The sequence below is a fragment of the Pithys albifrons genome, chromosome 1 (assembly GCF_047495875.1).
Source record: "Pithys albifrons albifrons isolate INPA30051 chromosome 1, PitAlb_v1, whole genome shotgun sequence".
Taxonomy (NCBI): Eukaryota; Metazoa; Chordata; class Aves; order Passeriformes; family Thamnophilidae; genus Pithys; species Pithys albifrons.
Window position 1 is genome coordinate 80,127,266 of NC_092458.1, and position 127,412 is coordinate 80,254,677.

At 42.8% G+C, this 127,412-nt stretch overlaps 3 protein-coding genes across 15 annotated transcripts; 1 reads left to right on the top strand and 2 right to left on the bottom strand.

Annotated features, from left to right (window-relative positions):
* Positions 1–1,003: 1,003 nt before the first annotated feature.
* PRCP (prolylcarboxypeptidase) lies at positions 1,004–34,471 on the bottom strand. Its single transcript, XM_071556122.1, has 9 exons — positions 34,227–34,471; positions 17,229–17,366; positions 16,086–16,187; positions 15,583–15,764; positions 14,716–14,873; positions 13,940–14,112; positions 9,895–10,059; positions 8,064–8,251; positions 1,004–4,096 (listed from the first exon to the last, which is right to left on the bottom strand). The coding sequence occupies exons 1-9, from the start codon at positions 34,350–34,352 to the stop codon at positions 3,892–3,894; spliced, it is 1,437 nt and encodes a 478-aa protein (XP_071412223.1). The 5' UTR covers positions 34,353–34,471; the 3' UTR covers positions 1,004–3,891.
* A 254-nt stretch (positions 34,472–34,725) lies between these two features.
* DDIAS (DNA damage induced apoptosis suppressor) lies at positions 34,726–44,340 on the top strand. Of its 7 annotated transcripts, XM_071556180.1 has the most exons (7): positions 34,726–34,804; positions 34,902–34,957; positions 35,096–35,232; positions 37,051–37,179; positions 38,159–38,320; positions 39,725–39,842; positions 41,591–44,340. In XM_071556180.1, the coding sequence occupies exons 4-7, from the start codon at positions 37,067–37,069 to the stop codon at positions 44,090–44,092; spliced, it is 2,895 nt and encodes a 964-aa protein (XP_071412281.1). In that variant the 5' UTR covers positions 34,726–34,804; positions 34,902–34,957; positions 35,096–35,232; positions 37,051–37,066; the 3' UTR covers positions 44,093–44,340. The 7 variants fall into 7 exon arrangements, with proteins under 7 accessions (XP_071412281.1, XP_071412236.1, XP_071412262.1 ...); XM_071556135.1 differs by having other exon boundaries at positions 34,902–35,232; XM_071556161.1 differs by lacking the exon at positions 35,096–35,232 and having other exon boundaries at positions 34,902–35,030.
* Positions 44,341–48,962: 4,622 nt separating this feature from the next.
* On the bottom strand, positions 48,963–98,016 carry RAB30 (RAB30, member RAS oncogene family). 7 transcript variants are annotated; one of them, XM_071556223.1, is made up of 7 exons: positions 97,427–98,016; positions 94,592–94,742; positions 94,096–94,132; positions 66,067–66,167; positions 64,577–64,660; positions 59,580–59,763; positions 48,963–57,454 (listed from the first exon to the last, which is right to left on the bottom strand). In XM_071556223.1, the coding sequence occupies exons 4-7, from the start codon at positions 66,157–66,159 to the stop codon at positions 57,204–57,206; spliced, it is 612 nt and encodes a 203-aa protein (XP_071412324.1). In that variant the 5' UTR covers positions 66,160–66,167; positions 94,096–94,132; positions 94,592–94,742; positions 97,427–98,016; the 3' UTR covers positions 48,963–57,203. The 7 variants fall into 7 exon arrangements, with proteins under 7 accessions (XP_071412324.1, XP_071412343.1, XP_071412350.1 ...); XM_071556242.1 differs by lacking the exon at positions 94,096–94,132; XM_071556249.1 differs by lacking the exons at positions 94,096–94,132; positions 94,592–94,742.
* Positions 98,017–127,412: the final 29,396 nt, after the last annotated feature.

Below are 127,412 nucleotides of genomic sequence, written 5' to 3' on the forward strand. Positions count from 1 at the left end.
ACAGTGATGTTCTGAATCAACAGGGAAGAGTGAAAAATAGAGGCTTGGAGTATACAATCTCCTGTGCTCTTTCACCCCATGTTTAGTGGTTTAGTGTCCTACTGACCACCAGAAAGGTACAGTGATTCCACCATTAGTCCTGCAAGGAGCTAAAACATCTGAGTGTCTATGTGCAGTCTTTAATATACAGAAAACTCTTTAGGGTCATTTAAGATTCTTTAGAGATTAGACTTACAACAGCTAAATACCCTTTCTAAAAGCAGAGGTTAAAAAAAATCCCCTTTATTTAAGGCATACTGACATTTGTCTGCAACATCCTTTGTGGGCAGAAAGCATGGGAGACAAAACTTGATTCTCACTTTCCCTGTAATTTAGAATCCATGCTCGAGGAGAGACTTTGCTTTCTATACTCTCCTTTGTTGATGCAATATTTGATCATCTTCAAAATTAAAATTACCCTATAGACAAAATGAGTTGCAGAACACATTTAGCTCCCTCCTAAGACTCTGCAGCCTTAGCCCTGCCCTACTAACACTTTGGGCTGCATAGCTCAGTTAAAACATCTTCTTGTCAGGTTGGGGGGGCATTAAAAATCTGTCCTCACAACCCTCCTCATCACAGACATGTGAAGTGTGTGCTTACTTGGGAGTGAAATAAGCTTCCAAAGCAAAAATGGACTTTTCCCCATTATAGTTTGCTTGATTGCATTCACTGTGGTCACCTACAGACAGCAACCAGCTCGTACACCTGCTCCTCATCTTGCAGCCAAACCTCTGAAGTGAAAAACTACCAAAGGAGTGCAGAGACTCACCATCTGTCATCCTCACTGCCATGTGTGCAAACTCCAGGATTTCCTTAACCAGTTTTCCTCCCACTCCAAGACAGTCAAGTGCAAACAAGACAATGTCACTTGCAAAACTCTGAATCTGCCAAAGGATAAAAATCCATGTCCTTGCAAAACAAAATCCAGTTCCAGAAACTCAACATTTCATTATTTTAATGCATTTTTGTTAACACAAGCTGCAGATCCATCAGTAAGATTCATACTTAGGGGAAAGCATTAATTATTTTTCCTTCTGCATTTTCCCTAGTGAATGGGAAACATACAGTTTAAAATTCCAATAAATTCTGACACACACCAAGGACTTAATAATGCTTAGATCAAGTATGGCCCATCATCATGTACCCAGAAAGATAAATCAACCATTTGCCATGGCCCAACTTGTGCTCATTTGTGTGAAACACAAAGGAAAGCCAATATTTAGCTGAAGTAGCCAAACCACAAAACAGTCCCTCAGTAGCGCTCAGAGATGTGTACCTGGATTTTAAGATGAAGTCTGAACGTTTGAGATAAATAAGACCTAAAGTTTCAACTACTCAGGTTGATGGGAAAAAAGTAAAAAGTAAGATCAATTAAAAATAACATAAAAACAAGTCACATAATTCATAATTTGGTACAAGCAGTAGGAACCTGATCCAAAGTGCACTTAAATCTGTCTCACAGACAGAAACTGAGTGGAATAGTAAGATTATTTTAAAAACCACAAATAAACAAAACCCCTCTGAATCCATTTTTTGTTTTAAACGTCATTAAGAGTTGAAAAACTGCATGTTGTTTTAAGTCTTATTGCTTATGAAAAGAATGAAAAGAGAAAGAAAAGAGAAATGAAATTTTAAATTACTTATGTTGCTTGAAATTAAAATGTGTTTTTCTCCAAACAACAAAGCAGCAGCTATTTCCTGAGACACTAAGTTCACTAACAGGGAGAGAGAAGACACAAGCTGATTAACAATAGAGAGTAGCTGTTAATTTGGGCTGTTTACAGTCCAGTGCTTGAGTATCACCATGTCTTTGTCCATACAATATGGAAATGCTTATCCCAAAATCTGCACTTGGAGAAGCACTCTGAGCAATCAATGGGAGCAGTTGGACCCAGTTCTTGCTTGCTCAGTTAAATCATTTCTGATGACCAAATTTATATTTACTCTTACAGGTTTCATTCCTTAGCTTGCAGTAAGCCAGGACCATACATCAATTAACACGTAAGAAGGTACAACAGTATTTCTAAAATCTTCACTGTAATCCACTTGATTAAAAAACCAAAAATTTTTATTTGATTAAAAAAAAAATCAAGGACATCATGTTATTATAAACTCCATGACTGAGAGACTCACGTATATTTACAGCAAAAACTGGAACTACTGGAAAAGTGATCACCAACAGCTTTCAGGCAAATCCTACACAGCTCTTTCTTCACCCCTGTGGTTTTTCTCTGGTCTTGTTCTCTACAGTCATTCTATGTAATTACCTTGCTCAAAAGCACAGAGGTTCAGATGCAAAGTCTGAACATAAACACCATATTTAACATAAGACAAGGAAAAAGATGTGGTATTGGAAAGAAGATACACAGGAGTGTTTGAAAAGATAAAAATGAAGTGTTGGCTTTGCTTTGTTCACAGTGGATGGGAGGAGACTGGAAACAGAAAAGGCCACCTGGTGTCTTAGGAAAATACTCAACTATCAGGCATATCATCAAAGCTGAGAAAACTTTTCAACAGAAATTGAATTTTAAGAGTCTGGGGACACGAAGCCCAGCCCGAATCTTTCTAAAATGGAGTTGTCCTTTAAACTGCAAAGAATCCTTTCTGAAGAAGGGCTGCAGTGTGAATGAAGCCAAAGCTGGAAAACGGGGGGACTGCCCCAGCCATTTATTAATGTCAAATATGCTGTCTCATGAATCAGGATAGTTTGTCTGGTTTGGAAGCCTTACAGAAAGCACAGTGCACCTGGCTTGGTGAGTTCAGCATCAGGCTTTAGGCTGATCCAAGGGGATAGCTGTATTCTGTGTTTTCAATAGTTTCTCCAGCAAACAATTTTTTTTAAAAAGGCTTTTATTGAAGAGCCATCAGCAAACAGATCATGCAGAATTTGAACAATACACAGAATGGGGGGGGAGGGAGGAACCCACACAAGGCACAGCCCCAATTATTTGTCACTTCATAAGATCCAGCCAGCACAAGTGTCACATTTGCTCTTCAAGAGAATAGCTTCAAAAGCTTCCTGATTTAAAAAAGCAAAGGGTTTGTGGGGGATACACACATACACACACACAAAATATACCCAGTTTTCTTTGGCAACCATCATCACAGTGACAGATATTTTAGAATCAGGACAAATAGCAAAGGAAGAAATAAAACCCTGATGCAGATTGTGCATGCTCAGCCAGCTATCAGCAGAGTCTGGGCCCAGCCCTGACCATTCAGCACAGCGCAGAATACAAAATCCACCCGATTAATAAGCCACAAGAAAACTAAGGAGAAAAAGGATTATATATTTCTTTCTTTCCCAGAACTGATTCCGAAGGGTAAGGGCTGTTTAGTTTCTTTATAAACAGCACAGCCAGCTTCCCCATGACTTCCCCACCTCTCCACTGAACAGTAAGATGTGATTTCTGTTCCCTCATTATCTCCACCAGCTGAGGATGTCTGAAATTCAACCCCACTGGAAGCAGTAGGAGTTTCAACAGCACTGCCATTTAATCCACTGTACATACCAGCAGTTGGAACAATCACTTGGTGCAGTGAGAAGCAAGTCATTAAGCCTAGAGCAGGAACCTGTTACTACATGGTAAAGTACAGGATTTGAGAAGAGTAGAAGAGGAAAGCAAGGCAGAGCAGACAGTTCAGTCCATGCACTTTGAAGTTTGCCATCCAAGAATCCTCTCCCATCCATCTGCTGCCTGCTTCTCTCATGGGCACAAGCAATGGGGAGCACTGCAATGCAGGTGAGGAAGCAGGAGAGAAATGCTCAAGTGACCACACTGTAAGGCCTAGCCCTACTCGCAGCAAAGCCAACAGAGGTATAATAGCCACAGTTGTTGCAGTACCACTTCAGTGACTGTGCCTGGCCTCTTCAATCCATTGCTTCATGTGGTAGATTTCCAAGGCTCGAGCTTGCTGTACAGATTTGGGGTCCAGAGGGTTACGGCTGCGTAGGTCCAGGTGATGGGCTCCCTCTGGGATCACAATTGCCACGAGGGAATTGGTGATGTTCTGGGTCACCCCACCTGCAGACCATGGGTCCAGGCCACCATTGCTGTCAGGAAAGAGTATTTCATTAGGGTGCATGTGCATGGCAGTCAGCAGAGAGGCTGCAGCTCACATCAACACATCCACCCCGACTTTCCACCAGTTTTGTGTATGTAGCAACAGAAATGGACCTCAGCCCTGTCTCAATGTCTTGTGCCCACCCCTCTGCTGAGAGAAGCCTTCTTGAGAGAGGTATGGAGCTATCAGCAGCTTAAGCTAGGCTACACTTCTCATTAATTATCTGCTAATTCAAATAACCTACAACTGCCAAAGCCTCTGCTGCCACCTGTAATTGTCATAAAAGGTTCGGGTTCCCCTGTACCAAGATATCTCCAAATTCCCAAATTAAAGCACTTTACTTTCCTTCTTCACAGTCTGCCATAAACAAATAACTTACAGGACCCTTGAGCTGAACTTTCTACCTTTCATTGTCTCAGCTGGGTGCCAAAGTGGTTCTGCAGAGAAATGCTTGGACAGTCCATTATTCCACTTATTTCTAAAAATAACCATATTAAAATGAAGCTTTTCTCTCTCAAAAACTGTCTAAACTGACTCTTTCTCTGTGACAGGACAATTTAATGCCATTTACTCCCACTCCTCCCTCACTCCAAATCATTTAAAAGGATTCTTCACACTACAGATATGGCTCCAAATAATAGTCCATGGATCAAGCCAATGGCTCAACTAGGGGGAGTCTTCCAGCTCTCATTCCTACTTTGGACTTGACCCAGTAATCCCTACTACATCTTATTTTCCTTTACTGCAATGGTCTTCCCACATACGGTCCATCTTTCTGCACAAGGAAAACAACATCCACATAACTAGTGGAACTATGCAAATCTAGATCTGTTCCTCACTTAAAACATTGGACCTCCCCACAAAAGGAGATGTCAGAGATGGGCTGTGGGATGCCAGGGTAAATTTCTAGATGGATCTAAGAAATTAAAACATCCTTAGATATTAAGAAATATGGAGCTAAAAAAAATCACAATGGCAGCACCAAAAAGTAACAAAAAATAATGACTAAAACAAGGGGGTTTTAGACATAACTAAGGGTGAAGACCTACTGGAGTCTGAACTAATACTCTACTTGTTTTACCACTGAAAAAGACCACAACTAAGTATCTCAAGCCTCTGTAGTTCTTTACTTTCAGTGATTCTCAATATATCTTAAGAGAAGCATTTTGTATCTGCAAAACAAAAAGCATAAAGAGCTGCCCAATACACCAAAAGGATTGGATTTAAAAGGTCACCTGAATCAGCAGAGCACCTTGGCAACAGGGGGATGAGTTGCTGAGAGACCCGTGATGTACATGAACTTGAAACTTTTGGTCCTAGCCATGTGGAAACTAATCATGCCACAGGGAAACAACACTGCCTCCGGCTTTTCTGCAAGCTGGCTGCGTTCTCAGTGTCTCCTGCCAAATGATGGCAGTAGAGGCACTGATGCAGTTTGGGAAGTGACACTGGCTGAGAGGAGTGGGGATGGAGGGCTCACCACAAAATCGTAACTTCTAAACAGTTTTTACAGAATAAGGTAATTCAGTACCAACCAGAATGTATTATTTATGTTTTAAAACTAAGCATGCCTGTAAATACTCAGTTTCCCATCGCAAGAGATAGGAATTTCCCAATGTAAACCAAAGAAGTAAAAGAAGAGAAAAAATGAAAAAGTCAGCCATTCCTTTCTAACAGTGGCCTGGCAAGTAGGACTCCAGAAAAAAAAACAAATGTAAAATATGGACATGATAGTCCTGTTTCCAATTAATATAATTCCTTGACAGCATATATAGGGGGTTCTGCCTGTCCTACAGCAACCCCTTTCCTATATTCTCTTCAGTCTCCTCAGCTCTCCAGCCTGCCCAGAACAAGAAGTTTTACACAATCTTAGTAGCACTGCCTGTGCATCCTTTTTTAACATGCCCACTCTCCAAAACTGCCATGTCTCCTTTTATTAACTTTTTTCTCTCACCTTTTCTCTTCAGTCAGGCATTGTTGTCCCTTCTCTTCTTTCCTACCATTCTGTTCTAACAATTCTCCCTTCTGCACAGAGGTACACTATCTCTCAAAACAGAGCCTTCACTTTCTACCTCTCCCCTGCCAGTGCAGAACCTGGTAGGTGGGTGCCCTAACTCTGAAGTTAGGATGATCCATCCAGACTGAAGTATATCCATTTGTTAGACTGTGCACACCAAATTTCATACTGTCTGATAGAAGCTGGGCTGATTTTGACTGCCATGGTATGCTGATGATGAGACTCCACAACTGCCACAGGCTCTCTGCCACCACATGCATGAACAGTGTTAAATGTCACTTTCCACTGCTGTGCAGCACTTCCACACCACGTACACAGCATGGTCCAGTAAGAGCAGTGAAAATTGATGGAAAAGAAAGGGAAAACTGTTCTGAAAATCCCCATTTCCTCAAACTAGTGTTAATGCAGATATGCTGCCCAGGACAGGCAAGTAACACCTGTGCACAGCCTATAGGAGTAAGCCTTCACACACCACATACCCCAAGGAAGGTACCAGAGCAGCAGTGGAGTTTCCTGCATTAATACCATACAGTGCCTCCAACACAGTGTGACTCTGCAGTGATGTACTGCTTGCAGAGGGAGAAGCAGCAACACTAGTTTAAGCATCCTGGCCAAATCCCACTGTGTCTGGATAAATCCACCCTACAGTGGTTCTCTTTAGATGGACTCTTTCCCTTCCTGTGCTACACTGTTATGTGAGTTGCCTGTCACTAGAAAGACAGTCCTTTTCACCCCACAGGGAGCCACATTCCCTGGTAAACATTGGGATATTTTTGTAAAGCACTCAGCAGTGTTTGAGGATAAAAGGCTCTTATATAAAATGTACGGTGTTGACAATGTATTTGTTTGAAGAGAAACATCCCAGCTTGAGATCCAAAAGCTTTGTGTGTACAGCACTACTTCTACATTCATTTGGTTGCTTTCAGGCTTTTCTCATTTTTAGCTCCTTCAGCTGGCATAAATTCTTAAACACTTATTTAGATTTGTTTGCTTGTCTATCACTTACAAAGAGGATTTCTACTTTACAGAGCTGTGAGGCCTTGGAAATAAGCAAGACTCTGCAGAAATTAAGTTAAATCAACAAATATTTTTATTAAAAAAGTTTTCAAAAAAGGGTGGAATTCTTACTCCAAAGCAAATATCTTGCTAGGACAGAAACAGCAAGAGGCATACAAGAGGAAAGCAACAGGCCTTTGGAGCCAAACAGACCAATGCCAACAGTTTCAATCCAGAAAATAATCCCCATTTCAAGTGAGAACTTCATACTTTTAAAATGCACACCTATCTACCAAGTACAAAAGACTAATTCTGATCTTGGTTTATAGAAGTGGCAGGGTGTTTTATGGGAAGGCTGTGCACAATTTTTTAACCAGAGCACAGAGGGATATATATCCAGGAGCTTCCTACAGTGTGTAATTAGTACAGGAAGTCAGGACTCCTGAAGCAAAAGCCTCAGTGGGTGTATTAACACCTCCCCACTGCATAAGAACCTGATGAACAGAGAGCACTGAGCTGCAGAACTACATGAAACGCCCTTTAAAGATAGCAGAGTTTAATCTTAAAAAAAAGGAAACTGAAGGCTGAATACAGCAAGTAGCAAGCCCTGGTTTATTTGCACTAGACTGAAACGTTTCACTTTTTGCCAACATACAAAGGTGTTTCAGAACAAACTTTTGTTGTATTAGCAGTATGCCTTACTAAAACTGGAAACATCTTTGTATTTGGACCTTACACAAGTTTGTTGAAACTTGCCTAAATACCACTTAAAAAAAGGGCTATTGGCAGTAATAGAAACCCCCCACATTACTTCCAAAGCATACCCACCATTTATTCAGCTGGAACGCTCTAGACAGATTCTTTTGCTAGTTAGGGTAGGCACACTGTACTGATTACCCAAACTGGTGGAAGACTCCACACATTAATCTGCAACAGGGCTCACCTGAAGATGATGTTGCTGTGTGAACGGATGTTTTTTCCTCCATGCCTAGAAAGAATCCAAGAGGGACGAGGCCTCACTCCCCACATCCTGTAACACTCTTCCGAAAACGCATCTAAGTCCCATTTCTCAGGTTCAAACATGTCATGGACACCATCTGTGCAAAAGGGCATCACCATCTCAGTGCAAGCCTGAAATAAAGGGCAGGTAATAAGAGGTATTTCCAGCAGACTGTCCAATTGCTGTTACTGCAGTATTTAAAAAAGAAAGCTGAAACAGCTTTTGATCAGTAATTACTATCAGTTCAGAGAGTTGTAGAGAGCGTTAAGGTCTCTGCTCAGCCTCCTCCTCTCCAGACCAAGTGCCCCCAGCTCCCTCAGCTGCCCCTCACAAGACTTGTGCTCCAGAACCTTCACTGGCTCTGTTGCCCTTCTCTGGACACACTCCAGCACCAAAATGTTCTTGAAGTGAGGGACCCAAAACTGAACACAGGATTTGAGGTGTGGCCTCACCATTGCCAAGTACAGGGGAACAATCACTGCCCTGGTCCTGCTGCCCACACTATTGCTGACACAAGCCAGGATGCCATTGCCCTTCTTGGCCACCTGGGCACGCTGCTGGCTCATGTTCACCTGCTGCTGATCAGCACCCCCAGGTCCTTTCCCAGCAGGCAGCTTTCCAGCCACTCTGTCCCCAGCCTGTAGTGCTGCCTGGGGTTGTTGTGATTCAAGTGCAGGACCTGACACTTGGCCTTGTTGAACCCCATGCAGCTGACTGCTCTACAGTTTTCCAGTCTATACAAAGATACAGCTGTGGCAGGAGGGCCCACCCTGATAAGACCTAAAATCCAATCAGAGAATGCAAACAATGCAAGCCATCATGCAAGTTCAACTGCTGGCACCAGGGTGCTGTCTTGGTGTTGAATTATGCTAAAACCAACCTGGCTCACCAGACTTCAGAAACACACGCTGCTTTTGGAAGCAGGATTTGACAGATAAATTAGTTTGCTGACCTGTAAATCTGTGACTACCAGTCAATCCCTTTAAAGTATAAAAGTCCAGTCTCCTTTCAGACAGTCGGGTTCCTCTAACATAACCCTTCTTGAGGTGTATGTCTGGAGATTCCTCCCCTGAGTGGGGACACCCTCCAAGGATATTCAGTCAAGGCTGAGCGAAAAGAGATGTCCCCACAAACACTGGCCTGGGTGAGTTACAACAAACCTTTACTTACCAATTATTTCTTTTTGCTAGCCTTAATACAATTGCTTCAATAATTGCTTCAATATAGTGCACTATTCTATCTTATACTACTAGTAATTTTAGCTTTTAAATTGTGTAGTAAATAATTCCAATTAAGATTTTTTGTCTGATCATTTTTAATAATAAGTGATTCATTTTGTACAATATTGTCATTTTGCCAATCATTAAAACCTGCGGGACAAAAGGGGTTCAATCACACCTCTGTAATTCCCTAAATTTAAACGGCTGACATAATCCAAGGCTAAGACCGGATTCATCTGGACATGTGTTCCTCTCTGAGGAGTTTAGAAAGCAAGGGAATCCTTTCTGCACTTTGTGACTCAGTGGCAGGGCTTTTAAAATAAATTTTGTTTAAGCTTTTCACTCCCACCCACAACAAGAACCTAAAACTCCTGGGAAAGCTTCTTCTCTTTTCTGCCTTGCTCTCCCCACTACAGTCATACTTGTTTTGTGACTACATTTGTCATCAGTACATCTGGCACAATATGTTGACAGCTAAACGCCTTGACAACTCTCATCCCCTCTAACGTAGAAAACTACTCCAAGTTGCAATTCAGAAAGGCTACTGTGCATACCTGATAGTACCAACCCATGTGGCCCAGACTCTTTGTTGCAGTCTCAGACACATCAAAGCATGAGGCTTCTCCTGTATAATTGTAATATACATTTACTGCCTGGAAAACATTCTGTAGCAACAATTTGTCAGAGAGATTGGGATCCTTCAAGAACTTGCAGACTTCCTGCAACAAAAAGAGAAGGGGACATCTAAATCTATAGGAATTAAATATTAATACATTATACCTGATAGGACATTAATTTGTCTTCCAAATATAGTCAGATCACTTCCAGAAAGTATCTTTATATGTGATGATATATCCTGAGCATTACCACAAAAAAGCAGTATTTCATTTGTGTAGTGTAGGCTCCTATGAGGAACCTGAAACTTTATATTTCCTGATTAAAAAATTAGAAAAAACCCCCACTAGTGCCTTAATATTTAATGTACCAAATTTTTCAATCCGTTTCCCATACTTTAAAATAGACTATATTTAATAAATAGTATTTAGCTCCTCTGTAAGGAAAGATAACACATACAAATGTATATCAAAGAAGTTCTAGGTATAGATTGAGGTTCCCTGCAGTTTGATGTAGGCAGCTCACAACAGAGAACAGATTAAGAAACATACACACATATCCAGCTACTCTAACACAGAGAATCATTAAAGTTGGAAAAGACATCCAAGATCATCTAGTCCACATTTTTCCCACTTTGTCACCCTCAGTCATATTAGAGCTTCTGTTTCAGATAAAAACAGTACCTGAACAGCTTAAATAACTCAGATTTCATACATTAATAGTTCAGACGAGTAGTAGCTGTTGCTGCCCCTAATCAGGTAGATCTGAAGGACCACCTTACAAGTTTCATTTTCACCTTAAAAGGACATGTTTCCAGCCTCAACCAATTGGAGTCAGACCACTGTACCTAGGGCGGGGTCACTTAAGGTGATATATACCTGTGTTTTTGAATAAACTTTGGACTTGCTTGAACATCATATTGGTGTGTGCAGTCTCAGTAGAGCCTGGTCTGCAACATTTGGTGGACCTTGACGTGATTTGAGGACATGGAAGCCACCTGCAGACCTGCCTAGAACCTTAGGGAGTGGCCCCCGAGAGCTGCTGTGCCCCAGTTTTTTGGGTGCTTTGTGGAGAAGCCTCCGAGAGCTTCTGTCTCCCGTAAACTTGGGAGTTTGTTGTAGTGGCCTAGAGAGCTGCTGGAAGAACGTGGACTGAAGGAACCATGACCTTCAAACCGGTGAGGTAAAGAAACATGGGAAATTCCAAGTCGACTAAAACGAAGTTATTGCTTGATAAATTTGAAAAACTAGCTCATGTTACAAAAACAAACATTGAAAGACAAGAATTACAGGAATTTTTGGACTGGTGCTTCCGTCGGGGGCACTTAGCCGATGCCAATTCCACGTTTTCCATAGACTTATGCGACAACATTGCGGCAGATTTGTGGAATTTAGCGCAAACTGCACCCGAGGAATTTTTGCCGCTTATTCCGTCATATACAGCTATGAGAAAGATGCTCCTTCAAGTGGAGCGAGCCCAAGAAAACCTCGAGCTACTGGCAAGAAAGGAAAAAAGCCTGCTTCTGCAGAGCAGCTTTTCCCCTAAGCATCCTTCTGCACCACCGTGGGCACTGCTGCCCGCGGAAACGCCACCGCGGTACCCCTCTCCGCCTGTGCTGTCCGTCAGACCCCCGTTGCCGTTCCCTTCAGCATCGCCGCCGCCCTATCCACAAGAGCGGAGCCTGGAGACAAGCCGCGGAGCCAGCGCTGTGCCGTTCCCGTACCCACACGTGGCACCGCACGCTCCTGCTCCGGAAAACCCAACGGAATCACAGCAACCATGGAATCAAGGCTTTTCCACGCTGTTCGTCGCTGCAAAAAGCACAGACGTCCAACAGTACAAAGAATTCGTCTTTGCACCGCCTTATAACTACCAAGAAACAGCCTATTCACAACAAATGAGCCCAGAGCCCACCTTTTACCTGCCTGTACCACCAGCTGCCGCTGTAGGAGTGGCCGGACCTCAGCAGCAACCCTGGAACCCCACGAGAAACGCCGCAGAAAATATCCAGCCATTCCAAACCGTGAGTGACTTTTATTTATATCCTGAATCCGAGAAAACGCCATGGGGGCTAAGATTTTCAGTGGTCTGTGGGGTGACAACTGCACAGAAAGGACCACAACCTCACATGTGAGAGAAGAGTTTCTTGTTTTGCACTAGTTGTAAGTTTGCAAATTCCAAACATACATGTCTTAGTCATGTATTGGTTTGTGTTAGTTTACAAAGGTTACTGTACCTCCTTCCAAAGGTCTATTTTGAAAAGAGAGGGGGAGGTAGGGATGCGTAACCTGCAAAATACCCTGTTAAGTCTTGTATTAGCAAAATCTAAAATCTTCAAAATGTTTTTTCTCAATTTTCAAAATTTTCAGCCTTTCTGTTCAAGTTGCAATATGCATGAGTCTGGGTAGTATCCTGATGCTAACAATTTCCCCGTTGGATAAGTTAGCTAAGGAGTTAAGATTTAAAATTACAGTGTTATTATATGTATTATGTTTGCATTTTTGCTTTGTTCTTTGAAACAAAAGGGGGAGATGTTGCTGCCCCTAATCAGGTAGATCTGAAGGACCACCTTACAAGTTTCATTTTCACCTTAAAAGGACATGTTTCCAGCCTCAACCAATTGGAGTCAGACCGCTGTACCTGGGGCGGGGTCACTTAAGGTGATATATAACTGTGTTTTTGAATAAACTTTGGACTTGCTTGAACATCATATTGGTGTGTGCAGTCTCACTAGAGCCTGGTCTGCAACAAGTAGCCTTTTCTATTTTAGGTTTTATACCTCAGTCAAACAGACATAACATAGACAGCAGTGGAGGTGAGCATGTTTCTCAGGTTCTGTCAGGCTGATAACAAAGCAAAACTAATTTTCAAGGTGTTTATACTGCCCGTCACAGACAGTCACATGGACAGATGAATGTCCCTCTCTCCTCCATTACGCAGGTCTACACAAAGGAAAAATTGTTTTATAATTAACTGCTGCTTAGTAGCCTAAAATGTATGTATGGCCAGACTTCGGAAACACAGATTTGGGCAGGGCTCTCCCCACGTGCCCTTCCAGCCTGCGCAGGGGATTTTTTAGGTGAGGCACAGTGTGCGCAGAACTGGCCCCACTGTTTAACTCCTAAGGGTCCATTTGCCATGGCCAAGCGAGCTTGGACAGTGACAGGGAAGTCCTCAGGACTGTCACAGCACTCTGTACTAACCGGGGCTGGCCCTGCTGAGCATCCGAGATCTCATGGGATGGGATGGCAGGGAGGCATTGAACTGCCAGGGGACGGTCCCCACTGAGACTGGAACTCAGGTCCTTGGGATTCAGAGTCCAGAGTGCTCTCCGTTACACCACTAGACCGCCCTAGTAGCCTAAAATACTAATGTCTTATCTGCCTTGCCTGCCTTACATAGTAACCCGAAGTCCTCAAAGGAAATTCAGACAGGGTCTTAAAAGAACAAAAACACTCCAAAAAACCCGGAATTTTGGAGAAAGCACTGCGGATAAACATAATGGCACAAGTGAAGGTTTAGAAGTGTGAAAAGAGGTTCTGCTTTGAGAAGTGATCCTGTAAGGAATGCATTTGTGGATATCCACATTTTCTCTCTCACTCGTTTTCTCACATTAAAAAGGACATAGGCCCAAAACTCTCCCTTCAGTTGCAAGCTCCATCAGCTAAGTCTGGCATCAGAATGTCCAATTGCATGTGCTTTTTGTGCAGCACCTCTGCTACTCAAGAACAGCTCTGCAGGACAGATGAGGTTTTTCAGTCACCCCTGGCTCTTCTGGGCTCTTGATACAACCTATTAGTTCTACAAGTGGCATTTAGTCAACACACCAGTTCACGCCCAAGAAGATGTTACCCTGGTTGTCTTTTCTCAGCCATGTTGGTTCTACAGAGCCAAAAAAATAAAGGAAAAGGTGCAAGCTAGGAGAGAAAGAGAGAATCAGTTAAACCAAATGGTCAACTCCACAAGATACTGGTTCTGAATTACCTGTATAGGCCAAGCTGGCAGAGGCTGCAAGAAGTCAGCTTTATAGGGATAATCCACCATAGCCAAGTTTACCCATGTTTCAGTCAGCCAATTTTTCAATACAGCTGCATCCTCAGGACTTTTTAATGGGCTGCACAAATGAAATGTGCTGGAAAGCCACTGCAAACCTGCATCTTTAATAAAAATAAATAGGTAAAATAATGGTACAATACACTAAATGTTAACACATAGGTCATTTGCGTTGCTGCTAAAAAATATTTTCACTTAACATAACTAATTTACTGAATTTATTCCACACATATACAAGCACAGCAGATCAAATTTTAGTCAGCACCTCACTACAACCAGGTAGTTGTAGACTCACAGAATCACTTAGGTTGGGAAAGATCCTCAAGATCTTCAAGTCCAACTGAGTCCCTATCACTGAATCCACAAGGACTGCAGTAATTTTCTTCACCTAAGTGCCTCATTTTGTAAACAAACTTTTTTTAATATATAGTAATGATTATCTGGCCTACTTTGTCAGAAAGAAATACAAAGCCTTGAGGTTCTGATCTGAAGTCTGGTTTTGTCTGCCCTTAGCGATGTTGGACCTGGGTTCCGCATCCCACCAGGATTCTGAAAGAACCTTGTGTTACAACAAAACAAGCATGTAAAAAAGTACTGCTAAGTTCATTTGGCATTTTTCAGTACCAGGAATATAGTTTCAAAAACCCCAATACATACACAGGTGAAAGTCGTAACATAACCCTGAAGAAGTATTGGCGAGGTCCTACCTGTTGAGGAAAGGCGGTTAATAGCATTCCAGGAATTCCGGATGCTTTCTGAGCAGCCTGTCCCACTCTTTTGGAAATCATTGGTCACTATGCTGTAAAAGGTGCCACATGGAACCAAATCACCAAACTGCCAGATTGGGGCGGAGGCTGCCAGGGCACTGCAAGAGGACATAAAAAAATCCTGAACCTCTGCAAAGTGAACTTCCAACCTCTGGTCAATACCCTCCCCTAAGTGGCATTTACAGTTCAGCTTGCACACTGCACTCTAGGTGAACCATAATTTGCAAAACTATTCCATAGGTCTGTATGCAGAGGCTGCTGAAGGATATGTCTTGGACACTAGTACATAGATATCAGTAAGCACATGAAGTAGAAATTCAGACATTAATCCTTGAATGTTTTTCATTCTCATCTAGCCACCAGGCCTTTCTCACTAGGCATAGTGTGAACTCAAATGAAGAGAGCCCCTGTCCACAAAAATAAACTGTCTAGCAGACAAAGGTAGGGGAATTACTGTTCTTGTTTGCAAGAGAGTAACTATGGTATTGAAGAGATTAAAGACCTGCCTAAAGTCATAAGGAGGCCTGGAGATGCTAAAAAAATGAGGTGCCAAGTCCCTGTTCACATGCTGTTTTCACAAATCTAACAGATAGCTCTGACAATACGCACCATCCAGTATCTGCTGACCTGCAGTTGCCTTTATGAGGCAAACAGTGGCTCTTCCCAAATTCAAAGTAACTTGATTTCTTCTCCCAATAGTGAAAAACTCAAGCCAGCTTAAATCATGGTGCTTCTCCCAGAGCTGTATTATTTATAGCATGGAAGTAACAAATGCCCACTCTGTTTAAGCGGGATGAGTACACTCACCCAGCTACTATATGGGGATATTTCATCCTAAACCAGGCTGCAAGCATTCCTCCATAAGATCCTCCTATAGCTATGACTGGACTGTAACGGGCTCCTGCAATGGTCGCCTTTAAATACTCAATTAGGACTGCAAAGTCTGCCAGAGCTTGTTCTGATGTCAGGTAATTCAGATGCTTGGAATCCTGAGAGAAAGAAAGAAGGTTATATACAGCACAAGTGATTTCTAGCAGCAGTCTTTCTATTCCCCAGAGCAGCTGCAGAGGTCTAAATCTGTGCCTGATAACAAACAAAATATTCTTTGCAGGTGTCCCTTGAATTGCTAAAGAAATCTCAGATTTTTTTTTAATTGTAGAAATTATAGTTACAAAAATAGGATAGTTGTGTTCTTCCAGCACATTTACATCTTACTCAAGTTAACACTCATTGCCCTGGCAAAAATTACAATATGCAGAATTATGTTTGTATAGAACACATTTGTAAGGAAGACAAAAGATGACACTTACACTGAAAGACTCACTCCCAAAGGGCAAAGATTCTCCATAATATCTATGTTCAGCAAATACCAACATAGCATTAAGTTCTTCAGCCACATCCCACATAAAACCCTGGTTAGGGGAAAACAGACATTGAAAAGAATTGATTCAGCTTGTTTAAAGGTCTCTACTTTCAGTCTAGAGTATTACAACTCTATGTCTTTGATTAGAAAGACATCACTATCAAAATACCACTAGAAAGACAGACCACAGTTTTAAAGTATCACTGAAGTAACAAAACACACAAGACAGGTAACCACCCAGAGAAGGTGACACAGAGAAAAAAGTGTTATATTTTAATGCTGCAAAATATTAAGCAGCATTGTTTTGTACACACAAGCAATCCTGACAGAACTCATATGGTATGAGCTTAATCCACAGGAAATAAAAAAGTCTACAGGAAAAAAGCCTGCATTTGAGTTAGAACTACATTACAGAAAACATAAAACTTGTTTGGCAATAAGTAATAATCTAGAGCATTGCAATATACTTTTTTTCAATTAATGAGTAAGTATAGCTTGTTGTTACTTGTTGATAAGCTGTTACTACCAGACAGAGACTGCCTACTGACAAGCACAAAGTATGTAAAGCAGTCCTTGGTTGCTTTGGGCTCAGTACATACAATAACCTGTTGTGTTACTGGACTTTGTATTGAAATGGCCGAAAAATACCCACACACTCCATCCTGCATTTGTATCAGTCAGGGAAGTAAAAACTTCCACAGGTATTACAGAGAACAAGAATCATCTAGCTTGGATTTCCAGCCCCCTTCATTTCACTTCACATTTTTCTAAACAGTGAAAAAACAACATAAGCATCAAACCCTCCTATTTTACTTGGGGGATCTTAAGTATTAAGATAAGTTTAATTTGTTCCAAAATTCTGAATTCTTAGCTCAAGGCACCTTATGGTGTTTCCTTTAGAAATTTTCTTCACTACTCTAAGAAGTTAATACAAATGCATCCCTCTGATTTCTTTGGGATTCAAGTAACACACTGAACTCCCTTTAAACTTTTTCTATGCTCTTGTTCTGCTTCCTCTCCTTCCTATAACAACAATAACAATCATTACTGGAAAGAAGGACCACAATTCAAGAATTTATTTTCTACATACTGTATTGTTGCAGAACCACGTGATGTCTCCTTCATTGCCTGTATAGAATAGTATTGGGCCATTGTCCTTCCAGTGCTGATCTGCTATTAGATACCGCTGCTGGAATGTAAGATTTTCATCAAATCCAAAGTGATCAATCTGTAAGAACAAGGAACAACAGGTTCAGAAATCTAGAAAAGTTTTACTACTATTAAAAAATATGCCATTGAATTAATTTATATTCCTTATATATCAACATTCTTCTGCTTAATGAAGAAAGCCAAAATTACAGGTGTATACACTGAAGGAAAAATGCTATTTTCAGCTACTAATAAAAATTAGTGCCCTTTTTATAGTAGCATACTTACCATGAGATATTCTAATATATTCAGGAAGACAAACAAATCTACTGAGATGTCACAAAGCATCTTGTGCAATAAAGCTGTATCAACAAATAAAGAGAGTCTTCGCACAATGTTTCGAATTTTAGGAAAACCTACCAGCCCAGTCTTGTTATTTTAAAAAAAAATCCAAACAAAAAAGCCTCCAAACACCTACAAAACCCCCCTCACACCACTAAAGAAGCCAACAACCCACAACCAACTAAAATCCCACCTCTTCCTTCTCTCCTCCCTTTGGATAATTTTGTTCTCCTTAAGACTGAAATTTAAACAGATTCTTATTAGAAAGTGAGTTTTGGTTGGGGTTTTTTTGTTTGTTTGTTTGGGGGGTTTTATTTGTTTCAGTTTTCTTAATCTTGGAAAATAGTAGTTCTCTGCAGTTCTTGTGCTACTGGCAGATTTTCCAGCAGTTTTGTGAAACTTCTCCTTTTCTCACTGCAATTTTCACTAGTCCCTATAACTCCCCCAATTCTTTTCACTGCCCTACAAATATTGCAGGCCTATACATCATACCCCTTAACCACACCCCACAGTGTTAGTTTTACTCCCTCATTAGAAATTCAATTCTTAACATCAGTTTTTCAACTTTTACTCATACTGCTTTGTATCCACTATCCACCCCAAGCATTCATCCATACATTTCTTTTACAAGGCAACTCCCTGCATGGGTATAATCTTATTTTGGATTTTACTAAAAAATAGTAAAAAAATCAAACCAAACCACAGAACTACTCCAGAAGACCTATGCTACTTAATCACCATGTATTCACAGGTCATCACTGCTTTTATTCATCACCTAAAGATGACCTGTAGCTTCCCAGTTCTGACTTCTATCAGCACACACCTTCACCTTTATCCATAGTTCTTGCCAGCAGTAATAGCCTGACATCTGCTGGCTTGAAGATCTCTGCTCACCCATCCAGCTGCCTTTACACACACAGCTCTGCCAAACCTCTCAGATGCTCTAGGAACCAACCTTTCACATTCCCTGTATTGGGAACATCTGCAAGGTAATGTTGAAAAGCAGCAAATCACACTTGCTGCTTTGTAGTGACCAACCTCCTAGGCAGATTCCTCCAGGCAGCTCAGGAAAGCCTAACTCTTGACCTGCAGGATCCAGCCACTCCACACGATGCACTTGTATTTGCTTTGGGTCAGAGAGACCACATATAGAGAGATTTATATAATATACAATATGTATATAACTTATATAATATGCAATCTGCTGAATTTTTTTTCCAAACTCTTCCAAAGCTTACTCCCTTTTGGCCTGAAGTGGAAAGACGTGCTGCAGCTCAATGCCAGAACAGCAGGAGCAGCTGGAGGTCTGTGCATGGTCTGAACAGACATTAAGAGACAAGGTCTTTGCCCTCAGTAAGTACCTTCAGTGACTGTTTCCAGACCCAAGTGAAACTAATTTATGCATATTCTACAGTTTTCCTCAACAGGACCACTTACTCTTGCTCATAAGTACATGGTGATGTTATCATGCCCGTTTTTAAGGGCTCTTTCACTAAACTCCAAGTGCTGACAACATATAACATGCTTGTTTCACACTGACAACTCACCTGCTCCTTTTTCATTTGCACAGTTATTATTGTTAGTTTCACTTTCTGTATTAAGCATAATCAAGAGTGATTAGGTGGAGAAAGGCAGAACAAGGTCAGCAAATGAAAAAAAACTTTGGTCAAGACCTTGGGACAATTAAAAAACATGGATCAGTAAAGGCACATCTAAGAAGTCAAAGTGTAGTTTAATAACTCCAACACCATGAGAAACTGCAACTAATACATATTTTGTCCCAGGTCTGTTTGTAAAGGGGAGAAGTAGCTTTTTCTGTTTAAATTTTCTGGTTAGGTTGCTAGCCAGAGATAAGAAAAACAGGCTCATGTGTCCTGTTTGCCTTTTATGGAATCATCTAAAATTAAACATTTAGTTTTAAGACTTGATTATGCATCCTTCCTGCCTGAAGCCGGAGTGCCAACTACAAGACAACAGCTCAAAAAGTATTCAACTTTCCTGGATGACAAAGATGAACTGGACTACCATTGCAGGCAGCTTAATATGCAACAGACAAAAAACAGAGTGGAGAGGGAAAAGCGAACCAGGCAAAAACCACACCAAACCAAACCCAAATCAAACAAAAAACCAAAAAAAACCACCCCAAGAAGACAAACAAAAAACCAAAACAAAGACCAAAAAAAAAAAAAAAGAAACCCCATGAAAATAGAGAAAAAAATTTTGGCACCATGCTGAGCTTATCCAATGGGTTATTGTACAGAACAGATGCTAAAGCCCATCTTACTGTTCCTGTTCCACAGGTCCTGGAAAATTAGGATAGTGATACTCCAATAAGCATATATTTTCCCAAGTTATGGCTAGTTTTCTGTAGATATGATTTGCTGTGGTTTTCTTCTGATGTGATCTGATCTGTCAATCTACTTCCCTCAAACAAACTCCAAAAGCCCAGTTGTCTAGTGAGTCTGCCTCTCAATACCAAGAGGGAGAAAAGACCAGGAATTTAAATTCTCTTTTGGCAGTTTTAGTTATCACATTGATCAAAGTGTCATTCTTCTCTGTCTTGACTCTGAGACACAATGGAGACTTCCTCACTGCCATCAGCCAAATTATTCTTTCCTATTTCTCCCTCACTGTGAAAAAATTGATAGTCCCACAGCAATAAACTGCCTCTGTTCATCATATTCATAATACATTAAAACATGGACATGTGCAATACATTCCCTGGCAGCACAGTTACAAGTCTGGACATGGCACTGAGTGCCATGATCTAGTAAATGGACTGGAGTTGGACCAAGGGTTGGACTTGATGATCTCGGAGGTCTTTTCCAACTCAATCGATTCTATGATTCTAAGTCCAGGCTTCTCCAGAAAAAAAAAAATCACAAGTAGCTATTACTCAACTGAAGAGCAGAAAGTCTTTTATTGCTTGACAATGGGGCTTCCTACCTTGTAGTAACTTGTCTTTGCAAGGGTAAGACACATAACACAAGTAAAGAAAACAAAACAAAACACATTAAAAATAACCCTAATGTTTGTAAAGCAGACAGAAAGATGTCTCAACTGCTGGTTATTGCCAAGAAATTCAAAGAAATTCTGAATCCAGAACGTCAAAACACAGTGCGAAGGTGTCTCAAGGAGCATCTCCTCACAAGAGTAAAAATGTGCCAAGTCAGAACGAAGAGCACAAGAATCATTATCGAATCGTGAAGTTTGGAGACGCAGGGAAAGCTGTAGTTCAGGAACAGCAGATGGAGCTGTTGCGCAGCCAAAGGGGGCTGCAGGGCTGCACACAGGAGCTGCTGGGTTCAGTCAAACGAGCACTTTCTTTAGCCATTCTTTATAAAGTGCTTTCTTTAGCCATTCTTTATAAAACAGGTATGCAAACAGGTAGTAACCACCAGTAACTGTGTCAAGTACACTACACAACTCAATCAGGAAAAAAAAAAGCTACAAAACTTTCTTCTTAAGTCAGATTTCATTAAAAAGTTGAACCAGAAAGTTTTTTTCCCACACACGTTTAAGCAAACTGAGCAAGATAAAGGCAATGACTTTAGCAACCAGACTTCATTAGAACAGACCACAAAGCAAAACAAAAAAGTGGTTTAGTATAATACCTTAACTGATGGTTAAAACAATGATCTCGATACAACAGCAAATACACGGTTTTTCTAATTACAATCTTCAGCAACAGCAATGTTTTACAAATGGAAGTTTGGTCTACTGACACAGAAACATTCTGATACTAAAAAACAGAAGGATAAAATTAGACAAAGAAGCACTGAAAGTAGCAAGTTATGAATAAGTTTAAGAGAAACTCTTGTCAGCTGAGGCAGGCAGGATGGGAAAGTGAGCAACAAAATTGCAGTTACATGCACAAAACCCCTTGTGAACGTTGTTTGAATAAGAAAGCCTTGTATTTTCCTGCACATCTTTGAGACAGTTTGAGGCAGACTGCTCTGTTGGAAGAGTGTATGAATGTCTGTACGGCCAAACTTTGCGAACGCAGATTTGGGCAGGGCTCTTCCCACGTGCCCTTCCAGCCTGTGCAGTGGATTTTTTAGGTGAGGCACAGCGTGCGCAGAACTGGCCCCACCGTTTCAGTCCTGAGGTCCATCTGCCACGGCCGAGCGAGCTTGGACAGTGACAGGGAAGTCCTCGGGACTGTCACAGCACTCTGTACTAACCGGGGCTGACCCTGCTGAGCATCCAAGATCTGACGGGATGGGATAGCAGGGAGGCATTGAACTGCCAGGGGACGGTCCCACTGAGACTCGAACTCAGGTCCTTGGGATTTGGAATTCAGAGTGCTCTCCTTTACACCACGGGACTGCCCTGAAAGAGTGCAGCCACTACCTAAAGCACAGTATCTGGAGCTGCACTCCCTGAGTTGGATTGCAAAGGCAGTAGGCAGTAGCTCCAGACTGAAGGCTCATATCAGCACCTTTGATCCTTTAGCTCAGAGAAACTTTGTACAGAGAAATGCAGCTCAGCTCAGGAAAAGGACCATTCTCCAGCTTGGTTTATTGAACAAACTCACATGGGAATAGGAAGGGCCAAACCCACCTTACTGCCTTCTCTTTGAAATACACAGCACACTTCTGTGTCTTTACCTCGTAAGTGCACACTTCTCATGTGCTTTTGTTGAGCTCTCAAAGATTATTTACCTCAGAAAGGGTTTTTTTTAATGTGCTTTTTTACTGTTTTGGAAATGGATTTAAAATAAAACAAGCCACTCTGCCGTGCATCTCCCCTGGGGAGGAAACAAAAAAGGCACAGCAGATGTTATTGTACAGATGTTTGTCTGCTTAATGGACTTCTGGAAGTATTCAGGAACTATGGCAATGAGTAGAGTACAAAGACAGAACAGGACATGTAGACTAAAACTCACTTCCTTCTCAACCAAACACCTTAAGGTCATCACTGATTACGGAGATAGGGCAGCAAAGCCAGGCCTTTCAGAAAAAAAAGAGACTAATTCACAGGGCAGTTTCTAACCAAAAGCATTTGTATCATTTGAGGTGGTAAATCAGCACCTGATGGTTTTATGCTTTTGAGTTCTGGCAAGACTGTGAGAATCTGAAAGCTTCTCTGTCATGCCTTGAATTTCAATCCTCTGTGCAACTGTTTTATTTTTCCAAATTTGATACTCCATGTGAAATCAAGACAGTTGTTTTACTGGTGAGAAGCCAGGGGGTTTTTAGAGTCATGCTTCACTCTCCACACGTTCATGGAGTTGTTTTGAGTGCTCATCCTGTCTGAATTATTTCCTCAGGACAGGAAGATAGATACAAGATAGTCTGAGGATATCCTCCTGCATGAACAGCGGTGTGGGCCCTAACCTCCTTGGAATTTCACTCCTGCTTTTACTCCTGTTGGGCTACAGTTCAGTCAGCTGGCCCTGTTAGTTTTGTTTCCTCTTAGAATCTCTGCTTAAAATTTTAAGTTCATGAGGGCATGGACTACCTTGTCATCTTTGTATAACAACCTATTCAAGAGTCTCTTTCTCTGAAGGCTATAAACAACCCCAGCTCCCTCAATCGCTCCTCATAGGATTTGTGTTCCAGAACCTTCACCAGCTCTGTTGCCCTTCTCTGGACACACTTCAGCACCAAAATGTCCTTCTTGTAGTGAGAAGCCCAAAACTGAACACAGGATTTGAGATGCAGCCTCACCAGTGCCAAGTACAGGGAGACAATCACTGCCCTGGTCCTGCTGCCACACTGTTGCTGGCACAGGCCAGGATGCCATTGGCCTTCCTGGCCACCTCGGCACATTGCTGGCTCATGTTCACCTGCTGCTGATCAGCACCCCCAGATCCTTTTACTCTGGGCAGCTTTCCATCCATTCTTCCCTATGCCTGTAGCACAGCATGGGGTTGTTGTGACCCAAGTGCAGGACCAGGTATTCTGCATTGTTTGACTTCATACAATTGGCCTCAGATCATTTATCCAGCCTGTCCAGATCCCTCTGCAGAGCTTCCTGCAATCCAACAGATCGACACTTGGTGTGATCTGCTAACTGATCGAGGGTGGCCTCAATCCCATAATCCAGACCACTGATAAAAATATCAAACAGGACTGGCCCCAATCCTGAGTCCTGGAGAACACCACTTGGGACTGGTCATCAGCTGGATTTACCTCCAGTCACCACCACTCTCTGGGCTTGGTCATCCAGCCAGTTTTCTACCCACCAAAGAATACACTCAACCAAGCCAAGATTGACTTCATGTGCTTGTCATTTTCCTCATGCCCCATAATTCAGAGGTTTTGTTTACCAGATTTAATACTATTTGTTAATCTGTCACATTTACCAAAACATACAGACAGTAAATATGTTTTCTTGCCTACTAATTGTTTCCAACTTCTATTCAACTATTGAGATGGTCTACAGCAACTGTTACCAAGGTTTCCATGACTGGAATCAGCTTTCAGCCAAATATACCCCCCAAAGCAAAGGATCCTTGTAATAGAAGGATGTCGATCATTCCAATGTTGTCCTTGAGAACACACCGGCCTTTGACTGGGCACTTGGTTTAGTGAAGAACTTGGCAGTGTTATGTTTACAGTTAGACTTGATGATCTTAAAGGTCTCTTCCAACCAAAATGAGTCTATGATTCTACACTTCATGTATCCTACTGAAGCTTCTCTTATGCTGCAGAAATCACATCACCTGCTCTTGGGATGCTGTTTAAGGAAGTCTAATTTTTAGCACTCATTTATCTCTTCAGTGATTAAAACACACTGACAAGGAAAGGCTCCAACAGGAACTCTACGCCTGCCCTGAGTCGCAGTTTGGGCAGGCACTTGAAAAGACCAAAGAACACTTAAACAGCTACAGGATATGCTGTAGGAAAGCACCAGGATGCTCAGGTCAGCCCTTGTTAGAGACAAACAGAACATAATGAAAAGGTTATTTTTATGTCGGAAACCCAAGCAGCTAATGAGAACACAAACAAATTGGTTTCAACTTCCACAAACCATTAGTAGGTTTGTGCTGCAATTTGGTCTCCAGATTCTGCTTACTATGTAAAAATGGAGTCCAGAAATGAACTTAAGCTTTAATTACTGAGGTGTAAAATCCCCGAGCAGTCACAGTAAAAATGCCATTCCCTGTTAGAACTCCTCCAGTTGGAAGGACAGGCCCCACAGGCCCTCCTAACATTTTCTGTCCCAGTCTTGAGAGTCACAAAGCTCCAGCACAAGGCGAAGAATGGGTGACCAAGGCAGGAGATGGTAGGAATCTCTTCAATCTCTCAGCACTCCTTAACCACACATTCCTCTGCCACTTGGTCTTTCTCCAAGCAATGGAGAGGCTTGTGCTGATCAGAATCCACCAGCTATGTAAATCTGTAACAAACTACTGTGACAATAAACACCCCAAATGTTACACCATTGACGCTTCCATTTAAGGCATTCTTGAATGGACAAGGACAAGGGAAGGGGCAAGGCATTAGGGAACAACTGGGTCAGAGCTATATTACCCCAGGTGTGATGTTCTGCAAAGCTGAAAAAAGCAGTAAGATGCACTACACCAGCTAGAACAAAGTTACCCTTGTGCAAGGTCTCTCAGACCCCTAACAGGCAAAGGCTACTAATTTTTTCCATGTGCCTTCCAGATTGAATTACAAATCCACAACATTCAGAGGATTAACTTCAGAGGAGAGGAAAAAATTGGACATGAGGTTTCAACATGTCACAGATTAAGCTGCATAAAAACATTTCAGTTTCTCTAGGAGTGTCCATAAGTTTTATGTAGGACTAATTGTTTAAATAAAAGACTACAAAGTATCATCTTTTCTGATCAACACAGTTTTCATTTGAAAGGCTGCCTTGATTCTTAAAACATGGGGAATAAAAGCATTCCAGATTGAGGATAATGTTTTTATTTAGTCAAATAAAATATTTCAAACACCTAGTAAGAAAGTTAGAACTTTCTACTTTGCCAAAGATTTTTAAAAGGTTTAATTTAGGTTGCAATTGTTTTGCTTCCCAGGTTTTCAAAACTACAACTATATCTGCTCTATCATTCTCCCAGCCTTAGTTCAACCACTGTTTTATTCATATTTATGTTGTAAAGCTAATCCTACACAGGACAGTGGATCTAAGGAAGAAAAGACAGACAGTGAAAGCAAACAGGAAAACTGTCCCGTCATTTATCCAGGTAGTCTTCTAAATAGGGAAAGCACAGACAAAATGACAAGACCTCAGTGTAGAGAAGGCAGTTTATAAGTATTAAAAGGATAGGTATATTTTACACATGCCACCATGGATCATGTTTTTAAAAGTCACCAATTCTGATGAGCATCGAGGTGGGGGAGGGAGAAAATCTCAGAAAACAAAGCATCAAAGCAGCAATTACTCATACAGCCCTGATGCAATAGCAAAAATACCACATAGCAACTGCTGCTTTGGCAAGCTTGCAACATATCTGGACACTGAAGAACAACTTCTGCTTGCAGGGCTGCGAGACATTGGTACACAGGATGGTGGGGAAACCAGCAGCACTCAGGGAAATAACATCCAGGACTCCCTGCAGGTGAAAAGTTTGTCTAGAGAAACTGCTCTCCTTTGCAACAGAAACATCCATGTCTTTAGTCCTAATCATCATGGGTCCTAATCAAGTTCTCCAGTGGCTGAAAAGGTCTAGGAAACGTGGATAAATGAAAGGTCAGTGCAGTCAGCACCCAGAATCAAGCTAGACCACAGATGCTTTTCTTCTCATAGCAAAGCAAGTTTTCTCATCTAAATAGAAGTTCTCAAATTTTTATCCCCAAAACACACAGAATCACACACAGACTATTCTGAGTTGGAAAGGACCCACAAGGATCATCAAGTCCAACTCTTAAGTCAATGGCCCACACAGGGGATTGAACCTGTGACCTTGGCATTATTGCAACCAAGTTTTAACCAACTGAGCTAATCTCAGGGTCAAAACGTTTTTCTATTTCCACTTCTATTTTCCTTTTTCCACTTAAAAAACAAGAACATTTTGTTATGAACTACCCTGTTCAGAACAGACTGAATGACTCCAAAGCCATTTTACATAATCTTGCAGAACAGAAGCTCCTGCTTAGGAGTCTAGGGACTCTGGCTTCCCCTACCCACTAGCGCTGACTTTCAGGACTGGAAACTGCACATTTGTAGGTGGCCACCCATTTATCACTGCGTAGGAAGCACTACAGAAGAGCCAGCACTTCCAGAGCAGCATGGAGTGCTGAAGAGCTTTTGTGGGAGACTGTCTTCAGGGAGTCACACAGCAGGGCAAAGCAAGCTGCTGCTTATAGGCACACAGCAAATGTTTTGTTAATGCTAGTTCTGCTTTCACCCACTTCCTCTGGTTCACTCTGGACACGGTCCAAGCCCTGCTAAGGCAAAGGGCTTGATGTGCAACACTTTCTGTTCCTGTTGTCTTTAAAAGAAGTTCCTGCATGGAAACTACCATCTAAGCCCACCTTGACTAGTTGTTGGTTAGTTTGCTTTCTGTTTTTTGGGGTTTTTTCCCCACACTAAGTACTTCTGCAGATGCTTGTTTAAAAGGTGTTTTGTTTCACAATGCAGTCAGCATTAGGACAAGGGGGCACAGGCTCAAGCTCTGCCAGGGGAAATTTAAGTTGGAGATCAGAAAAAAATTCTTTACAGAGAGAGTAATCAAGCATTGGAATGGCCTGCCCAGAGAGGTGGTGGATTCACCGTCCCTGGAGATTTCTAAACTGAGATTGGACGTGGCACTGAGTGCCATGATGTGGTAAACGAACTGGAGTTGGACCAAGGGTTGGACTTGATGATCTCAGAGGTCTTTTCCAACCCAATTGATTCTATGATTCTAAAGCTTGCTCCCTTTGGAAGCAGTATAAATGAACTAGGAATGAAAAGAGATGCACAACCAGGTGTGTCCATATCAGCAGCCAGGACATGGCATCACACAGTACTGTAGCTCCCTGCTATCCCATGTAGGCAGGCTTTTCAGACTTCTCAGACTTTATTCTACAAGCACCCTTTTCAGAAGATCTTCATATAATCACTCTGACTCTAAGCTTGACACAAGAGTGAACCTGTATGTAAACTCTGTATCTCAGCTGCAGGAGTGCATAATGGAAAAAGCTGTTACACCAGCCTGAGGTCAGAAACAGCAGCCCACAAGAATCAGAAGTTTTGTTCTTTGCTCTCTATGTGCATTTAGAGAACAACCACACCACAGCACAATTGGCCACTAATGCCACTTGGCAGTAGCACTGTAACAGCACTGTGTCAGAAAATACTATATGCATGCTAGAGCTGAGCTGAACTAAAAGCATAGCAGATAGCAACTAAAAATTTTAAATAAAAAAGACAATTATCCCCCTACACCACAGGCAAGGAGTATCTACTGATTGTGCTTAAAAGAAACACAATTCCCATTATTCTGTCTGTATTTAATTCTCTGAATTCACATGCCTGGTTTACCCCATTAAATTTCTTATAAGTTTCACTGCTTTAGATATAAAATCCAAATATTCCAGAATGCATGAAATGAATCAAGGTATTTCTTCAGTTTTCAAAAGCTTACAATCAAGTCTGACCTCTGGTCTCTACCCAACCTAGAATAATGCTACAAATTATCTGCATGGTCTACCACAACTTCTTGTGCTGATGGCTGGTGTTGATCTCCTCAAAGTCAGATGAAGAAACTCATCAACACGAAATTCCATTTTGAACTTCACTTCCCTCCACATATTCCCACACAGTCCTCTATTAAAAAAAAAACAAACAAAACAAAACAAAACAAAAACCCAGCTCTAAGACTTCCAACTTCTGGAAGCTCAGCAGTACCAGTCAAAGTCTATGAAGTTAACAGGAGCTGTCATGCACATCTGCCTTGTAAATAGCTTGGTACTTCAGACATGCAGTTCTGCTTATTGTTTTGTTCTTTAGACCTTCTTTAATCTAGACAGTCCACCAGGAATCTTTCAGTGGCCTATTACAGCTTTGTGGGATAAGAAATGCTCACTTCAGAGAGAGAAGTGATCACTGATGTTTTTTGTAGTCACCAGTATTAGCTGTTCACTTGAAGGAGAGGCTGCAAGTTGTGAGGAAATTGTTTCCTGCTTTATTTGAGAAGCTCATGTCTGCACTGTGACCCCACAGATAAGCAGTGCATAAAAATAAAAATTCACTGACAAGCTTTAACAAGTACTTCCCTGTTTTCCTGTCCACTAAATAAGAGCTATTGTTTCTGCTTATGGACCTGGTTTATAATTTACAGCTCCCATTTTAAATCACGCTATGAAATCACAGAGTAAGAGCTGCCAAGTACTCCTGTACTACCTGATGATTAAAACATATATTCCAAGTAATTCACCTCAGAGACAAACATCAACATCACTTCTTCTCTAAACAAGGGCATAACTTTTAATTGGTACCAAGGGGCTCTGTAAAAAGCACTTTGTTTTTTCCTTTACCAGAAGTCAAAATTGCTATTGTATTATGGTGCCAGGCATGAAAAACAAACTCATCTTAACCATTCCTGACATCTGTTACTATTCTGAGACACCAACTTGAGTCACAATAAGATGCTAAAAAAGCTGCTAACCACAATTAAAAATCAAAACCTCAATCCATTGCAATGCCTTTATAAGTGAGTTTTAAATCCATGGTTGAAAATGCTTTTAAAACTTTAAAAACATTTATACCTAACTATATATGTATATGCATATGTCTGTATGTTTTCAGTGACACTCATTTACAAACAACAGTGAAAATTTCAAATGCTGAAAAATGCTGAACTGGGTTAAAGATATCTTGTTCCATAAACATATACTTCCTTCTTGTGAGTACAAGATATGCAACGTTTGTTTAAGAGCAAAACTGCACCCTTAGTTTTGATTAGTTAGATAAATTAAGGCAATACTGTCACAAAAAGGTGAACCAATCTCTTCACCACATTTTCTTTACTCTGCACATTCATGAAGTAACCTGACTGAAGTCAGTTTTTGGATGTAGTACTCATTTCCAGTTACAGCAGGGAAATTCTTTTATTCACACACTTCCTTATAATTGGTCCTTTCTGTAAAACAGAAAGAATCATATCTGAAAAAAAATACATCTTCACTTCCCCTTTGCAGTCCTGAAATTCTGTGTTCTGATTTTCACATTTTCAATCAAAGCTTTCATTTCACATGCCTCAGAACTTCAATCTGTAACACAAAATAGGGTATTAAAGACTCATGATATAGCCAGAAAGGATCAAATTGCATTACTTTTTCAACATCAGTACTTTAAAGCTCCAACACAGCTTCCTCTTATGTACACACAATATGAAGTGTAGACACATTTCAGAGCACAAAGACTTGCATGTGAATTTACTAAGCTATGAAATATTGACATAGGTGTGAACTCTAGGAAGTTAGTAAATGCAATCAGAACTCTTCTTTAGGAAAGGATGACATGATTGACATGTATTAGTTCAATCTGATTGAAGGATCAGGCTCACTAAGTTGATGAACAAAAATTAACTTGTACTAATTACATTGGTTCTCAGACAAATTCACAGCAGTTCACAAAGTAAAATGTGTGCTTACAAAGTGTGATTGGGGTGAAGGGTCCAAGAGCACATTAAGTCTCATGCAGTCATCAATTATCAAAGTGAGTGAAGAGATACCACATCCATTCTCTTTCCTAAGAAGAGAGTTTACCACTGAGAAGCCTTCAAATATCAGGAAATTTAAGGCATCCTCTCAGCAGTACTGCATGTAAAGCACCACTAATTCTCAGGCTAAGGTTTTTGTACCACCAGTATGTGTGCTGAAGACAGGGATACAGAAGGACTAAACAATGGTCCCCAAAGGTCAGAGCAGCTGCCTGACTCAAGACCCTCCCTAGTGTGCTCCAAGATTATTTCTAATTGGGTAAAGAGAAGCAGATGGCTCTCGGATGCCTCACCAAGTCCTTCCAATAAACTTGAACTGTGGTCACAGATACAGCTGCTTACAAAGAAACCATCCAGAGAGTGGTGGTCTTCCTGCAGCTCTGTACATCCTACATCCTCTGTACAGTTCAGTTTTGGATGGATTACTTTAACACACAAATCACAAGCAATCTTTTAACAAGCAAGCAAATTAGCAAAGGAGAAGTGAGAACAGACTGACTTACAGAAGTCACACCAGTATATCAGAAGGGCCGAAAATAAGACCAACATCAACCTCACCAATATGCATACAATTTATTGATGTAAAGATGAGGGTGACTGCAGAGTTTCTGCTTGAAGAGCAATCTACTGATGAGGGTTGTTAAGGACACACATAAGCAGGCAAGGCCAGCAAGCAAGCAAAGGCACTAGTCACCCTGACACAGGCATTGCTCGACCAATTTCTCAATATTCTAGACTTTAGCCTCATATCAGGAATGTCTGACGCTTAAAATGGCCAACAGGAGGAAGTGCAATGCAAATGAGCATTGAGCTGAATTCTCACCATGTTATTTCTCCATTTTATAAAAGCAGACTTAAATATCATTGATTCTTAGTAAAAGCTGACACTAAACCCTCAAGCAATGCTATGGGTCTATAGGTGTTCATGCCAAGAGGTTCCATTTAGAGGCTGGAAATGCACATGAAAACTCAGCCTCTGAAATTCAGTTCTCCAATGTGCAACATCAATGAATTGTTCACAGTGCTCAAGAGGTGACGTTTTAAGCAAAAAAAATTATGCACTGCATGTGTTTAGACTTTCAAAATTTTCTTTTGTAGAAATATTAAATAATTAAATATTCTATTTAAATATATATTTAAATGTAAACAGGTATAAAAATGTTTCCTCTGTAACCATAATATTTTGCCATATTATAAAGTATTTTTATATTGGATGGTTTTATATAAAATTATTTGAACTTATAATGAAAATCATCAAAGAGAAACAAGAATCAAAACAGGATCCTTAGCTAAGAATAAAAACTCGGCAGCATGAAACAAGAGCAGATGATTCATGCCCTCAGTAAATGTAAATTAAACTTCAACAATCCTGAGAGGTGGCAAAGTATCACCGCCCCTATTTAACATGCTAATCATAGTATTTATGTTCCACTACAGAATAATAATGTGATTACAAATTCCCAGACAGCAGCACTCAGTGCATGTTTCACAAGGGCTGAATGCCTATCAGTTCTGCACACCATGTTACTGATAAAGAGCAGCCTTACACCCCCCTTGTGTCAGACCACTCATGCTACCCCTGTATCTTCCAAGTGCCAGGCAGCAGCATTCAAATCTTTGATGAATATGAAAAATACATTAATATACACTCATCTTCCACCCTGTTCAACAATACTAGTAAGTCTTTAGACAAGGAAAACAAGCATTTCAAGTCCTGTGAAGAGGCTCCCTCTCTCCCATGGCACCTACTCTCAGCTGACATGAATTTGCTTGAAGCATGAGAGGAAGAGAACATAGAAGACTAAAGGGAAAAGTATGTGGCATCAGCTTTACAGTAGATTGCTACTGTGACTCTTCCCTCCCTTCTCTCAACACCTAACTACGCCCCAAAATCCACAGATCTCAGCCACACAACAGCTCTGCCGCTTTGCTGGGAACTGCAAGGCACACAGGGTGCCTCTGCCGAGAGTTGAGGAGAAAAACCAGGTGACACCACAGCTCAGGGAGGAGATGAGGACAGAGGTGAACCAGCATGGGGACAGAGGGCGGTGACACCGAAGCACAGATTTAGTATCACTGATACTACCATAACAATGTGCAACAACCGGTGTGCCAGAACAATTAGAATTACACCATCACAGCAGGACTGACATCCCGGCCAAGGCTGAGCGCACACTGCGGAAAGTTTCTGCAGTCTGTTACCAAAATAAGATTCAGGGCTTTTAGAGGAGTTAATGGAGGGACACAAATTTCAAATCACTACCTCAGTTAGCATTAGACAGAGATGTTTTTGTGACACAGAAACTCCATTATTTATGCTGGGTGATCACTGGAACAGGAGCATTCACAAACCCGTAACACTGTCTGCAGAAGATTATAATCTCAATGGATGGATCTCCCATTAAAATTGTTCCCAAACCATCTCTCACCTCAAATAACAGAGACCTTGACTCTAAAATTATTCCATAGCTATTCAGGATAATCTTAAAAGGGTTATCTGTTTTCTTCGTGGCTATTCTCTCTGAAAGTGTAATCTTCCCATTTTGCTCACTCCATCATAAATTCACCTTCTACAAAGCTGCAACTGGAGCTATTCAATCCATATATCATCCAAACTGCCCAGCCACAGGCTGAACCAGGAGAGGTTTAGACAGGATATTAACAATAACATGTTCACTGACACAGTTATCAAGCACTGGAACAGGCTGCTCAGGGAAGAGGTTGAATCAACAACCCTGGAGGTGTTTAAAAGCAGTGTAGACGTGGCACTTGGAAACGTGGTTAGTGGTGAACTTGGCAGTGCTGGGTTAACAGTTGGACTCAACAGTCTTCTCCAACCTAAATGATTCTATGCCTGTGAATTAAACACCTTCTCCTTCCCACCACTCCCTAGGTAGACCAGGGCATGAAATTCAGATGCATGCTACAAGCCCGATTCTAATCAAACCAAGAGAATACCAGAAAAACATCCTTTTTCCTTACTGTGCCTCCCAGTAAAAGCAACAAACACCTCCCCTGCAAAAACCAGGTACAGCACATGGGACAATGCAGACAGTCCCGGGACAGCAAAGGATCTGTTGACTGCTTTTGTGAAAACTTGTGAACACGCAGGGCTTCAAGTCTTATGCAAGAAAAGCACACCAACACTTGAAGCCAACACTCCAGAACCCTCTGTTCTGTCCATGTGCTACGGGTTTTGCCAAGAAGCTGTGGGAGCAGACTGGATGAGAAAGATCAGGTGAGTAACAGCGGGCTCTTCCATGTTCCATCTGGGAGAAGGTGTCCCTGTCCAGGATGGAGCGGGAGGAAGGTAGTTTGGAACATGATCTTTCAGAGCCCCTCCAACCCAAGCCATTCTGTGACAAAACAAACCGAATCACGCAGCTGATGTTCGCACACACCCGCGGTCCCGGCCCCGCTGCCCGATCTCTGAGGGATGTGCTGGAACACGGACCCGCTGCCGGCGCTGCGCGGGATGTGCAGGAACACGGACCCGCTGCCCGAACTGTGCGGGATGTGCAGGAACACGGACCCGCTGCCCGATCTCTGCGGGATGTGCAGGAACACGGACCCGCTGCCCGATCCGTGCGGGATGTGCAGGAACACGGACCCGCTGCCCGATCCGTGCGGGATGTGCAGGAACACGGACCCGCTGCCCGATCTGTGCGGGTTGTGCTGGAACACGGACCCGCTGCCAGGACACGGGGCACAGACACACAGTAGGGCAGACCACCTGGCACTTTAAATAGCTGCACTTAACAGGAATATGCAGGGATTGGAGCATTTTACTAAAGAGACCTCGCACTGAGTTTTGGGGTTTTTTATAATTAATAAGTGAGTGTTCCAACACACTCAGAAACCTGCGGGTAGTCCTGTCCCACCTGTGGCTAATGTGAGGCTGGAGACAGTGGCAAATTCCATCCCAAACCCCACGGAAACCCTTCCCGTCCCCCCCCCCCCCCCGGCTCCCACCTGCTGGCTCAGGTAGCGTGTCAGGTATGGTCCGGCCGCGGGCGCGGCGGACCTGCGGCGGCGGGGCGGGGCGGGCAGGGCGCCGTCCGCGCCGAGGAGCGGAAGAAGCACGAGGACCCGTAGCATCGCGGCAGGAGTGGGAGCAGCAGCAGCGGTTTTATCCCGGTGCTTTATCCCGGTGCTTTATCCCGGTCCCTCTGCCGCCCGGGGCTGCTCCGAGCGGCGCCCGCAGGGGCGGGGCCAGCTCGGCACGTGCAGGGGCGGGCACCGAGCGCCGGGGCTCTCCCATTGGCTGTCGCGCCACGGGCAGGCCCGCGCGCGCGTCCGCGGTTGGCTGAGGCAGTTCCGGCGGGTGTCCCGACAGCGCGTGACCCGCCCACCGCGTCTCTGCGTGCCTGTGGGGGCGCACTGCCCCCTCCGCGCTTCGTGATTGGGCGAGCGGCGCCGCCCGGCCGGCAGACTGAGTTACGATTGGCTGAGCGCCGCTTCGTCCCGCCCCTACCGGAGGCCGCGGGTAGCAGCACTTCCGCCCTTCCGCGCTGTCCGAGGGCTCCGAGCGCAGCAACAGCCTCGCCAGGGTGGGTCGGCCCGGCCCTTCGGCGGAGTGCGGGGAGGCTCAGGGGAGAACACTGGGGCGGGGGCCGTGTGTCTGACTCGTGTTTTGCTCTTCCTTAGGGAGCGGGCGAGGCGGCGGGATCGCTGGAGGGCTCCAGGCACCGGCGGAAGCCGCGGTGAGGGCCGCGGTGCGGAGAGGCAGCACGTGGAGGGCTTGTGATTCCCGGCCGGGCACTGAGGTTTGGGTTGGTTGGTTTATTACCGAAATTAAAGATCAGATCTGTTCGTGCTGTCCTCTTTTAACTCGTATCCAGACCGCGAATTCTGTATTCCCAAGAGGAACAGCGCTGCACAACCTGAGTGTGTTCACTCTTGTCAGAACCCGCCTGAGCACTTGAATGCAGCGCTTCGTCTCCCGTATTTCTGTGGGATACTCTTGATTCCTGGGGAGGTGTGTTTAAAGTTTTTAATGTCCTTCAAAAGCGCAGATAACAAACTGTAAAGTTTGTTTCTCTCGTTCTGAGTTGAAAGCCAACGGGGATGTTGAAGCAGTTGCGAGTTTGTCCAAGCCCACCTCCTTGGGCAATTAAAAATCAGATTTAATCTCATTGCTTCTTTTCTCTGTATTGGTGTGTTTTCCATGTACTGTTTACTGATATCTTGTGCTGCAACTAAAACGAGTCTGTTAATACATGTATTCTGAAGGGGTATTTTTTTCTCATTTTGGTTGGCCCCCCAGTAAAGCGTTTCCCATTCCCTGCCTCTCTTTTCCACACCTTCCTGCCATTGGGACTATTGGGATATGTCTTTTTATTTTTTGGCTCTGAACTACTAAGAGTAATGTGTTTAGTCCCTCACATTTTTCTAGCACTCATGTGACAGCTCTTATTTTTACCAGAATGCTGAGAATTGTGTCCCAAAGGGCAAAGGAATAGCTGTGACTTTAACTTTTTTTGGTGGCAAAATATGAACAAAACGTTATTGTTGATTACTGAATGTTTGGTGTTTTGTTTTGTTGGGTTTTTTTAAACTTGTAAAAGCCACACTTGAGTCTCCTTTATCTCTTTGGCCTTTTGCCTCTCTGAGGGAGTTCTGGAAATTCACTTCCTATTCAGAGTTTATTCCTCAGGTTATATTGAAGAGAGATGCACATTTAGCTATGGCTGCAATAAAAGTGCTTTTGCAAATAAGGACATCTAAGAGTCATTGAACTCAGCAGTAGAGAACATTTGAGTCATTTAAGTTGGAACTCTGTGATTTGAGGTATTGGACAGGACTCTGAGCAACCTGGTCTAGTGGAAGGTGTCTCTGCCCATGACAGGGAGTCTGGAACGAGATAATTTTTAAGATCCTTTCCAAGCTAAATCATTCTATGATTGTTGTTTACATGTTTCCAACACCTGTTGAGAAACAGTTTACTGTCTCAAGTAGGAAAAGTTTCCTAAAACTTGATATTCTGAGCACTATATTATAATAAAGGCAAAATAAATCTGCAGGAAAGTAATACTGAATAAAAATAAATTAATTCCTATTTAAATAAATATTTTTCTCATCGTTTATTTGTCAAATCCATACAGCCTCTGTTGAAATCCGCAGTAAACACCTAGAGCTGCCCCTTTATCTCAAAGAGTGTGAATTTAGTTGCTGTTTCAAGCCCTTTCCAAGATTTTCGGGGTAGCCTCTTCTTTCCAAGTTGTTGGTATTGAGGTGTTTGCAGAACTACAAGTGTAGAATCATTTCAGGTTTTAACCCCATGTTGTAACTTCATTCTAAGTTAAGGGAAAAAACCAAGAAAGTGATTTGTTGTAGTGCTGCATTCAAGGATAATTCTAATAAATATTCCCTAAGTACAAATGAGAATTTGCGTAATGTGTCTGGTGTGCAAATGCCATGAACACTTCCTTCTTATTACATAATTTCATCCTTTTTTTCCCTCTTTAAAGAGTGAATTAAGAGTATTAATAGATGTTGCCTCAATTGAGTTACTATTTTCAAACAGAGGTCATTGTTTCTTGAGAGCTGCTTTTCAAAATGTTCAAGCAACCCAACTAAAAGCAGTTAATATTAACACCTGAGATTAGCTCAGTTGGTTAAAACTTGGTTGTAATAATGCCAAGGTCATGGGTTCAGTCCCCTCTGTGGGCCATTGACTTAAGAGTTGGACTCAATGATTCTTGTGGGTCCCTTCCAACTCAGTCTGTGATTCTGTCTGTGATTCTGCCTCATAAAATGAGAACTCTTTGAACCATTTTGACCTACTCTTTTTCAGGTGATGCTGTGAGCACATGAATAGTGTGAAGGGACTCTTGGCTGCCTCTGTGATTTCCATCCAGAATTCCTGTTTCATCTATCCTGCCTGTCAAAACTGCTTTTCTAGACTAATACTGGATTCCAGGAGGTATGTCCTGTTTTGGGGATTATTAACTGATTTCCAATAACTTGGAAATCTCTGTTAGCTGAACACAAGTTAAAACAAGTTGGTGAAAATCCAGCTGTTGTAAAAATAAGTGCTAATTTCAGATATTTGTGCTATTTGTCACCATTTGGATCTCTTTGTATTCCAGTAGCAGCTTGGAGATCATTATGGATTGAGCATTCTATGGCATTCAGTGCCATGCAGTATCAAAGGAAAGTTTAGCAGAATAAATTATGTGTTAATAGTTTCCAAGTGCATCCCCTGCAGTCTGTCCAGTCCCTCAGCGCTGTTCCTAAGTTGGAAAACATTGACTGAAAACCCCTCCAAATCAAATCCTGACTGGTTTTTTTTCATCTCATTCTATATGAGATGCGATGCACCAGGTAGTCCTGTATGACTCTTCCACTGACTTTGTGTCCAGAAATGTGTAAGCTTTTCTTTTTAATTGCAGTGTTAGGTGAAATCTCTGACACACAGAAGAACAGTAAATCAATGAATGTCAGCACTGAGTGGAACAAGCTGACTCTGTAAAGCAAGGATATCTGTTTTTTCAAATGCTGAAGTACAAGATAACAGTGCTGTATCCTGATGATTTTTTTAAAACCTAAGTATTTATATTAAAGCTGCAGGATGAAAAATCCCCAAACAGAATGAAATATGAAAAATGACAGTGCAGGGAATTCAAAATTTCACCCCAACAGTCACTCAAAGCCCACTGTCCCTCCAATTTCACAACAGGCTAGCATTTAATAAATCAGTAAAAGAATCCAGAGGCATTCTGTCATGATACAGACACCTTGTCTGAGCCTTTGTAAGATTAATGCCTTAAGGAGTACAGAATAAGGAAAAAAATCTTACAGTTTTTGATGGAATAATGGCTGCAAATAAGTTCTTACCTCAGCAGTGATTAACAGAATTTCATGTATTCAATCTTTTTTATCTTTTTACTGTCTTTTGTCAGGTTTAACTGTCTAAAATGTGGCTGCACAGGTGAAGCTCAACGTGCAAGCTACAGATATAGATTGTCCCTAAAGATTGCTGACACTAATGATTTGTTTGACATCACTGTTTTCGGAAGTTGCTTAGATCCATTCTTTGGGGTCACTGCAGAAAACCTGCAGAGGTAAGGAATAGATTCTCTGACCATATAGCTGCTGCTTTTTATTCAGCCTAAAAAAGTGGAGGTGGGCCTAGATGGTGGGGAAACAAGTGGGAAGAACCTGCTAAAGTGCTCTGTTCCAGCATTTCCTGGGTACCCATCACCTTGAGAAAATGTTGAAGTTTGATTTTTTTTTTCCCCCTGAAACCTTTAGATTTGAGATGGATTATTTCTGCATAGTAGAAGAAATCCTCTGCTTGTTTGTTGAAGGCAGCTACTACCTGCCAAGTGAACTTCATAGTTTGGTTGGTTTGGCTTCTTCCTTGTTCTCCTTTATTTGAGATAGAGCCTCTGGGTTTTGTTTTTTTAACACTTTGGATGCACCTTGTGACTCTTCTTCAATATGACCAGATTTTCCTCTAAAGAGAAAGGATTTCTAAGAGAGCCTATTAGTGCTCAGATCCTGACCACGCACGGTATAGGCTTCAGATTTTCTGAAATGTGGAACTGCTGGGTTGAGATATTCACATGCTTTCCCTACTTCTTTCTCTGGTCTGTTATTTTTCAGTGCCTTATTTTATCACTGGCTCAAAGATGAATGCTTCTTTAACCCCACATTAGCAGCATTAATAACATGCTCATGGCAGGCATTCTGCCCTACACTGCTGTCTGCTGTCAGCCATGAAAAGCAGTTATTTCCAGGTATGAATACTGCTGTGCTGGAAAGGTCTGGGGAGGAAAGATGTGTAAGCAATAGCAGCATATGGACAGCATTACACAGTCACTGTGTTCATAGAAAAATCACACGCATGTGGGGAACACTTGAAAGTCATGTGCGTATTAAACGTACTCAAGGTGGTTGTTTTGTTTGCTTTTACTTCACTAACAGATCAGGGCAGTCTCATGGTGTAAAGGAGAGCACTCTGGACTCTGAATCCCAAGGCCCTGAGTTCGAGTCTCAGTGGGACCGTCCCCTGGCAGTTCAATGCCTCCCTGCCATCCCATCCCGTCACATCTCTGATGCTCAGCAGGGTCAGCCCCGGTTAGTACCGGGTGCTGTGACAGACCCGAGGACTTCCCTGTCACTGTCCAAGGTCACTCGGCCGTGGCAGATGGACCTCAGGACTGAAACGGTGGGGCCAGTTCTGCGCACACTGTGCCTCACCTAAAAAATCCACTGCGCAGGCTGGAAGGGCACGTGGGGAGAGCCCTGCCCAAATCTGCATTGGTGAAGTCTGGCCATACATTTCACTAACAAATTAAGCGAAATAAACAATCGCATTTGTAGGTTCCTGTTTTCATTCTGTGTTTAGGTGAAACTACCACAAAATCTCCCTAACATGTGTCCTCTTTAGCACTGTACAACAGCTAAAATGCTATGTAGGGCTTCCTCTGTCATTCCAATACTTCTGTATATTTTCACTCAAGGTATATTCAAGACTTCGGTCAGCTGTCAGGAGAAACAAATGCAGAGGCATCTACAGGAGCATTAGTTCAAGCAGTGGAAACCTGTTTCATTGGAAAAAGATTTATATTTGGAGTGAAGGTAATTTTAATCCACATTATTCTCTTCTAATTAGTTTTTTTCACTAGTTTTTGTAGCCAGTTAGGAGTATAGACTGAGTTATGAAAGCATCACTCACATCTCTTGGGAATTTGAGAAAATTTAAGGCTAGGACAGGAGAGGGCTTCTCCTTTTCCCCAAGACTGCTGTGTTATTTTAAATGAGTCACATCTGAAAGTCATCTTGAATGGCAGTAGTCAGCTTGACAGCTTGTCAGGGTGCTTTTCAGAGAGCCTGAGCAGTGCCAGCTCCTGTGCATATCAGCTTGAGAGTCTGTAAAAAACCATGTACAGTTTGAGCAAGAAACAAGACTCTCTTTCCAAGCACCTTTCCCATGCTGCATAGTCTTCTGGTGTAAGAAGAAATACATCCTCCTGCAGCATTTTAATATTTCTGGATTTAAGAGTATGTTTCAAAATGTTGATAAAAGTACAACTATTCAACATCTGCATCTGTGGCTCTTTCATGTGTTTAACAGACTTTGAATTATTAGTTCTTGGTAGTCCTTCCATAGAAACAGTCTTCAAAGTTCTCTTCAAGGGATGCTTCTGTGAGCCATTCATGTTATGAAGTCTGTCAACTAAATCCTACCTGGCAGGTGTTTTTCCTCTCCCACAGGTACCAAAAGATTTGTATCTGAGCTGAGATTTTCCTAATGCACAGCATCTTAATTAATGGAAGTTGCAGGACTTGGTGGATTAACTTTACTTACCTGGAACCCTTTACCAGGTCTCTGGGCCTCATTCCTTTACAAATATAACTAATTCTACATATCAACAGCCTTGTGGCTGCTGTTGCACACACAAGGGCTGAACACACATTCGAAGACCATTTGTTCAGCCCTTGGCTGCAGACATTTCTGTTTAGTTGTGTTCAGCTATGCCTGCAGTTGCACCCTCTTAGATAAAACTCAGAATCAGACTTACCACACATTTTTTAAGACTTGCCTAAAAGGGTGTTGTCCTTTGCTAACAGCCTTCAGCCTCAACCCCTGCACAGACTTGGGGAGAAGAGTTGTTGGAGATAACTCTGTTTACTTTTTGGCCTCTCCAGCTTTGCCAGACCTTGAGGGGTAGATGAGAAAGGGTTTACCCACTTAAAATATTAGATAATTCTGTCTGCTTTAAATGTAATTTTTCACCTGTAGTTTCTGTGTAGAGTGTAGCAGGTTTTATAAACTACTGCAGCTGAAACTCCTTTGAAACACTACTCTCCAAAAAAATCTGAACAGATAAAGGTTGCAGCTTATTTCACTTTCACAGAGGTAGTGCACAGAAAATACCATGCTGGCTTTGATAGCTGAGCTGCCAAGTCCAATATCTGGCACCAGAGTGCTCTGCTGCAAGTGCTGCCCAGCGCCTCCTGGATAAAAGCATTGGCCTCAGGCAACCAGCCCTGTGCACTGAACTGCACTGGAGGAAGCCTGGAAGCACCCAGTGCCCTAAAGGGAGGAAGACATTTTCTGTCAAGTCCTTTTTTAGAATACTTGGTTGTTTTTCCAGCTCCAAAACTTTGTGTAATTGCAGCAAGCAAAGAACCTCTCACTGTGATGCGCTTTATAGCCCTTGCCAGTGCTTATTTCCCAGGGACTGCTTTGTATGACAGACTGTTTTGTATTCTCTTCCCTGCAGATCCTGACAACAGTGAAACCTAAATTTACGCCTGACTTAAAAGACATGTTAATTCTTTTCTTTAAGTTGGTTGGTTTTTTGTTTTCTTTTTCCCTCCAGGGTTGTGCAAGGGAAGATGGAGGGCATTCTGCTGCCAGCAGAAAAAACCTCACAGCTTGCCAGATCTTCCTGCCAAATGCTGCCGTTACTGGCTTTACTGTTATCAGCTACTTAGATCATCTCCTGCAGTCGGCAAAACTCAGGCGCTGTAATAACAGTTCATATCTACCTGATGCATCATCAGCTGTGATAGATGAACCTCTCAGTGAGCTCAGCAGCCTGTCTAGCCTGAGCAAAAACTCTTGTTTTGTTCAGTCTAGTAGCAGAGAAAGTTTTTTAGGGTGCTGGCAACAATCCCTGAGCCTGACTTCATCTGTTGCTTGGGTAACAGCGGAAGACTTTCCCACTCTGGAAGTGGGAAAGCTGGTGAGTGAACAGCATGAACAAGAGGCGAGCCCTGTCTCTGCAGAACTGTGCAGTGTAAGCCTCAGCAATCAAACCCCTTGGGATTTGCAGTTTTGCAGCTCTCCTGTGAAGAAAGGGGATAAAGAGAAGGATAATGACTTGAGTTCACGGCTTAGTCAGACTGACAGTGTCTCTGCAACTGACAAATCAGAGAGAGCATCCTCTCCAGGGACTGGATGTTCACATGGAAACAGTTCCAGGTTGTTACAACATGTCTTGGAATCAGAGGTAAAAAACATTTTCCCAAACACTAATAGTAGAAATCATTGTTACTTGGAAAAATTTCACAACTCCCTTGTTTTCAAGAGAGATACCTCAGCTCCTAATCACATAAGTGTGGCTGGAGTGTCTCACGTGGACTCTGGGCTTTGGGAAGAACTCCCGTTCTCAGAAAGCCTAAATGATTTGTTAGCCAGAATAGAAGATGAGAAGAGTGTTGTAGCATCACCCAGCCTTGAAGCAGGCAAATGTGCCATTGAAAGTACGAAGTTGAGAGTAAATCTTAACAAATTGTATCCCAGGCAAACCCCAGTAGCTGGTGATTTGCCTGAAGCGAGTGTCTCAGGGAGGTTCTTGTCACCAACAAAGAACGATAGTTGGGAGAACACACTGTTGCCCTGTTTTCAGTTGACTGCAAATCCTCAGAGTGATGAGGTGTCACAACGTGAGTCTCCCTCTAGTGTTTTATCTTCAGCCATCAAGGATTGTGGAGCATCTTGCTTTATACCTAGCTGTCATCTACGTCTGATGTACCAGTCCTCACCAGTTCCATCAGAGCCTTTAGTTTCTGAGAGTAGATCTGTGCAGTCCAAAGAAGCAAATAGTGACATTTCAAATTCATCTTGGTCTTTTATTAGTCCGCATGGAGAAACCTCCTGTTTAAAAAGGAGCAAGGCAGCTACCTGTGTGCATTCTGCACTTGATAGCTGTTTCACTGCTTATGAAAATAAAGAAAATTACTCTTCTACACCAAGCCAAAAAGCAGATCTTCCATTCACGGGGGCCTGTGGCTCTGATCCACTAACTCCCCACAATACAAGAAAGACATATAAAAGAAAATTAAAACCATTGACAGAACTGCCAGATAACACCTTCAAAAGTGTTAGTAGGGGGGAGGCGCAGTGGAGCAATGTCTTCCCTGAAGGCAGCTACAATGCTTCTGCTGATCTCTTTGATGCAAGTGCAAGAGACGTAGCAAAACCTGTAGACTTATTAAATAAATCATGTAATTCTTCAATACAGGAAGATACTTTGACAGAGAAGGTCCCAGCTCCTGAATTGGTGCTTTATCCTGGAGGTGTTCCTTGTAACAGTTCAAAATTGAGCTCATCCCTTCATGAGTCCCCTTGTGCTTTTAGTAAGCACAGTACCCCCATAACTTACTCCTCTCACGATTCAGGATGCAGTTCAGTTGGTGCCCGAGATTTTGTTCCTTATTCACAGTCAACTCCTCTGACAAAACCTCTGCAAAAACTGGGGCCTGTGGGGGAAGGAAGCTCTTTTGTCAGCATCTTCACCCCTAAAAATCCCACTAAAGTCCATTCCAAATGCAAGCGATCTAGGTCTGCCTTTCAAAACACTCTGATGCAGCAGCTTACTGGCAAGTTAGTGAAACGTGGGAGGCCAAGTAACAAGGAAGACAAGGAAAGTAGTAGCTCTGCTTCACAGCAGTTCCGTAACAGCCAAGTGCCTGCCAGCTTTGCGGTGTTGAGTCCTCCCTCTTCAAACAAAAGGCGTAATCCAACTGCACCTTTAAAAACAGTCAGCTGGGCTGCTGACTTGCAATCGACCTATGGGAACACTGGCAGGAACCTTTCTGAAAACAGAGAAAAGAGTGAAAATTATGAAAATCTCGTCCAAAATGAGAGATTAAGCCCTGGGGATACAGCCAGGATTCTAAGAAATCCTTTATCAGCTGGTGTCACCAAGGCCTTGGTTTTAAATGATACAGTCCTGGAAACTTGTTCCCCTTCTGAATTCAAGAATTGCCTCTCAAGTGGAAATTATTCAGGGGGTATTTTGGAAGGGCCAACTGGCTGGTCTCCTGAGTTGTTCTTCCAAGCACGGACCCCTTTTTCCAATAGGTCCAAATACTAATAACCCCCATATTTCAGTGCTGTGTTCTTCTTAATTATATCTTTTAAACTTCCGAGAAGGAGCCATCAGAAGAAAAGAGACATTTAACAATTTGTTAACACATCTATTGGTGCATGTCTTCCTAAGATGAGTTCTGTTTATTTGCACAGTTTTGTACCAAGTGATGGGGAAAATGAAAATTTGCAGTTACTTTATTTTATTGTAAATTAACTGTAGGGTGTGCAATAAAAGCTCTTTTTAATGTGTGAGTATTGCATAGATCTCACTTCATTGAGTACAGGTAGGGTGAGTGTTTCAATGTTGCACTGTTGTCTTTTCATCATAAGAGCAGCCCTGGAGTCTCTGTCCACTCCAGATTGTTATCTGATTACTCTAGGGAGAAGACTTTCATCAAAAAATTTCAAATGCCATATGGGTGCCTTGACTTTGAGTCCATTTGGATCCTGCAACAACCTTGCATTGGGTGGAGGAGACCATCCTGAGAAGTTGGTAGCAGCTCCCAGTTTTCCTGTAGGCTTTTTCAAGTTAAAGACTGCTAGTGGCAGATTCCTGGCTGTGTCATTCCTCTTCCTTGCTTTGGGGTCTTCCATATCCCCCACCCAAAACAGCTGCATTTAGGATCATTGAACAGAGAAATCTTGGTTCTGTTGCAAGCTTGTCCATCAGGTCCTGCAAGAAGGATGTGGGAATCTGGTGGCACAGGATGTCAGCCTAAAAACCTGACATTTTGTTGCAAATGAGTGTTTTTAAGGTCAGTGCAGCTCAAGGAGGGTGAGGAGATGCACCACCACACTTGTAGAACCAGAAGCAGACCTAAAAGTACCTGTTGTGACTTTTGATTTTTAGTTTTGAGGCATAAAATGAATATGCACCATTTACATTGTGACTGGTGACAGGAAGGGGTTACTTGGTTTATTCTCATCTTCAAGGTGGACATTTTTGCATTACTGTTTGAGGCCTCACATCATTTCTATTGCAGCTACTTAAGCCTCAGACCCCGTGTTTGTTCAGAAGAGTTTTGTGTCTCAGCATGCAAGGAACAAATTGTATCAATGCCAATGTCTAAAGCACTTTCAGTTTATGAAGACAACACTTCCACCTTAGGAAACCTAAGAGGCAGAAGTTGCTGAAAGTTAGTGTATTGTGGGAATGTATCATTTTGTCTTCATCTTGTTCCTGTGTGTTTTACTCACTATATGTTGATGATTATTGTTGGAGTCAGGGCTTGAAGGGCTTCATGTGTGAGGGAAAGGCTTCTCTAATCTCACAGTCCCTTGGTCTCACAGTGTAGCATCCACACAGACCAGTGTGTTCAAGCAGGACCTTCCTAAAGCAGCCAACAGAAACCATGTTTGGAATGGATGAAAAAAACACCTTTGAAATTTGAGCTGTAATCTTTGTGTGCCTTCATATTTCTTCTACAAATTAATTATGTACTTGCTCGTTAATTGCAGGAAACTCAGGGAAGTAGGGTGTTTACTCTTGCCACCTTATCCACTGTTTTTTAGCATGGATCACCATGACAGAACATATAGGTAAACGTTTTTACTTTTTCAGGCTCTACTCTAATCAAAGGTTCTAATCAAATTCATTTCGCTTTGAGGGTTGGGAAGGAAGAGAGTATGTGAAATCAAACAAGCTGCTTCTGCAGCTGAGCAGGGTACAAATGAGGTACAGCATCTCCTGCAGCGGTGTGGATGTGCTGAGGCTGCAGGCTGACCAAAGAAAACAGCAAGCAGCAAGTCTGCACAGGTAAATTCCCTTTACAAAGAAGCTTTTCCAACTCAGCATAGGTTTGTTGGTTTGGTTTTTTTTCACTACTTACAGCTGAGGAAACCTGGGCACAGGTTCAAAGACTTGCCTGACATAAGAGCATGGAGCCCAGCTCTGGAGACCTTAACTACCATCTTTTCACTGTCCTACCCAGCAAGTTACTCAAGCACACCCCTAAAGTTCTTCCCATTGTTTAGGGATGGTGCAACAGCAGATGGCAGTGGAAAGAGGTTTCCTCTTACAGGTCCAAGCCTAGATCTCTCCCATCCCTGAACCCTACATATAAACAGAATAAAATAGGAGCATCTAGTTACAGCAAAGAAGGAGGCAAAAAAAGAACAGAATTAGACATCACAATTTGATGATGTTTAATTGATAAATTGAGGATGTTTTTAACAGGGGGGAATTTAGGTTGGATGTGCAGAAGAAATTCTGCACTGTGCTGGTGATGAGGTACTGAAACAGGTTGCCCAGAGAAGTTGTGGATGCCCCATCCCTGGAAGTGTTCAAGGCCAGGCTGGATGGGGCTCTGAGCAACCTGGTCTAGTGGGAGAGAAAGAAACAAAACATAGTGGAGGGGTTGGAACAAGATGATTTTTAAGGTTGCTTTCAATCCAAACCATTTTGTGATTCTATGACCAAAGTAACCACAGCATCGTGCCTGCGAATGGAGTCACTTGTTACGTGCAAGGCCAGTGACACCACTGCTGCCCAGCATGGCAATGCTGCACTGTGAAGGACACACAGTTCCATGTGCAAGGCTTCTTGGCATAGCCAAAGGGATGTGAGGGTAACAGCAGAAGTCGTGTGGACTTTCCAAGCTGTTGATGGCCTGCTCAGCAGAGCTTTACCCCTGCATTTGGCAGCAAATCAGTACCCCAGAAGTGCACCAGGGTTGCTTCAGTCAGGGTAGCACAGGGCTCTGGGATGAGGCCAAGTGAAAAGGCCTGTGCCTGCACCTGCATTTACTAATGCTATGCCTGTTGAAAATACTTTATTGCAAATGAAATTCTACTTGGTGAATCCTCGAGGCAAGTGAAAAAAGAGTAAGACATACTGCCTGCCTGGAAATGGTAAATCTGCATTTCTGGCTTATGTAGAAGAAATAAAGGGAAAGACAGCATTACTCATACCCAAATCACTGAGCACAGGGAAAGCAATACAGAAAGTGTTTTAAGACATCATAAAACTTGAAGCTAGTTGTTTCTACTACAGCACATAGTAGGAGACTGCAATTATCACTGGCTCTCTAAGCACTCCCTTATGATGAACTGGACAGACACCCAATTTATCACAGTAGTTAGGCCTGATCCAAGTGATACACCAGAGACTTGATGCAGCTAGCTATGAAACACTGCCAGGGCTTCTACATCGTATACCTGACAGCATATTGACATGAAATGTTTGGTCCAGCATGAGTGATTTTATTCAGCAGACAATTAATTCACATACTATGGTAAGTGATCGCTATGGTGCAAGCTCATGTGATTATAATTATAAGCTTGTGCAAAAAGACTAGAGCTCAGCATGTTTAATTCTGAAGGTAATAAAACTCCTGGAAATGCATACTGGGTTTGTGATTGATTCCCTATGCATAGAAATCCATAAATCAAGACTAGATTTTAAATGAGTTAGGACTGTCTGTGCTATACCATTGAAATTAATGCAGGGCACTCTGATCTGTGCTTTGTGCAAGAGGACTGCACACAGAGCAAGAGCAAAAAGTACTGTTGCATGACAGGCCCCTGTCACAAGATGACATCTTCTGGGCAGAGCTCCCCATGTGCTTGGTAGGGAGACTGACCACGAGACAATGGAAAAGAGGCAGTAAAAGCTCTCTTGGTTTTGCTCCTGTAGTCTGTCAGCCTTGCATTTCTTCTCCTGGGCAGCTTGTTTGCTTTTTGCAGGAAGTCTTTGTGTGCTCACAATCCTTTCACCCGGCAAAACCTGGCACAGGCTGTGTCCTTGCTGCTACACCTGCTGAACAAGAAGGTTGCACATCGCACTGGTTACAAGCTCCTTGCAAGGAAGGGCTGCCACTCTTCACCTGCCCTTTACTTTTCCCAGGAAGAGCTTAGCCTGGCTTCTCCAGCCTTCAGTTCCACAGGCAACACAGTCCATTCCTCCTCTCTTTCAGTAAATACTCACATTCCATGTTTTAAGGATGTTTCCTTCTCCCTTTGCCCCGTTCCTACCTAGAAGCATGCAGGGACTTTTCCCTATGCAAATATCTGTTCTCTCGCTGGCTCAAATTGCCAGCTTCCTGAAGAACACAGAGCAGATGGTCCAGCCCTCATGTCCCACATTTACCAAAGAAGGAGCTACAAGGTCAGTGAAGAGGCAATAAAAGACACACATCTCTTCAAGCTTCACAGCTCCTTTCTCAGTGTGTTAGCAGAAGTCATCTTTGATGTGGAGCAGAGCACAGGGAATGAAACCTGATCACCAGAATGAGTCGGAGCACAAAGTATGTATTTGCCAAAAGACTAAGGGCTTAAAAATGGGAGATCTTGCCCAAAAGGATTCTAGACCTTCAGGAAGTCAGGTCATTGGGGACCACCAGTGGAGTTCAATGGGCATGAAAAGAGCAAGTTGAAGACCGAAAGAAGAACCAACATTAACATCAACAAGAAGAAGAAAATGTCATTGGGACAACAAATAAAAGACCATCCAGAAGCGTCTGACCATCATCTTTATCAAACACAAACCTAACATCATGCTTAGGACAAGTTTAACCCGCTACAGGTTTGCAATGACAATGAATGGATGGTGCCTCTGTCAAAGACCACCCTCTAGTGACTGGTACCAGCATTTCTTTGGCATTTCAAACCACTGTGATCTCTCCTGCTTTTGAGTAGTACCTTTTTTACACTTCTAGTGAAAAGGGTCATCACTGCCATGAGCAGCAGCTTTATATCTGCTCTTCTTGTGAGGTGTCAGTGCTGTGAGAGCCTTGGTATGCTCAACTCAAGCAGAAAATCCCTTATCAGCCATTCATTTGTTGGTCTAATGTTACATTATGTCAAGTGAATGCCTTGTATTTAAGACAACTTTGCTTTGCAGTTCAAATCACAAATCAAACACATGAAAGACCAAGTGGAAAGGATTAAACATTTATTTACATACAGATACACATGTAAGCAATTTCTAAGTATAAAAAAGGACATTACAAATAAACATGAAGCATCATACATTCATCATCCTGGTCATCCAAAGTACATTCCTTTCTCAAGCCCACTGTACCACACTTGACCACAAGAACTTAAAGAAGAGACAAGTCCAAAGCTTCTGACAGTCAATGATTCACAGTTTGGTGATTTGCTAACACCTATATGCTCCCCAAAGACAGCACTATCCCAGCAATGGTCTGACCAGCTGTAGTGCATTTTTTCTACCAAAATGGTTGTGCTTGATCAACAAGAAACACATCCTCTCCTCATCCATCTGGCCACATGTTTAGGAATCAGGGTTCTTGCTGAAGTTCTGTACATTGTGCTAAATTCACAATTCTTGGGGAAAAGACAGCAGACTTTTGTGGGAAAAACTCCAACTCAGGAAATTCCTTTAATGCTGTGACTTCCCTGGCATGGGAATTGCAAACCAAATGCTGCTGTTAGTGCTTAAGCAGATTTTTAAACTACAATTCAAACTACAGTTGATGGTATAAAACATACTTTGTTCATGCTGTAAAAAAAATTACGTGCTTCAATGTTGATTTGATAGTAATCAAAGCTGAGGGTAATTCAGGTTTTCTCCTGAGGAAATGAAGATGCCTTTGTAGCACCTCTAAAAATTATCATAGCTTTCAGAAAAAGAGGAAATGTTTTAGATTCAAAAACCTAAAGGTAATGCAGAGCACGACAAACTTGTCAGTTAGATAACATTACAAAGGGAAACAAGCCAGTAAACATAAAATGCCTACTCAAAGTATTAATGAATTCAAATGAGAGCTGGGTGAGTCTTTCTGTATAGATCAAAGGCAGTTTGAAAAAAATCTCATGCTCTGCAAATTCACAGAACAGCCAAATATGTGCAGCAGAACAGAGTGAAGTGGAAATAAAAGAGCTGAAAGAGCTGTGTCCCATATTGACAGCTGACTGACTGCAGCTGCTCCAATCTCGTGGGTTTTGTTTGGTTTTTATAACTTTTGTAAACAGCTGTGGAGAATAAAATGAATGTGACATATCTGCAGTGCATCTTATTATGCTAAAAACCATGGCATATTTTAAACTACTTCCCTAATATCCGGAGATATACTTGTCACTCCAAATCAGCATAGCAACAAGCACTGGGCTTGCTGCATACCTTCATTAGATGGCCTTTTCTCCACTAAAAAGTTGGCTTCAGAAGTCAGTTTTCTTCTTCAGTACTGGTTGTATGTGGGGGTGAGCAGTAATCCTTTCTTCAAAACAGTCTGCAAGAGTTGAAGCAATGGCAATGCCTGAAATTGTGGCAGCTCTCCCCACGAGATATCAAGTATTTTACTCTCATCCCATTAAAATGTAAAAACAGCATTCCCTCTCTTTTGCCTGCCCCTCTGGAAAGACTTGGCTACTGGGACACTGTGGCCCCTCCATTTACTAAGGCTCGTGCAGTGATGCACCCAGACACTCAGAGGTTTCCATACCACTGCCCCATGACAGCTCAGAATGACGCTCCTCCTTCCATGCAGCCCTAAGTCTCACTGGATGGAGAGCTGCATCCACCTGCTCACTGGAGATCAACTCACTTGTACCAAACCCCCACCGATTCCTAACATCTGAATCTCTTGTATTGCTCTCGTAAGAAGGGAAACATTCCTTACAGGGTACCCTGGCTGGAATGGGCTTATTGAATTATTAACTTTATCTCAATAGAAGAAGCTCAGGGTGGCCCAGAAGATAAACCACTGATACTTAGACTTTTAAGTAAACGAGTCAGATCCAGTGGTTCATGCAATCAGGATAACATGCAATACAGTCTAAGACCTCCCTCCACAGTGTTGGAGGCATGAGCAGAATTGGGAAAGAACACATTCATTGATAAGAGGTACTAGAGGAATAAAGCCTTGAAAAGTGCCAAGGTTTGCACTCATGTGACACCAGACACACCAGAGCCTTTGACTGCTGTCTATGAAAGCAGAAAAGTACTTTTAATATCCCCTCTGCCCTAGGGAACCATGCACAGCTAAAACCATGACCAGGTTTCGGGCATATCATTTTTTCCCTGTGGATCAGGGAACTGGACTTTGAAGGTGCTCAGCAGGGACACCACCACAATGTACTCACAAGTGCGTGTGTCCTTGGAAATGTTATCCCAAGATAAGCAGTAGCGGAAAAAGGTGTAAAATGTAAAGGTGACATCTGCTTCTTGACTTCAATAATCAAACCTAAAATTACCTTCAGAGCTTACTGGAAAAGGATAACTGGCTCAAAAAATGTGGCCACATCTGCAAAGTGCTAATTGCAAGTTACCAGTGTGAAAACAGAGACAATCTGAGTATTGTAAAGCCAGCTCCTGTTTATCCAGACAGAGGAATCGAGCTGTTAACCCTGACTATGATCCTAAAACCAGTCTAATTTTCCTTGACAAAATTTACAGCCTAAATTACACTCACTGTCATCTCATTTTCTGTTGTATTTGAGTTATTTTTTTTCAAGGTACCTGTTGACTGTACTGGGAAGAGCAAGCTTTAGAGATTAGGATTTCTTTCTGGATTTGTGGCTCCCTCTTGGAAAGAAACAAACACCCTCAACTCACAATGGCATACTTCTGGTTTAAGTTACAGCTCGTTTACATGAGGGGAAAGGGTGTGATGGCATCCATGAGTGATGACAGCCAGTGATCTATCCCAGCTGGATATAGTACAGTGCAGCAAAGGTGACTTTGGGTCAGTAGAGTGAGGTGGTGATTAATGAGGTAAGTCAGAGCAAGGCAGCAGGCTACTTTGGGAACCTTGCATCATGGTCAGCATGATTACCCTGTCATCTTTCCTAGCCAAGATAAATCCTAAACTGAGGCAGATGTGAGATCAGTAATGTTTATGGTACATTTAACCACAGTTCAGGTGGATGACTGCATTTCAAAGACATGACCAGTTGCAGTTTAGGCTGCTTTGCTTAGGATGCACTACCTTCTGGTAAGAAATCAAGCTAGTGTTTCCCCATCACTCATCATCATGATCTTTCGCTGCTTGTGAACAGTAACTAAAACAATTATTACCCACAGCAACAGACACCAAGAGAACAGACCTGATGCAAGGAAAAAGGGTAATGTCAAACTGCAAATTTGTTCAGATAACAAATAAAGCTTATAAACAGAGGCAGAAAACAATTTGATATAATATGTTTCATGGGGTTTTCAGCTATTAGAACTGATTAGAGTACTTTCTTTGGCTCCAGAGGATTTTTCTGGTGAGCCCTTATGTACAGGGACATTTAAGGACAGAGATTTTCCATACTTGCTCACTGAGAATTTGCAGTGTCCTCTGGAAACACTTTTTTCTAACAGAATCAACTCAAAAAGTACTTTGTTGGTAGAAGCCACCCACATAAGGATATTTGGTGCTTAGATATTAAAGGAATGCAGAATTTCAGACTACATTCAAATTCAAAGCATCCCTTATGAAAGTCCAGAGCAATCAAAATCTAATCCATAGATGAAATTTTAAAAGAGGATGGGATGGAGAAAATCCTGAACAAGCAGAACCATCAATTTACTTTGCCCTTTCTGCTCCACAGAGTCACCTTCCCCTTGCACAATGGGCTGCAGCACCCATTCTGCCCCACAGCTGGGAGAGGGTTTCTGTGACAGTGTCTCCAGCCATATCCAACCCTGACAGCACCACAGGTCCCCACAGGGCAGCCTGTCCTGCATGTTTGCTCAGCCCATTTTAATAGCTGGAACATTTCACCTATTTTCCAATGGAATTCAGTCTCTGACTACAGGAGTCATGCCAGCTCAACATTTCAGCCTGATTTATAGACAGTTTTTCATACTGAAAAGAGAAGACAAGTGGAAAAGCAGCTGAACAAACAGCAGTCCTTAGGGATAATGAACAAGGCAAAACCCAGTGGGTTTGACTATAACTAATTGCATCTCTTGTCAGCAAAAGCTCCAGAAAGCCTGTTGTCCCATGTGCGTGCACCTCCATGCTTCTGCATCACTAATTTTGACTTTCCCTCTTTTCAAATCACTGTCTCCTGTGTCAGCCTCAGTATGCTGCTGTTATTACTGATGCTGAAGGAATTCAATAGCCATTAACTGCTAAACCTAGACTAGCAGGAGCCTACTGTTTCCAATACAGCCATTTCCCAAAAAGACAAACAGCAGCAGCAGGCTGACAGATTTTAAGGGCTGTTTCATGTGTTCTACAGCAAAGAACAAAGTATTGAGCCTGACAATTTGTCATGTGTGGTTTTCATTAAATAATGATCATAAAGCCATTTAAGATTCGGCACAAACACGTGTTTGAACTGTCTGCTCAAACAGTTTATCTGTAGGCCAAATCAAGACTTCAGTGTTTGAGGTAGAAAGAGGCACTCAGTGTTCCCCTTCTTTACAGAATTCATAATTGCACTTTTTCCATCTTATCTTCTTGACCTGAAAGGATTTTTTTTTCCCTAGCACTTTCACAGGGAACAGAAACAGGAACAGAAGGGAGTCTTGGCTTGCCTCAATAATGCAAAATACCAGTGAGCACTTCACACACAGTGATCTGAAGCACAGAATATTTGGTGGTTTACAGGAGATTAGCTTGACTGAATCAGTGGCTGCACTGGAAATCAGACTTTGGACCATCCAGTTTTCAGAGATGTTTTTACTAATTTCTGCAAACAGCCTTGCTAGATTAAGCAAACACCTGTTGACCATCCAATATTGGCTTCTGCTTGGAGATAGTAATTGTGCTAAAAATGTCAAGAAAGGGTCTTGGTATGGGACTACTATAAAACTTAATGTTCACCCAGAAACAAGATTACTCCATGGCTGTGAATATAATCCAGCAACCACAGTAAAAGCAATGCCTGGCTCTCTTGCTAGTAGAAAACATTCCCAGTCAAATTGGCCCCATTATAGCAATTCTGCATGACTTTTGGATGCTTGATCCAGCAAGCACCACACAGCTTTTACTGACATTTCTCTCAGTCTAGGAAGTTGTTTAGTTGGTGAGCTGATTATCACACAATTGGGATTTGTATTTATTTTATGTTCCTCTATTTTTCACAGCTTTTATCACTATGCCACAGCCCTATGTTGTCATTAGCAGTCAATAAAGCTCCTCTTCTAGCTGGGAAACCTTCAGTAGAAGATCAGACTGTAGAAGAGAAGATAAGCCCTCAGTGCTACAAGGAAACGCTACAGAGATATTCAAAGGTGTACAAAAGTAACTCCAGCAAAGGAGTTGCCACAGTAAAATACCACTTCTTCAACAAAAGGCATGTTTGAAAACATCAGAAAAAGACGTGAGTCTCAACCGGCAGCTTTGGCTTATGACCCTGTAAAAGGTTGCACAAATCACCATTTTTCCTTTCAAGTTTTGAAGCCTACACAGAATAAACATTGAAAGGAATCAGTTAAAATTTGACTGGAGATAATTCACTTGAACATCAGGACAACTGCAGCACTCCACACTGCTCCAAAAGCACATCACTGTTTGGAGATGGAGTCCTCATGAAGATTTGCTAGCAATAAAAAGAAATAATGTTTTGAGGTTGCTAGCAGGCAGGTGGTCTCCAATACAGTCACCTTCAGGTTAGACAAGCACTAGAAAGAGAGATTTAGGTATCTAGAAACCTCAAAATAAATAACCAAGAAAATAAAGTTAGCAGTTTCTACTCTTTGACCAGTTTAGCATGTTCAGTCATGTTAAAGCAATAGAGTTCCACCTCAAGAAGTGATGCAAGAGGCACTTTAAAATGCTTTTACAGTGGTACTCAGCAGGGATGAGGAGCACCTGCCCAGCTGTGATCTTTCTGGAAAACAGGCTGAGAAACCCATGGTTGTCTTAGTGGGCAGTCTCCTTCCTCCTTGATTAACTCGATCAAAGAGCTCTGCCCTATTTGTTCTCAATTTCATGCTGACAAGTCTGGCATTAGAGGAGTAAGAACTACTACAAATTAAATACCCATAGTATATATTTTTAACTTGAGCATTAGCTGACATGGCACACCCTGAGCCTTGCTATAAGGAACTACCTAAGAGCTGTGCCAAATCAGCTGTCTCTGAGTTGGGTGCTCTTTACAAGCTCAGATGAGGCTGCATTTGGCAATTTGGGGAATGTTCAAGAAGAAAGACATTGCCCTTCAGCCCAGGCTGGGTCACATAGTCCAGTACAGCAGAAGCCACCAAGTACCACACGTTTCTAAATACTCTGGATTACAATGTGAGCAAAGATTGAAAAGGACCAGGTCAGAGCAGCAAATGATGTGGTTCCCAACATGCCACACTCACAGAAGTTCTTGGCTCAGTGTTACCTAAATGGCAAACAATCTTCATACCAAAGTTTCTACATCTTCCTTTTTACCACTAGTCATAAAAGTGACCCAAAAATAGCAAGATGATATTAAAAATGGCCATATGACACACCAATTCCCCCTCTCTGACACAGAGTCAGCTCTCCATTACATATCAAAGGCACAACATGATACAGACCAAAGACATCTTTCCAGGAAACAAACAAACAAAAAAGGCATTTTAAAATGCCTTTTTTTGTTTATTTTTTTTCAAGAAGTACTTACTGGCAGCTCTTAATGTCAGTACAAAAGCTCTGTTATAACCTTCAGTAAAAGCCAAATTAATATTAAATTGATTAACTCTAAACTGCAGCATATCTCAGCCATGTAATTGTCAGGAGAGATTTATCCCAATTAGCTAAACTGAACTCAAAATTCTAAATATCACTGTTTATGTGCGCATTCACTTTCTTCTGATTTCACTTTAATGCCAACATGTAAATTTCCTATGCATTGTATGGCAGTGGAGGGGGAATAACATCACAAATTCCATAGTGCTTTCACTTCAGGTGTTTTGTGGGAAGAAATTGCCTGAACAGTTACATGTACACTGGAGTTTGGGATTAAGAGTATGAAACATTAAGTAAATAAAATGACTCCACAGCCCTGAATGTGAAACCTACTCTAGCAGAGACTTGATGCCAAGAAGATACCTCCAAGAGCATGTTTGAGAGCAGTTCCACAAGGTGAGAGCTGGAAGGGTCAGACAAGGAATGATACCACTTGCAACTCCTTGCTATTTCCACATAGCATTGAAAAAAATAAACCTCTACAAAATTGTATTCTTGCCTTTCAACATGAACTCTACCTACAAGCTTTATTTTTAAGCTGGACATTTTGCAGACTGTCACTTGAAACTGTGCTTTCTTTGAACCCTTATATACAATCCATGTGTGCACAAGACTTTGGTCACGTCTGGTGCACTTTTTCCAAGTCCACCAATAACTTTTCCCAAGGCTAATTTTTTACATTAGGACATGACTAATTAGAGGAGTAAGAGTTTGTTTATTTATTTTTTTATATTTATTTCTGGAAGATCTTTTCATTCTATGTTGGATATCAAAGAAGAGCACAGTCCTATGTTCAGGCCTAGAAAAAGAGGTAATGAGATTTTTTTATCTTTATGAACAGTGCTTATTAGTGTTTTCTCTTAGCCAGTCTAAGTTACACATTCAGAGAACAGTAATGTAGTAAGACTATGTTGGGGCTATGGAATATTTGCTGAACTGCTAGCACCAAAGGGAGCAACTGAGCTGTATCCATATCTTCTTCCATCTTGAAAATGTTGATATATGTAACTTTTTTTTATTCCATGTTCATGAAAGTGCCTGTAGATGAGAGACATAATACTATTTCAAACACCAGAGTCCTCCATGAAGACGCACGGGCAGACATTATGTACATGTCCTAAGAGCTCACTCGCGGACAGCCTGGAAGATTGCCAGTGGAGTCCAAAGTCAGCATTCATTGTTGGCTTTTTTCTTCATTTTTTTAACTTTAAAAAGGATCAAACACATTGTTCTGTAAGACAGATTTTGATCTCTTCAATCTCTTCAGGAGAGGCTGGTCTTCTCTCCCACAGAAGGAAACAAAACAGCTCATGTTCTGCATTATATGAAGGACTTGTGCAACTCCTCCTTTCCTGACCTGCTCCACAGACTTTGAGAAAAATGAAAGTTAAATCCTGCTATGTTGCCATGCAGCTGGAGCCACCAGACTGTCATGTTTCCAGGACTGCAACCTGACTCAGGCTATGTCACAGGGGTCAGATTGGCAGGAGTTCCTTCAGGCAGATAAATCCCACCAAAAACAAAATCCTCTTGGCCCATGGCCCACATGCCAGCTCTTTAATTAAAATTACAGCAAGTCAAGTAGCTGATACTTTTCCCCTCTCCTGGTAAGGGGGATGAGACATTGTTCACAAGGGTGTTCTGTCGTGCCTCGCTGATCAATCGGCAGGCCAAGTCCAGGAAGAGTTTTTCCACATTATCCGATTCTTTTGCCGATGTTTCCAGATAGTACATGTCCTGTGCTTCGGAAAACTCTGCAGCTCTTTGCTGGGAGACTTCCCTCTTATCAGCTAAATCAATCTTATTACCTGCATTGATAAAATATTTTAGAAAAGGAATTAATTTTACTTCAAAACCAAGAGAAACTGATGTTTATAAGGGATAAATAAGAGTTTGGTGTTGTATATATGCATTGATAGTGGTTTGAATATGTGACTCTTAGTTCTTGTTCTCCCATCCAAATAACAGATTCCCTGATACATGCAAGTTCATTTCATATCAATTCATTTAATAAAATATGCCTTGTGAACATCCAAGTCAGTTATCTTTAATTTAGTACCAGTGCATGTTTGCTGCTATCAACTAACATTAAAGGATTTCCATTTTAATATCTATTGAAAATTCTCCTGTCCTTGCTCTGAGGAGCACTTAAAATGTCAACTACAGCATATGAGACACTAAATGTGATATTTATCATGTTGCTACAAGCTTTTAGAAAAAGCCTGGCATGGAAGACAGCTTCCCTATTTCAATATTCCCATATAGGATTTGGCTGTGGAGGCTGGTAGAGGGACAGGCTTGGGGGACACTTACAGAGGGGGGTGAGGCAAGAAACCAGCCCTTTGTTTCAGAGAGATCAGCTTAGCTGAAAGTTGATTAAAGCCTCAAGCAAGTATCTGATATGATTATACGCTATTACTGGCCACTTCACTTCAAACATGATGTTTCTGCCATAAATTATTCTTACAACAAAGATAACAGACCAGGACCTGCAATAACAGGTGTTCAAGGACTCAGTAGATTCAGAAGGAAACACTTCCTGGCCTCACTCCTCCCAGCAATTTTGTGAGAACTACTGGGAAGAAAAGATGGTGTTTTCAATCACAAGCCTTGTCTCATTGCTTTCCTCTCATCCAAAATCTCCTCCTTTCCCAATAAAGCAGTTTCTTGGATCCACCACACACACTGAAGTTACTCTCTCTAAGCAGATTATCACTCAGCACAAGTGATTTATGGGTATCACCATCTTCAAAGTGTATGTTATGACTGAAATATGTTTTATATTTTGTGCTGTAGATGCTGGTAATTAACTTGCTGTTCACTAAAAAATGTGCACATTTGTTAGTAATTTATTAATTATTTCTGCACTATTTGTACCCAGACCATACTCAAGGAGTATGAGTTTCTTGCACAGAAGCTCTATAAACCCCACAGCTCATTTGAAATACCACTAAAAAAAGAAACTCAAAAGATTTTTTTTCAAATACACTTTAAATATCCTTTACCATGACCTAGATTTTTTCATTTTAACAGCAAACTATTAAAGGTGATATCAACACTGTAGCATGAAACTTTTTGTCTTTCCCAAGTTATTTTTCCATTGTTCTTTATATAGTCTAGGACCTTTAAAAGCCAAGTCCTGACTTTCAAATTCCAAAAGCAGAGTATGAAAAAGCATGGGTAGGCAAAATAACCTTCCCCTTGCTTGTAGCAGACAGATGGCCTGAGGTCTGTTTTGCCTTGAGCTGAAGCTCTACAGATTAACGTAACATTCAGTTATTTATTTTTACTTTCCCTAAAATCCATGCAAAAGTATCCAATTTTCCAGCTCTGCCCCACCTATGAAAATGTAATGATCCATGCAACCATCCCATTCTGATGTGGTTCCCAGATCCTGACCATTTAAGATGAGACTGGTTGTCTCATCTTTATGAGGTACAGCAACCTGCAGGCATCACCAGCTTGAGCATATCCTCACATCTAGAGGACACATCTAGAGGTTTGAGCTTGGAGTCACAAGGAGAACTGCTGTATTCTTAGCTCAGCTGGTAGCTGCACTATCCACACTTTAGTTCCTTATGGGACCAACTGGTGGGAAGCATCCCCCTCTCTGCATGCAATAGCCTTAACCCTGAAACAGGACCACATGTCAAGAAGTGGCCACAGTGTCTTGAACACCATTATCAGTGTCTTTGGGTTATTTGCAGAAGGAATGGTCCAAGCCCTGGGTTTCAGGCATCAGCAGCACCCTGTGCCCATCTCCAGTTACAACTGGTTGGCAACAAGATCCACCGCACCAGTTCAAGCACCCTGCACCACCAGTTCACACTCAAGATGCCTCATTTTCCTCCTGCTAACACCTCCATCTGCCCCCTCAACATGCACAGCTCGTCCCCTCCTCCCACCACCCTGCGAGGGATGATTGTCACTTACCCACTAGCACAGTTATGACCTTATTGCTGGCATACTGCTCGATTTCCCGCAGCCACTCAGGGAGACACCGGAAGGATTCCTCACAGGTGATGTCATAAGTCAGGATTAACGCGTTAGCACTGCGATAGTAGCTCTGTGTGATGGATCGGAATCGCTCTTGTCCTGCTGTGTCCCAGATCTGCAGCTTTAGATGTAACAAGGAAGGGTGGCAAAAGGAAAAAAAAAAGTTATTTGACTTTTTTATTTGATAGCAGCACTGTTTTGATCTAAAAAAAAAAAAAAACCAAACCCACCCTTCAGGGTAAAACCAATGCTGGGAAAGCATTTAGCTCTTCTCCCTTTGGCTGCCCTTCCCCCAGCATTATTTGTTTCTGTTCCTGTACTTGTGGATTGAAATGCAAGGCACAAAGTCAGCTGGCACTGCGGCCAATGGCCACTGGAAGCTGCAGGTCTCTGGGCTTTCATGCCACTTCCAGCATCTCCTTCTGCTGTGGAGTTACAGCTGCCAGCCTGGAGTTACAGTTCAGGAAGAAAGTCACTTCTCCTGCCCCTAAAATCCAACAACAGCCACACTCATTCCCAAGAACAAATAAGAACGTCTCTCCTGCAGCTCCTAAAGCTGGTTATAATTATCCTGAGATGATGCACTGATGGGTAGAAATCACAGGAATGAAAAAGGAGCTCAGCTGAAGGCTGGTCTAGGGATTCTAATACACTTCCTCTCTACAGCTTCAGCCATTTCATCCAGCTGTTCACTATTTGCCTACCCAACATGTCCTTAACCACATCACAGAATCATAGAATGGTTTGGCTTGCAAGGGACCTTAAAGACCATCTAGTTCCAATCCCCCTGCCATGGGCAGGGATAGCTTCCACGAGACCAGGTTGCCCAAAGCCCCATCCAACCTAGCCTTAAACACCTCCAGGGGTCAGGCATCCACAGCCTTTCAGGACAGCCTGTTCCCATGTCTCACCACCATCAAAGAAGTCACGAGTGGTTGTCAAACCCTGTGGATATGGGAAGACAACTTACATTTCCCAATACGAACTATACTCATACAGTTTTTATATTTTGACCATTGATAGTTTTTGGCCATCAAAACATAATCCTTCAAAAAGGAAGTCTAAGAAACAAACATCCAAAATTTAGATATTTCAAGATAAAAGAATATTTCTCTTCAGCTTTTATTTTTTTAAAAGCACTTCTCCCTGGAATCAAATATGTGCAGGGATGATTTCCTGCCAGAATCCTGTGTGCTTTGGGAAGAAAAAGGTAAAGCATTTGAGAGTTTTTCCATATTTAGCAGCCTATAACAGAGAAAACCTTATTCTTACCCAGTTTCAATGTCAAGATACATCAGCCACTCATCATAAATATGTTAGTTTGAAATGAGAGCTCCCAGTAGCAGTTTTCAGGCATGGGGTATGATTTCAAAAACAATTATATTTTTTCAGAGAAAGTAATTTGTGGCTGGCTCACAGCTCCTGGGCACCTTTGAGCTTTAATCTCTTAGCATAGTTCTACTTAAATGGCTGAACCTGGCACCTGTAAAGTGACACACAAAACCATAAGTGAAATTACTTGCACATGAAAATCAGATAATGAACGAGCCCTCATGAAACCAAACCAGCCTCCAAACTCTGGCAGATGGAAAGATACAGATAATTCTGTTGTTACTTGGCTGTTACTCAGGAAAAACATTTACAGACTGTCTACTGGTTAACTCCAGCTTATACATGTTCTGCATTTATTGAGATGATCTCCAAGCTGATAAAAACCTGATGTAGATATGTTCCTCCGTTGCTTTGACCTAACAGACACTTAAAGCAGAAGGAGACTGTGCTGGGGAGAGGGTTTCTCACTGGCTGGAGTTATGAGTCTGTCTCTGAGCTGGGTGCAGAAGGCAGGGAAGAGCCCCCAGTCTTACAGCCACTGATAAACTCTTCCTGCACACAAAATGCACATCTCACACTTCCCCTCACTGGTTCTTTCTGCCAAATAGCAACCATTTTACTTGTATATTTTTTTCTTTCAGCATAACCAAAGGATTCAGCCTGCAGAAAATCTAGATGTTTATTTTCTTGGTGCTTCCTGCTCTCCCAGTGTTTGCACACACACACAGCTTTCTACCAAGTATAATGGATCACAAATCCACGCAGCACAGCCCTCTGCTTGCACCACTTAATGATGCTTAGATTTGACTAGCACAGTAACTGCTATCTACTTCATTCAAATTTGTGGACCCTCTTGGTACAAGTGTTACACATATTTTTGGGGCTTATTAAAAAAAGTCAGACCAAAATCCCTGTCAACTGCACAATGCTGTCTCAGCTTATGGGCCTGTGAGCTTTAGTAGCTGCTCATATCTGAACGAGCTTGCACACAGCTTTCATACTAGCAAGTCCCTCTCCACTGACTTTCTAATGGCAATTCTGAAAGCTGAAAAGTATTTTTCCCCAGAAATCTCTGTTCTATTTTCAAGTCTGAAAACTTTTTTGACAAACAGATCTACTCTCTCATTCAGAATTCCAGTAGACATGCAGGAGAGGCTGCCCAGCACAGAGGCAGAGTCATGGCTCAGGCACTGCTACATGAGCTAACAGAGCAGTGCCTTATTTGACAGAGGTGTCATTTTTATTCCTCTGTACTCTGACTCATTACTGCTTTTCCCGCTCATTAAATGTTTATTCTCACAAGTTCTGCTTACTCAAAAAGTTTTGGCTACAGTTTCACTCCCTGAAAAAATATGTTTGCCTTCCAGACTCCAGAAGGCTCATTCAAATGTCCAAATGTATCATACTAAACTCCTTCCAAAGCTTAGTCACTGAGGCTTAGCTCCAGCAATCTACTGCACTGGTGGGGCAGGAGATGGACTTCAAGAACTCATTATCTGCTGCATGAAATACAGCTGGTATACTAGCTACCAATTGCTAAGGCTCTGTGACACACAATCCCGCCCCAAGGTGATTCAGGGAGTTGCCTGGAGGGAGGGACACTTGTGCATTAGTCACAAATTTGCAGGGCAGCAGGCACATTTCATTTAGCTTGTAGAGCTCCCCAGAACCATCCCTGCCCCTGAGACAGCCCTTGTTGGCATGACTGCTCCCAACACTTGCTTAAGGAGTTTGCAGCCTCAGCCCAACTTCAGTCTGAAAACAGGATTGTATCACAGGAGCAACAAGATAAACACAGACAAATCCTGAGGGTGAGCTCGCCTGTACAAGAGTTAGACATCATATATAAGTGATGTTCTTAAGGCTCCATTAGTACTTGACAGAGAACCAGATGCTTGAAAAGGAAAGGTGTCTGAAGGGAATGGGATTTATCTTCTCCAAGATTGCTCTCCTTCCTCCAATGACCAAGACAATCTTGAGACTGATGGTTTAAGTCAGATATCCAGGGAAAAAATGAATTCCACCTCCAATGCAGTGATTAAGCCATTTACTGACTCAGATCCTCTGAGCTGCTTCACTAGAGCCAATTTTGGCCAAAAGAAACATCTCTGCTGTATGAGGAGCTTGGACAAACAGCACCCATGCCCTGGCCAATGCTGCTACTGCCTGCAACCACTGCATTGCAACCACCAGGCTGAGCATAAACACCACAGGGGTTACACGTGATCTGCACTGCCTCCCTCCCTGCTGCTCTGTCCCACTCACACAGCCATATGCTGAATATTAACTTGGTCTTTAGCAGGAAAAGGTGTTTATACCTCTTGTCCTTCACCTGCTCAGGCAGGAAGGTCTTCTGGTTAAGCACCATCACTTGCCATAGGTTTGTACAGCTCCTCACACAGCAGGGTGGCAGCCTGCTGACTCGATCACAGCTTTTAAAATCTCTCCTGTACTTAGGAACACACCACATGATTTTCTTCTTAAAAATCCTCTGTGGTGAAATACAGGCTAAAAAAACCCTAGAGCTGAAAACCTGCCCAAGTACACTATTTCCATCCCATCATTTACGCAAGCTTAAAAACAGGTCTTGATGTCACATCCAGCCACTGCCACACTGCTGCCACTCTCCCAGTTGCTAACTACTGCACTTGACAAAGGCAGCAATGGGAAAAATGCTGATTTTCAACTTTGATGCTTCTGAATTTCACGTAGGCAGAGTAAATCCAGGAGCAGCTCGGGGACCCTGGACACTTTGACATTTGAGGCTCAGATAACCATATTCTCATCTCATAGACACCACAGTAGCTCTAGCAAAACCTCTACTAATGAACAAAGTGGCACCAGCCAACATCACTGGGCTCTAGAAGCCAACCATGGATTTCCTTAAAGCATGTGATTGGTCCCTAGTGTGCTTTGGCCCAGGCAAAGTAGCTCTCTGACAAGTGACACTCAGGCTCGGTTTGGGAGTTAGCACAGGATAAGGGCAGTTTCCCAGCAGTAGTTTGGTTGCAACCACCCTAATTTTAGAGGGTGAAAGAGTTAGCAATATGGAGAACATTGCCCCTTGCAGTTAAACCTGTTGGCTGAAGCACTAGTACTGTGGTCATCTCTGCTTTTCCCAAATCCAAAATTTGGCAGAATTGGAAGACAAGCTTTTGCTGTGGAGAATCAAACAAGTCCAGAAGCCTGCTCTCTCCAGTGGCTGTCTTTGGAGCTCACAAGACAAGACTTTCAGCAAGCACATCCCATTGGAAATAAAACAGAATTCTGTTTACCAGAAATGCTGTAAGCAGAGGCTGCACTGAAACGCTTCTTTGTGCTTCCTCAATGCCAGGCAGGCACAGTCTTACCACCTCCTAAGGGAGGACAGAGTTTTACATAACCTCCCCATTCCATTTCTCCCTTGCAGTAGGGGAATCTGTTGCAATCCTAATGGCAATTGTGAAGAGGAACATACAGATTGTTAGATCGTGCATTGTCTGAGCCATGACAGACAGCCCTCTGCTTCCCCAGGTGTCTCCCAGTAGTGGAAGGGCTGCAGTAAGAAATCTCAGCTGTGGTCCTGCCACATGAATTTACACTTAAGATCATCAGGCTCCTACCTTTACTTTTTCACCGTTTATCTCCACAGTTTTAATCATAAAGTCAACTCCAATCGTGGCTCCTTGCCCTGGTGGGAAAAGTCCCTGGAAGAAAACAAGAGTTTGATTAAGCATATTTCTGTAGCAAGACAAAACTCTCACGGGGTGCCAATTCTCTCCCTTTTCCATCTTCAAAACTATTCATCCCTTTTCCCCTTTCCTGGACACTTATTTCTGTCACACTTAAAGTGTGACATTTCCCCAGCATGAAGGTTACCATAATTCAACCCCAATGCGCTTTCCCTGTCTATACATCCCTAGCTGTGTAGCAAGTCATTGACTTCAGAGGTAGGAAAACAGGAAAACAAAAGGAGAATACACACAGGTAAAAAGAGAAGGGGAAAGCCCTTCTACTTGTGTGCCATTGGAAGAGGCTGAGGACCTTCCATCCTACTTCCCTGTGTATTGAAAGAGGTGTGAGAATCTGCATGGGATGAAATGCCTTTTGCTTCTGCAACCTTGTGCCCTTCCTTTTCCCTGCACCATGGCCCATGGCACAGATAGGCATTTCTGGAAGCTCTCAGCAACACGGTCACATCTCAGCACAGCATTTCAGGAGCGAAGCACAGAGCCAGCCATCACTGATGCCACAACAGTGGCAAGGGACAGCTTGTGGTATTTGACTGCAGCACCATCAGAAAGGAGCAACAACGAACAAAACAAGAGCTTTGTGATTTCTGGTCTACCAAGTCATGTTGACTTTGTGGCACATCCATCCCCTACAGTAGCTGCGCTGCCAAAACACAAGCAGCAGAAGTGGCCAGAGACTTTCACTGTTAACCTTTAGGCATTGACTAGCTTTATTGTCACTGACTGTCACATGTTTTTGGAGACTGTCAAACATCACCACAGCTTTAAAACTAGAATTAACAGTGAAGAAAATTGCTGACAATTCCTAGTGGAGAGTGCAACCAAAACCCCACAACTTGTGTTTTACAGTGCATCATGCAAAACCTTCTCTTGACCCGGACCACAGAAACACGGTCCTTTCCCTGTTATTGTGCCACAAAAAAAGGTCCAGAAGACACTGGACTGATAGCTCAAGGATCCAGGTTATTTATCTCACTAATGAGAAGAGAGAGAGCATTTTGCAGCAAAAGGATGGTGAAGAGACCAGGAGATGTGCTGGTCCTTATAACGAGTTCAGAACACCATCAAAACAGGAGGAGCTGTCCCAGAGGCAGAGGCTTTCAGAGAAGCTTTCCACCTTCAAAGAGGAATGAGCTTTCTCCAACGCAAAATCCAGACCAGGGCCAAGTGTAGCATTAAATATAGACGTGCCCTTGTGCCAGGATCTCACTGGACATGATACCTGCACCAAGCGTGTGAACACCAAAATGCTTTGAAGCCACGATGGTGGCAGAGCCCTCAGTGCACAGTCACAGGCTCCACACTCCATGCCAGTGCTGTCCCCACCCCAAAGACTCACATCCAAGAGGTAGCCACCTTACCTGAGTGAAGCGACGGACTAGGCAGGTCTTCCCCACCCCGGCGTTGCCAATTAAAACAATTTTGAAGAGGAAATCATAATCTTCCATACTCATTTACTCAGCTGCAAGAAAGCACAACACTGTGTGAACCAAGTCACACATGCCCTTTTATCCCTGCTGAACTTTATTACTCCAAATATTCAGAACAAAGGTCTCCTGACACACACATGGCTCCTCAGATAAGAGAAAAGAACACTTCCCACACTGAGCTGGGGCATCCATGTAGTCAAAAATCAGCCGCTATGAAACTTTAGCCACATTTCAGTTCTCGTGCAGTCTCACCTGGCTCCCCACTAATTAGAGATGCTGGTTTTCAGCTTTCCAAGCAGTGCTCCACAAACCTGAAACATTGATTCCCAGATGTCCCAAAAGATTTGTTTCACTTTTAACTATATCAGCTCCAAAGGACAGTGTGAACTCTGCCCCATTGTTTGAGGAGATTATGTAACTTATTTCTGTGAGGGCAATACCCAAAAGCCTCCTAAGAATTCCTGCAAGAGGGCACTGGGTACACACAGAGCAGGGCTGAGGCACGTATGAGGGCAGAACAGATGAGGAACTTTAATTTTAAAACAAAAGCACCAGTGTTTACCTTACAGACAGAAAGAGCTCATATGCTAAAGCTGTAGTGGGGAGTGGGGTAACAGTTTGGCTGAAAACATTAAAAGATGATTTTAAAAAAGAAGAAAGAATAGATGCTATTAGAAATATTACTACTATGGGAATTTTCGTCAGTTTTGTGAAGATAGATTGCTTAAAAGGGAATTGAACAGAGAGAAGCTTGGAGGGTATCCAGCACACCCCAATTCAAATCTCCTTAGCAGGATGATTCCAGCAATGTCACAGGAGATGGGCAGGTTTGCCTACATGGGGGAAGACCTACAGGGCTTCCTTAGACCACTCAAGAGTATGGGGAGGACCAAACAGACAAATGCAGAGTTTGCTGCAACCGAGCCAAGTCATGAGGAATGACCATCCACACCTCCATCTCCAGTGCACCCAAGGGTGCTCCCAACACTGTGATCAGAGAAGGGGTCTGTAACCTTCAAAAAAAGCAACAACAACAGAAGAGAAGCAGCTGGAGATTTTAGGCAGACAGAAAAATCTGGAAAAAAGTAACCAGAAGGGCAGCATCCAAACTCAATTGTGTACAGGAGGACCCAAATATTGTATGTTGTAAAAAGATCTGTTCTCAAGACTGGTCTGGGGTAATGGCATAAAATGGCCGAAAAGATATCAGTAAAGAGACAGATCTACAAGTCATCAGTTCAGACACCAGCTAAGGTAAAACCTAAGCATCAGCACCTAACCCACCAGTACTTATATAGATTAGGTAATAAATGAGGAGAGAGAGCCAAAGACTGCAAGTGTAGGAGAAGGATGGGGCAGGTGGGTGAGGAATGGGAAAAAAAAAATGTGTTATGAAAGTGCTATCCTCAATAAAGACCCAGATTGCTTAGACGATCTTTACAGAGCTGATGAAGGGAGCAAATGCAGCCTGGGTGAAACCAGCTTCTTGTGCTCAGCTCAAAGTCAGAGCACCTTCTCCCACTTCCTCCAAAGCTCCTTCCTTTGGAGGGTTCATTACCACATACCAAAAAGCTCCAGCTACAGACCCCAGTCCCACCAAACAGTTGTGACAGGCTTATAGTCAAATAGCCAGAGAATACAAGACAGAACTGAGCCAGGCTGGATCTGCCTGCCAAGGCACATGGAAACAGTTGTCCAAGCACCACCAAGAATCTGATGGACCCGAGGGCAAAAGAAGTTGAAGACTGACTCAGCAGCTTCACATCTATGTGGCCCTTGACCTTTCCAACAGCCTAAAAAAAGCGTAACCACGCCAATTAGTGACTAATGAGCTGCATCACATCAGCAGATGGTTAGCAGGAACACAGTGAGTCACTATACAGACGTGTCACTTTGCCTGGGCCAGCAAAGTGCCACCAAACAGCAGCTGCTGAAGGTGTTCTGAGGATGCTCTAACCTCACCTTTCTCTAACACACAAGACCTTCCTATCTCTTTGTCCAGTGAAAGAGTGGGACCTTAACCTGAAAAAGTCCCCTTTTTTATTTTCTGAGGCTCTTATTTTGTGTATTTGCTTCATATCTCCATTACTGTCTTTCTCAGAGTGGGACTGGATAAAAACAGCAGTATTAAAAACATGTTGACAGTGCTCTTACAATGAAGGTTAAATGTTAATATCAGGTTTCCAGCTTTCACACTAGCAAACATGTAGAAAAATGTGATCATCCACTGAAAGCTATTTCAAGACTAACGATACTTACTCGGCACTGCATAATTATTCCTGGGATTATTCATACTCCAGAGGGTATGCTCCCCCGAGAGATTTTAGTTGGATTACTTGCACCCTAAACCAAAATTAAAATTTATCTTCTTAGGAAGCTTAAAAATAAACTTCCTCTGCAGATCTTTGAGCTCAGAAATATCCTAGAGTTATGTCTGATCCCCTTCACTAGGCTCAAGGACTAATCATATGTGATAATGACCCCAAACGGGAGCCGAAAAATGCGCCAAGACCATAAAACAAGCCATGCAATGATGAGATTAAATGCCAGAACTGAAGAGATACAAGAAGTGGGGGCATGGGGAGGGAGAAAGCAAAGGAAACAGCAAGGAACAGTGAGAAGTGACTTGGGCAGGTGAGGTTGACCATCACTGCCCTATCACTCAAACCGGTGTTTCTCCCTCTGAGTGCACACACACTACTCCAGCACACTGTCAGCGCTGGACACAAACATTGCATCAGATACCTTATGCAATCCTCTCCTCCTGCAACCCGAACCTTTCAGCCAAGTGACCTTTGCTGCTGACTCTGCTCATGCTACCCTCCCTGTCCCCAGAGATGTGTCAACCTCTGCCCCACTCAGGAATGTGCATCTCAGCAATACAGCACACTTTGAATTATGCTTAAAAAAACCAAAAAAAAACAAACAAAAAACCCCACCAAACTGGAGCACAACTTGCACAACTTTTTTGTTTGTTTGTTTTTTGGAGGGGGCTTTTTGGTGTGGGTTCCCACCCCTGCCATTTCTTGTATTTGCAGGCACAGGGTTCTGCCTCAGATCCCTGAGGTGGTTTAAAGTGTGCAGGATGCAGCTGCCTGTCACACCCTTTGGCAGGGACAAGACCCTGCAGGGAGGGCAGGGAATGGGATGCCTCAGCCACCCTTCACCACATTCATTTAAATCACAAACAGGGATGGCTACAGCACAGACACATGCCTTACCATGAGAAAGCAGGAATAGAGCCCCAGGCTGGCAGCAGGGCAGAAAATTTGGGTTCACAGCTGTTTTTCCCAAAGGTAGTTTATGCAGCTCACATCTCAACCGCCTCCATGGGCTGTTCCCACCAGGGGCTCAATTTTGCAGGGTTTTGTTTCATTTATGTCATTTCTGTGCTACACTTCATCACACGACCCCACACATGGTCACTCCGAGCAGAACAAGAGGCCAGGAAGGGTAAATTGAGGCAGGGAGACCACCCAGGGAGAGGTCCATCACTAGGAATGCAGCTGAAGGACAGCAGCATGTGTTTCAGACTTAACTGGTTTTGATAGAATCATTAATGTTGAAAAATATCTCTAAGATCGAGTCCAGCACTGACAAGTCCACCACTACACCTATTTTGCTAAGTGACACATGTATATGTTTTTGAACACTTTCAGGGATGGTGACACTACCACGTCCCTGGGCTGCCTGCTCCAGTGCTTCATCGCCCTTTTAGTGAGGAAATTTTTCCTAATGCCCAATCTAAATCTCTCCTGAAACAATTAAGGATGCTTCCTCTTATCCTATCACTTGATATTTGGGAGAAAAAGACAGACTCCCACTTTACAACCTCCTTTCAGGTAATTGTAAAGACTGAGGTTTCTCCTGAGCTTCCTTATCTCCAGGCTAAACACCCCCAGCTCCCTCAGCAGCTCCTCAGAGGACTTGTACTCCAGACACTTCACCAGCTCCATTGTTCTTCTTAGGACATGCTCCATCACCTCAATGTTTTTTTAATTTGTGCAAGACAGTGCAATAAATGCTCTTGGTATTTTTCACTTATTAATTCCAGTTCAACAAAAGGACTGGTGAAGTCCATCCAGCTCAAAGGCACAGGGGCCAGGGGCTTTCACCTCTTCTTCCCCCCACTCAAGCTCATATAAAACAAGCTCCAGCTCCCATGGAAATACCTGAAAAAGGAATGCAGAAGTTGTGATCTGCTTTCCCTAAACAGTGAGCACTGCTGCAGAGGGAGATGCTCACCAGTCTTTCCCACTTCTCCCAGTTTTTCCTGTTTGAAACTCCCATAGTCTGGTCAGCAAGACTTGCTCCTGTTTTACCCTGCAGTGTGCTGTTCACTGCCTGTAAATGTGGGACAACAGTACATCTGAGGGAGGAGAAAGACACTCCCTTCTGCTTCTTATGTTCCCTATGAGCCACAATGCAAAGAGTTTATCTGCAGTAAATATATGCTTCAGGGAATGAGATATCTCAGTTTGTTTCGGTTCATTCCCTTAGATGATGTCCTCTACTCCTTTGCTTCATTTACTTCTTAACTCTGCCTGATCCACTTTCATTTACTTGACAGTGTTTATCAGGTGAACCAAGGCTTTTCTTTTTGCAGTGTTTTTTCACCCATTAGTTTTGATGGTCACAGAGGTTCCTCTTCATCCCTGACTTGCTTTAATGAAGCTGTGCTCAACTTTTCTGACTGCCAACTAAGTAGCAGAAATATAATGCAATGGTTCAAATACTACCTGGAGATGTGAATGACTTTGGAGTGATCAAATGCGCCTTCAAAGGGGTGAAATCACTACTCTGTCTGTCCCTCATCAGCTATTACAACAGCATCAGTGTTCACAGAACCAACCACTAAGTATTAGTGACACTTTCAGCTGATAAAGAAAACTCTGGCACTTTTCTCTTGACTCCTTTGCTCAAAGAAGATTTCCAGCTCCAGGCATAATCAGAGAAGATCTGTAATGATGATTTTACCCCAACTATTTTTGCTCATGAAGCCAAAGATAGAGTGGAATACTTCAAAAGAACAAATCTTTCTCAGTCAACCACAGGATGTGCCAGCCTCTGCTTGTCTTTTAACCTCCCCAAAGATCCATGCTCAGGAAACATGGTGAACCACCTTTATCTGAAGTAAAAAAACCTTTAATGTCTAGAAGAATGTTTCGACACCTACATTTTAGAAGAACAGAACAGAAATAACCTAGCATTTCTAATCCTACATGGTACCTCAGTTCTCTTCTAAATTAGAAGAGCATGAGTTAGAGGAGCAACAGTTCACATCTCTGTAGAGCGAGGAGACAACTGGAACAGGCAGTGCATGGCATGTCATGGCATCACCTTCTGTTCCCAACAGCCTCACTCGTGCTGTAGCCTGAAAAACTATGAAAAGGCTCTGCAGGCAAATCCTGATTACAAGCCATGGTTAGGGGACCAATGTCCCCAAAACAGAAGAGGTCAAATCAGGGCATTGAGTTCAACTGTAACCCCAGTTCTCAACTAAACCATGTTACTAAGCACCACATCTACAAATCTTTTAAGGACCTCCAGTCATGGTGACTCAATCACTTCCTGGCAGCCTGTTCTAACACTTGACCACCTTTGCAGTGCAGAATTTTCTCCTAATATCCAATCTAAACCTTGCCCTGGTTCATGTTTCCACTTGTCTTATGACTTTCTGCTTAGGAGAAGAGACAGCCCCCATCCAGCTGCAGCTGCCTTCCAGTAGTTGTAGAGAGCAATAAGGTCTCCCCTGGGCCTCCCCTTCTCAAGGCTAAATAACCCCAGCTCCTCCAGCCACTCCTCATCGGACTTGTGCTCCAGACCTTTCGCCAGTTCTGTGGATGTATTCCAACACCTCAGTGTCTTGTAGTGAGGGGCCCAAAACTGAACACAGGATTTGAGGTGAGGCCTCACCAGTGATGAGTACAGAGGGACCATCACTGCCCTGGTCCTGCTGGCCACACTATTGCTGATACAGGCCAGAATGCCACTGGCCTCCTGGCCACCTGGGCACACTGGGTAACAAATTTTTCCCAGCAAAAAGCTAGATAAAAAACAAAATAGAAGAAAAAACAGACAATCCACAGCTGCAAAGGTTTCTCCACATTTAGAGATAAAGACTGAAACTATATGAAGGCAGGAATGCTGATAATTTGCATCTCAGCTTAATCCCACCTGAAATCCCCCTTACAACCTACTGCTTCAATTAGAGAGAAGGATCTACAGCCTCTTCCACCTGCTGAAACGAACCATAGGTCAGGGCAGGTTTTGATGTATTCATACAGTTCTTAATGAACAAATATCTTCTGTTTTTCATCATCCAACAGCTGTAAACAAAAATAAATTTACCTATCTCTAGTTCAAACAGCAGCAGTTATGTATACAGACATTACATTGATCGCACATGCCATATGAACCACAAAATTCAAAGCTAAGACTAATATTTCAAGCAGAAAATTATTCCTCACAGGCCAGAAAATTGCAGGGAATTCAGGTCTGGACATGCTGCTGCATTACATAACTCAGGATAAAATATTTTCATTTCCAAAGCACCTGCCAACCCAAGCAGGCTCCCGCACTTGGCAAGGACAAGCCCAGCTCATGCCGCTCTGCGAACAAGCAGCCTGGATTTCCTCCTGCTTCCTTGCCCACCCTCCTCGCTCCTCATCTCCACAATGTTTAATTTCACTTCCATTCACACTAGAAAAATTAAGAAATTTAATTCCCAAGAAAGCCTGGATCACCCATGACTCTGTGCTGCTGGTGGCAAAGCCGCAAGCACATGAGATCCAGCTTGGTGTGACATTAAAACTCCAGGAATGTCTTTTCCAGACTCAAGGGAGAAGGATTTATTGTAGGCACTTGGGGTTGCAGAGCCCAGCATTTCCCAACTCCTCCTACCACACTTGCTGTTGCAGGTGAGGTAAATCCAGTTGCCTGTGCTCTGGGAATCCTAAACATGTGTCTTCAAGGATGGTCCCTCATGGGAAGGGAGAAGGTCCCAGCAGTGCTCAGTAAGTATCCAACACTTTGAGGAGGCATCAAGCAACTGCACACACTGCAGGTAGGCATGGTGCTTCCCCATGTACAGCAGACCCAGCAGCATTGGCTGATCAGCTGCCAGTCATTCAAAAGCCTAGACACATTTTTTAAAAGTGCAAATTGCATCCAAACCTTCCATCTGGAAAGAGCAGTACATTAAGAAAACCTCAGCCCTATCCTGTATGGAGTGATTGGTGCTCCTCAACACTTTGCTCAGGGTGTTTCTCCAACAGGAACCAAACAAGCTGAGGAGGTACAAGTTCTCATGAATCAAGTGTGTTTTATCTCATAGATACTTTTCTACAAATAACAGAAAAGCTGAAGCTGAGAGGTTTTCGATCAATGACTGCACAGAGCACACAGCCCTTCCCTTTACCTCTTTTGTGACAGAGAAAACTTGCAGCTCACTGGACTACCCTGCTCATGGCTCATACATTAGTTGGCCCCCGGAGCTTGTGCAAGTCCTACAGAAGAATTCACTGGCCAGCAATTACAGGTGCTTCACCATAGAACAAGCAGGTGAATCTAGCACCAATATCATCCCAAAGAAGGGCCTGGAGCTCCAGAGAGCAGGATGCTCTGCTATGATGCTCACACTTAACACAAGATGCCCCAGACTCACCCCAGCCCACAGCTGAACACCAGCTCTCCTCGCTTCCAGAAAAACTGCCTGCAGACTGCCCTCTTCATCTGCCTGCTTTGCTTAATGGTAGAGGTTACAGATCTCACATTCAGGAGTAATCTTTGGATTTTCACATGTCCCTGGCATCCCCTGATGGCAAAAAGGCTTTCTGTCCATGCTGTCCACCTCTGGGTGAAGTCTTCTGGGGGGCTTTGCTAGTTCTGGTGTCAAGAGCAGCATTAATACACATCATGAATCCTTTCTGTTTGTATGATGGATGGATGGGTGGCGTTTGCATTGGACACATCCTTGAAGAGACGTCAGTGCCACCAAAGGCTCTTCATGAGAGACCAGGCAACACACAGCTTGCCTGGTCAAGTGTCCTCATCTCATTTTCCCACCTCTTGGAGGGAAGGGAGACTAAGTGACATTTATGCAGTGTTGGGAATGCCAATGAAAGTGCTAAATATCACATGCAGACAGCAAGTCATATTTCATCAAATGCAGCTGAGGATGCAGCCTCACACTCCATTTATTGTCAGAATCTGTGTTTTTGACTGCAGAAAGGTTTGTGCAACCTTAACACATGCTTTGATAAACATCTTTTAAAACATGCCTGGAGATGGAGACACAATACTGCATGCTCAAAACAACACTCTGTGGGTCTTGGCTGAGTTTTAGCACATCACACAACCACCAAGCTGTGTGCTCTGCAGCAACACATTTTTGTGTGTTGAAGCAGTTACAGACTCAGCCAGCACAGCAGAGAGGTTGACTTCCAAGTGTGGAAAACTGCATTGCCAAAAATCCAGCAAAAAATGCCATTTTATCCACTCTAAAACAACAGCCTCTTCCCAAAGGGGAAAAAAACCGAACAAAATTATTTTTAAACTACAGCCAAGTGATAACTGAAACATGTCTTGTATGGTAAAGCCAGAAAAGCTGCCTAAATCCAACTCTCTACAATAGGAAATAAAGCTCCCACACCAAGACCTGACCAACTAAAACAGAGAAACCCACCAGGAACTTAGGTGAGAATTTTTGTCTTTAGAAACTGTCTTTAGGTGCAGGATCTGGCTGAACCCCAGGTGTCCCCCAGAAGCTGAGCAAGGTTCATGGGGACAGTATGCCTACAAGCAGTGAAGTGCAGGCTGCCCAACTTTCAGGGAAGCAAAACTGGTGAAGAAACAACTGATTCTTGGTCTAGAAGAAAGGTTTCTGCATGTGAAATGGGTAAAAAGCAAAGAAGTCTCCCATTGCATTAGTTTTCTGGGCTGGCATGGGTTCCTGTGGCGTCACGGCCATACATGGAGAAGTTGTGACAGGGGGTGACTGGGCCCCGATAAAACACTTGCAAGATTTTACAGTTTGACACCACCAGTTTTGAAAATATACAAGAAAATCAATCATAACTAAAAAATTTTAATTAAATTACTTACAAGAACATCATGACTCAAATGAGGTTGGAAATGCAGAAGCAGCACAAGTGTAGCTATGCCATTAACCAATGGCAGAAGAACCATAAATGTATTGTGAAATATGAATATGTGCATTAGATAGTCTGGGTTATAGAAGTATATCCAAAAAAGTTTTCCTGAGTTTTAACTTGTCTTACTGCTGTTGACCATTTTGTTTTGATTGTATCAGAGACTGTGGTAGGAACAAAATAAAAAAAAAATAATGTTTTGTGTCATAAGAATGCTTTTTAATTGAAAAAATAAGCCATTATTTCCAACTCTTCACTTCTGCTTAAGTAAGCTTGTGATTTACTGGGATTTAACATCACTTCTCCATCAAACCTAGTAGAAGTAATTAGTAATTAAACCTCATATAATCTCACTTTCAGGTGTCTGAGATCAGGGCTGTGCTTGGCACCCCAGTGAGGCACTTTCCATGACGCTCCTTTGCCATGCCACTGCTGAAGGCCATGCTGTGCCAACTCAATGGTATCCTGGAGTAGCAACCAAAAAGCTAAAAATTAACCAATATATTAAAATGAGAGTTTGCTCAGAATGTACAACAGAATCAAAATAAAACACCACCATCACCACCAAGAAAACCTCAAAACCAACCAAACAAAAAAGCCTTGCTTTTGGCTCAGGACAGATATATCATACCTAAAGCCTAAATAAAAAATATACTCCAAAAATACATATATAAATATGTAATTAAAATATTATAATCATGAAAAACACTGCAGTACAGCTTTAACTGTGGGTATCTGCCAGAGCAGCAGATGTTTCATGAAAACAAATTGTTCAGAGAGGAAAGAAAGTAGAAACAATAGAGACTTGGGCGTAGATTCAGGGCTGGCTTGAGCTGAAGCCTCCAAAGGGAAGGTTCCCAGCCCTGCCTGCACCCAGCCAGCTGCAGGAGGGACCCAATCCAGATGGGGAAAAAAAATTGAGGGTGGGACAGCAGAATTTGATTTTTACAGCCCTGGTCACAGAATTTAATTTTGTAAAGAAGTATGTTTACTATCTTTAGCATCTCTGCAATGGTAATTTCATATCATGGCTCCTGGGTAAGATTTTTATGATATCACAGGTCTCTTCAGAAAGAAAGGACCAGTATTCATATTTTGGTTAAACTTTAGCTCACATGCTAACACATAGCCTATTTTCAGCTCTCCTTATAGTTTCAGGTAGTTACAAAACTTTTTATTTGTCCTAAACCACAGCAAAAGTACAGTTACTCTTCTAGGGCAGCTACTTCATCTCTCTTTGGTCCAGCTGCAATTCAAAACACTGCACAGGTTAAATTTGACACAAACAAATCCTGAAACACAAAAAAGCAGCTCTTTAGTGGAAGCTTTCTGCTCTAGGTCTCCTACCACTGCAGGGACATTACTCAGACAGCTTACCTAAAAGTTCAAAATCTGAAAAAATAATTTTAAATAATGTGTTCCAAAAATCTCTTTGAGATTTATTGGTTAGAATTGATGAAGGAAATGGTACCTTAAGGACCAAGCATTGCATGTGCATGCACACACACACACATTAAAAGACAGCACTGGTCACAGCTGCTTTCTAGCACAGATAAATCATGTCTTCACCTCCACTCCTAGCTCAGCTACTCTCCATTTCGAGCCACATAGGTTAATAAATTATTGCAGAGAAAGGTTTGCATTTGGAGAGGTGAAGGTACAACTGCAGCTTATAAAGCACCAATATTACCCCTTTTGATGTTGTCAGTGATCAACAATCCCTGGCTCAAGAGCTCCCAAAGCATGGTACTTTTGCTCAAAAACATGTTCCCGCCACAAACAAATTTCTCAGGCCACTTCCAGTATACAGTATGCTGTATTACAGATAAAAGCACATAAAATTACAGAGATTTTCCTGTACTACTACTGATCTCCTGGCAGCAGCCTACTGAAGTTTTGACCTCTTGAGGACTAAGATTAGGAAGCAGAAAGTTATTTCCTCTTTTTCACTTAAAGCAAGCAGTAGCCAGTCTTCACAAACGCTGACGCCAGCATGACGTGTGCAGTCTGGGCAATGCTGTCACTGGTACAGGAACCTTCACACTTACAACTGCACTGTCACAGGGACACAACTTGGCTTGTCAGCACTCTGTTTGTGACCATCTATTTTTATTCCTTAGCAACAGAGCGGCTTTTGGGATTGGGCTTTGAGTTTGCATTTGTGGGGGTATTTCTGTGTTTAATCTATATTTGGCACCCTGGGGAAATTCCTGAGCAGAAGATAACAATTTTTAAGAGAGAGGATAAATGCTGGCACTCGAGCTTTGCTGACAGCAACACCACCCTCCGACTCTTTGTCAGTGTGAAGTGCTCAGACCTGGAATCAAGGGAAACCCTCACAAGTACCAGGCATCAAGAGCCACGGCCACTGAACTTTCTGCCTTTGCAAAACCTTGGCCTGGCATAAGAACAGGAAAAGATTTATTGGCTTGAAGTCTCTAAGCCATTTTTATTATGTGTAAACCAACACCTCCAAAGCTCTGAACTTCATTACTGTTCAGTAGCACTCATGGGTTCCACGATAGTTTTTTGTCCTGTGGGAGACAGGACCACTCAGCAATACCAATGTCTCAAACAGGGATGGCAGGGGAGAGAACACATCAGTACAATACAGCAATTCAGAACTAAGATACTGTTCTTACCATAAATCATGGAAATACCAATATTCCCCAGCCCTCTACAGTTCCCAAGTAAACATGCAAATTAAATTCTGACTAATCTACATGAGAAAAACAAATAACACCTGATGTTTCCTAACTCTGTTAGCAACATGGACTTAAAAAAAATTAAAGATTTAATCATAGGAAGAACAAAGATATCACATGGCTTGGCAGTTTCATCGGTTGTCATGGCAAATGAAAATCCCTGACTCTCCAACTTGTGTGTTTTAGACAAAAGGAGACAACAAAAATGCCCTTTTTTATGACTAGAAAGGAATGTTTCCCTAATAATCACTCACGAACCCACTGCACACCATATATAAACAGCTGCTCCTTCCCAGGGAAAATGTTTGCTGTTTCTTACTGAGCAACTCTTGGGGATCCAGGCAATTCAGCCCCTGCAGACATTCAGGCGCAAGTAATGAGAATCATGTGCTCTTACATGTGGTGACTTCTTGCCTGCCAGAGGGAGCCTGAACTAGCTGCTAGGGGGGTCTCAGCTCCATGACGGCTCTGCCACCAGCTCCCAGGAGAGGCTGCCAGCACAGCACGGCCAGAACTTGGCAGCAGCATGAGTCTCCTTCCCTGCTCCCACACTCAGCATCACTGTGCCATTTCTTTCCATAAGTCCACCAATGGGTATATTTTCCTGTCTTCTTAAAGCAAGCCAAGACCAGTGATATTTGTATGAGTTCTAATCTGCCAGACAGGTAACAGCAGCAGACACCCCAGTGTTCGCTCCAACCCAAAGTACTTTGCCTGCATGACCAGCATCACTCTTCATTACAGTAGATTTTAGAAATATAGGTAGAAGATAATTTGGCTGTAACTTCAAAAGCAGGTCCCCACAGAGCCCGCTCCTTCCAGCCACACTGCCTTCTGGTTTTGGCTGCATGCTAAAAATCTGGGAAGTTAAGGATATTCACGCAAAAGATTTATATCACTAATCTCACCACCAGGTCTTAGCCCATTGGTTTGTTTCCAGCCCTTCCCCTCCTACAAATTTTTCTCCATTCCTGGGCTTCAACGCCAGACCTTTTGTCTAGAAGGAACAGCAGGACCCTAAGGAATAATGTTTATTGTACAATGTTTTAAGTGATGTTCTTCTGTGGATTAGGTTTTAGCCAGCATTGCCCTCCACCTTGATTGCATGGACGGGACCAGAAGCTACAGAACCCCCAATGTGTGGCTGGCTGGAAAGTAGCCCCTTCTGCTACACATTCCTTCCCTTACCTCTCCCAAAAATCAGTTGTGTATCAAACTGCACCACTGCACTCCAACACTGGCTGTGTACATACACCAAGGGCCACATCCGACAAAGTCTCCAACCTCAGTGCATTTGCACTGCAGAGCCCCCATTGTGACAGCGAACTGAACCGTGCTCCTCCCCAACCTTCATCCACAAAACTGCCCCACAATCAGGGATGCCCAAGCAAGTTAGATAAAGGGAAAGGGACAACACATGGATAACTAATTTGGATCCTTTATCTTTTGGGTATGAGGCAGAAGGAAGGAGATTTATCATCGTCCTTCCCGGCCAGGCTGTGCCTGCAGGAATGCGGGTGAGACGCCTACCTTCTCATTTAGAGCCTGAGCATACCAAAAGGAGGTCACTTTGTATCGAGTATGAGATAAATAGATTTCTATAATAACTTTTCAGCTGCAACACTGTGAATTGTATCACAAGCCTCGTACATTAACCCTTACCCACACCACAAAGATGAAACACTGAAGCTGCTGAAGTTACTGAAAATGCAACCACAGCCTCTCTGACAAAGGAACTCTGCTCTTTCACTCGGGCAATAAGTCAAATACACAACCCAGGATTTTTCCACGGAGGACTTCTGCCACAGCACCCCCTCAGCACTGTGATCCTGCAGCATCCCCTCCCTGCAACGGTTCCTGGTTTGCATGGTCAGTCCTCTAGTGGTTTAGGGTCTAGAGCATTTCTGGATTGCTGCACATGTGGGCGGATGCAGGGAGGGATGGGCAAGGGAGAAGGCACGAGCCAAAAGAGAATTAAAAGGCAGGCTGAGAAAGGGAAACAGAACACCAAAACCAAGTAAGAATAATTATCCTTAGGTATTACAGCAGCGTGGGCTGGCACAATTGGACACCACACAGTTTTACTGCTTTAAGTAGAAGGTATGTGGCAGAGCAAATATTTTTCATCCTAACTAAAAAACTTAGTCTTAAGGCTAATTCTAGCTGGTTATTCTCAGGTGCTCAAGATCTTGACACACAATCCTGGAAGAAAAATATTTCAGTCACAAAAAAGACTGCATTAGCAGCTTCTTAAATACCTGTATACTTAAGCATTTTTCTTTAGGATAGAGCTTGTCAAAGGAGATGGTATGAGCCAGACAGACTGTGCTTATGGGGATAAGGCACATCTCACATTCCTTCATTCCCTGCATATTCCCAATTTTGCACAAAACTATTTGGACTGGCACCATTTGTTTTTTAACAAAATGGGTAGTCTACCCAAAAACACTGCTTGTATCTCAAAACTCAACATAAGGCATTTTCATTTAATAAAATACAGAATTCCCTCTTCATGTTTCAGCTTGCTGTTTATCCCACCAAGCACAAGTGCCCTCCCATTCAGTATAAAGCACAGTACCAACAAAAGCTCCTAACTGCAGAGCAAAATGTCATTAGTTATAGAGACACCATGTTTAACAGAGCTTGTCTAAAGCAAAGACAACACTTCTGTAGCAGTCCTACATTTATTTCTAGTCCTTCCTATATGTATTTCTATGTTACACTTGAACAAAGTTGGATATCAAGAACTGTACCATAAATCAGAGAATAGAATTTTTTTTGGGGGGTGGGGTGTGTGTGTGTGCACCCTTAACAGGGAATATAGGTGAAGACCAAGACCAGAAGTCAGAATATAAGATTTTTGGATCTGCTGTTGATAGTTTGAAGGAGAGGTTCTATGTGGCCCTTGAGATTTTATTCTTTCCTATGCAACAGTCATCAGCCTTGCCCTGACATAGCACTGCAATCCCAAATCCACCCATCCTGCAAGAAGCTTGTACAGAAGCATTATCTTAGGTCTTAACTTTAAAAGCAGATTTATAAAATGTCACTGGTTTTCTCTCTGAAAACAGAGGGGTTGCGACGACTTGCACAATGTTATTGCAGTCAGCTAACTCCAGCAAGAACACATGAATTCCAGTTTTGAACTGCTTTTCAAACTGCTCTGCTCTCCAACCTATTTAGCTTCTCTCCAGTGGAAAGGAAAACTTCGCTCTTAATGTGTACTGCTGCTTTCCTGTAGCATAAGCACCTCCATGTCTCTGCAATACTCATGTGCAGAACAGCTTAAACTGAGCCAACCTGAACAACTGGATACATGTACAATAAAAAAACAAAAGAGAAGCTGCTGTGGTGGTACAGAATCCAGGCAGGGTAACAAGGCTTGTAAAACTACCGTCATCTGGACTGGGGTTATTCACTTGGCTGGCAGTACTCTGAATTGATACAGATGATGGCAAAAGGAAACAAATAATAGCTCTAAAGATCTAGGTTTAAAAGGAAAAAAAAAGATGGTTTAAAGAAACTGTGAGGCACTTTCAGGTTAAATGGAAGAAATAAAATTTATAGACTGAAAAGGAAGGGAAAACTGGAAGAACAGAAGGATATAGGATGAATCTGGGACAAAGACACCTAGGCAGATTCTGCTGGAGCACCAAGGTATGAGCCCAGTCAGCTGCACTTACTCTGGAGAGGAGCATCCCTATGCAGCACGGCAAAATGAGAACAGGCAAAATCCTGCTCAGAAGGAAAGACAGCAAGAACAAACTAGCAAAAAATGATCCCTAGCCCTGGAATGACAGCTGCCAGCTACCTACAGAGATAAACTGAAAAGCCATGGGGTTACCTCTGCTAAAAGTTAGAAAACCCTTCATTTTTAAGATTGTAAAGGAGATGCATATCCTGCCAAGTCTGCATGTTGGATCTGGGAATCTGAACTCAAACGCTGAACACAAATCAGGTTTCAGTACAAAACTCAGTGCCAGCCTGAACAACAGTCACTACAGTCCCAGCTAACATATCCACCTGTAACAGAACATGCATTTCTAAGTCACAAATAGGCTTTTGGTTCACTGTTAAAAGCACAAAACAATCCAAGACAATCAGAAACATATTAGGTATTAAAGGTCAAGTATCCCATTTGTGTGCAATGCAAGTGAACAGATTTAACTATGGTTTCAGCACAGAAATGTAGGATGGCTTGTGGCAAAAAAAGTGCTTTACAGCCAAAAAAAGTCTGTGTGCCTTTGGAGTGAAGAACTTCACCTCCAGTGGAGAAATACAAGTTTCCATTGTGGGCTCGCTAATCTGATGCTTTGGTTCACAGCTCTATTGCAGCTGCTCTGCAGTAGCCTCACATACTGCCCAGGGTTACAGCCAGCAGTTCCAAGTGCTCATTTAAATTGATTTAAGTTTCTTTTCTTGGCAAGTAATAATGTCTCCTTCCCCCTCCCATAAGATTGGGCAAACACCAACCGAGACTTCCCAGGTACAATACAAGAGTTGCAGATAACCAGGGTCAACATGGAACGCATGGCACTTGCATTTTTTTGTACATTTATTACTTTCAACAGTCAGTGAAGATATTGTGTGTGCCCTTTAGGGCAGGTCTGTCCTCTCATGTCTGCCCCAAACCAGCAAAATAAGGTCTGAACATGGTCACAAACATCATACCCTTCACCCTCAACACACATACACTCTGGGACAGATCCAGAACTGGGTTGTGATAAGTACACAGGGATTAGGAAGCCATGAATAAATACACAATACAGAATGAAGTTAAATTATTCCTTCATCATGCCATTACAACAATCAACAATTGGAACATGAAACTAGCTCAAACATCACTTGGGTTATTTAAGAACATCAGAGGTTACAGACCCTATACATGTGGCACCTCTGCTTTGCACGCTTCTCCGACTGCTCTCATCCCTACCTTTACTTGCTACTTGTTGGTACCTCAGGGTACACAACATGAGTTTTCTTTATACCAGGTTGTACAGAAGGTTGTAGGGACTCCAACTACATAAATGAGTTATGCTTTGAGAGACTATATTACAATTTTTTCTGGTCTATCACATTGAAAGCAGCCTGTGGCATTTTTTAAAGCTTGAAGCTACAACTTGAATGCTTCACTCAATATTTAACCATTGCACACTTTCCATCACATGCATGCCCATTTGTACATCCTTTAAATTTTAAAGGGAGAGCAAGCTGTGCATAAACAGTATGCACATTTTCTCCCCTTTGTTCATCATTAAGTGCAACTTCAAGTCTATATGATAATGACACTTGAATTCAAGGCAGGCTGATGGCCAGAAGGTACTCTGTGCTATAGCAAAATCACTTAATAAGCATTATTGTCAATCTCTGAGCAGTCTGTACACACAAGCAAGACGGGGAAAAGGTAACAGACAAGTGACTTGCCCCAGGACAGAAATTTAGGGGTAGCCTCCATGGAAACCAGACCTAAGCCTTAAACTCTCTTTGTTAGACTATTTTACCCTCCAGTCTCCTTCCCTACTGATGCCCCCCATTCTGCTTTGCTTTCCTTTACTACCACTGATGACTTTCTTTCCATTCTGCAGTCTCAACATCCGTCTTCCTCTGCCCTGGTATCATGCTACGTGCATTTTTATCTTTGTCTGCCAAGCAAGTGCTGAGATTAGCTCAGCTGGTTAGAGCATGGTGCTAATAACATCAAGGTTGTGGATTTCATCCCCATACAGGCCATTCACTTAAGAGTTGGACAAGACGAACCTTGTGGGTCCCTTCCAACTCAGAATATTCTGGGATTCAGACTCAACTACATCAGAAGGGGTAATGGGACTGTTATTTTTCTCCAGGAACTATTTTTGGTCTGTGTTCAGGAAATTTCCCCTTTTAATGAGTAAGTTTTTTGTAAAAACTAGAGAGAGCTACCAAAATACAGAAGATAAACCCTTCTTCTAGCTTCTCCCACTCACTCCTAGGTCCTGGAGGACAGGTCACCCATGGTACACAGCCTTTCCTGGGGCTCTTCATCATTTCCCCATGTGGACAGGCCACATCCCACTGCTGTGCAACTGCACAAATTCTCCCTTATCCATCAATGCCTTAGCACCAGCTCCACCCTCAGACTCCAACAGAAATGGTTTCTACCTTAATTTAACATTCTGCATACAGCAACTGAACTGGTTGATGCAGACAGCAGGTAGATGATACTTACCTAAGAAGATTTCAGATTTCCATCTTAAAACAGACATCATCCACCTCCTCTTAAACCCTCTCCTTCCTTTGCTCACAGAACAGCCCTTCCCTTCACAGCCAAAGCTTGACCAACTTGTACTTCTGCTGTTCACATGTGAAGAACTGGTTTAAACTCAGCTAGTGAGAGACTTATTTCCTGACCAAGTGCAGCAGTGAAGCCTCCTAAAAAAGTGTCCCTTCAGGATTAAATCAATCCAGCATCCCCTCAACTCTCAGTTATCATGCCTGTCCAGCCTCAACAGATCTCATCTTGTATCACTGGCATCCACATTCAAAAAAAGAGATCCTGTTAAAGAACAATTCTCCCAATTTTCCTGATTTGTGTCTTCAGGGTTTCCCACTTTTCCTCTTTCTATGGCTCCCCAACAACTTGTTATTACTTTTCAACATTCATTTTACAGACTAGCTTACATCTCACTAATGATCCTTAATGCAAAAGCAGCCCTGTCAGTCATGCTTTTCCTCATACCTTGTCAGATCTCCTTGCAAGCACCCACTAAGCCTTCACCTGCTCAAAAATACTGCTGTTATCAGGCCTTTCCCTCCCTGTTAGTGATCGCAGCCTGCAGTCACCCACCAGAAAGCAGTGAGCTGTGCCAGGAGGAAACTGTGTTTTGCCATGGCACAGTTATCCAGGATACAATGATAGGCCATGGGATACCGAAGTAACCCACAGTGGCACAAGGCAGAAGGAATCCTGTTTGAGTGGCCACTCAATTTAAAGCAGCAGGTCTCCCCTCCAGAGGCTTCTCCAACTGTTCCTAAATGGAAATGTTAGGCTGTTAAACTCATGCCACTCATTTTCCTCCAGGTCTGATCTACAGAGACTGGCAGCTCCTTCTGGATCCATCAAGCTCGGAGCTGATGGAGAGCAGAAAGCACATGGCTCAGGTTTCTTACAAACAGTAGGAGAGTAGGGAATTACGAAGAAAGATTTGAAATGTGGCACAAAATGTGGTTTAGATATTTACAGGGACTTCTGTGTTCTGAGGGAGCCCTTCCCATGCAAAAGCAGAAGTGTGATGGAGTCTATTTACTTTCCCAGGAACAGCTAAAATAGCCATTATGAGCAAGAGCACAAATGACCTCAAACACACACTGAGGCACACTGGGACCCACTTCAAGGTTAGGATAAAATCACAAATGTTCCTTTTTAAAACTGGAAGTTGGAGTGTGAAATGTCAGAGCTTTGGACAAATCCCTCAAATGCCAAACAAGCTTGACAAAATAACCTGTACTTCACTCCTTCAGCTCCTGAGAACAGCCCACACTCCCAGTAACACACATCTCTTGTATGTGAGAAACCCAGAAAGTTTCAACATACAGCTTTTTCCAGTGTATCCCTATGTATCACAACACATACTAAGACTCAATTAATATATCCTCCCTTTAAAAAGGGCACACAAGTCACAAGCACTTCTTTCCTTTCTAGGAGGACACAGATGCTGATTACAGGAAGCAGTTCTCCATAACAATTCTCTTCCTAAATCATACCAATTGCCTTGCCCATTTGCAAGGTGCATTTGCTATATCAGAAGAAAAAATTACCCTTATTATTAGCAATGTCTGAACCACTAACCATCAAAATTGTTTGATTACTGGACACGTTTTTTTTTTTGCATAGCATTGCCTGAATCCCTCTAACACCTTCCCAGACCAAGTGCCATTAACATGCAAATGAAAAGTTCTCACTACTCCTTGAGATGGTACATAATTACAGTCATAAGTGAAAGTAATGAAAGGCTCAAAACAAGACAGGTTAGTTACACATGTCACAGTAATGCTTGCATATCAGTCTCTCCTCTAATTACCACAGTATTTCCAGGAGGAATCGATTACAGCACTATGGATGAATGGGATCGTAAAACTGAAAAATTTACTGAATTAATGTACTCATTGACTGTTATCAATATAGATATTTAATTGAGGGTATGGCCTAGCAAATATAGAACTGACTGGGTTCTAAATATCTAGAAAGACCAGAATCCTGGACATAGAGGCTTTAAAACAGTCTCAGCAACAGAAAGTACCAAAAATATAAATTCATCCATCAGGCTCTAATTACACATTGCATTTTGGTTTTATTGTAAGATTGGTGTAAGCATACAGCCAGGCAGGAAGCCAAGCCACAAACTGTGCTCTGTTGATTGCTGAGGTCTCCATTAGGTGCTCCAAACAGAAATACTCATAAGCCTAAAGATGATGCAGTGCAATCTCCTCTCCATACCAGGAAAGTTTTGGATGACCACTGCCAAACAAACATCTGAATTCAAGAGGCTCCTTGCTCCTTTAAGTACTATATGCCCTTTAACCCTATTTTCTAAGGAACACAAACTTTTGCAATCATCTGGCCTGGTCAACAGGCTCAAAAGTTACCAAAGAAAACAGTGTTTTGGCAAAATTACAAAGACTATAATTTCTACAATTCTTTTCGATCATTAGGCAGTTGGGATGAGCCCAAAATCAGAATCCACACTATCACTATTAGGCTGACCTCTGCCCTTATCATTTTTTGTTTGGCTGAGCTGGTTGCTTCTTCAGGCCACTGCTGCCTGTCAACCAAGACCACACTCAGCAGCCATGCTTTCTTCTCCAGGTATTCCTATCATAGCTTCCAATTGTAGCTACTCATTTGCATTATCCAGTTTTGGGACCTCTCTCTATAGTGCTCCTGAGCCCTTGAAGCTCAGCACTCAGCAAACAGAACTCAAAGAGCTCAAAACCTTTCCAAAACAGATGCTCCTGCATGTGAGACAAATGCTGATGAACTTCTTTATTAGTAAGTGATCTGACACCTTGACACCTGTGTCTAGTCTATTTAGCACTAACTGCTCTGGCAGATTACACTGTACACAGTGGCACTGTTTTGTCTTACCCACCTTTGAGAAATTAACCAAAACTTCCAAGCTAGTCTTATAAAAGGTCTGGCCTCCCTACCAAACTGAGAGACAAACATCTCTGAGCACTTCTGAATCTGTCCTCTCTCTCCATTGATGGCATCTGGGACCTAAAAAAAGAATAATGTTATTTAGGCAACACAACTTTGGTGCCTGTGGTTCAGGGCAGGACCCAAGGCTTCACCCCCAGCTGAACACAACAAATTCTAAGCCAAGATCTTTGCAAAGGTATTTACACTTTCTGAAAGGATTTAGGGTCACTGGGACTTGAGCCTGAGAGTAAGTTATCTGGGGTATGTTTTCAACTCTTTTGGATGTACAGGGCAAACTCCAAGCAACTGTGCCTTACATAGCCGGACACATCAGCCTGAGGAACCACTGAAATCACATTGTTGTACCGCAGTATTTGAATTAAGGCATCCAGAAACACATATGCTCTACCGGGAAAAAAAATACCTGGTTGCTAGCAGGGCTCTTTCTGCTTGACTGGAATTGACCCAATATCGCAGCACCATGAAACTGCAACAAAAATGCCACCTTTCACATGAGTCACTTGATCTATAAGAATCAATCACATCAAAGATAAAAGTCACAATTCAGGTAGTGTCTATTTGTTTTCTTATTCCCCTTCTTATTTCTCACCTCCACTGCTTGCAGAACTGCTTTTCTTCCTTGCCATTCCCTCACACACAGTTGCCAGCTGCCCTGCAGTATCCATCACACAGCCCCTCCCTGAGAGCTGGTGGCTGCTAAGGCAATATTTACACTGTGGTTTGCATTACGGTTAATAAAATTCTTTGGAGCTGTTCCAAAGGAAAAGCCCCATGTAAATTGAAGTTATTAGTGTCACCTACAGGCTAAGTTCAGGTAGGAATTTGCTAGTGCTTGCGGTGGAGACTGCAGATCTTTGGAATACCAATCAACATGCAGCAGAGGGGTTGAGTAATAAACTTCATTTGCATTGCTGGTAAAACTTTGGCATACAATAAATCACTGATGAATATTCAAGGTATTCCTCTGAGGTTATCTCCATTTTACAGATGGAGGCAACCAAGAAACAAAGTTTAGAAAGGACTTGCCTATGAACAGACAACAGATGCAGAATTCAGTTGTCTTGCCTTCAGAGTATAAAATATGTCATTCTAGATGAAACTGTGAATTATATAGATTGATTTGCAGTGAAATTAAGGAGACTGTCATTCCCAAAAATCACTAATGGCTATTCCCACCCAAGTTATAGCACTGGTTACTCACATTACAGTAACACCTACAGATCCCAGAGAACTGCAGATTCTCACTCTAGAAAGTAGAAATGGAAGTTCTACCCCAAAGACCTTAACAAAGTTAATAAAATCCAATCTATACACAAAATACAGGAGCAGTTATAAAGAGATTAAATGACTCAAAAACTGCATCAGAGGAAGAACAAGGAGAGGACCAACCCTCCAGAATATCAGACAAACAGCAATAAATTCATTAGCTAAGCATCACCCAGCATTGCCCAGGAGGTATTTTTAAAAGCTTCCTCCGTATCTTCAAGAACTGATGTCATCAAGCAAAATGAGAAATACTGTGAAAAATGTGTTAACAAGATGGAAAGAGGTTTTATGCAGTTTAACACATTTTCCAGCAAGAAGTTTGACATTCAAGCAGGATGACCTGGTTACCACTGGCTATTTTACAAACTGGTGCAACATGCTCACCGCTGCAATGACTGACAGCTGCAGTAAACAAACAATAATTCACACTAGATTCTTTCTCCCTGTAGCGACAGCTTTTGTAAAACTGCAGAACTTAATGAGACACCTTATTTAGTATTTATTTCACAATCATCCTCCTTTACTCCAACAGAATTAGCCTCAGCCCACAATTAATGTTTTCCTTGGTTATTTCATTGTGCAAATCAATACTCAATTTATTTTGAATTTCTTCATTTGTGAATTTCTAACCAGGGGGGATTTGTTTTGAAGACACCTTTATTTATTAGCAGTAAATACCAGCTAACCACCCACATGGCCACAAAGTGAATCAGCCTGGGGACACTCTCCTATAAAGTTAATCCAGCAAAAAGATTAATTTGAAGACTGATTTATCCAAGCAATTTCCCAATTCAGAGGCACAAGTTAGAGACAACACTGACATAAACAGGATGGCCTTTGACAAAAGACTGAACATTCACAATGACCAATGTGAAGTTACAAGTCTCTGACCATAAAGCAGCTTGAGAACAAGCTACATTCACATCTGCAGTAGAAAGTTCAGGAATGGTCCATAATAACCATGTATGCACAGGACAGAGGGATCTCAGGCATCTCCAGCACAGGGATGTCCAATGTGACCCAGCAGACACTTGTCACAGGCCATGCTTTTGAAGACCCTTTTGTCAGTGCTTCCTAGTGGCACAAAGGGACCAGCAACCTGCACAGCTAACTGCGAGTGCACCAAGACACAGGTTTCCTGCAGAACTGTAACAACGCAGCTGCTACTTAAAAGAAAAGAAAAGGAAAAAAAGATTTCCTAGCAGAGGGAAACACTCTACATTAGCAAAAGTCATTTATAAACATAATGGAAATACTGAGAGGTACCTGAGGATCACAGTGGGGATATATTTAGGTTTGTTGTCCAGTTTTGGGGTGTGTGGGTGGAAAGGGACGCAAAAGACTTCAGAATTTGGGGTTAGTGACTGCTAAAAGCCACTGTTTGTTTCTACATTGAACATACACATCCCTGCACAAGATGGTCAGGGTGTACCAACAGCAGGTCACAACACAAGATTAGACTTCATTCCTACAGAACCCATTAAGCAGTTTCCAGCAGAGTAACATGCTCACACCCCTCTATCCTAAACAGGTCAAGCAGAAATCTTAACCTGGAGTTAAGAGCTCAACTTTAGACTTCTCATTTCCCTGCAGAAATTAAAGAGTTAACAGAAATCTACACTTATCTGGGGGGTTTCTATGCATGGACAAACACATCAAACCAACCAAAATGCTACTATCACGTTTTAGAAATGTGAATACTGCTGACTTGAAGAAAATGGGCACAGTACCCTTTTTAGAAGGAACAAATTGTTCAGAACAAGGACAAATGCAATAGAGAAATCAAGGACCAACTCTCTGTTTCTGCAGTTTCAAGCTGCTGGTACATGCAACTCCGATGCAGTCTTTACATGCCTTTTTTTAATAGACTTACCATTGTTCAAGAAACCCCCCATTAACTATCTAATGCTCTTAAGAACAAATATTTACAGTGAAGATTTTTATATTATCAGATACATGAGAAAATAGAGGGTACCACAGTCTTCTGTTGGCTACAGACAGGAGAACAGCTATTGCTGACAAGGCTGGAGTAGCTGCAACGGTGCAGATACTCGCTGCATTTGAGTGTATTTCAGATAGAAAACATGGAATTAGCTACAAACTGTATTAAAACATCCCCTTTAGACCAAAAACACTTTCTGTAACTATGCCACAGAAAAAGGGAGTACAGAGAAGAGCAGAGTACAAACCCATCATCACACAGGCTGAACTTGCCACTACATCTCCAGCCAACCAGATGCAGAACCTGATACTGAAACCAGCTATTCCAAGGTCCTCAGCAGCCAAGAGACATATAGAAATCCCAAAGATGCCCTTAGCCTTTTGTAAAAGCTAGGGATTTCTCAAGTCTTTGCTGGGGTTTAATTAAACTCATTATCACAGGCTTATCGGAGTTAATATCTTTTCTCCACAGGACACACTACACCATGAGCTTCATGGGAGATGCAAGAATAAAAAGGCTAATGTTATTACTCTTAATCTTCTTCCCAATATGCAAAAAATGGACTGACAGCCCCACAGCAGTTTCAGACTACCCGTTTCTCACCTCTAAAGATTACTTGTCTCAGGATGGAATAATCCAATGTCTCCAGAGGACTAGTAGGGATGCCGAATGAGTCAGGAAAGGTTTTTCAAGCCTACATTTACTTTTAAGGTATTTGTGTAAATAGCTATAAAGCAAGAACAATAAAAAACACTGTTATTTTTTCAAGTGGCAGTTGTCCCCTCTCTCAGTTAATGAAGTTCAGTAGCCATTATAATAAACCTTGAACCTCCAGTGTTGGAGAAGATAGCACTTAAAACTCCCCTCCACCATAAGAAAGCAACAGGAAAATAATACCACACAGCATGGAGACACCTTCTGGGATTTCTTGAGGTCAATAATTCAGGTTATACAACGTTGTCTTATGATGTTTTTAAGGGTGTTATTTTAGGTAAATAATTCCATGCTGCAGCCACAACTATTGTGAAAAGACCATGTATTAGTCCCTAGAAGCATAAGAGTGGCACCATGAAGAACCTCTCATTAATTAGACTTGAATCTGGCTTCCTTTAAAACCTTGTTAGATAAAAAGCCTTGACTGATCTATTTTCCATTTCTCTGAGTTCAGGCAATGAAATTTAAATCACACAGAAGTGCTAATGATTATTTTCCAAGTCAGCTTTTCATTACTGAGAGCATTCTTTGCAACATAGGAAACCCCACATCTCTTTTCTAATCCTGGCAATCCCTTTCAGTTGTTCTTTGACTGGCTGAACATCACTACACAGAAGAAAAGCAGAAGAGGAAGGGGAAGTGGGGTGGCTGCACTGAAGCAAGGAGTGGCTTAGGCAGATGGAAAACAAGCAAGGAGAAAGCAGGTAGGAACACAGACATCAGCAACTCCCCTTGAGCTGGTGGTACCTCAGTGGCAAGAACCCACTGAGCAGTGAAACATTCCATATAACTCTACATCTTTGACAGGACTGGGAGACATACCCTGCAAGGAGCAGCTAAGGCTTTGGGCTTGACTGGTTTGGAGAAAAGGGGCAAACTCATTGCTCCTTGCAGCTTCCTGAGCAGTGGAAGTGGAAGGGAAGGTACTGAACTCTTTTTCCTGGGATTCAGTGATAGGACATGTGGGAATAGTTCAAAGCTGCACCACAGGAGGTTCGGACTGCAAAAAAGCATTTCTTTACCAAAAGGCTGGTCAAACACTGCAGCAGACTTCTTAGAGAGGTGGTCAATATCCCAGTGCTCAAGAGACATTTGGACAAGATGATCCTTGTAGGTTTCCTCCAACTGAAAATGTTAACTATTTGATTAGTCTGGAAAGGGATCCCATCCTTCCACAGCCAAGTAAGGGGGGTGATCCCTCCTGCCAAAGGAATAAAAACTCCTATTTTTGGATGTGAGGGGTTCTGTCCAAAACACTCTGGAAAGCACATGCAAATGATTGCTACTGTGGGATGCGAGACTCTCATACACAGACTAGTTGGCATCAGGGCTTAGCACCAGCCTACAGGATGGAAGTTTCTTGACAATTCCCTTTTGCAAACAACAGCCTGGATTTATATGAAGAAACACTCCCACTTTGCATGCACACATGCTGCCCTTTGATTAACTGGGTTTTTGCTTAACCAAAAAAGCAGTTTTGCTACCTTCATTGCAGAGGAGAAACAGCACAGTGCAGCAGTGGGTTGGGCTGCCAGGGCCCTGCATGAATTCCCTTTCTCCACGGGCAGCATCTTTTACAGGACAGAGTAACCCAAGCACTGCTTGACTTCTGGACACTTTGGCATCTCTAACACCTCTTTTCTTTTTTCCTTTTAAATTCAGCCTGCAGGATACAGTCTTTTGAGAAATCATGTGCAAGCTCATCTTTTTTCATCCCAGCACAGCCTTTCCTCCCCTTCTCTCTTTCCTTTTCTCATTACTCCTTCCAAGGTCTAAGGGAGACCACTATTCAGATACTTAAAGGTTGCAGTTAAATTTTAGTTCAGCAGTACCTAAAAGAAAGCATTTCTGCTACAAGGAAAGAAAATAAACAGAGTATCCTATGATGTTTAAAAGGACAGCAGCAGATTTCCTTTTGACCTTACAGAAGGTTTTCTTCTCTGTTTGTACAAATATTCCCTGATTATGTCAGGAAACTAATAGTTAGACCAGTTTAAATAGGTTTTAAATATGTTTAAATTTTGCCTTAAGTATATTAGGGAAGAGTGCACCTCTGCAGTGTAGTGAGGGGCAGTAACTCCAAGCAAGGCAAGATGACAAATAGCAATTCAGTCTCAAGCTGTTCACAACCTAAGTATCTATTCCCAGCTCAAAGCAACAAAGCTGACTAATTATTTTTATCTATGCAAGGTGAAATCAAATGGCATTATACAACACAAATCTCACTAATACCTTATGCAGAGCCAATGTTTAACAGCAGAGATTAGTTATGAAACTACTGCAATAGCAACAGACTTCAACATGGTCTTGAGTCTGTTTAAATGCTGACAATGATTTTAAGGGACAAGTTGATCCTTGTTCTGCCCTAATTATTTCAAGATATTAGCACCTGAGGAACAGACTCAACTGCCCCTGCCCCCCCTTTAAATTCAGTTTATGCACAGACCAAACAGAATTACAAGACAAACATGACAGATCACTTCTTTCCCACTCTAAGAGAGCCATTACAACTAAAATGAGAATTCAGTTATTGACAGAATCACTGTTGGGGGGCGGGAAGCAGGAACTAAATGGATTGCTGCAAAATGAAATTACAGAAACTAGAGAGTCAATCAGAACACTGCCTTAAGTCATCTCATCTGCCCTCCATCCAAAGCAGGGCCGTTGCTGAGCATCTCCGCCTCAAGATCTCTCCAACTGGGCTGATGTTTTTAGTGTCAGAAACCCATTCATAATACAGAACATGATTTTCCTGTCTCCTATATCTCCTGTTCCAAAGTTTTACAAACATCCATACAAGCATCAATATCTAAACAGTTTTGACACTGCAAGGTATGCCCATCTTGTGCTACTTTCCACACTTCCTGTCATGCCAGCCACACAGTTGCAATGAATTTCTTGAATTTTCACACTTCCTGGGTGGTTATTTGACAATATGCATGAACTAGCTCCTAGCACATTCCCCACTCCTCTTTCTGTACTCACCAAGAGCAAGGCTTGCACTCAAACTGCTGGTTCTGTCCTAAAAAAAGACAATATGCCTTAAAATTAGAAAAGGAATTGATCTAGTTCCCAGCTATTATAATTTCTTTTTTTTTGCTACATTCTATGTAAAAATAAGAAAATGCCAACAAATCTATCACACTCACAAAAAACCCAGCAGCAGACACACTCATCTGGGACACACCAAAAAACTTAGAGCAAGCACTTCAGTGTTCCAGTTGATGGATGCCAGCTTGGCTATCCCAGTGAAGACCAAAGATAGCTCCAGAGCTAAAACCAGGAGCTCTCTGCAGCTTCCATCAGAGAGACACAACACTCCAGCTCAAGCTGTGAGCAATTCCTACCACCTGTAGCTGGGGCTAGGAGGACAGGAAGCACATAGCATAGATCTGCCAACAGAGGAAAGCTCTTTCACAGCAAGGTGGCAAACAGAGGTTGTTTGCTTGAGGATACCCTTCTCCCACTCCCCCATTCTCACCTTCCCTCCCCATTCCTGTTTGGGAAGCGACTGTTCTGTTCCTCCCTGAAGAGCCACCTTCAGTCATCCACCTCTTGCTTCAGGAACTTCAGCTGCCTCGACAGATCCCAACTCCAGGCTACAGAAATCACTGTCCTCTCATAGCTCACCTCTGGAGCAAAGAAGAAAATTACGCTTAAAAGTCAGCAAGTCTGGCCCAGCTCCGGCTCTTCTCAGTTCCCCTCATCTCACCAGGGTTCCTCTGTATGTGAGGCTGAGTGAGACCCAAACATCCTAGGGCAGCTTAAATCTCTTTCTGCAACACTTCTGGGACAGGCAGTTTAGTGCAGTGCAGGGCACATGGGTGATGCCAATAAAACCAGCTGGCAAAGATGCAATTTCTGGCTTTAGTAAGAAGCCAACCATTGACATCATACTCAATTTCATTAAGAACAGGACTAAAATATAAGAAAACCCTACAGAGTATGACCATGAGACTACCTTGCCCTGAATGTCCCTTCAGAAACTGGATACTAGTAAGAAATTGGGGAAAAAGTAAAAGACCTGAGGAAATACTTAGTGCTGTATTTCTGGGATATACTCTTTGCTTCTGTAACTAGCATCTCAGGGATTTCTTGAATCACAGTAAACACATACATTGCACTTAGGTCTTTGCAGGACAAGAAGGACCATTTGTGCTTTTTCACAGCAATCATTTATCCATTGAGTGATTTTCAGCTTTTGGACCCTTTCTATGTGTCTATATTTCAACTGCTGCAAGTCAAAGTTTCACTTGATTAATATAGTAGTGTAGGTTTCCGAGGTATATTTTTAATCCACCTCCTGTTACAGCATAACCTAGATTGAAAATGCTAGCATGCATTGTCACAAATATTCCTAAATTCAACAAATGTAGTAATTTTTGGAAAAAATAACAAAAGCATAAATAGCAACACGTATTTGTAAAGATACATAAAGATGAAAACAGAATCAAAAATTGTATTCTTGGCCATGGATTCCTTGCTTCTTCTCATCAACTTCTGTATCAGTATTTCCCAGAACAATTCCCAGGCTACACTTTCAAGTTTTCATTTCATATCCAGTGCCTTCTATCCCAGGCTAAAAAAAACAAACAAACAAACAACAAACAACCAACAAACCAAAAACAAAACAAGAAAAACCCCAAAACAAACAAACAAACAAAAAACCCACTACTATAAAACTTCTCCTTTTACAGCCAAGATGGGAAATACTCTATTAGATTATCTGTTCCCTCCCTTGTAAAATAAAGAGGAAAATGCCATTCCAGGAAACAAAAACGTTAAAAAAAGACCAACCAAAGGCAACGCCTGCATGCACTGTTGTTCTTCTCCTTTGAGTCAGTCATAAAGAGGAAGGAAAGAAAAAAAATCACAGATAAAATAAATGCAAGGAGGTGGTGTACATGCAGCATGTTTATCCCACTGGAAGAGGGAAAGCTGTAAAACTCCATCCATTGCATTTTACATCCATAGGGACACCCCAACACTGCCTTGGTGTTTACAAACAGTGATCAAACCAAACAGGGAGTTTCATTGTCCCCACTGTACTCATGTCACCCGCTCCCCAGCACTGTGATTCCAGAGAGAGCCCTGCCAGAGGACACGCAGTGCCAGTTACACAAGAGAAGCGCAGAAGCAAATATGCAGCGGGGAGGGGGGGGAAATTAAAAATATCAGCTCAGCTGCACACTCTCTTCCTGCTCTCAGAACAGCCTCCAAGTCGGGCTTTGGAGCAGATTAACTTTAAAGGGCACTGAGAGATGCTGACAGATTTGAAGCCAGCAGGACCCTTCCGTGTGCACACATTTCTCTGCTACCAGTGCAAAATGAGATGTCTGGGGTCCACGGGCAATTGGAGAAGTAACATAGTAATAAAAGGGGATAAACCCTTCTGATATTATGTACCACAGAAAAAACGCCTCCTATATTGCTCCAATATCTTTGCATTATTCAAGTAAAGATCTGAAGTGCACCTCACAAACAGCAAAGAACAGGGCAACAAGTAAAAAGACACACTAAAATGAAGCTCTGCTGGGCTACGAAGATTTTACAAAGTTTAAAATATAGGTACTTCTTGTATGTATGATAAAAATGCAAAAGGTCAGCGTAGTAGTTCAGAAGTTGAAATAGACCATCAGGCTTGTCCAACCGACAATTTTTAAGACAGAAATTCATGATGTGACTTGGAAAAGAAACCTGGACCAAATACATGCAGCCAGGATTGAGTGCCAGCTGGATCCAAATCTCCCCTCTCTCTCTTGAGAGAGGAGAGGAATCGGGGTGTCAAAACACAGAAGCCATATGACAACACACACCAGCGCCCCAAAAACCATCCTAAAATACACCCCGTACTAATTCCCAGGAGCCCCGGGTCCCGCCGGCTCACCAGCGCTTAACGACAGCAATTCAATACCCATCTTATTTTCCGCTGTTACGCAGTGCAGGAGACAAACGAGACAGGGCTCCCTACCGGTGCCTGTGGATAGGGACCGCACAGCTTGGGGCGCCCGAAGCATCCCGGAGTTGCGGGAGTTTCCCGTGGGCTGCGGGACGCGCAGCGCGGCCGGGGAGCTGCCGCCGGGCCCGAAGAGCGGCGGAGGGGCATTCATCCCCCCGGGATGAGGCCGTATAGAGAGCCATGGGTCTTTCCTCTTCTTTCTCCCCCATTCCTCCTTTTCCAGCAGGGCCAGGGCCAGAGCGCGCTCCCCGCTGGGGAACGCACGGTGTGGGGAAGCGCATCGAGAGACGGGGGGCTGGGAGGCGGGAGGAAAAGGAGAAGGCAAAACACACAAAAAAAGAGGAGCACAGAACTTACCTGGTTTGGGATTTTTCCTCCCTCTCCACAACCATAAAACGAGGTGGGAGCCAGGAGCGGGTCACCGGCGATGGAGAGCGCGGCAGCGCCGGGGCCGCCCCGCGGCGGGGACAGCGGGGCTGGGAGCGCTGCAGTGCCCGCACCCCGCGGTGGTGCTGCCCCGGGGATGGCGCACAGCAGCTCACTCTCCCCGGGATGGGATCGACCCGCTCCCCCCGGGATGCGACCGGCCCGCCCGCTCAGCCCACGGCAGCGCCCCAGGACGGGCGCAAGGCAGTCCCGCTCGGGAATGGGTGCTCAGCCTCCAAACCCGGTGCAGCGCAGCCCCTCGGGATGGTGCCACTCTTGAGCCAGAATCCCCGGGATGAGTGTAGCGGGATTCGGTGCAAATCAGCCCTCTCCGGGGGTAGGTCCAGGGCCGCCCACGGTGCAGTACAGGGCAGCCGCCCCGGGCGGTGCGGGTGCGGGTGCGGGAGCGGGAGCGGGAGCGGGCGCAAGGCGCAGGGCGGCCCCAGGCGGGGATGCAGCGGGAGCGCGGCGGGCGCGGGTCCCCGCGCCGCGTCCAGCGGAGGCGGCACCGGCGGAGTACAATGAGCGGCGGCGCGCGGCGCGGCCCCGCGGCCCCGCTGGGCAATGACATCACCCCTCTCGCCAGCCGGGGCGGGGCCACAGCCCGTCACACCGCTTCGCCATTGGCTGGCGCCCTCCAGCCGCGAGGCGTGCTGGGACTCGTAGTTTGGCTGGAGGAAGGCCAGCGCGGCAGAGCGCAGGACGAGGACTTAGTTTCCCGGCAGGCCGCGGGGGGCGGCGGGGAGAAGGAGGGGTGTGGAAGGAGGCGGTGGCGGGCGCCATGTTGATGGCGTGGACGCTCTTAGGTCGGGAGGAGCGGCAGGGGAGCTGGGTTAAGATGTCGGAAAAGAGGGAAGGGTGCGAGTTAGGTCCTGGTTTAAAGGGCAAGTAAGAGCTTGTGTGTGGGAGTGAGGAAGAACGGGGAGGCTGAGGAGTGGCTGGAAGGGCGCGGTGGGTGGCGTGGGGGTCTGAAGGACATGGCCGGTTGTTTCTCTGTGCCTGCCGGTACAGGGTGAGGCAGCGCCTCTCCGTGGCGGGAGCGGAGCTGGGGTTGAGAGGGTGTCTTGGGTCTCGGAGGGCAGTGGGGCCTGCGGCGGGCGGGCGTGGCGGGCGGGGGTGGCGGTGCGGGGGTGGCGCTGGGCGGGCAGGGGGCGCTGCTCGGAGGAGCGCAGGAGCCGCGGCGGCTCCGCTGGGTCTCGGGTTGTGCCTCCTGCGCCCCCCGGGGAGGGGGGCCCGTGTGGGGCTGCACCAGCGAAGCACGGGCTGCGGGCAAATAGCAGCGCGGCCTTGGTGGACAGGCCGGGAGCAGGCTGGGTCATGCCCTTGTCACCTGTCAGGTGACAGGCTGCGTTTGCTGCTTTCAGGCTTGTGTTAAGGGTTGTAGCTTCTGTCTAGTAATTGGACTAAAGGTGTCTGGCTGTCATACGACTTAATGTGACCAGCAGGATGAGTTTTGCTTCCTCCTTAAGACAGCTGCCCTCAGCAGGTCTGGAAAAGGGTGGGATTAGATTAGATACAAGGAAGAAATTTTTTATTTAAGGATGGTGATGCGTGGCAAAAGGCTGCCGGAAGAAGGTGTGGCTGCCTCATCCCAAGGCCAGGCTGTACAGGGCTCTGAGCAACCTGGTTTATTGAAATATCCCTGCCTGTAGCAGGAGGGTTGCAACTACCTTGTCTTTAAGGTTCCTTCTAACCCAAACCTGTGATCTATGTCCACAGATACGTAAATCAACCTTGAAGAAGCTGAGAGAACGGATGAGATGATGTAAGACATCCCAGCAGCCGAGCTGAGTTGCTTCCTCATTATCTTACCTGTGCTTGCTGTCTAGTGTTGGCATGGCTTAGGCTTAGCTAGCTGACTAGGTGCTGGCTTAGTTTTAGCATACCCCCTGGATGGCACCTAGGAGGTAGGCTAGAATTTTAACCAGAGGATTTTAGAGTTCACTATACTGAATATCATCCCTGCTTGTGCTACTCTTTTGTGTTGGGGAATGGGAAATATTCTACTCACCAAATGAGAGAGTAATCAAATTTCTGTTAGGCTCAAGGGAACTGGAGTTCTCTGAAACAGTGATGAAAACTGGAAAGGAGAATGTTCAAAATATTGCATGGCTTGTGATATAACACCATTTCTAGTTACAACTGATTTCTGTGAAATAAAGCACTTTATTACTTCAAAAAGGTACTCAATTGGAAACAGTTATGAAGAGCTTTGCAGGCTTTTTTAATGTCTGTAGTGGTAAAGCTCAGGATAAATGGCGCTTGCAGGGTTGGTTTCGTGCTTTGGCTCCTCCTGGAGGTAAGTAGGATGCATTTGCTCAGGGTATTGTGTGACAATAACTGCACAGATACAGTGTGTTTGCCCCAGGAGACGTGAGTGGTGGAGGAAGGATGTTGTGAGCTGTTCTGTGATGCAGTTACTTCGCAGCCTTTAAAGATTTGCTGGCATTACAGCAGTGTGTGCCATTCTTTGGCTTAGATGCAGCTCTCTCCAGTTAAAGAATCTGACCCATTCTTCACCGTCCTGTAAAAAGTCCAGTGTCCTAGGGGTGCTTCTCGTCACACCCAGGTTGTCCCATCTTGCCATATTCATCACTGAAGAAAAGGAGCGAAAGGGGGGGGAATGCTTTGTAATGGGGCAGCTTTCATTAATAGTTTTATGCATATGAAGAATTCCAATTTACAAGTACAGCCCCTTTTATTGTGTACTTCTGTTTCTTGTCTGTGCAGATACCTTTAGATAGGTGAAATAAAGGGGCAGGGCATGATGACTTCTGTCACAGTGCTTGGCCATGGTGGGCTTCAGGCCTGTGCTTTTATCTGTGCAGCTCATACTTGATATGAATGGTAAGTTTTGCAGTGGAATAATCTGGGGTGAGCTTGTTTGTCTTTTCTATAACTGGTGGCAAAAGCATATGTGAAATCATCCAGGATGGTATGCTGGCCTAAAGACAGTATGTTTGGTTACTTAAACTGATTTAGAAACAATTGGTTTTACCTCCTGTGGTTCCTCTGTTTCCCTCCATCCAGCTGCAGTCAGTGCTATTGCTCTGAGGAGGACATAGTGCACCTCACTTTGCAGATAATTAAATTTCATTGTTTTTACCATTGTTTATACCTTGTTTCTTTATCTGTAGATGCCCTGATGTCTCAGCTAAGAGTTGCTATAGCATACTGAAATGTAGGAAAACAGAAATTGCTTCAGAAACTACCCAAATGGATGGCTGGTCAAGAGACAAGTAAATCAGTTTACTCTGTGTGTCTAGTTCACTTTGATCAGTTTTGGGCTGGCTGATACTTGTCACTGTATGGATCTTACTCATTGATCACAACTTGTTACATGCATTAATGATGAAACCTGTTTCCTATGTGGCAAACTTGGATAGTCTGTTCACATGAAAGCAGAAATGCACACATCTCTCCGGGCCCAACAGGTCTCAGTTGGAAGATCCCCAAGAAGCTTACAGTCCTATTGCAGAAATAAGTGTTTTGGTGTTTCATATGAAAATACACAGGGTGATGATGGAATTGGAAGCCTGCCTTTGGCATTTCATAAACATAGGTGTATGCTCTGCTTTAATGCTGGTAATGGGAACTTACTCTGGTATGTGTCTGGTCCTGAGCCTGTGAAGCTGATATGTTGGTACTTGAAATACTATGCTGACATCCTACACTGCAAAAACTATGGGTTTTCTTTACTACGGAGTGATTTTTGTCACTGTGGACTCAGGTAAGCAACCACCCAAGTTTCCTGAAGAGCTCAAGAAATAGTTGGAAGATCCTGCAGGAGGATGAGGATAAGTGTGATGTGTGATGACTTTTACTGAAAGAAGAAATTGGTCAATCAAAGTTTAAGTTCATATGTAGAAACCTATCTTTGTGTCTCAGCTTTCATTCTGACAAGCTTCCTCTTAATGAAAACATAAGGATTTGGATGCTCCAAATTGAGCATTCACTGGATAGTATACCAAGCCAGCTCTACAAGCTGCGTGAGAAATACAGATTTTGAGATGAAGTGTACAAATACTTTATACTTTTTAAGGTGTCAGGTGTTACACTGCCACTGTGTCAACATCCATGGCAGTGCAGCACAAAGAACTGGCAGCATGTTGGAGTTGTCTTGGTTCTTGCAAACTTACTGTCAGGTCCAGTTTAATTCCTTATATGCAAATTAGCTGAATGATAAGATTTGCATGTGCACTCAGAAAGTGGAATGTACTTTCTAAAGATGATTGATACCATCTATGCTACGCTTGGCACATGAGTTGTGTTTTAAAATCCCATTTTGTTAAATATCCCAGCTGTAAATCTTAGTTGTCTACACTCCCAGCTGCTTATTTCAAAGCCCATGGGTTTTAACTCACATTAAAGTTACTACTCAGATGATGGAGGATGAAGAAGCTGTGATGAAGGTTGGTTGTTGATTGCAGTTGTCTCCCATGGAGCTATTTCCCAGAAAGTTACTGGAACTGCAAGGTCAAAGGGGAGAGGGTGAATTCACCTTGGTAGAATAGGTAAGTACTTATGTATCATGTTACTATATCCAAATAATCATAACATGGAAGAATACATTGTGTTGTCTTTGTTCTTTGACAGGGAGATCTGGGTAAATCAGACAAGAGTGGAAGGCTTCTCTGCCTTTTTTTAAGTGTTATCAATGAAATTGTGGGGAGGCAGCTGTTGAACCAATATGTGGAAGAGCTTAGTATTTCTGCATAGCCAGAGGAGTTTGTAAAGCTGCTCTGGAAATAATTCTAGTGACTGCTTATGAAGTGTTACCTTTTTTATTTTCTTTTGTCTTTCAGCATGAGAAGAGTCCTCTAAGAGCAGTCAAGAACCTCTTGAGTTAGCATGGGCATGTTCTTCAGCTGAAACATGGCAGCAGTTCAATAGCTGTTACACAACAGTAAAGGGTGTGCAGGCTCCTGCAAATCCATGGGTTCATAAGATCTGGTATCTGAAAGAACTCATTTTAATATAGAGAAAAATGTGGTTTCTTCCTCAGCTTCTACCTGTCTTGAGTTGAAAAGAGCTAATACTGAAACAGGAAATTGATTTTATTGTAGATACTGGAGATTGTCATCACAATATGCAGGACTTAAAAGTGTTAGGGCACTGTGAAAAACTGCAAGTAGTTTGAATACCAGAAACTCCCAAGACTCCAGTTGTGGGAAGCTCCCTATTGAGAAGGCACACTTGCAATGGGAAAAGCTTGCAAGGCACAAGGAGACAAAAAGTTCTGTGGCTGTTCCTTAGCTGCACACATACATACCTGCTAGGATGGGATGGTGTGACATGACCATTGAAGATCTTAGGGCTGTAAGCAGATCACATTTTTCCTAGAAGCATGTGCCACTATTCAGTTGAGAACCACCCAAACAGCTTCAGTGTTTGCCACATAATAGTATTTCCTGGAGCAGTAGCTTTCCTTGGTCCACCTAACTCCTGCAGAGCTAGCAGGCTGATTGCAGCACTGTGCAAAAGATGAGCCTTCCCCACTCACGAATTGCTGAAGACTTGCACACAAATGTGACAGAGGGGCTCCAGAGCGAAGTGTAAATCCCTTGGCTGCCAGAGTTGCAGCTTTAATACACACAGTGAGTTCCCTGAGTGCTTCCATGTGGAACAAGAAACACTTGGGCTGCGTGTTTAGATGTGCTTTGTATGTGCACTGCCCTCTTCAGCACAAAGCTTGATGGAGCACAGTATTGCATAAAGCAGGTGAAGGTGTCATGCTACGATCATGCTTGGGGCAGACCTCACTCAATTGCTGTTCATCATGGAAAGGTCTATTTCTGTCATGGAGTGGTAAACCTGAGTTGGTAACTGATACTGCTAAACTGATGCGTGTGTCTGTGCCATGCGAGCAGATCACAAGCTGACGAGTCTTTGACCATGGTACTAGCTCTCTTTGAAAATAAAAAAGGAGCAGAGGTGAGAGTGGGAAGAGGCAGCAGAGAAGTTTTTAAGGGTCACAAGTTCTACTGAAATTAAAAGTTCACTATATTTGAGGAACACAGTTGAGGAAGTTGTGACTTGTGACAAAGGCAATGTGGGCCTTTAGTTATGGCAAGATTGTAGCACTATTCGTGTCCCTGTTTTTGTGAGGTTGTGGGGGGAAAGTGTTGGACAGAGGGAGAGTGAAAGCTGTAACGAGAAGTTAAATTTAATTGTAGCAACTATAGTTTTATGTCAAATGATGCACCATTTATTTTCTTGGAAAGTCCTGTAACTAAATTGATACACTGGAATCCCTGATTATGCATGCAGGTGTCCTCAGGTTCTCCAGCTATTTGGGTTCAGTGGTGCAAAATTACCTGTTGCTTTTTGTGTGATTCAGCTTAAAATACCAAGTTTCGGCAGGTGAGTACCTAAACAGTATTGCAGTCAGAGCACTCCTTAGTGCACACAGAGCATTTGCTTTTGGGTAAGTAATGCTGCACTGTGAAAAAGCACAGAACTCCTGGAACAGCAACATTTAATAGTGTCACCTGTGCCAGAATTCCCTGGGTTTACTCTCGTCCTTGCCTTCGTCTCTTTACACAAACAGCAGCTTTTTCTGTACATTATCAGGAGACTCTTTTCTATCTTTTTTTTTTTGGCAGGGGAGGGAGCATGGTATTGGCCATTTCTTTTGCAAGTGCCTCTTCCTGGAAAACTGGTGACAGTATCTCAGTTCCTGGCCAAGTTTCCAGTCACGTGGTTCCATTCTGTTATTTACATGCAGTGTCCTAAGGATATAATTAATTTAGTGGACTGCTATCGAGCAGCTAACCTTTATGTCTTGGCTGCAATCCACATAGGTCAGGTTTACCTAAGCCTGCTTAGTCATGAATTCGATGGCTACTCTTGTAGCTTTTGGTTTCCTGAAGCATAATGTTATGAAAGAAGAGAGTGCTACGCTGCTCTTGCAGCAATTAAAGACTGGCACGCTACAGTTGGTCGCTTTACCTGCTGAGTTGCCTGACCCGGATTTGCTGCTAAACCTTGTTCTACATCCCCAAGTCCTAAAGCTCACAAGGTGAGAGAGATATGTTCTTCCGTGTGTTTAACAGGTCTGACATGCTGCAGGACAAGAGAGGTGTGAACCTGACAATTTAGCTGCCTTGTTCAAGGCAATCATACCCTCGGGTTCTGGATTTGTGTGTATCTGAGCTGGTTTGTTTCCAGTAAGCCCCTGGGCATGCATTCCCAGGAGGTGTATTACTTAAGCCCCTTGTGTTGAGCTCTTGAAAAATCCAGTTGCGTGATGGCAAGGCTGTGGGCATTGCTAGTTCAAGGAGTTGGTGTTACCTTCTACCTCTTACCTATCCCATGCTGCAGTATGGAGCGGCATAGTGAGCTGTCAGGGTGCTGAGAGACAGTCCCTGTGGATGCTTTTCTTTGGGTCATGGCAGAAGTGGAGGAGATTTGCAGTACTGTGGCTTTACAGAACCTGAACCGTGAGCTGGTTTAGAGCATTTGTGACACAGCAAACACCAGGTGGCCAGGTGCGTGGCAGAAGCGAGAAGTCCTCCGGCTTTTGTCAGAAGCTTCTCCTCAAGTCATGCATCTCAGGAGGCACTTGTTTTTGAGAGGGAGGAGCAGCAGGATTTCCCTTATATGCATGGGTGCCTTTGTTAACTGTGTGTTTCTGCATTAGGTCTCTCAGCTTTTCTGTGGTTTTGCTGCATGTAGGCTTCTAACAAGGCAGTAGCAGCAGCAGCTCAAGAAACCCTGCTGTCTGTAAGCAGCCCCGGTGATTGCTCAGTGCAGTCCAGACAAATCCCAGTGTGAACAGAGAGCTGGAATAAGATGTGAAAGAGTTTCTTTTTAGATTGGGGGGTTTGTGTTAGAGTACCAATGTATTTTCCTGTGATGGTACTAATTCTTATATTCAGTATGTTACCCTTGCACACATAGCCAAAGACAATTTTATATTTAATGGCAGAGTAGATCTGTAAAAGAGAGACCTGGATACTAAAATGTTCCACGCATAATAGAAGAAAAACTAATCCCAGTTTTCCCTATTGACATTGTTGCAAGTGCTCCTGCTACCAGTGAAATTGGCTGCTCTGCCATGAAGTCTTACTGTGCAAATATGATTTACTGCCTCTGTTCTGATGATAGTGAAGACTGGTCTCTGATGAGAGCAATGTGGTGGCATCTGTGTCAGAGTGACATACAGTGGCTTTCTTGTACGTGCTCTGCTTTAGTGGATGTCAGCTAAACTAGTAATTGCTTCCCCCTAGAGTGAGGTTGTTGGTGTTGTTAACCTTTGTGGAGAAACAAATGAGAAGTCGACACAGGTGCAATCCTCATTTGAATTGGCAGGAGGATGTTGCACAATCAAGTGGGTACTGTGTCTCACCAGGGAAGAACGGCAGGGATGAGCTTTACTAGCACTAGCTGGTATCAGTGAGGTCCATTTGGCCTTTTGCAAATTTATGCTGAGTAAAATCTCAAACTTCCAGGGTAGATTGTGACTGGAGCAACTGCTGACCCAGTCCTACTTCCTGGAAACAAGGGGGTGACAAAATGGAGCTTATTTTAGTAGGCCCCATGAAAATAGAGGAATTTCTTACTCTTCATTATAAATAATATACAATAATTCATAAGTATTTTTATAGTGTAAATGTATTTATAAATGTATCTGGAAATACAGGCATATATGTATAGAAAATGCATATATTTACATTTTTATACAGTATAATAATTTGTAATTGAGCACTTTGTAAAATATAAATTAGTCAGTTGGGAGAATCATGGAAAAATAGAGGAGCTTTGTGTTACTGGCAGACTCCTGGGATGGAGAAGCTGTTCCCTCTTGAGAACAAACCAAACATGAATGTCTGGTCCCAAACAAGTAGTTTGTGTGAATTGTTTTGTTAAAATGTCAGATTGCATCTGTATTTTAAGTTCTCATCCTTGAGAAGGTTATTTGACTGTGGATTAACCTTGTCATGAGTACTGAGACATGTGACATGATTGGCCATGGAAGCAGGTATGTGTGGGGTCTCACAAGTTTCTATCAACACTTGAGTATTGTGGCCCTCTGGAAGGGATAACATCCCTGCCATTCATTCTGAGTGGCATTGCAGCTTCTTTTACACAGGTTTGATGGTATCTCAGATATCTCAGGCCTTCACTATAGTCAGTTCACCATTATCTGAAGGGAAGTTTAGGTATGAATCACATCAGCCAGGGTACTGGGTTTGGAAAATGCCTGCCTCTTGTATGAGTGGCTTTGCTTCTTAGGTACTGTCAATTTACCTGTCTTATTCCTCCCAAAGGAAATACGCAGCCTGAGCTTTCCCTGTGCTATGGCAGTGGTATGTGTGTGCAACCTCCAGGTAATGTTTGTCTCTGTGGAATGCAAGGGGGTTGGCTACCCCAATCTTCCCTGAATTTACTGCTTAATAGTCAGTGACATAGCAAAGCATTATTTTGCTGATGTCCACCATTGACAAATGACATTTGATTTTTGTCACCATTTTTGTCTTTAGCTAATATGTAGATTCTCACATAGCCAACAGACAGTAGAAAAAGAAAAAAATGCAAGTATGGAAAACCTATCTTGTCACCCACACATAATACAACACACGTAGTGTTAAGGGTATGGGAAGCCCTGTGATAATTTCCATTTGCTGGCTGTCTGATTCTGGTGGCTGCAGAATTCCAGCTATTTCATCCCATCACTATAAAGAAGAAAAAAGAAAGTTTGGAGGAAAGAGGCCTCTTTCTGGAGGGGAGGGCACAGATTAATAACACTTAAAAAGTACACAAAAAGTGCTCTTGAGGTGCTCGGTTTCATATTTTAAAGTTTCAAAGTAGCACCTTCCATTTGCTAAACTGATGACATCTGAGGAAAAGCAGATCTCTACAGCCAATTGCCTCAAACACCTCAAAGACAGAAGTGCCATTTTGCAGGTGCCCTGTAGATGCAGACCCATATTTTTGTTGAAAATCAACCTGCCATAGCTACAAGAGTGCAAAAACCCATCAGCAGGCTGAGCAAAGCCAGTGCTTCTTACATGTTAATGTCTACTGTGTTCTAAGAATTATTATCCCTTAGAAAACTAGCTGACATATTTTAATGGGGAGAATCAAAGACTTAGCAATACCTCTGCAGGGTTCCCCTTATTTTAATATATTCATAATTAGTGCACTACTACTCCCACTTTAATAAAGATTATATTGGAAGCCCTCTTGCAGATAAATGTAACTTCTTGAGACAGCTTTAACTACTGACCCATTTTCATATAGCCCGTTTGTGACATCATCAGATATGTTCACATTTCGGAGTCCAAGATGCAAGGTGGCATTGTGTTATTTCTTTAGAAAACATGGGGAACCATAAACAGAGCCCTGATTCTCAAAATGGGAACAGTAGATTTGTATTTTATTTTAAATTAAATGAATACATGCAGGTGGTTATACAAGTCCGTAGTCAGGCAGGGTTTCTGGTTTTCTAGCCCATCTGTTTTGCCTACACGGCAGCAAAGAAAATATGGATTGTGTTAGCAGTCACAAATTCTCTTCAGATCTTCTCCCTTGTGGCAGACTCCTAGGGCAATGGCTCTAAGCTGAAACCTGAGCTGGATGCAGCTGTAAAGGGGAGCGAGGGAATGCCAGGGCTTTCCACTGCAGAACCCATAACACTAATGGGTACAGGGGAGGCCTCCCTTGGTCCCTGTATTCCCCCAGCTCCCCACCACTTGGGTGACACCTCTGAAGTCTTCACTATAGACAAATACTATGCGGTGCTACAAAATATGCCAGAGGTGTTGATCCCTGCTGGCTACAGCTGCTGGCCCACTGTACCGGTGGGTCTCCACCAGCAGGGGATGGCTCTAAGACCATTTATGTACTGCTTTAGTGTTTAAACACTCTACAGGCTGAATATCGAGCATGATTACCTCCCTGCTTCCTTTATTTCCTAATACTTCATCTCTAGTTAGTAATTGTAAGAAATAAGTATCCAGCAAAGATTTTTGTTTCAGCTTTATCTTGCTACTTGTTTGAGTTTTGTTGGGGATTTTCTTCTTTTTTTTTCCCTTTCCTCTGGCATTTTCTTCCAGGGGAGAATAAAAATAATTACATTTAGGAAGACAGGTTTGAAATAATAGAATGACTTCAGCCTAGGACCAAAGCATTGGAAATAAATAACAGAATAAATTGTCAGTGTTCTAGCGTTTATTAGGGATTGAAATGTAAGCTACTAACAATGAATGGAAGTCATCTCCCTGAAATTCGGACACCTAGCAGGTACCCAGTCTGTGCTTGGGCTTTCCTTACTCCACAGAGAGGACTGCGCACCTCCCAAGGTTGATTTGAACACCACTTATCCTAATTCAGCAATCTAAGTTTATAGAACACAAGCTAGCAGGAACTTGATGCCAAACAGCATTTGTGTGTGTACAATTAGTCTCATGTGGAGTCCCACTGTGGTTGACAGTTAATGACTAGATAGTTAATTATGGGAGTAACTTAATGTAGGAAGGGGCTCAATTCTTATGCCCGTGTTGCAGGAAGACTAAATCTGTCTCCTGAGATGTCTGTTCCCTTTTTGACTACAGAGGGAGCCGAGGTTAGACTAGCTCAACATTAGACCTCTGACCTACACATCCAGCTGAGGTACATCTCACCTGCTGTGCCTGCAGGCTGCTGCTGCCAGCATTGGGTAATACCCTCCCTCATCTTTGAAGGTCTGTAGACACTTAATAGATTTTACAGATCTGATTTTACATCCAAGGGAATAAAGTGGGACCATTAAAGTAATGTAATTAGTAGATAGTCATTAACTTTTCTGAAATCAGTGGAATTCTACATGGTACCAGTTGTATAAGTAGTTCAGGTGTTGTTGACTGGCAACTTGTTAGGAAGCTGTACATAAGAAAAGGTAGTAGTAAGTGATGATGGAAAATCATCCTGAATTAGATGTTCTGTTGAGATATTTCCCAAGCCTTTTTAAGTAGTTTAAAAAGGTTTGAACAAAAATTCAGAAAATTCTGTCTTTGCTTTCAGTTTATTTACCACTTGGAAACCATTTTCAAAATGGGATACCTGTTTACAGTTATTAAAAAACCCCAAACACCTAAGTAACAGCAATCTTCATTTTGAACTATTGCAAAAGTATAGTTCAGATGAGGCCTTACAATTTACTCAAGTAGGTAAAATTTCCCTCTGCAGAACTAGAGCAACCTAATGATCAACACAAGCAAAAGATTGAAAAGGCATCTTTCCAATGGCTACAAACAGCACATAACCTCTGTTTTTTCCTTCCACAAAACATAGGTAATACCAAACGTGAACAGGATTCTCATCCTCCTCCTCTGCAGGGATCAAGCCTTTTGAATCTGTTTCCAAAATCACATCCATGGTGCAAGAAGCGTGTTTGATGTATTTAAACAGAGAAATGCCACAACAATGATTAAGGGATTAGAGGAAAAGGGTTAGAAGCATAAGCAAAGGTTATTGCAGACACAAGGATGTATTAATTACACCATCATACACTGTGGCTCTTTGAAAAGTTTCCAGTGTACACTAGACTTTACAGAGCTTTCTGCAGGATTTAAGTGTGCTCAGCATTTGTGCTCTGCTGAGGTTAATAACATGGAAAATCTTGGGATTCCTTGCTGTAATGACCTGTTTGTAATACAGATGGGCTTTCAACGTAGGAAAATTACCTATGATTTATGAAATAGCTTCTTCCTGTTTGCAATGATGCAGTGCAATATTGAGTCATCTCTAACCCTCTAGCATTCCCTGCACAGGCTCTTTATTGTTTGCAACCTGTCCTCTGGGATTTGGATTGATGAGACCAGACAACAGTTTTTACTTGAACTAGTCCCAGTTTTACCAGTTTTGGATTAACTACTGTGCTTTCCTAGGAAAAAGGTTTGATCCACATCACTGCTGGTTTGAATTATAATAAATCACCTGTATGTAGTTTGGGTTAAATTAATACTTACTTGATTTGGGGCATTAATTACTTGCATTTCCTGTATGCATCTAACCCTCTTCCCATAAACTGTTGAGTCCAGGGCCCCAAGAATTTCTGAATTCAGATGGAAAGTATAGATTGCAATGCTCCACCAGATTTATTTCACTGCCTCTTGGAGAGAGCCCCTAATTGCAGTGAAATCTCAACAATATAACACTTGACCCTTCAAGGGATGAAATAGCTTAAGTGTCTGATAACATAAAATCTTTCATCAGGCTTGCACAGTTAGTTATTTTATCCTGTCTTTACAGAATATAGCAGGGGCTTAGGTAAAGCAAGCTGGATGGTCCTAATTCACAGTGGCTTAGTTTAGTTTGACTCTGAAAACATAATATCCTGGCTAAAGAGCGGCATTTCTAGTGGCTGTGCAGGCTGCTGGGTGTGCTGCCAAATAGCTGGAGACTGCAGGACTATGTTGTTAATTCCTTTCTGCCAGTGAGACATTCCAGTTCATCTCTTGGACAGGATCATCAGTCACTTATTAATCTTGCTTATCACTAGACCTAGGTGATACAGTGTGAAGTCATGCATAATGTATATGCCAGTTGTATAGCCATCACACCTTTCTAGAACCAACTCACTTTAGCTATTATCCTACAAAGAAAGAGCAAAGAAGATTGAACAAACCAAATTACATCTGTGGGGTAAAAGAGCCAACAGTTTTCCAGACTTGAAATGCAATGCCTTTAGATATTGACAACTGACAGTTGCTTCATCAAGGCACAGAATTCTTCAAAGTCTTTGACAAGGAAAATACAGATGCAACATGATAAATTTTCTTGCGGAACATTTTAATGGTTATGCCCAGATTTCCCAGTGGGATCTTACTCTCTTAGAGCAGAGATTAGTCACCAGTTACTTGATTTGCCTGAACTTTGTGCCAAAATCAACAAGGAAGGAATTGACAGGACGGACTTTAGAAACAGGGAAGTTGTGACATGTTTGCAGAGAATGCATGCTCAGAGGAGGGTCTACTTCTGTTTCAAAAAGCAGCTTCTTATCAGCAAAACAAGCTCTACTCTTTCCTGCACGTGTCTTGTCTCTGCCTTGCAGTAATTCTAAGAAGGTGTTTCATCTTGTAAGTAGACAAGGGAAAAAGATTTACTAAAGGAAGAACAACTTTGCACATGCTGTTGCAACTCCAGACATTCTACTGAGTTGAGCTAATAAAACCAGGCATTAAAACCAGCTGGCACTGTAAGGATTAGAAGTCTTAGCAGTTACTACAGGGTCTGTTCTACTGAATCAACATATGCTGCAGCTTCTATGACAAAGGCAGCACACAAAAATACCACCCTGCTGTGTAGTCATGGGTGACATGGGGCAGACATGTCGGTCTCCCAAGACAAATCAACAGTGCAAAACTTAAGTGATTGAAAAATGCTATTTTTTAATACGCAAAGTTCAAACTTTGCGGCGGAGATGAGGCAGTGCACAGAGCAGTTGTATGTTTCACAAATCTGACCAAACGCAAGTAGCCAGGAGTCCACGAACTAACTTAAAACAGCAATGCTAACACTTCTTACTCCCTTCTCACTCATCCCTGAAACACTACGAGCAAAACAGACAAAACACATCTTCCCAAGCCTCAATACTCACTCACTCATAGAGAGGAAGATAGGAGGCTTTTTAAAATCCCCTTGACAACTGGTACAAGAAAACTGTTTAGCTATGAGTGGAATGTCCTCTTATAAAATGCCAAACAGCCTTGTATTTTTTAGGTCAAAGGCTAACAAGATGAACTGTGAGGTCTTATTCCTTCTTCTGTTCCTCCACAGTAAGAATCTGGAGTGCTTTAAAAATGTTGAGAACATGACAGTGATTGACAAGAAAAGAAGGGATGTAAGGAGATCCTGTGCTGAAGAAATTTTAATTGATTTGTAAAACAAAATTGATACTGATGGAGGTCTTGCATTTACAGTTTCAGACAGGAGCCAGGGATGTTTTCTCAACCAAAACCTTTCCACACGCTGCCTTGCACCCCTATGAAAGAACACCGAATTTGGTAAAATCTCAGAGTAACTTTAATGAGAGAGATGCTAAGAAATTAAACAGCTGCTTGAACCATTTATGCTTTAACTTTTTCTCAGTGAAAGCATGTCTTGGTTTTAGTGTGTCCAGTGCACATGTGAGGCTGATTCCATAGTTTTTATTACTGGATGTATGCACCAGTATCCCCAAGCATGCACGTTTGGTTCCAGTTCAGTGTCAGTAAGTGACCACATTTTCATTAAGTACATATGTTCGGACTTCATGTGAGTTTTATAACAGGTGATAGCTGATCTCTGATCTGACAAAAAATGACAGTAACACAGAGAGAGCAGTAGTTGCAATCACATTAAGTGTCTCAGTAAGAAATTAGCAAAATTTTTAAAAAATTTAACTAACAGCATGAGTGAAAGCTGGATCTGGACCTTGGGTTGTGGGTTATGGCCCAATACTAAGGGCCCTAACACTGGATTTATTGTGTCATTAAGCCATGGTCAGAGAGGAGGAGAGTTAATTGTCCTTTACAGTTTTTTAAAAAAGAAAGCACTCTGCCACTGCTCAGTGAAAAAGCCGGTGCTATTTGAAAACTGCTGTTGGAAATGATTCAGTCATCATCTGTCTACATGTTAAATCTTCAAAATTCTCTATGTGACAACACAGAGATGGCAAAGATGAACATGAAACTGCTAACATGTACTAACGGGGAGATTTAAAGATGTGGCACAAGCTTTCATTTAACTGCATTTGTTGAACTGAGTGCAGGTACAGTTCTTGTCTGCCTGGATCATTTAATCGGCCAAAGATCAAAATATACACCTAATAGTCCACAGCCACCTATGCCCAGTAATGACAGAGTTCTCCAGTGACATGTTAACTGTGTCAATAAAATATTAGCTAGATAGTAGCTGGGTTTTTCTGGTTAAAACAAAATTAGACCTTCATTGCATTCCAAGATAAGCTTAAAAAATACTTTGTTTTCATTATGTGATCTGGTTATCTGCTGTGGTGATGTGGTTACTGGATAATTTGGATCTGCGAATGTATTAACTGAAAATGCAGCCTAAATCGTATTGTGCTGATTTAAAGGTAAACCGGCAGGAGAAATGGACCCATCACAATAGAGATTATGTCAGAGTTACAATTTAATGAAAGATATTACCATAAATACACTGACACAAAGAGAAATTGCTTTCAACTCACAAAACCCAGCAGTATAACCCAGTGTCCTGGGGTACAAACCCAAGGGGGTTTGATAGCCCTTGTGCTGAGACCCGCGTGGTTCCCCCAAGTCCAAAGCAAAAGGAAGTGAAAAACCTGTTGGTGCAGGTGATGGCTGTAGTCTGGTCAAGAGGGGTGGTCTCCTCCTGTTGAGGTCCTGCTGCTCCTCTGGATCCAACAAGAGTGGTTCCTGAGGTCTTCTTACCCACCACTTATGTACCCTCAGGGAGCACCCAGTCTCTCCCCCTGGACAGGGACTCACACAATGGGTGATTAAGTCTGGGAGCCAGGGGGTGTCGAACTGTTGATGGCCCCTTAGCAGCCACGCCCCCTCAGGCTGGGTGGAAGGTGATAATGGCTCCCTGGGCAGCTGCTCCTAATGGCCGATTGTCCTTGGGGAATGAATAGAGGGGGTAGAATACACAGCTTTGATCACCCCCACACAGTGTTAACTGGTCCCACCTGCTGAACTAGGACACATATAAAATATAGATAATTGCTTTGTTTTTAATGAGTCTGATGAAATTTTAAGTAAATTAGGCAAATGTGCTTTGTGAGATTCATGTGTGTGCATTCACCCTTTTCATGCAATCCATACTTGGGACACAAGATGTATTTACATCTTCAGACAACAGCCTGGGTCACAATCTGTGAGGGCATACACCTCTGGGGTGAAACCACCCACCTCTTCCATCCATCTCCAGAGTGGCTGCCTACACCCCTTACATTGCACAGGCTTTAGCATCCCTAATAAAGTGACTACAATAGATACCTATCTTCCAGTACTGAGAATGTAGCTGTTTATATATTACAAATATGCATATGTGCTATGGATTTGCCTTCATTTACCTGCATAAGTCAACACAAGACAAAATTGCCAAATATATTCACCTCTAATGAACACCTACCTGGATACACAGCTGGTTTGAAACAGGACAAGGCAGACAATAAGTGAGCATTTAACCAACACTGCAGGACAAAGCAGACACAGCTGTCAGGCTACCTTCTGCAACTTGCATGGGTAGTACCTGCTCTCCTCGTTTTTATCATCTATTGTATTCCCTGGAACATGGTATAAAATAAAACATACAGAGTGCTGTTTTGGCACCAGACAAGATGCTGCCTCTGTCTTGTCTTAGATGCTTCAGCCATGATTGGACCCCTGGAAAGGGGGTAAAATGCTTTTCTTTGGTGCAGTTAAGTATGATGAGTTGGGAAAAACATCTTAAAGATAGGACGGGACAGAGAGAAGCATTTGAAAGAAAGAACCTGCCCTGCAAGGAGTCTATTTAGAAATTTCTGTTCTGCCTAACTTGAAGTGTTCTCTGTAGTTGGTTTGGGGGGTTGGTTTGTTGTTGTTTGCATTTTTTTAAGTATTCCTTTATGTTTAACAAAATCTGATTTCTGAATTTAAGAGCTTTGTGTTTTGGGACAATTGTTTCAAGGGAAAACTGGATGTAACTCCACCTCAAAGATCTGCTGACCCTACCAGTGTTAATATAATTATATATTTACTATATAAAAATGAGGAGGTGCCCGCCTTTAGGTGTCTAGCAGGATTATACTGTGAATTGCTGGAGATGCTGTTCCTCTGTCCTATGCTTAGTGTATTGATTTGCATGTTTACAAGACAACAGCAAATTGCAGAACATAGAGACTTAAAGGTAAAGCTATTGCTAAACTTTGGCCTGGAAGCATGAGGTTGTTCTGATCATTCACATTTAGAGAAGGTGAGTACAGAGGTAAAGAGTAATAAAAGGGCAAGGCAAAAGAGAAGGACTTGTAAAGCACCTCAGCAGAGCCAACCTGTTGGGCTATATTAATCAGTCCGATTTTCACCCTTTTAAGTGCCTGTGTCTTTGCACAGTTTGGAGCATGGGGTCCTTTTTAACAAATGCAGAGCTTCAACAAAGCATATTTGCTGCTGCTCTACCTGTTTATAAGCTAGTGTGTGTATTTTGCAGCATTTCACATAGTGTGAGTGAAACAAATAGGTACCTTTATAATTTCTTAGTCCTACGATGGAAGCAGCGAGGGGGAAAAGGCAAAAGGAGAAGCCAGAATTTCTGCTATCAGGAAGAAAATGCATATCAAGAGAATCTATAAAAGGCAACCTACTAACGTGCCTGCTTGCTACTGAGTTCTGCTGCAGCTCACCAGCTCATCAGTATGTATATATTCTGCTTACCTGCTGTATTTACTTGTATTATCTGAACCTGCAAATTTATTGACTTAACTGAAATTGCAACTTAAATAATATAAAAAGCAGTATATATGTATATATATCTGGGTTATAGTGGGTCAGTTTTGTTGTGGAACTAGATTCTGTCTCCTTTCACAGCACTGAAGTGGAAATACATGACTTTTTGTCTATGTATGTTTAAAAATACGCCAAGATACCCAAGCACTGTATTGTCACATACAAACCCTGCTCAAAGCAAGAAATGGCTGTGACCAGGCCCGTAACCTGTCACAATTCTATCACACTTGGCACATCTCCAAATACTGATTCTCACAGTATATCCCAATATACCAGCTGGTCTCAGTGTAAGGAGGACAGATTGTTACTTCTTTATAGATTATTTATGATTGATGATATTTACTGTATGTACATTTTGAACTTACACAGTGCTGCAAATAGGGATATTAGGCAGTTATATGTTCCTATACCATGCAGATAAACTGTGGTTGGAGCTTTTTTTCTGCTATCAACTCAGGCAAACAGATTGTAAAAGCATTTGGGAATTAGCCTAGGACTTTTATGATGGTCGTGAAAAAGAACATGGTGAGTACTTCTATAATCACCCATTTAGGTCAGCCAGTGAGTTATTTTACTGCAGTGGTGTCTATGGAGTCCTCAAAAAGATTGAACTTAGTTTGGCATTTACTGAGGGAAAGGCAAGGGCTGTAGTCACCACCAGTATGGGAAGTCATCATGCTCATGTCACTTTGTCTTGGAGCCTTGGGGAATGGTCTATCAGGCACAGATCTGCTGCAGGGCCCCTCTTTCAAAGCCTATTCTCTGTCCTCTCTGTGTCCCCCACATCAGTGTGCCACCATTGTACAGATTTGATTGAGGAGCAGGGTCTACTCAGACCCTCAATGAAAGAAGTGCTGATTCATGTGGACTTTGTGTGGGACCACTTGGGCCACAGGGGTGCCACAGGTTTATGTTGCCTATTCCACCCACCCTCAACCACTCCCCACCTCCTCAAAACCTTCGCAGCACAACCAAGGGAGCTTACCTTTTCAGTATACTGAAGCCATTACTCTTCTATAACAAAAATAGGATGTTTTTTTGTAAGAACTGTGGCTGGTAGCACATATATGTGACTATGAAGCTTTGGGGATTCTCTGGAGAGGGATGCAGGCAGGGCATTCCAGCTTGGAAATCCTCAAGAGCAGCATAAAAAGTGTATAATCATTATGTTGTTCTGCTTATTCTTGCCCTGTATAAGATGAAGCAATGTGTCGTATGCTTATTATTAAATGCACTGAAAGGGTCACTTGGTTTCTCTTTAATTCTTTTAATCTTCCTACAAGATACAAAACAGGCTTAAGTCAAAAAGTGTTCCTTAATGTAAAGGATAGAGGGGGGCAGTTGCTTGCTTGGCTGTTTTGTGATAATGGCAGTTGTCCCATAGAAAGATTGGGTTTGTCAAGCACTGATTCTACTTTCCCGAGCAGGTTTGTGCCTCCTTGCTCAATATCCATAAAGATTTCTGGGAGACAATAACATTCATAGCAGTAGGAAGAGTCAGAATGTAGTTAAACTTCCCAACCCACACACAGTAACAGGAAAATCCTGTTTGAAGAATCAGGGAAGAGCCTATTCTGGATACAAGGGATAATGTGCTGATACTGGTGCAGTCCCCCCACCCTCTGTGTGGTTACATCAGCAGTGGAGTCCAGCTCAGTGAGGTTTGATTTTCTTTTTTTATATTATTTCATACAGGACAGCTGTCCATAGTGGGATAAGGAGAGAAGGGTTTCTTGGAAGCATTTCTGCAGTTGAAGTAGCAACAATTTTATTTAATGAACAGGCAAGCTCATATCACTGCAAGGATAATTTGTTTTCTGATCCATGCATGGCCTTTCTTGTTCAGGCTGAAACCTAGAGAGGGAAGAGATGTGGTTGGCAGGGAGATGCATAGCAGTGCAAGCCATCCAGCATGGGAGTGGGAAAAGTGCCTGTTTTGCCTCCTACTCAGGGTCCCATGAGTGTTCATGTTTCTGGAACCACAACTGTGTTAAATAAGAGTTAAAAAACTATCATGAGACCAGATTTGCTCTTCTCAAGAGAAATGCTGGACACCTTTTGCAATACAATATACACAGAAAGATTTTTCAGCCCAATACTAAGCTATTGTTGGGCTAGTAGTATAAGCTGAGCCTCAAAAACTGACACTTTCAGGCAAGTGAGAGGAGCTTCCTTCTAATCTAAATAAAGAGCTAGAAAGAAAGACACCTTTTACCTTATTTACTGACTTTAGGGAAAACTGTTTTACACCTCAGTGACAAACCATGCATTTTTTGATGGAGGGTTGTTTTGATAAAAGAGAATCTAAGCTTTGCTTTTAATTAAAAAAATCAAACCAATAGAAATCATTGTATTGATAAGCAAATTCTTGAAGAGGAAAAAAGCACTGAAAATGTCCACCTCAGTAGGGCTTTTGTCTCACATAACAGTCCCATAAGCAAAGCAGCTGCAATTTCTACAGGTGTGCAAAACTGGTTGTGTAACTGTACTCAGAAAATATTTATCAGTGATTCACTGTCAGAACAGAGCAATGTGCACCTGCAGGCATCCATCTCAGATCTGCTTCCATAAAGACATCAGGGAACAGTTCCTCTTCAGAGCTTGGGGTTCACATTGCCTTTTTTCCCCTCTCAATTGATTTTTACAGTGTTAGTTCAAAGATCAGATGCTTCTCTGTCAGGTCCCCACTCCCTGTGAGCATGCAGTAGTGCAGGCTGTAAATTCATTATGTAAATCAATTCCAGCATTTCTAGTGGGTTCCTCTAAGGTGTGTAACTTTAATACTATCCACAAGAAGTAGGATCTGGGGGGTTGGGTCTTTGGAACTAACAAATTCAAGACCAGCCATCTTCAGTTCCTTCAGTTTGGAGCAGATATAAAGTTATTGGTAAGCCTTTGGAAAATAACAAGGAGAGGAGTAGCAGCTACTGTGAATTCATCAGGTGGAAATTATATCTGGTACAAATCGCAATCAAATTTCCTTCTATGATAGGCTAATAAGGCTCATAAGCAAAAAGCTGTAGATATAATCAGAAATGTGGAATTCGGTGAAATTATTGTCTTGTGGTGCATTTTCATAAACAACCTAGCTGAAACCCCTACAGGGTCAGACCAAATCTAGTTTCATGTCCTTTCAGTGCAGAAAGGTGGCTACAGGTTTTTATCCTAGTTTTTCAATGTTTCATGAACAATGCACATGATGGAATAGAAAATACATGTGTGAAATTTGCTGATAGTGCAAAAAACTGGGAAGACTGCAGTTAAAATGGAGGATGGGATTCAAATTCACACTTGAAATGCAGAGAGATGTTGTGAGGACTGAAACTCAACAGGGAGCAGCACAAAGTTGTACATGAACCATTGGGCACACAGATACAGGCTGAGGAGGAGCTGGCGAGCAGGTGGTTTTCCACCACGTGTCATGCTTTGCAACTGCTGTCTGTGGCAGAAATACCAGTTGCATGTATATGCCTGGATTAGGTCTTTACTCTGAGGTGGATCCATGTGCTGTCGCTGTTTGGAGTGGAAAACACAACCAGAAGTCTAGAGCTTTTCAGTCTCTACAGTTTATTCCACAGAGTTGGCAGGCTAGAAGAATTTCTAAAAGGGGACCTAGGAAAAGCAGATACATTGTCCCACACCAACTGCAAAACATTTAGTAAGATAGTGCAATGCACAGAAGCATTAAAAAACCCAGCAGCCAGAAACAGCTATGATGCAAACAGGGGAGGCAGGAGGGGCTGCAATTCTGGTGGCAGCTCCCAGCACAATGATTGGCATTTACGATCTCCAGCAGATGCAGGTGACCACTAAAGAAAGACACATGACTGGGTTTAAAAAGGAAAAGGTCTCTTCTGTGCGGCGTGGAGGGATAGGGAGAAAGGTTTCCCTGCTATCCCTTTTGTTCTATGGGGGCAGAGAATGGAGGGAGAGACAAGAGCTCCAAACAGTTGCAAGGCAGAGAATCATCCTGGCGGCAGTCCCCAGGTTTGGCAGGATTGGGTGAAAACTGAGGAAAAGACAGGGTCAAAGGTCCCTTAACCAATAGAACTGGCACAGGGGCAGGGCCGGCTGGGGCCCTGAGCTGCGGCCCCCCCCACTCCCACCCCAACCACGAGGGATAATAGAACAGAAAGGGGAGAAGGGCCAAGGTGCCCTCACCAGAGCACCTGGGTGGGGACGAACACTGCCCAATAGCTGGCCCATCAACAGAACAAAAGGCCTCTGGGCGACACAAAGAGAACTGGCAGGATGTGGACAACGACCCATCACAACTGAAAGGCAGGCAGAGTAACAGAACCGGAAACTGCTTTTTAAAACTTCAACTGAGTCTCTGAGTTTTTTAAGGTGTTTGTCCAATGCTGGTTTTGGAATTCATTTCAGCATCTTCCTACACATGACGTGTTGTGGTTCAGCCCCAGATGGCAACTAAGCCCCGTGCAGCTGCAGTCACTCACTGATGCTCCTGCCCCGGTGGTAATCCAAAGGGTGAAAGTAAGAAAATTCATGGGCTGGGATACAGATAGTTTCATAGGTAAAGTAAAAGCTGTGCACACAAGCAAAGCAAAACAAGGAATTCACTCCCTCCTTCCCATGGGCACGCAGGTGTTCAGCCATTCCCGAGAGAGCAGGGCTCCTTCATGCGTAGTGGTGACTTGGGAAGACAAATACCATTGCTCCAAAAATCTCCCCCTTCCTTCCTTCTTCTCCCACCTCCATATGCCAAGCATGATGCCATATGGTCTGGGAATATCCCTTGGGACAGTTGGGGTCAGCTATCCCAGATGTGTCCCCTCCCCTCCCTGAGCACGCCCAGCCTCCTCACTGGTGGGGTGGGGTGGGGTGAGCAGCAGACACGGCCTTAACTCTGTGCAAGCACTACTCATGCCTGTGTTATCAACACAGCTGCCAGTACAAATCCAAAACAGTCCCATGCCAGCCACTGTGAAGACAATTAACTCTACCCCTCCTAAAACCAGCAGACATGGAAGAGCTGGTGTCCTAGTGAGAGCAGCTGGGACCAGCTATTGTTGTGTGAGTGTAACCAAAACTGTGTATTTTACACCCTCTCTTGTAATTTCTAACAAACTGTTAACAATGGATCATTTGCAGCAGCTGCCCAGGGCACACCTGACCCGTCAGGCTACAAACTGGGTGTTACAGAACCCTGTGACAATAAGGTCTTCACATCAATTGTAATAAATAGGTGATCAATATAAAATTTCCTTGTTAAATTGAGTTAATGATTTGATATAAAGTTTTTGTATTAGTTTTAATAAAGCAAAGTTTGTTATGTCATTGTGACTGTGCTCGCTGCTTTGAGGAACTTGCAAAGCTTAAATGGCAGAATGGACTGTTTTTAGCATATTGTGTAATGCTTGGTATAGGCATCTAATACATGTGAACTGCGCATGAGAAGAAGAGCCTGAAGACCACCCTAAGACCACTCTATGTCCAGTCAAAAGAAAGCAACCCCCCAGCAACAGAGTCAAACCTACACAGAGGTGAACATCACGAGCTATCACGAGCCCGATGAGATGAAGATCAGGAGCCATCGCAAGCCAAGGCTGGGAGAGACTAATTAAAAATAGAGACTAAGACATTATCAATAATGGAAAAACCTAAGCTAAAAAGAGGAACCATCATTGTCTATAAAAACCAAGCCTATAACTTGTATCCTTTGCAAGCTAGCTGGGAGCACTAGGCTCTCCAGCTGGTCGCCCAGGGCATTTCCTAGGATGTCCTGTTTGCTTATTTGTCTAACAGTTGCTGCGGTGAATTATTTGTCTATTGTTGCTGCAATAAATTACTAAAAATTAAGTTTTAAGTGTTGGCCTCAATAATTCGGTCAATTTTACCTATAACATCAATGACTCAGGTGTGATAACTACCCTCTGGGGAGGCATTAGCACCTTCAAACCCTGCCTGAGGGGCCATGACTGCTAAGGGGCCATCAAGGAGTCCAGAAATATCCCATGACTCACAGAGTAAATCACCCATCGTGAAACTCCTCACCCTGTGGGAGGTACTGGGCATTCCCACCTGAACTTACACATGTATGATCTTGGGGTTTGAGGACTTCTGGTACCACTTGTCGGATCCAGAGAAGGACCAGAACCTCAACAGGACTGCGACCAGCACCCCGACCAGGCTGCGACCACCACTCTCGACCAGAATGTGACCATCATCTGCACTAACAGGTTTTTTTCCCTTTCATTTTACTTTGCACATAGGGGGACCACACGGGGCTCAGCACAGGGGTTAACAAACACCATTCTGTTCTTGTCCCAGGGTGCTGGGTTATACTTCTGGTTTTTTTCTCTTTGTATCATTGTGTTTATTGTAATATTTTTATTAATTTGTAACTCTGACTTATTATCTCTTTTGGAGTTGGGTTCATTTTTCCTCCAGGTTTACCTTTAAACAAGCATACCTAGATTAGAGGACTTTTTATCAGACCACACATAAAATGGTCAGTCCATGACTGAGGCTGGGCTAGCTGCAGTCACATTAAACACTGAAACAACCTAAATACTACTTAACAACATGGAATTTACTCACAAAATTCTTGGACAATTGACTTGCTAAAGGTAGATGAGACCCTTGGCTCACCCAAACACTGCTCCAGACTTCCATTTATTCAATATTCATTGACATCCATCCCACAATTGTTGGCATTCATCCCATATTCATTGAAAATAGTTGTAAAAAGGAATGTTATTATTGAGGAAGGAGGAGTTGAACTCTCAGAACTGAACAGTAGAAGCATGGTTGAGAAGGAGATGGATTAAACACTGGACAGCCAGTGTGTACAGATGGGAAAAGTCAGAGTGAGAAGTCTTTGCAACTTGCACAGAGGGAATCCTCTTGAATTTGTGTGCAGAAGTATTTTAGTAGTTACACAGCTTAATGCCAGCTTTCAATGTGCAGTTCCAGTACCCTGCATAAACAGCCTAAACATTGTGTGTCCTTCACTGCTATGGTTACCCAGTGATATCTGTGCCAGCGGCTGCCCATGGGTTGGGACAGCCAGGCAAATCTGAAACACCAGGGAATCCTTTCCAGGTTAATTCCATGGTGTTACATGACTGCTTTATCAGTGTGAAAGCCAGCTGCCTCCTTGGTGGCTGAACTGCAGCGAGGGGTAACTGGGGGAGAGTGTTGTGATGTGATGTGAGCAGGTTTAGTTAAACGAAGAGTCTTCCCCCTTACCTTTCTGAGAAACAGTTGACGGGCTTGCTAGTGTTGTTGTTCTCAAAAAAAAAAATTAGGCTCTGAAGCAAAGTGTTTACAAAATATAATATATTTTACAACGTGCCTCTAACTCTCTAGATACCAGTTCCAACTAATCACAGCTGCTTTGCTTTGAGCTGCCAGCCTGCTTGTAGAGCAGGAATGGAGAGCTGGCCAGCAAAAATGTGAATTATTTATGTTCCTGCTGAAAGCCTGAGTCTTGTCACTAGAGCCTTGCTTGATTGAATGGATCTGCAGAGACAGTTTCTGTAGCAACCTAAAACCTGGCCCAGCAAAATGTCACCCAGTCACAGCTAACAGAGAATGGTAATAAATATCTATCTGGATAGCTGAGGATGACATATAAGTGCCAGAATAAAATATTATCTGGGATTTGAGTCCTTCAGTCTCCTAAGACCCACCAAGATGTCATTTCAGAAGGTGAGCTCGTAGCATGTCAACTCAGGTACCAGTGACAATCTTGCTGTGACAACACAAGGTTTCAAAAGACTACACAAGTGTTTATGGGAACTCAGCAAGTCTTTAGCACTAGAAACACAAGCAGCTGCAGTCAGGCTCTTACTGGTAATCCAAATAGTTAGAGTCAGTGAAAATGAAGATGTGGTTTCCAAAAGCTTACTGGCACATCTTTGGATGCTCTATCCACATACCAAATGCTGGGTTTGATAATAGTGTCCAAAATCTTACAGAGATTTGCCTTTTTTTTTTCCACCAGTATTTAGTGTAGATAGACCAAGGCAGGAACATGTAGACAGTTCGTTTTCTATCTATCCTTAGCCTTTGATCCTGGCTCATTGCTGTTTGAGGCCTGTCTGCCTTGAGAATTTTTGAGGCTGTGAAACCCAAACCATATTAAAAAAGTTACAATATCCAGAGTTTTTTAAGTACAGAAATGTTACTAGGTGGTTCCTTCCTCATGTATCTCCAGTTCAGCTCTATTCACAATCAGACACAGAAAAGTAAACTGAAATTTTTTGTGCTTCCACAGATCTGCAGTTCCATTGTTTCTATATTTTGATCCTACAAAGAAAATGAGTCTCTTTACATGCAGAGCAACCTAGGTGCTTAGCTCTAAATGAGAGATAATCCCATTATAAAAGGCTTGTGGGCACTTGTTCAGAGGTCACCAAGGTACAACTCTAAAGGTGAACAAAAGTGAGGCCTCTGTAAACTGGACAGGGAGTAATCTGACTGATAGATGATGGAGGCTTGGTTTATATTTAAAAGTTCGCTGATTTAGCAATACAGGACTGTAACAACATTCCCCAATCAATACAGCTTGGCTGGCAAAATGAGGCAGGTGTAGTTTCACTGGCAAAATATCCTGTGCAGTTCTGGTATTAGCAATAGATAGTTATTAAAGCAACTTAAATTGGATTCCGTCTCTAGGAGGGTTTACCAGGTCTTCTTCTACTGTAGCTACACTGGCAAACTTTCTAGTCAAGGCTGTTCTACAAATCAGCCACGGAAGTGTATGAGGCTGATGACAGCAGAGCTGCTTTGGAGGCTTGATCAGAGTAAAAAGCTTTTCACTCTTTGGGAAGCCCACTGAGAAACACTGTCTGCTTCCTTAAGAGAGTCTTGGCTGGAGAACAAAGGATTTCAGCTCATATACAGAGGGGTAATTTACATCTCATTAAACCAATATTTAAAAATCTACACTGTGTTTGTTTCTATAGTGTCTGTGTTTTCCTTTTTCAAACATGTCAAAAAAGATGCATTTTCAATTAGGTTTTTTTTTCACTTTTCCAGAATGAAAAAGAACATTTCTGGGTGCCTAGAGATCCTTTTTTTTTTTTTTCTATCCTTGCCTAGCTATAGAACAGCTCAAAGGATTTTTTTTTTAACTTCACAAGAGAAATCATCTCAAGCATAAACAGAAGTATGAATAGTTTCAACTATAGATGTTTTGGAATGTAGTAAATTCTTGAAAGGCATCTTAATCTTGATATATTTTGTTATGCAGTACAATAATTTCATGACTATCCAGCAAAACCTCTTTAATTATCAATTGCTGGTGATTCTCAAGTCACATGTGCTATACATGGGTCTAGTCTAAATGCTTTTTAGAGGGCTTAATATCAACAAAACTCATAGCTGTATCTGTTAAAAAAAGTCCCAACCAAAAATCCAAACTTTTTCTGACAGCTGTGTCCACTGGCATAAGAAGTAGTGGGATGCAGATCCATCAGAAGAAGTACGAGGTGGTTTCAAGAACACGTATATGAGGCGTGTTTTCGCAGGCATAGATACACCCACACTCTGCACACATTGCTGCTACCACACAATTCCTGTAGCAATAAACAAGTCTTCTTTAGAGTTCCCAAGAACAGACTCAAAGGGCATTTCTGTACAGCTCTTAATGAGTTGTTCCAAAAATTGCTTAGAGCATGGAGTGTTTCCACAACTCATCAGCATGGGGGCCTCATGGGCAACTTCTCACTAGGAACCTGTAGAGCTTGCTGAGGTACCCCTGGTTTCACATGAACACTAGTAAAGATAAACTGGGAATACACTAAAACACAAGATCTGCTCGGGGTGTACTCTGTCTCAGGAGGGTAACAAACCACTTTGCCTCGCACCAGGCTTGGTCTTTTCCTGATTAGTAAACAGCAAATCTGGTTTTGAGGGTAGCCTTGGACCACATGACATCCTCATCAGGGCAGTTTTGCCTCTATTATTGGTTTTCCTCCTGTAATTAGTATGAATGAGCATTCTAACTTATGAACACAGTTGGTTGAGGAGGAGCTACATTTCCCCACTCCCACATTTTTCCCCTAGGAGCAGAACAATATGTAGTGCATTTGCCAAATAAACTGGGTATACATTATGGCTTGATTCCTGCTACATAACTAATGTACTTCATGAACAGTGCGTCTTCAAATAGCTGGCTAATATTGACAATGGGGAGAGGTCTTGCAGTTCAAGCTTCGGTCAGCCAGACACAGAAACTTTACTTTTATTTTCTTATCTTGTGGTGACACACTGTAAAGGTGAAGCTGCGTGTTCAAAGTACAGCATTTCAAGGCTTACAGGAACAAACATGAATATGCAATTCAACAGGCAAATAAAAGATGCTGTTGCATTTTCTGTCCCCTTCTTCCCTGTTTTTCAGAAAGGAGATACAAACATGAACACAGAAACTAAAATACATTTGTAGCCTGATAAAGTGGCAAACAGCAGTTTTTACCAGAAACTTGCCAGGTTTTTGTTTTTGCTGCGTCTCTGCTATTTGCAGCATGTATGTGTGTATATGTATGTACACATATTTATATAGTTTACACTTTAAACGTGACCTCACACAACATGTTTTCTGCAGTGTGTTTTGATGAAACATTCACCCACTACCTGCTTTCAAATGCTGACAGTTCTCCACAGTTCCTAAGGAACATGCAGTGCAGGGAGGAAGGAATTGCTATACATGAAAATGCTTTTCAAGCAAGTTCCCTTCCAAGGAGGGGCAGGTTTTGTTACTTTCCTCATTAGCTCGCTCCTGTGGCTTCTGGCACTGTTTAGACCTGGAAACACCTGGGCGAGGTGGGACTAGTTAAGAGGTGGAACACAGAGCAGGGAAAGCCGGGACACTCGTTGAGATGAATGGAACACAGAACCACAGGAATTTGGGCTGGAAGGGACCTCTGGAGATGACCTGGTGCAGCACCCGTGTCAAGGCAGGGTCACCTCAGCAGGTCACACAGGAAATGTCCAGGTGGGCTTGGAATGTCTCCGGATGCCCCTGGGCCAGCCCAGTGCTCTGCCACCCTCAACATCAAAAAGGTTCTTCCTCATGTTGAAGTGAATGGTGGTTGATGGTCACTACTCTGCATCCTGTCACTTCTCATCCAGCAGGCAGAATCATAGAATCGATTGGGTTGGAAAAGACCTCCGAGATCATCAAGTCCAAGCCTTGGTCCAATTCCAGTCCCTTTACCAGATCATGGCACTCAGTGCCACGGCCAAGCTCAGTTGAAAAACCTCCAGGGATGGGGAATCCACCCCCTCTCTGGGCAGCCCATTCCAATGCCTGATTACTCTCTCTGGAAAGAATTTTTTTCTGATCTCCAACTTAAATTTCCCCTGGCAGAGCTTTAGCCCGGGGCCCCTTGTCCTATTGCTGACTGTCTGGGAGAACCTTCTGTCCCTGAAAGCGGCCGATCCCGGGCACAGGGGGCTGTGAGGCTGTGTCGGGGGCGGGGCCGGGAACAGGGCCG

Coding starts and splice junctions, on each gene's coding strand:
- PRCP (XM_071556122.1), bottom strand. CDS start 34,352: ATGCTACGGGTCCTCGTGCTTCTTCCGCTCCTCGGCGCGGACGGCGCC. Junction 10,060..13,939: donor TGCCAGCTTGGCCTATACAG/GTAATTCAGAAC, acceptor TTTTTGTTGCAG/GAAGTCTGCAAGTTCTTGAA. Junction 4,097..8,063: donor CACAGCAACATCATCTTCAG/GTGAGCCCTGTT, acceptor CTTTCCTGACAG/CAATGGTGGCCTGGACCCAT.
- DDIAS (XM_071556135.1), top strand. CDS start 37,067: ATGAATAGTGTGAAGGGACTCTTGGCTGCCTCTGTGATTTCCATCCAG. Junction 37,180..38,158: donor CTAATACTGGATTCCAGGAG/GTATGTCCTGTT, acceptor GTCTTTTGTCAG/GTTTAACTGTCTAAAATGTG. Junction 39,843..41,590: donor GATTTATATTTGGAGTGAAG/GTAATTTTAATC, acceptor TTTTCCCTCCAG/GGTTGTGCAAGGGAAGATGG.
- RAB30 (XM_071556249.1), bottom strand. CDS start 66,159: ATGAGTATGGAAGATTATGATTTCCTCTTCAAAATTGTTTTAATTGGC. Junction 59,764..64,576: donor TAAACGGTGAAAAAGTAAAG/GTAGGAGCCTGA, acceptor TTACATCTAAAG/CTGCAGATCTGGGACACAGC. Junction 57,455..59,579: donor GGTCATAACTGTGCTAGTGG/GTAAGTGACAAT, acceptor TTATCAATGCAG/GTAATAAGATTGATTTAGCT.